At 45.5% G+C, this 144,179-nt stretch overlaps 2 protein-coding genes across 4 annotated transcripts; both read left to right on the top strand.

Moving 5' to 3' along the window:
* Positions 1 to 1,772: 1,772 nt before the first annotated feature.
* On the top strand, positions 1,773 to 20,703 carry ARL5C (ADP ribosylation factor like GTPase 5C). The gene is made up of 6 exons (XM_060255324.1): positions 1,773 to 1,851; positions 8,107 to 8,167; positions 9,447 to 9,594; positions 13,940 to 14,023; positions 18,009 to 18,160; positions 19,343 to 20,703. The coding sequence occupies exons 1-6, from the start codon at positions 1,806 to 1,808 to the stop codon at positions 19,389 to 19,391; spliced, it is 540 nt and encodes a 179-aa protein (XP_060111307.1). The 5' UTR covers positions 1,773 to 1,805; the 3' UTR covers positions 19,392 to 20,703.
* A 14,219-nt stretch (positions 20,704 to 34,922) lies between these two features.
* PLXDC1 (plexin domain containing 1) lies at positions 34,923 to 130,136 on the top strand. 3 transcript variants are annotated; one of them, XM_060256407.1, is made up of 14 exons: positions 34,923 to 35,238; positions 65,246 to 65,409; positions 80,108 to 80,251; positions 91,823 to 91,892; positions 94,041 to 94,163; positions 95,898 to 96,016; positions 96,206 to 96,305; positions 99,708 to 99,803; positions 107,165 to 107,246; positions 111,837 to 111,897; positions 114,212 to 114,350; positions 124,132 to 124,167; positions 127,974 to 128,143; positions 129,699 to 130,136. In XM_060256407.1, exons 1-14 carry the CDS (start codon positions 35,139 to 35,141, stop codon positions 129,807 to 129,809), a joined length of 1,515 nt encoding a protein of 504 aa, XP_060112390.1. In that variant the 5' UTR covers positions 34,923 to 35,138; the 3' UTR covers positions 129,810 to 130,136. The 3 variants fall into 3 exon arrangements, with proteins under 3 accessions (XP_060112390.1, XP_060112389.1, XP_060112391.1); XM_060256406.1 differs by having other exon boundaries at positions 65,243 to 65,409; XM_060256408.1 differs by lacking the exon at positions 124,132 to 124,167 and having other exon boundaries at positions 65,243 to 65,409.
* The last annotated feature ends 14,043 nt before the right edge of the window (positions 130,137 to 144,179 follow it).

Genomic DNA, 144,179 nt, shown 5'->3' with positions numbered 1-144,179 from the left:
GATTAATACAATATGTGAATGTTCTTTGCTGACTGCTTAAGATTTTTATGAGGTTGCAACTGTTTGTGTATGGTTTTCTAACGCTGTCATCTTTCATATGCTCAAAGGATGTTAAAACCACAAATTTGTTTATTGTTCTGCAGGCAGTGTGTGGTATATGGGTAGCAGATTGCTCTCCCACTTGAATTGATACCCATTGAGAATATGGCAGAGTAAAATATATATATTCTGTTGACTTGAGAGCTGGTGTGGTTGGTGTGGTGAAATGGGAGGATCCAAGTTGAAATACCCACTCAAGACCAAACTACAAGCTATGTTTGTCTCCAGACTGGCCATAAGGAGCTTCAGTCAGATGCTGTTTTGTGACTCTCCCACCCTGGAAATGCAGCTTTGAAGCCTACGATGACCAATTCAGATTGGGACCACGGGGAGAAGGGATCAAGCTTTCCCTTCCTGCCATTTTCTAAACCTGAAACAGCCTCCCTGCTCCCCACAAGGACCTGTCCTGTCCCCCAGAGGACTGTACATATTGGCAGTCTATTTGAACAGTCCCTAATGCAAAAAATAGTGGCTCCCAGGATCTGTTTCAGTTTGGAAAAAATGGTGTGAGGTAGGATTCATGTTCTAATCCTAATTGAGCCCTACATCATTCCTGAATAAAGACTGAAATTGATCCCAAAATTAAATTCTTCTACTTTATTCATTGGTGTTTTACCTGACTGAGCATGAAAACACCACCGTGCCCTCTTCAAAACACTAGACCACACAGCACAGGCAGTCATAGGAATTTACTGAATACACTTTTATGCCACCCTCCTGGGGGTATGGGGTTTGAACTGGAGGCACAATTAACTCCTCCATTTTATCCTCATAGCAACCCTTTAAAAGTAGGTTAGGCAGAGAGCGGATAACTAGCCAAAAAGAAAAGGCAAGGCATTCATCATCTTAATAAAATAAATAACAAAATAAATTCTGTGGCAAGGAGGAATTGGAACCCGGGTCTTCATCCAACACTCTAGCCCAGATGTGGCCAAAGTGTGGCTTTCACACATATTTGCGGCTCACCAAGCCAGTCAGCGGTTTGGTGAATGCATTTAAAGTTAAAGTTGCTTTTTCTCCACCTCCCTCTATTTGCTTTCTTTCCTACTTTCTTTCAATTCTTCCTGCCAGCCTGTCTGCTCTCAAACATCTGACATTCATGTTTTGCAGCTTACAAGCCAGATGGTGTAGTGGTTAAGTGTGTGGACTCTTATCTGGGAGAACCGGGTTTGATTCCCCACTCCTCCACTTGCACCTGCTGGAATGGCCTTGGGTTAGCCATGGCTCTAGCAGTGTTGTCCTTGAATGGGCAGTTGCTGTGAGAGCTCTCTCAGCCCCACCCACCTCACAGGGTGTCTGTTGTGAGGGGAGAAGATATAGGAGATTGTAAGCAGCTCTGAGTCTCTGATTTAGAGAGAAGGGCGGGGTATAAATCTGCAATTCTTCTTCAAACATCTGACATTTATTCTGCCTGACTCTTATGTTAAGCAAGTTTGGCCACCTCTGCTCTAGCCCTCAGAAGAGATTGCAGAAGGCTCTTCCTGCTCCTTAATCCCTCCCTTCGCACCAACCCATGAGATGGAGAAAGGGATTCCCCCTTCTGGACTGGGGCAGCCACCCGTCACGATCCAGAATTCTCCCACCTGGGAAATCCCTCCAGTTCAGAGGCCGAGCGAGTGGGCGGGGCTCCGAGTCCCGCGCGTCACCCGCGGAGTTTATAAAGGGGGCGGGGAGGCGCCCCGCCGGAGCCGTCGGCGAGTCTCGGAATGGGGCAGGTCTTTGCCAAGCTCTTGAGCATTTTCGGAAGCCGAGGTAGGCGCCTCTCTCTCGCCTCCTCTTCCACCTGGCCTGTTTCTCGACCCTTTCTTCTATTCTTCCCCTTGGCGCTTCTCTTTGCCGCTCCTGAATGTGACCGCCTTCGGCTTTCTTGCTTTGGCCGCTCCATCTTTTTGGCTTCTTGTTTTGACTTTGCATGTTTCCCTTCCCCCGCCCCCCCCCCATTCAATTCGACTTGGCACGGTTTTCTCCTCCCTTTCGGATTTGGATTCGTTTTCCCCGACTGCTCTGTGTTCTCTGCTTTTCTTGTTGTTTCTGTTTTCTCGTCCTTTTTTCTTTTGAGTTCTGATTTGCTGCTTCGTACCCCTCGGTTCCCCCCCACCCCTTGGAATATTCCTTGTAACTTTCCCCCTGCAGTTCCTTACGCACACAAACGGCCTTGCCCCCGCCCCTCGTTTCTCCTTATTTTTGCATTCCTCCCTATGGCAGCAACCAAAGAGTACCCAGAAGAGCAAGCGACCTTGCCAGATCCCCCAGAACTCTTCGGACAGCTGTGAGGGTTTTCTTTGGCCCAGTTTTCTCTTTGCGTTCTTTTCTTTGGAGATTTCCTTTTCCAAGTTTGCATTTCTATTGGGACATCCCCCTCTCCTCCCCTTAACATTTCCCCCTTCGCCTTTCAAGGAACTCAGTGCCATATGGGAGGGTGACATGGGGGGGCGGGTGTTGACCTTTTCGGCACGCCGGGAAAGGGCTGGCTTTTGTGCCGGCATGGTGGTTTCCGGCCAGCTTGTTATGAGTGAGAGAATGGGCTTCTCTGTGATGTGTGGATTTGTGAGTCTGGGAGGAGGCGCTGCTGTGTTTGCACATGGGGATGGGAGAGTGGGGCAGGGGGGACGCTTTTCCTGCGCGCTGGTGTTCCTCTCCAAGTAGCCTTTTAGAGAAGTGTTTGGCGCATTCTTCTATAGCTTTATTCTAGGAGCTGCAGAACCTGCGTCTGCTGCGCGCATTTCTGGGGACTGCCTAAGAGCGCATCCTTAGGGCGGCGTGGACGTCTAAAAGAACTTGTTCTGGGAGTCGGATGAAGTTGGGGCCGTCTGGCAAAAACAAAAGGCGGAATCGGAGGGGGAGGCGGTCCGAATGGGGTGTGCCTGTGGCGGAGCTGGAATCTGCCTGCCGCAGGAGAGGGGAGACGGTTTTGTTGCAAGAGCTGCGAACAAAAAGCCAAGTCTGGCAGGAAGAAGAGGGACTGGCTTGGCAGGTTGAAATCTTAACTTAGAGGGGGTAGAAATCAGAAAAGTCTCTTGGTCTCCTGAATGCTGATTGCTAGTGCAGCGAACAGCAATGGGTCTGGACAGAGACATTTTAGAATATTTCAATATTTGGCATCTTCAGCTGGTTTGTTTTGGTCTGAAATGAAGTCAGACGGGGCTTTTTCTGCAGAAAAAGCCTAGCAGGAACTCATTTGCATATGAGGCCACACACCCTGACATCAGCATTATTTCACACAGGAACTTATTTGCACATTAGGCCACACCCCGTGATGCCAAGCTATCCAAAACTGCGTTCCTGTGCATGCCTGCAGAAGCACTCTCAGGAGTTTAGATGGGTGCCCTAAGAAGTATTTTCCATTCCTTGTTCTCCTAACTAAAACAATCCAGGTTGGTGGCCTTCAGATTCCACAAGACTACCGGTAGAAGAACAAAGCCAAAAACACCTGTATATATGTTGTACGGTGTACATAGAGTTGTAGGATTGCTCTCAATATTGGCATACACATACGCAACAAAAATGCATGCATGTATTTTCCCAAGTATGCACTTTTGCACAACTAGCATACACACGCCCATACGTATTTACTTACTTAAAATATTTATTGCATTGCTACCCTGCCTTTTTCCCTAACACAAAGCAGCTTACATTGTTCATCTTTCCTCCATTTTATCTTTACAAGAACCCTGTGAGATGGTCCAGTCACATAGTTTCTGCCTAACCTGTGGTCACCCTACAAGCTTCCATGGCAGAGTGGAGATTCGAATCTGACTCTCCCAAATCCTATTCTGATCAGTGATGTGTTATGTTAGATATATCTCCATGCTGCCTTTCTCCCGAGATTCCTAAAACCCTTATGGGAATATACAGAAGAATATACATATAGGCACACTTTATGCTGCATGTTATCAATCCTACATCCATGTGCGTGCAAATAATCTATCACAAAGATGCGCCCATTCATGCCTTGAACACACATTTGTCCTAATCCCGTGAAGGCAATGTGCACGTAGAGACAAGTTTGTACAAAGAAAGGTGGATCTGTTGTACTTGTGCAAAAGCTTAATGTGCAAGAAGGAAAGGGGAGGGTGAAGACAACATCAAGCATTATGGGCATGTGTAACCCCATGTTACCTGACAGGAGTTCCCATGAGCTTATGCATTAGTCATTGTTTATGAAACCATGTTGTGTCATGGAGGCTGGCTTCTGCTGTTGCCACTGTTCTCTGACTCAGTACATTGTACTTGCAGAAGTTATGGTTTGAACTGCTCCGTTATGATCTTGCTAGCAAGTATTAGCACATAAATTGGTGCGTCAGCATCTTTGACAAGCACTCAAACTCTTGTGCTTAAAAAGGAAATTAGATGTGCGCAAATTAATTGGCAATCTTTCACACACCAATGTTTCTCCTCCCCCTCCAAAAAAACCCCACCCTCATCGGAAACAGTGTGGCTTCTTTCTCCCCCCAAAACATGCATGCATGCACTTCTGATGTCTGGAACTTGAGACAGTGTGGCTTATGTAGCCAATTGTGTGAGGCTGGCTGTAGGATTTGTTTATGGCATCTGAAAACAAAATATATTATGCTTCTTTATGTTTTAAATAGGACTTCCTTCCTTCTGCACAATGCGATTAAAAAAACCTTTTTATCTGATGAAGGTTGTCAAGCTGGAGGGTTTTTTTTTGGGGGGGGGGGGAAGGGGGTTCTTTACACTGAAAAACAGTCATTCGTACTGCTTGATCTGACTACCACCATAGAATAAGGGCATTAGTGACATTGGTCCTGCAATGTAAAACAGGCTTTCCCTGAAAGTTTACATGAAGTAAAACTTCACAGTTTTAAAAAATTGTTGGAAGGAATCTCAGCCTTCAACCCGCTGCTTTAAGTTATTTGTTTTGCAAATTCCTCTGTAGGCTCAGTTTACAGTGTCCAAGGCTGGCACGCAAGGGAAATGAAATTCCTTATCTGATTTTTGCTAACAGATAAAAAGCTTTTAAAGGCTTGGGCTAAGTTTTCACTGTTGCTGTTTCTATTTTGGCTAAATTGGGTGGAACAAAAAACCACAACTTAGCATATGCAGAGCACCTTCAGCTCAAAGAACTGCAGACCTTAACAACAGCCTTATAAGGCAGGCCAGTATCATCCATGTGTTGCAGATGAGGGCCTAGTAAACAGGGACTGATTCGTCATGGGGATTTGTTTTTCTGCAAAGGCAGCACTGGAGAATCTGGGAGCTTCCAGATGACATCACTTCCATCTGGCCCGATGTGCTTTAGATCCCTTTGAGCTGACACAAAGGGGCAGCTGTGGGATGACTGCAGACAGAACATCCATCTGGATCCTTTGCCCACATTTCCTCCCCCTTTCTTTCAGCCCTTTAAAGCAGCGGTCCCCAACCTTTTTGGCACCAGGAACCGGTTTTGTGGAAGACAGTTTTTCCACAAATGGGCGGGGGGGCATGGTTTCGGGATGGTACAGTTGTGCACTTTATTTTGGTGTGGTGGTTAAGTGTGTGGACTCTTATCTGGGAGAACCGGGTTTGATTCTCCACTCCTCCACTTGCAGCTGCTGGAATGGCCTTGGGTCAGCCATAGCTCTTGCTGAGTTGTCTTGAAAGGGCAGCTTCTGGGAGAGCCCTCTCAGCCTCACCTACCTCACAGGGTGTCTGTTGTGGGGGAGGAAGATAAAGGAGATTGTGAGCCACTCTGAGATTCGGAGGGCAGGATATAAATCCAGTGTTGTCTTCTTAGTATTACTACATTGTAATACATAATGAAATAATTATACAACTCACAGCCCCATTACTAACAAGGATTTGGCACCCCTGCTTTAAAGGACTTCCTCCCCCCTACTTTCCTAGCTGAGCAGAGTGGCAAAAGCAAATCTCCGCCCACATTCCATCTCCAAAATCTGCTCCAGATCAGACACCGAACTTCCATGTAGAACTGACCCAGTCATGGAGAATTTGGGCTCAGCCATCAGCAACATGGCACAAAATGCCCGTTGTGTCTTGCACTGCAGAAGCCTGAAGTGAGCAGAGCTCCCGCATTTTGTCAGAGTTCTCATTTTGCCGCATCAGTCAGTCACTTTAGGTGGTTCAGCTGAAGAATCAGTCCTGCAAGCACTGTTCCCTCTAAGCCAGGGGTGTCAAACTCATTTGTTATGAGGGCCAGCTCTGACATAAATGAGACCTTGTTGGGCCGAGCCATGTGTGTCATAAAATGTAATGCCAGGTCGCAGAGATATAAACTTTATAAAGGACACAGACAAACAGAATTAAAGATTTAAAAAAACCCTAAAATAAAACATGCTTTATTAGCACTCTTGCAATATTGTGGTCAGTATCAAAGCAAGCTCTCCTCCCCCCTTCCTGCCTTAGAGAGGGGCCTCAACCAATGGGGAAAAATGAGGCTTTGCTCTGTAGCTTCTGCGCAGTTGCGAAATCCTGATAAAGCAAGCGGTGACACGGAAAGAAGCAAGAGAAAGGGAGAAGGAAGCAGACTTGCTTGCAGGCCTGATAGGAACACTCTGGGGGCCTGATCCAGCCCACAAGCTGCATGTTTGACACCCCTGCTCTAAGCTGTGCAAGTGAGCAGCCGCTCATTAACACAGGAAGCCCCGCTCAGCAGCAATCTGGAGCCACGCAGGGTCTTGCACTGCCCATTGCCTGTTTTAAGATCACAGCAGTTCTATTATACTCAGGATGTGAACTGCCCTGATCAGTAGGGGGGGATTAGAGGAAACATTGCCTGCAAGGTCCCCCTCCCCCCAAGCTTGCATGCTTGCTTTTATGGCCCACGGGGCTGTTGTTGCAGGTGTGTGGACATAATGCTGTGTACCTGTGAAACAAGCTTGAAATGCAGTAGGACTGACCTCTTACATGTTGAAGTGTGGGATTGCTGAAAATGCAGTGGTAAATCTGCCACCCTTCTACTTGGCTGTTGGTCAGTTCAGAAACCCTCAAGTGCATCTGCCTTTCTGGTTTTCACATGAGCACAGCAGGGGAGGGCTTTAAGTGTGTGAATCTGGCCATAAGGGAGAAATGGCATTGTTATACCTGATTGACAGGTCTGTTGCTGACTTCTGGATTAGTATGTCAGATGATATTGGTTAGTGGAAGTTTGTTGGCAGAGAGGTACACAGAGTTGCTCCAGCTGTTTGCTACATTCCTGATGGCTGGGGCATCCCAGTAAGTCCCCTATTCAGCCAAAGCAGGGGAAAGAAAGCTGCATACAATTGTCTTGAATTGTTCTAGACCTCCCAGGAATGGGTGGCAAATGGCTGGGTGCTTTCTTGGGTTGTCTGCAATGAGCAATTAGCCCTGCCTCACAGCCTGAGCTTCTCTGTGTGCAATTAATAGTTCACTGTATGAATTGGATAATAAAGATCTCTTGATAGAGGAAGATGATCGAGGTTTATAAAATTATGCATGGGATGGAGGAAGTTGACAAAGAGACACTTCCTCAAATACTAGAACTCGAGGGCATTCAGTGAAGCTGACAGGCAGTAGATTCAGGACAGACAAAAGGAAATACTACTTTATAAAGAGAGTGATCAAAATTTTGAATTCTTTGCCCGAGGATGTAGACTCAGAGATTCGGAGTGGAGGGCAGAATATAAATCCAATACCTTCATCATCATCTTCTTTGCCATGTTGTTGACCCTCCAGAGGAACTGTTTGACTGCTCTGTGAGACTGGATGCTAGACTAGATGGACCACTGGTCTGATCCAGCAGGACTCTTCTGATGATCTCATAACGATCGATTGGATTCAGCCAGCTTTTGCACTAAATCTTACAAATTCACCTTCCATCTATAACTCCTGCATGCCACATGGCTTTTGTCCATGCAGATCCCATGATCCTCAGCATAGCCCTTTGGGTGGTCAAAGGGGGAGAGCCTTTCTCTCTCCTCCTGCTCCTCTTCTTCCTCCAACAGAAAATCTGGTTGGATCCATCACTGTATCTTTCCTGGACAGCTGGGAACTAATTTCTGATCTTTTTTTTTTGTCCCTCTCCAGAGCACAAGGTTATAATTATTGGTTTGGACAATGCTGGGAAAACTACCATCCTCTACCAGTTGTGAGTATCTTTTTCCCTTCTTCCACCGCCTGGCCTATTTATTTGTATTCAGCCTACAGAGTTCAGACAGAAGGAGTTCAGTTTGATGGCTGAGTGCTAGAACGTGTTTGATTGTCCTGGCAGTACCATAACCTCAGAGTAATACAGGTGATTTGGGGTAGATGCAGAGTGCATTTCTCATGTCAATGAAATAATCCCAAGCAGTCCCAATGTGAGCTGGGAGGTAGTTAGAGAACTTTCAGGCTATTGGCCTGCAATCTCCCACTCACCTAAGCAAAGTTTGAAGGGTTCTTCCAGCGTGGCAGGCCCAATCAGGATTGGGATCTAACAGCATTTTTAATTCGCTTTAAAATGGCAGCAACATGCGTGTATCAGACGCAAGGATATTATCACATGAGGCCCCTGAAAAGGCCTTCGAAAAGAGGGGTGATGCACAAAGTGACCCCTTGCTTACCAGGAGCATTCTTGTTAGCCACATAGATCACATTCTGTTTTTCAGGGGTTATGAGAGGCAGACACTTTCCTTCAAATCTAGAGGCTAATATGTATGCACCATTTGAAGAAGTGAGCAGTGACTCATGAAAACTCCTACTCTGCCACAGGTTTTGTTAGTCTTTAAGGTGCTTCTGGACTCTTGCTCTTTTGAACATATATGAACATATGAAGCTGCCTTATACTGAATCATACCCTCGGTCCATCAAAGTCAGTATTGTCTACACAGACTGGTAGTGGTTCTCCAGGGTCTCAAGCTGAGGTTTTCCACACCTATTTGCCTGGACCCTTTTTAGTTGGAGATGCCGGGGATTGAAGCTGGGACCTTCTGCTTACCAAGCAGGTGCTCTACCACTGAGCCACCATCCCTCCCTACTGCCACAGACTAACACGGCTTACCCATCTTGATCTAAGCACTCTTTGTGATCATAAATGGAACCTTTTGAAAACATGTCCCATTTTCATTTTGAATTGTAGCAAGGAGTGTTTAGATTTTGGCAGATGACACTGGGTTTTTTTTCATTTTGTGGTGAGCACAAGGATGGAGTTACCTGTGCAAGTGCTGTTGCTGCTATACTTCAAGAACTTTTGTCAGTATTTCAATATTGGGGCATTTGTAGTTGGCCATATGCTTTCCAAGGTGCTGCAGATTAGGATTAGGAAGATATGTATGTCTCATTAGCACCACTTATTTTGCAGCGGGGAGGATGTTGCTGTGGGAGCTATTGAGGGGGTGTTGATTTTTCCTGGTTTGGTCCTTTAATTTACTGATCTGGTCTTCTGACAGTCTCATGAATGAAGTTGTGCACACGTCTCCCACTATTGGCAGCAACGTAGAAGAAATTGTTGTACGCAAGACACACTTCCTGATGTGGGACATCGGTGGGCAAGAATCCCTGAGGTCTACTTGGAACACCTACTATTCCAACACAGAAGTGAGTGTGGATCTAAATAACTTAGATTATGTAAAATAGTTGAAGTAAGATAGTTGTAGACCAGGAAAGATCTGGAAGTTCAACCACCGCTCATGTTGTTGCATAATAAAAAACATCTAATCTACCTACCAACCCCATAAATGCAAGCAAAGGCCATTTGCCTTTCAACCTGTGCCAGTGATCTCCAACCTTTTGGGGCCTTTGGAGTTCTGACACAGCACAGTGGGCACATCCACAAAATGGCTGCTGCTGCTGCTTACCCTCAGTCACACAGCAAAGATCCTTTGTGCTGTGTGGCAACTTCAGCTGAAGTAATGTTTTCAAGAATGTGCACAAGCAATCATAGTCCTCATTGGGCCAAAGCCCCACATGGTTCTGCCAACTTTCTAAAAACACTTGGTGGGAACCATATTGGGGACCCCTGGCATATGCCAATCTAAATCAAAATATCATTAGAAAAAGGGCATTATAGGAAAAATGCTTACAAAAAGAACAGTTTTATTTATATCTAGCTACTGGTCCTTGTTGTGTGAACCTGAGAGGCCAAAAATCACCTGGAATCACTGGCTAGTGAGATTTGGGAGATAATTCCTTGCTATCCAAAACATGGCAGTTGTATTGGAGCATATCTGAAACTCCTGCAGCTCTAATACTGGCAAGGGCAGAATGTGAACTATCAGTCCCATGAGCCTGGTTGAGGTGGGAGGGGAGGAAATGGGTTAACCCTTTCTGGGCTGCAGTGAGCCACAATAAAGGCACACTGCACAACGTTCTTCAGAAACTTAGCGAACTGTGTCTTGGAACCCCATGAGATTCTTTCGTCCTACAGCTGTTCTAGGGAGACTTTTTTCCCCCTCAGCCAGTCATCTCAAAAACCTTCCTTCTGTGGTTTGCAGCACAAAATGTGCTCTAGTTCTCACAAACAACAGATGGTAACCTTAGATCTGAAGCGTACCACTTAAGGCTGCAGGTGAAAACATCACATGGTGTGGAAGGTTCTCATATGAAGGAAGCAGGGCTTTTTTGTAGAAAAAGCCCGGCCGAAACTCATTTGCATATTAGGCCACACACCCTGCCATCACCATTGTTTCATGCAGGGCTTTTCTGTAGAAAAAGCCCAGCATGGATTCATTTGCATATTAGGCCACACCCCTGCTCATATTAGGCCACACCCCCTGGAAGGAAGATTGTTGCATGTAGCAAGTCTAAGCTAGAACTCCTCTCCTGACATGTCGCTCTTCTGTGAGAGCAGGTGGCAATGTATGGCTAAGGCAGAGCTACAAATCAGAAACTACCTAAATGCATCTAAAGGGGGACATGACAGACATTTCTAAAATTATGCATGGGGTGGAGAGAGCTGACAATGAGAAATGTTTCTCTCTCTCCTGAAATACTAGAGCTCAAGGGCATCCCATGAAGCTGATGGGCAATAGATTCGGGATGGACAAAAGAAAATACTTCTTTATATAGCGAGCGATTAAAATGTGGAATTTGCTTTTAGAGGATGTAGTGAGGGCCACAGGCATAGACAACTTTAAAAGGAAATTAGATAGTTTCATGGAGGGGTAGGTCTATCATTGGCTACTAGCCATAGTGATTATGGGGAACCTCCATGTTCAGAGACAGTAAAGCAGGAGGCAACTTCAGAGGAAGGCCTCGACCTCTATGCTCTATTGTTGGCCATCAAGAGGAACTGTTTAGCCACTGTGCAAGAGAAGATGCTGGACTAGATGGACCTCTGGTTTGATCCATCAGGGTTCTTCTTATGTCCCTCTTAGCTGCTGTGAACTTCCTAGATGGCTTTAGGCCAGCTATGCTCTCTTAGGACTCAACGACACAGTTGTCCTCCCCTCAGCATAGGCGCACCTATTTATTGTGAATTATTTTTCCCCTTTAACAAATATAGTCTCCAGGATCACTAGGCAGAGGGGAAATGTGTAGTTGCATACATTTCCTCAACGCAGAGATGCTGTCTAGAGGAGGGGCCAGCATGCTTGTCTCTGTTCTTGACCTGTTCAGTAAGAATGCAGAAAGTAGTCATGTTGTTGAGGGCCTGTTTGAAGAGGTAGAGTCCGGCTTGCTGCTCACACCAGAATGAGCTTTAATGGCCTGTCTGCAGATACTAAGTCTAGTATTCTTTTACAAATGTCTGTTTCTTTCATTTATACCCCACTTTTCTCCCCCAAAATGGCTTACAGTAGGGATGGCCAAACTTGCTTAACTCGCTTAAGAGCCACAAGACATGAATGTCAGAGTTTGAGAGCCGGGAGGGAGGAAGGGAGGGAGGGAGGGAGGGGGGGAGGGAGGGGGAGAGAGAGAGAGAGAGAGAGAGAGAGAGAGATGATGTTGAAAGCAACTTTAAATGCATGGAGAAATGATTTAAGGAGGCAAACACCTTTTCCAAGCTGGCTGATGGCATGGTAGGAGCTTCAAGAGCCCCACAATATGTGTTAAAGAGCCACAGTTTGGCCACCCCCGGCTTTCAACATTCTCTTCATTTTATTCTCACAATAACTAAGTAGGGTTAGGCTGAATGTGTTTGACTGGCCGAAAGTCACCCAGCAAGCTTCCACTGCGGAATAGGGATTCAAACGAGGTCTTCCAGATCCTAAGCTGACACTTAACCACTATACTACATGCTAGCTTTTGTGCTTAAGTAGTTTTGCTCTGCTGGTGTGTTTGCCTTCCGGGTCTTTCAGCTTGCCATGTTATTCCCCTTCAGGCCACACTTGTCCACCCTTGATTAGCTATGCCTGCTAGCTTTTCCTCCCAATCAGTTCTGAATAAGACTAAAAGGTTGGGAGGAAGTGGAATTCGAGCCCTCTGAGTCAGAGCTCTCCGTCTGCTATGAGAGAACAAAGCCAAGCTGAGACGTGCTCCGTTTTGTCTTCCAAGTTCACATTCTTGACATTTCTAGATATGGAATTTTTTCCCCTCCTCCCATCTTCTGATCGTTGTTTGCTTGTGTGTGTGTGCGTCTTAGTTCTTGCCAAGGCAACAGGTCGGCAAAAACAAGGATATTCCATCCACTCTATACAAATATACTCCTCTAAACCTAAAGGCCCTTTTAAAATTCCACATTGGTTTTGTGATACTTAGAAAACAGCAGGGGTCTGCATCTATCTCCACCAAAATGTAGTTTTTGCTAAATCCATGGGTAGATGCTTTTAGAAGCAGCAAAATAAGCTATGCAGAATGTCCTTGTACTCTGTTCTAACTCATGAAAGTTTCAGTTCCAATAAACCTAGTCTTTAAGGTCTGTAAGATTCCTTTCCACCTTTGCTGCAGCAGCTTATGAGCCACCCGAATTTACTACTGATGTGTGGACAAACATTTGACAGACTACTGTTGTAAGACAGACTGCTGAACTGCTGTGATCCTGAGTGGATAGGGTTGCCAGGTCCAACTCAGGAAATATCTGGGGACTTTGGGAGTGGAGCCAGGAGCAAGGGTGTGACAACTTCTGAAGGAAGTTCTGGCCAACCCAGCTAAAAGGCCCACACTCCTTTTAAATGCCCTCCCTTCATTGGAAATAATGGAGAATGGGGGCACCTTATTTTGGGGTTCATAGAACTGGACCCACCTAGTCCAATTTTTTGTAAACTTGGAGAGTTTTGGGGGGAGAGGCATCAGATGCTATGCCGGAAATGTGATGCCTCTACCTAAAAAACAGCACTCCCAGAGCTCCAGATACCATGGATCAATTCTCCAGTATACCCTATGGGGACCAGTTTCTATAGGGTATAATGGAGTGCCCAGTGGACATTCAACTCCCCTCCCTTCTTTCTCATAACCCTGAAGTGAGGGGGAGGGCTTCCAAACCAGGGAATCCCCTGCCCCCCAACTGGGGATTGGCAACCCCATGCATGGAAGTGTCATCAAACATGTGCAGAGTGCCTTTTTCTTTATCACAGTTTCTTGAGAACTGTGAGGGGACTACTTTCCCACAGGCCTGAGTCTCTTCCTCAAACAGGAGTCCCCTGTTTCTGAGTCTGCAGTACCTTTGGAAGTTTGACACAGCACGGCAGGCACAGCCACAAAATGGCTGCTGCAGCTTCCCATGAGTCACCCAGTGAAGATACTTGTGTTGTGGTAGTAGCAGCAACCGAAACATTTTTTAAAAATCTGCACAGCCAATCAGAAGTCTAAACCATTCTAAAACCATTTAGTAGACATCAGAAAAAGGTGTCAGCAGGTGCCATGATGCCCACAGTTGTTATGTTGGGAATGCCTGTCCTAGAAAATATATACTAAATCTGCCTGTTTTTGATTGTATCTCCTTTCTCAGCTTTGGCTTCTGGGTCTTAGGTGGCTCATAGATTTGCCATTTCCCCTTTCTTTCTAGTTCATCATTCTTGTGATTGATAGCACGGACCGTGAGAGGCTGACATTGACAAAAGAGGAGCTGTACAAGATGCTGGCTCATGAGGTGAGTGCTGGCTGTGAAGTGCAGAGAGGTGCATTGTGGGAAATCTTAGGTGCTCTTTTCAGGCTTCTTTGTGCATTTTGTGCTGGTGTGTGAGTGAACCATTTATTGTTACCAAGCTGCCCAACAGTAATGCTGACTGCTTGTGTTACAATACTATGTCATGGGCCAGAATGTTATGAAAATGGAAAATCTGTAGCATTTATCCCCATGGAAACCAGCTAGGATATATAAAAACATGGATAATAAATGCTGGTTTGGAATCTGGCAAGGGCATAGTTCTTCCATGCATGGTGACTATGGGGATGCATGTTTAAAAAAACCCTTATTGATTTCATTTTTGGTATCCCAAATTTTAGGTTTTGGCTTCTGTTTCATTTTTGTTATCCCAGGTTTTAGGGGATGTTGTTACTGGTTTTGGCTTCTATTTTGGGTACAGTTTTTTATTCCAGAATTTTAGAACAATTATTCTTGCTCTTTCCACCCCCCCCACCTCAGAGATGGGAGGAGTAGGGAGGGAGGCAGAGAAGAAAAGAGTATTTAATCCAGTTAATGGGCTACCAAAGAAATGGAGATTTAGAATCTGGAAACCTGTGGTAAACTTTATGAAGTGGGGTTGCCAATCCTCAAATGGGACAGGAGGAAAAAACCATGTGGGCATTCACGTGAAATCAACCTCAAATCCTAAGAAATTTGATTATTTATATACAATTGTTCATGGAAAATACAATGTGACGCAAAGTGCAAAAGGAAAACCACTCCTGAAACAATTTCAATATTAATGTCCGACAGTTCATTCCTAGAAATCGGAGTCGGGAAGCAGTGTGTAATGCCGTGAAAACAGAGTCCAGTGCTCCAACTCTTCTCTGTTAGCCTATATAAAGATGGAATTCAGCAAGGCAGTAGGACGCAACAGGGATGCGCTAATTGCCCTGTTTCACATGAGGCTTTGATGAGTTTCTATCATGACTAAAACCATTCATATTGGAGACCAACGTGCCTACATTCAAGAGACAATGACGTCATTGTCTCTTGAATGCAGGAGTGTTGGTCTCCAATATGAAGCCTTGTGTGAAACAGGGCAATTAGCTCATCCCTGTTGCATCCTACTGCCTTGCTGAATTCCATATTTATATTGGCTAACAGAGAAGAGTTGGCGCGCTGGACTCTGTTTTCACAGCATTAGACACTGCTTCCCGACTCCGATTTCTAGGAACAAACTGTCGGACATTAATATTGAAATTGTTTCGGGAGTAGTTTTCCTTTTGCACTTTGTGTCACATTGTATTTTCCATGAACAATTGTATACAAATAATCAAATTTCTAAGGATTTGAGGTTGATTTAATGTGAATGCCCACGTGGCTTTTTCCTCCTGCTCTATCTTTTCACCTTACTCTGTTTGGTTGCTAAATCCTCAGGTAGGGGCAGAGGATCCCCTGGTCTGGAGCCCCTCCCCCTGCTTCAGGGTCATCAGAAAGTGGGGGGGGGAGGGAAATATCTGCTGGTCACTCCATTTTTCCCTTTGGATACTGATTCCCATAGAGTATAATGGAGAATTGATCCACGGATATCTGGAGCTGCGGGAGGGGCTGTTTTTTGAGGTAGAGGCACCAAATTTTCAGCGTAGCATCCAGTTCCTCTCCTCAAAACATCCTCCAAGTTTCAAAAAGATTGGACCAGGGGGTCCAATTCTATGTGCCCCTATTCTTCATTATTTCTAGTGGAGGAAAGGCATTTAAAAGGTGTGCAGTCCCTTTAAATGTGATTTCCAGAACTCCCTTTGGAGTTCAGTTGTGCTTGGCACAACCTTGCTCCTGGCTCCACCCCCAAAGTCTCCTGACTCCACTTCCAGAGTCCCCAGATATTTCTTGAATTGCACTTGGCAACCCTAATATGGAGAGGACCATAATGCATACATTGTTATTGCTTTGGGCTTAATAATAACGATTAGATGTATGTTGTTTCCTGTGTTTAATGGTAAAATTCTATTCATATTTTTGTATTTGCTTCATTTATAGACCTGCTTTCTCTTGGAGATTGGGGATTAGAGAACAGTGCAATAACCTGACTGGGCTGCTGTGATGTCATGGAATATTTTTGAACACTTAGTCTTAACTGCTTAGGAGGAAATTGTCAGTAGTAGAATGTTGAAGATTCTGTGTAGGTCAAAACCCATACAGGGCCTAAGGGCAATAAAGGTTGCTCCAGAGCACTTAATAGCAAGAGTCCTATGTTAAGGGCCCAGGAAATGGATGTCTGAGTGGAGGAGCCAGTGGGCAAGACCGCTAGTGACCTTTAAAAAGGATAGAAGAAGATATTGGGTTGCAGTCCATAACTCCCATCTGCAAAGTCTTCCTCTATGGCTTTTTTTACTTAGACTAGGGGTGTCGAACTCATGAGGACTGAATGTGACAAAAATGAGACTTTTTCAGGCCAGGCCTTGTGTGCCATAAAATGTAATTACAGGTAGCGGAGATATAAACTTTATAAAGGACACGGACAAACACAATTAAAGATTTTTTAAAAACTTAAAATAAAACATAATTAAAACATTAGCACTTGCTGGACTTAAAGGTGCTTTCTTTGTATGTCTCCCATGGGATCCAGGGAGCTGGGCATAGGAAGCTCTGGCTCTTTCCTTCCTTCCCCAGGGGACCAGGAGGGAGAGGAGCCTCAGTCAGTAGAAGGAAGAGAGGCTTGGCTCAGTAGCTCTGCTGTGCGATTGAGAGAGCCTGGCAAAGTAAGCTCTCCCTCCCCCCTTTCTCCCCAAGGGAGGAACCTCAGCTAATGGAGAAAATAGAGGCTTTGCTCTGTAGCTCCTGTGTGATTGAGCAAGCCTGGCAAAGCAAGCTGTGATGCAGAAGGAAGCAAGAGAGAGGGAGAAGGAAGCAGATGACAACCAGTTACTCAGGGCCTGATAGGAGCCCTCTGGGGAAGCTGATTTAGCCCCTGGGCCGCTTGTTTGACACCTCTGACTTAGACTGTACAGCGTTATTGCAGTGTATGCCGTTTGATCCTGAAAAGGATTGCGCTGTCCCTTTCATGTGTCAATTTTGTTAACTTGATTAGACTTTGTATGTTAATGCACATTGAAGTATAGTGACAAAAAAATGAAGATATCAAAAATCCAATATAGGCTAATTTTCCAAGGTCAACAGAAGTCTCTAGAGTAGTGATAACCCACTCTTTGGCTCTTCTGAGTGCCATTCCCCAATATGGCATTTGGCCTGCATTTCAGAAGAGTGGCCTGCTGGGCTTTTGTGGGCAGTAGTTGGCTGCCACTTTGAAACTCCCCTCTGGAGAGAAAGGTAAACTGCTTAGCCTCAGGCTAGGGATGGAAGTAAATGTGGCTCTTCTGGTTGTCATTTGTGAAAGTGGCTTTCCAAAAGCTGTGGACCTGAATACTACTGATCCAGAGGGAAATATGATTAGGACGATAGTTGGAGAAGTAGACAGGAAGGGCAAGGGGGATCTTTGCCCCCCTTCTCTTGCCCCATCAGATTTTTCATGAGTTTTATTGGGCCACTCAGATAATTCACTTTGACCTGGTCTGAAGAATATGGTCCATGCTGATCCTTGGGATATGCATCTCTTACTATCCTTGTGTGTCCTACGGTAGTAGGGAACTCCTTTGCATATTATGTCACACATCCAATCTTGTAGCCAATCCTCCAAGAGCTTACAGGGCTTTTAGTACTGTAAGCTTTTGGAGAATTGGCTAAATCAGGGGTGTGTGGCCTAATATGCAAAGGAGTTCCCGGTACAAGAAAAGACCTGCTAAGGTGGATCCACCCAAGGAAAAGATAATTAGGCCCTACTTAAGCAGCCTTCTCTCTAATGATTCTCATCACAGGACAAGATCTTCCAAATGTTTCTATGACTTTTGATTTTGTGGATCATTCTTGTGACTTTGGGGGGCTGGTAGTGTGATTAGGGAGCCAATGGAACAAGGAAGTCAGCAACATGTTTCTTTCTTCCCCACCTCAGGACCTGCGCAACGCAGCTGTGTTGATCTTTGCCAACAAACAGGATGCCAAAAATTCCATGTCTGCCTCTGAGATCTCCAAGTTTCTCACCCTCAGCTCCATCAAAGACCATCCGTGGCACATTCAAGGATGTTGCGCACTCACAGGAGAAGGGTGAGTACTATGTGCTTACGTTTCATGTGAAGAAGATATTGGTGTGCATTACCTATGGAGCTCTGTGCCTTGTGAAATTAGTACAAACTGCCAAATTCTGAATTGGGAGTTTCACACAGTTTGTCAAGTTTGTCAAACTTCTGCTTTCGCTCTACTGCAAGAGAGCAGCATTGTCATGATCTGGCACCATCTTGCTCTTTTAGGGAACTGTAATGCTTTTACTGTTTTATTTAATTCAAATTTTATTCTGTGGTGATTGTAACCTATAACCTGTTGTGAACTGCTCTGAGCTGTGTTTTGGGAAGGGTGGTTAAAAATGCAATACATTAATCAATAAATATGATGGCTTTAACAGAAAATACCAACATTGGACTATCAAACCCCAAGTTGACATATGCTGCAGGTCTGGAGTACATTTGTAACTGCAGTATTTGGTTAGACTGGGGTCCCCACCAATACTCCCTCTAAGCTGTGCAATCTTGTGAGCAAAAATTCTTCTTCTTGAGCTACTGGCATTAAAGTTGTGAGCTACCCCATAAATTAGATTGCTCTGGGGCTATTTTTCCTGAGCTGTGATAAAAATACGTGAGCCAGAGGCTAAAACACTGTGAGCTAGCTCACACTAACTCAGCTTAGAGGGAACACTGGTCCCCACTGTTTTTGAGTCTGTGGGCATCTTTGGAATTCTGACAGAAGAGGTGGGCACAACCACAAAATGGCCACCACCATGGGAGGTGGAGCCAACCACACAGAGGAAACCCAAGTGCCCAGGACAAGAGGACTAACTTTAAAAAATGCACTGGAAAAGAGTGAGAGAATAAAACCAACTCTGTAGTTATTTTAATCTGTACAGCCAATCACATTTTTAATGGCCAACCAGAAAGGTGTTGGCGGGGTCCACAGCGCCCACAGGCATCCAGTTGGGGAACCCAGGGCCAGACTATTGACAATCTATCTCAGTACTGTCCACTTTGAATGGCTGTGGCTGTCCACAGTCTCAGACAGAGAAAGGTCTTTTTCAGCACCTGCGACTTAAGATCCTTTTTAACTGGGATTAAACTTGGGACCTTCTGCATGCAAAGCTGTGCACTCAGCCATGGAACTCACAGCCTTCCTCTCAATGTGGAGAGATTCTAGGAGTTGTGATCCTCTCGTACTAACCCCTTTGTCTTCTCCCTGCAGCCTTCCAGCTGGTTTAGAGTGGATGACTTCTCGTGTTCAAGCTAACTGATGCCAGCCAAAGCTATGCTAGAGAAGAAAGACAACCTCATGTATTTATTCCTGTTATGCAAAAGCTCGGGATCTATTTGGACCTTGGCCTGGCTTTTGTTTTCTTCCTGAAAGCCATCGAACTGGATTTTGATACATTTCAATGACATTATGGAAGGAGATATGAACTGTGCCTACTGAGAAAGGGGCATGCAGAGATTTCTTCTAGACCAATCTTGAACCACAGGAGATACATCCTGCCATTGAACGGCTGCGGGGAGGGGGTGGGGGTGAAGATTTAAAAGTTTCGCTCCTACACTTCTCCTGATGGAATAGCAAAGCATTCCCATGTACCTGTAAAAGCCTTGTGAACTGAAAACAAGGTCATGTGAGAGTTGCCAAATGCAGAACCACACAGTCTGTCCCCCCCCATCAAAAAAAAGCATTTTTGCTTTGCTATACCAGAACCAGCAAGTGGTGAAAAAGCCGCGTTGTGGAGCATGCCTTGATCTCACACTCAGGCTTCAGACATACCTGGGCCGCTTTCCAAATTGGAAGATGTCCAAGAGACTTCTGGAACAAAAGAGCATTTGAGAGTTCCCTTGTTCTCGTGGGATTGTTCGTATTTCTCTATGGATAGGACAGAATGATCGGGATGCTGAATTTGCCCTTCGGTGTCCTTTTTGGGTCTCACTGTTCTCTCTCTCTTTCTCTTTCTTTTTATTTTATAAAGTCCTGACTTTTTAGTGTCTGTTAATGTCAGGCGAAAATTTCCGCTGCTGTTTTTTCAGAGAAAGCTTCTTTTTACCACGTTCAAGACAAGTCTTGCCTTGTTGGGTTATCCGCAGGCAGCTGTAGTGTTCAGGAAAAGCAGTTTACATCAGAGCAAAAAAATCTCAATATGGGGGGGAAATGCAACCCCTACCTCATAAGGGAAGATTCCTTCCCTTGCTTCCTAAATGAGGCACACTCTTCCATTGTTTTGCAAATTTTCAAGGCAATTGGAATGAATGATCTCAACCAATTTGGGAGGGGGACAGTTGGCCCACACTGCTTTACGACCCCTTCAACACCTGCTGCCATCCTACATTACCTAGTTGTTTGACTGGGAAAGAGATATCTTATAGTGCCTGTTTCTCCACCGTTAAGACCTGTGTAGACTGCTGAACACTAAAGGCAGAGGAATGCTTTGAAATATTCCAGTATTTGGGTAAAGACAGATTACCACCATGCATCTGTGTTCTCCTATAGAGGGGGGATTTTTTAAGATTGTGATCTTTTGAGACTTTTTTTTAGTAAAATGTTTCCTTATTAAATGCTATTTATTTTTCACAGTTGTGCCTTATCATTTTACTACCTTTTATTCTGCAAGCAAAACCTGTCCGAGGGGGTAGCCCTTGCTACAGTTCTTTTGACTACATAATCTGATAAGTGACAGAAATGATTTCTGCTAACAAAAGGTGAGGTGCGGGGGTGGGGGGGCGTTCTGGTTCCTCTCTCCTGTGTTCTAGAGAAGGGGCCACTGTGTCTGTCAGGAACAGCATTTTGGGGATATCAGAAGCTTGCAGTCAGCCGGCAGAGAACTTCCATTCTGCTAACAAAAATGACTTCCGTTGGATCCAGCCAAGTTTTTCACTCAGTCTTGCTCAATTCTCCTTCTTACTGTTACAGCTGCTATCCTACTCAGCTTTTGTACATGCAGATCCCATAATTCCCAGAAGAGCCTTTTTAGGGAGTGGTCAAAGGAACAACAACCCACTTTCCCTTTTTCATCACCAGAAAAATCTGGTTGGATCTGACCAATATTAAACTCCTATACCTATGTATCTCCAGTAGCCATAGACAGCCAGAGTGGTGTAGAGTGTCAGGCTAGGACAGGAATAGCCAAACTGAAGCTTGGGAGCCACATGTGGCTCTTTCACACCTATTGTGTGGTTCTTGAATCCCCCATTGGCCGCCTTAGAGAAGGCATTTCTGTCTTTAAATCACTTTGCCAAACCAGCCTGCGGCTTGAAGAATGCAGTTAAAATTGCTTCTTTCCCATCCTCCTTCCCCCATCTATTTGCCCTGCCTGTCTTCTCTCAAACATCTGATGTTTATTCTGTGTAAGCAGGTTTGGCCACTCCTGGACTAGGATCTGGGAGACTCTGTTTTGAATTCCCCATCTGCCATAAAAGCTTGCTGGGTAGCCTTGGGCCATTCTCTCTCACCCTTACCTACTTCATAGGATTATTGTGGAGATAAGATGCAGGACAGGAGAATGATGTAAGCCACTTTGAATCCCCACTTCTACAAGTTCCACCTTTGTGTTGTTATGAATTGTTGAAAGCCTTGTAGATCAGGCCTGCCCCAGATCTTTTCTCTGCCAGGATATTTTGAGTTTATATCACAGCCTCTACATGGGTAGCCATGGGAAAAAGCAAATGTTCTCATGACCCTTTTCTTTGCAGAGATTAACGGTGGTGCTGCAAGTTAGAAGCACCTTCTGAGCTGACAAGTACCTGGACATCAAATTATGCCCACAGTATGAATCATGCTCACCTACGGCATACTTGGCTGCCTTTTAGACTTAGCACAGGTCCATCCTTCCAAGGTCGGTAAAATGAGTACCCAGCTTGCTGGGGGGGAAGTGTAGATGATTGGGGAAGGCAATGGCAAACCATCCTGTAAAAAAGTCTGCTGTGAAAACATCATGATGCGACGTCACTCCAGAGTCAGAAACGACTGGTGCTTACACAGGGGACTACCTTTACCTTTTTAATATAGCAGAGTGCCCAATCAGAGCTTAAAGTATGCTGGGATTCAGTCCCAGAATTTATATCTCTGGCTTTGATCATATATACTAAATAATGCACTTTCAATCTACTTTAAATGCACTTTCCAACTGGATCTTGCCAGTTCACACAGTGAGATCCAGTTGGAAAGTGCACTGAAAGTGCATTATTTAGAGCGTGTGGCTTGTAGTAAATTAGAATCGAGACAGGTAGCTGTGTTAGTCTCTCTGTACCAGTAGAAAAGAGTAACAGCAGCACCTAACAAATAATTAGGCTAGGAGCTTTCATGAGTCACTGCTCACTTCTTCAGAAAATAAATATAATTAGGTGCAGCAGTATTTTTTCCTAACCCTAGACTAGCTTAAAATAACCACACATTTTGTAAATAAGTATTCATATTTCACCTTTCTGCCTTCGCAAGGTGTCCCACCCCCCATGGCTGCTAACAATTTAAAAATGTATTATACCACATTTTAATACCATTAAAATGAATTTCCTCAACTCATCATTCAAGCAAATGAAAAACAGGTGTAAAATATGTACAAAGATGTAAAATCAGAAATCAAAACATCAGTCAGGAAGAAGGGATTGCTGAGGGAATGCCAAGCAAAACGAGTCTTCACTTGCTGACAGAAGATGGTGGCAGAAGGGGACAGGCAAGTCTCTCTGGGTGCCATGACTGAGAAGGCCCAGTCCCAGGAATGTGTGAGGTTGTTAAGTGACTACATCTGGCCAAAAAGATATAGCATCTGTGGCTCTAGAGGCAAATTTGGTTCTTTTAAGAAAGAAAGTGAACTCTTTCAGTGAAGGCATATTGGAAGGCTAGTCAGGAGGGGATGTTGGAATAAGTAGCTTGTGAAAGGAATGATAGGCAGATATTTTTGAGACTGCAAGACTTCATAGATATACTTTCCAGAAAAGGAAATTGTAAAGAAGTGTAGCTAATAACTAGGGTTGCCAAGTCCAATTCAAGAAATATCTGGGAACTTTGGGGGCGAAGCCAGGAGCAAGGGTGTGACAAGCATAATTGAACTCCAAGGGAGTTCTGGCCATCCCATTTAAAGGGACAGCACACCTTTTTAAATGTCTTCCTTCCATAGGAAATAATGAAGGATAGGGGCACCTTCTTTTGGGGCTCATAGAATTGGACTCCCTGGTCGAATCATTTTGAAACTTGGGGGGTATTTTGAGGAGAGGAACTAGATGCTATACTGAAAATTTGGTGCCTCTACCTCAAAAAATAGCTCCCCCAGAGCCCTCGATACCTCCAGATCAATTCACCATTATACTCTATGAGAATCAATCTCTACATAGGGAATAATGAAGTGCCCAGCAGACAATTCCCTCCCCTCCCCGCCTTTCTGGCGACTCTGAAGCGAGGGATTGACATCTCTACTCACGAGTTGCTGCCAAGTTCCTCACACCATCCAGGGTTGTAGTGCAGAGGCAGGCAATGACCTGGATAGCCCAATCTAGTCAGATCTCAGAAACTATGTACAGGATTTGCGCTGGCTAATATTTGGATGGGAAACCTCTAAGGAATACCAGGGGTGTGACACAGAGGCAGGCAATGGCAAACAACTTTTGAAACGTTGCTTGTGTTAAAAACAAGTCTAGCTCACCATCTAGTGGTGCATAACACTAAAAGAGGTAGAACTGGCTGCCAGACAATCTAAGGATCTCCTGGCTATACTACTCACACTGCCATATAATTTTTTTGTAGCAGGAACTTCTTTGCATATTAGGCCACACACCCCTGATGTAGCTAATCCTCCAGGAGCTTACAGTAGGCCCTGTAAGCTCTTGGAGGATTGGCGGCATCAGGGGGGTGTAGCCTAATATGCAAAGGAGTTCCTGCTACAAAAAACCCTGATAATAACATCAGTAATGTTGAATTGTATATTTTCAGTTAGGCCAATGAACTCTTAATTGGTTTCTGAATTTTGATATAGCTTGATTCTTGAAGCGCAAAATGTTCCTGACCCATGGATATAGCATCTAGCTAGCTGTTTCAGCATTTCATTTTGTGGGTTAGAGTATTGCACAGAACTTTCTACAATTCGTTCAGGTAAGGTAATTCACCAAAAGGCCCTCAAACTGTGACTCATTGCATCAAAGAGAATATAAACAGGTGAACCTCCCACTCGGCCCACCCACATGGCAATTACCTTAGCAATAGATACCCTATTGTCTTTGTTCCATCTCACTCTTCTTCCAGGGAGTTCTGATTGGCAATCATAGTCCTTCCCCCTCCATTTGATCTTCACAATAGACCAGGGAGGCAGGTTTAGATTGACAGTCCAAAGTGACTCAGTAAACTTTGTGGCTTCATAGCCTGGTCTCCCAGATGCTTGTTCAACAATCTAATCACTTCAGTAGCTTCATTGTGTGGGCAAGGAGGTGTGTATCACGCAGCCCAGTGCAAGTTCCTGCTCTTTGTTTGGGCAATGCGATATCCATACAATTAGAAGAGCAGCCTTCAGACCAAGACATAGGTAACGTGTCACACTGAAAGCTCTGTAGAAAGAGCAAAGGCTGAGAAATTCTTTGAGATTTTAGGGTGGAGCCTGGGGAGGTGTTGTGTATACAGACTCATGCTTACGTTCCCTTACCAGTGTTCCTGCCTGGCTCATTGGAGCCTTGAGGACTGAGCTTGGGGACTCTAGAAGAATGGGCAGTAGGATCTAAATCCCTACTGCCCTGGTCCAATCAGAAGCCCTCTGCTGGTTCAAACGATCCAATGGCGTTCTAGCATGGGAACCCAGGACTGTATATAGTTAGCCCCACTGGCCCTGTTAGGCAGTCTTCTTTAGCTACTAGTTACCATGCTGTAACCCAATAAAGCAGGAGTGGCCAGCGGTAGCTTTCCAGATGTTTTTTGCCTACAACTCTCATCAGCCCCAGCCAGCATGGCCAATGGCTGGGGCTGATAGGAATTGCAGGCAAGAAACATCTGGAGAGCTACCGTTGGCCACCCCTGCAATAAAGAGCTATGATCACTGCAACCACATCTCCTCTATGCATTGAACCCACTAAATTACAGGAAGGCAGGGTTTGGAGAGGGAAGAGACTTCAGCAGGGTTTACTGTCTTGGAGTCCACCCTCCAAAGCAGCCATTTTCTCCAGGGGAACTGAAGTCTGGAGATCAGTTGTAATTCCAGGATATTTTCAAGCATCACTTGGAGGCTGGCAATTAGGTAGGGTTGCCGGGTCTTACCTGGCTCCCAGTGGGGGATGTTCTTTGGATTATCATAGAGTTTTTCCCCAAATGCTAGAGTGTCTCCCTCCAATGTGTCCAGTTCGATAACGTCACTTCTGGGTGATGTCATCACACTGGGCATGTTGTGGCATGCTGGTGCTCTTTGGGGGTGGAGCAACCCTAAATCCTGGCCAATATACCTCGATAGGCACTTCCCAAATTATGGAGTCAAAGGGCAGTCTTGGTGGCCAAACACAGCACTGGAAATTTAATATTCCTCCCTTTCTGGATGACTGGGTTAGCTGTATGTTAAATCATTGTATAAGGGCGAAAATCGCATGCAACAGACAAGGCATTCCTGAGACCTTCCCCTCCACCTGGCAAGATTTCTTGTACTACTCTGAGCAGTCATGCTTCACCTTCTTCGCTTCTTGTTTAGCTGGATCCAGGGCTTTTTGGATAGAAAAAGCCCAGCAGGAACTCATTTGCATATTAGGCTATACCCCTGACATCCCCATTGTTTTATACAGGTTTTTTTTGTGGGAAAGGAACCCATTTGCATGTTAGGCCACACCCCCTGATACCAAGCCTGTCAGAACTGTGTTCCTGTGTGTTCCTGCTAAAAAAGAAGTCCTAGCTGGATCCAAATCCCTGTCTCTCACCCTCAAAACAAAACAAAACCCTTCTTTACTCAGGTGGCTACGGATGCAACTCTTTTTATCTTCCCTTCCTTCTTTGGTTGCTGATGGACTGAGTTGTGGAAGAGGGTGCAAGGTGACACAGAGTTTGTAGAATTTGTTTACTAGAAGCACCAGCCCCATAGCTCACTGCACTCCCAACGCTTAGCAGTAGCTTGAACACTGAATGAGCAATTCTGACTCCTGCTAAAAAGAGTTGCAGCAATATCTGATGAGCAGCAATCTTCTGATGACCAATATCTGATGAGCAGCAATCTTTTGTTAATTAGCTGTAGGCAAAGTTAGATTTAGGACAAAGGTCAGACCTGACCTTCGCCCTCTGGGGGGATCCAGAGCTGTTCACCTCATTCTCCTGTCTTCCATTTCATCCTCAAACAACCTCCATCCTGTGAGGTAAGTAAGGGGTGAGAGGGTGTGAATGGCCTAGGTTCACCCAGAAAGCTTCTCTGGGAGAGATGGGATTCAAACCTGAGTCTCCCAGATCTTAGTTAGATGCTCTAAGCGCTAAACCCTCCTTAACCCCTCTCTGTTTTTAAAAGGAGCAGATATCTCTGTCTGTGCTCCCTTTCTCCCCAGTGGGGAACAAAAGCCTCTCCTCTCCTGTCCTCTCCTCCTTTTTTATCCTTACAACAGTCTTGTGAGGTGCATCTGACTGAGACTGTATGACTGGCCCGAAGTCAGCCAGCAACCTTCTGTGGCAGAGCAGTGATTCGAACCTGAATCTCCCTAGTCTTAGTCTGGCATTTTAAGCAATAGTATACCACACAGTCCCTGATAAACTAAGAAAGTTGTTAAACTCCCTTGATTTTATCACAGAGGGGATATTTTCCATCCTCCCCATCTGTGCTGCCTGCCCTTTCCGTCATCTTGTGAGTAAACTTTTGCTTCTATTGCAGAATTAAGTTGGGGAGCTAAATTGTGCCAGGAGGCCCTGACTTCCTTCACATTTGACAGTGGCCCATTTTGAGGTTGGAGCCTTATTTCCTGAGAAGTTATGACAACCACAGGCAGTCAGACAGATCCTTTTTTATTATTATTATAGACCTTTTGCAGAAAACAATAAATCACTTAATGAAGGGTGGGGGGAAACTTGCAGTTTATGGGTCAGTTTAAACATAAAGTGAAACAATGACTCAATTAAGCTAGCTATGGTGGTGAGTGTGAGCACAGGCTATTCTGCTAACTATGGTTAGTTAGGCTTTGGAACTGTGGTTTGGAGTTAATGTTGGGGAAATGAGGAATGCAGGAAAGTTTTCATGCACTTCCATCTTCACTGTATTCATTTGGGGAGGGAGACAAGCTGGTTTCTCGACTGCATCAAGAAAGAAAGACAGTTGTTCAAAAAAGCCTCTTATTTAACTTCAATCCCAAATGTAAATTAATTAAAACATACAAGAATCTGGTATGCATCATTAATCAAAATTCAATAAACATTGTGCACTGTAGTTTTATAAAGAAAGTGGTCGGTTGGTCAGAACAACAGGGAACAAGAATAAATGCACACATGAAATACTGTTTCCCATCCATAGGAGCTAATATAATTGACAATCAACTTTGCGACAATCAGAATGACATACACAAAGAACTCAACCCTTTTCTCTACCTCTCAAGGTCAAGAAAGCCAAGGAAAACAGGGTTAAGTTAGGTTGACTCAGAGAGTCATGGTTTAGTCCCAGGAATCTAGGTTCTGATACTCTTACCAATTTAGAATTTGATAGTATATAAACATTCCAAAAGTCATGTGAGGAAAAAGACATGTATAGCATTATTTGTACCAGGAAGGTCATATCACCTGAGTGTCCTAATGTCTCCTGGGAAACAGAACCAAAGTCAACAATAGAGTCCAATTACTATAGAACTTGAAATAACATATTTAGCACAGGCAAATGACTGAGGCTCAATCTAGTCCTAATTCCACAACCGTTAACCACAGTTAGGCTGTGTTCAGATGGCTTTATCAAGAAACTCTCTCTCTCGGCTTGGCTTCGCGAACGAAGATTTAAGAAGGGTGCAATAGTCCACGTCTGCTGCAGGCTCGCTGGTGGCTGACAAGACCAATGCGGGACAGGCAGGTCCGGCCACAGTGGCTGCAGGGAAAAGTCTGATTTAGGGTTGGTGCTGTAGCAGTGCGATTCTTCCTCAATCTCCTTTTGTCCTCAAGACCAGCTATGCGTGCATTCTCAAAAGAAGAGACAGCCTGGTGGATGGTGTGCCTCCATGCTTTGCGATCTGAGGCTAGGTCAGACCACTGGTGATGGTTGATGCGACAGGTGCCAAGGGATTTCTTCAAGGAGTCCTTGTACCTCTTCTTTGGTGCCCCTCTATTTCGATGGCTGGTGGAGAGTTCGCCATACAGGGCAATCTTGGGAAGGCGGTGGTTTTCCATCCTAGAAATATGCCCTGCCCAGCGCAGCTGCGTCTTCAACAGCAGTGCCTCGATGCTGGTAACCTCCGCCCGCTTGAGAACTTCAGTGTTGGTCACAAAGTCACTCCAGTGGATGTTGAGGATGGTGCGAAGGCAGCGCTGATGAAAGCACTCGAGGAGTCGCAGGTGATGACGGTATAAAACCCACGATTCGGAGCCGTAGATGAGGGTTGTCATCACAACCGCTTTGTAAACATTGATCTTTGTGCCTTTTTTCAGATGCTTGTTGCTCCACACTCTTTTGTGCAGTCGGCCAAAGGCACGGTTTGCCTTTGCCAGCCTGTTGTCAATCTCCTTGTCGATCTTAGCATCTGAGGAGATGATGCACCCCAGGTAGCTGAATTGCTGGGCTGTCTTCAGAACTGATTCACCCACAGTGATGCAGGGAGGGTGATAATCTTCCTGGGGTGCAGGCTGGTGGAGAACTTCTGTCTTCTTCAGACTAACTTCTAGGCCGAATAGCTTGGCAGCCTCTGCAAAGCAGGACGTCATATGCTGCAGAGCTGATACCGAGTGGGAGACGAGTGCAGCATCATCAGCAAACAGTAGCTCTCGGATGAGTTTTTCCATTGTCTTGGAGTGAGCCTTTAGTCGCCTCAGGTTGAACAGGCTACCATCGGTGCGATAGCGGATGTAGACACCATTGTCATCATCTAGATCTACTGCGGCTCTTTGAAGCATCATGCTAAAGAAGATCGTAAAGAGAGTTGGCGCGAGAACGCAGCCTTGCTTTACACCTGTGCCTATTGGGAAGGTCTCTGAGAGGTCGTTGCAGTGTCTGACTTGGCCTCGCTGGTCTTCGTGTAGCTGGATGATCATGCTGAGGAACCTTGGGGGACATCCTAAACGTTCCAAGATTTGCCACAGGCTTTTCCTGCTAACGGTATCGAAAGCTTTGGTAAGGTCGACAAAAGTCACATACAGAGCCTTGTTCTGTTCCCTGCATTTCTCTTGGAGCTGCCTGAGAACAAATACCATGTCGGTGGTGCTCCTGTTAGCTCTGAAGCCGCACTGGCTCTCTGGGAGGAGTTCTTCTGCAATGGCGGGCACCAGTCTGTTCAGGAGTATTCTGGCAAGGATTTTGCCTGCGATGGAGAGCAGGGTTATCCCCCGGTAGTTGGAGCAGTCTGACTTTTCCCCTTTGTTCTTGTATAGGGTGATGATGATTGCATCGCGAAAGTCCCGTGGTAATTTGCCTTGTTCCCAGCAGGTGACAAGTACTTTGTGAAGTGAGCGATGTAGTACTGTGCCCCCATGCTTCCAGATCTCTGGTGGAATTCCATCAATTCCTGCTGCCTTGCCACTTTTCAGTTGCTTGATGGCTTTAACAGTCTCTTCTAGAGTGGGGATCTCATCCAACTCTGTTTTCACTGGTTGAAGTGGGGTGAGGTGAATTGCTGAATCTTGAACTACGCGGTTGGCACTGAAGAGAACCTGTAAATACTCCGACCACCGGTTCAATATGGATGCCTTGTCTGTGAGGAGCACTTGGCCGTCTGCACTACGCAAGGGACTCTGAGTCTGATATGATGGACCATATATCAAGAAACTATGGCTTAATTATAGCCAGTTGTCTCAATCCACACAGATTACAGTTAGTATGGTTACCTGAAACCATAATCTGAAATCAAGAATGCTTAAATAAGCATAGGCTTAAATAAGAGGATGTTAACAAATGGCTGTATTAAGGAAGCAGTGGGGGAGCAATCTATCAAGAGTTGGGGAGCAGTAAGCTCATGTGGTACCACTGATGGTGATCTGTGCCGTTATCCAAATTGGGGGCCTCCAAATTAATCAGTACGAGCCCTGTGGTGCAGAGTGGTAAAGCTGCAGTACCGCAGTCCTAAGCTCTGCTCACAACATGAGTTTGATCCCGATGGAAGCTGAGTTCAGGTAGCCAGCTTCAGGTTGGCTCAGCCTTCCATCCTTCTGAGGTTGGTTAATTGAGTACCCAGCTTGCTGGGAGGAAAGTGTAGATGACCGGGGAAGGCAATGGCAAACCATCCTGTAAAAAGTCTGCCATGAAAACGTGAAAGCAACGTCACCCCAGAGTCGGAAATGACTGGTGCTTGCATAGGGTACTACCTTTACCTTTAAATTAATTGGGGGAATTAGCAAAATTGGAGACTAGCAAGAGGGGGGTAACTAGAGGATCTCCACCAATGCTTATGGGGATTGTTCCTTGAGAATTCTCAGATAAACAGACTGTAGTACTACAGAAAAGGTGTTCTGTTATAAAAAGAATAAGAGCAATCATACATACATGGGAGAAAACACACAAAAGAACTAAGAAGAAAATAAAAAGGGAGTAGTGAAGAAAGCGATTTGCGGAAGGTGATATTTACCAGGTCCTGGGGATCAAGGTCTGTGGAAATCAATGAGAGAACCAGCCAGCATTTTCTGGAGAGAAGCAAGAAGCAGCCCATGAGCAAACTAACAGGGGTGAAATGTTTAGCACTGAGAACATCCACCTACTCCATAGAGTCGAGCATGTCTAGTTACAGGATGTCTGTGTTAGGGGCAGAGTGGAGCATGTCTAGTTACAGGAAAAATTGACCCTGGGACAGTCTGACATACGTGCCCCTAATGGGCTTTTTTTTTTTTTTTAGAATAAAAAATTATACAAAGCTGGATTTTATGGTTGTGTGTTCTCACACAGCCCAGTGAGAGACCTTGTTTTGCCCCCCTCCAACACGACTGGAGAGAGAGAGCCACGTGCAGTGGAGTGGACAGCGGCAGCCCCAGCTTCTCCCAGTAGTGGGCTTTCGTGGGCAGTTCTGTGTCTCTTGCTCTTTTTGCAAGCCCATTGGAGGCTGGAGGTGGCAGAGAGGGTGGAGCATGCTCTCAGGGAGCACATGGCTGCCTAGTGCTGTCCCTTTCCAGAGTCCTTTTTTTGATCCGGAGCTCTGGTCAAGCCCTGTGGAACTGTGTTCCTGTGTGTTCCGGCTCAAAAAAAGCCCTGCCCCTAACACAATGCTAAAATTAGCTTTTTGGGGATAAAACAATGTTGGGAGAGGCTTTTGGGGGGTAAAACAATGTGTTGGGAGAGGCTTGATGGCTTTCCCTTGGATAGACAAAGACACTGCAAAAACTTGTGACAGTTTGCATGAGTATAGCTAAGGGTGAGTGATGAACTAGTTTGGTGTAAACTGAAAACGTTACTGTTCCTCTAATGACCTTCGATGGGAGAGGCAATCAAACTATAATAAATAGCCCATTAATTAAAGCGTGTATGGGAAAGCAGAACCATGTGCCTTAGGAAATGATAGTCTTGAAGCAGGTTTACTTGGACAGACACAAGGTCTGCCCTTAGGGAAATGAGAGAGCCCATTCCAGTGGGCTATGCTTCTTTGTAGCAAAGGAACCCAGAGGAATCTGCATACAGCGGTTCAATAACTACAAATTAAAGCCAGCTGTCCTGAGCAAGCTCACTCACCTTGCTTGGAGAAGCCTGCATTCTTTGGATGTGCCAATCATCAGGCAAGAATGCCACTCTAGTAGGGTTGCCAGGTCCCCCCTGGCCATTAGTGGGGGATGGGTGGATAAGGGTTACCAGCTCCAGGTTAGGAAACTCCTGGAGATTTTGGGGTGAAGCCTGGAGAGGACAGGAACCTCTTGGGTGTAATGCCATAGAGTCCACCCCCCGCCTCCTGCAAATAATCCATTTTCTCTCAAGGAACTGATCCCTAAGTCTGGAGATTATGGGGAATCCCCAGGTCACACCTGAACGCTGGCATCCCTAGGACTGGAGACCTAGGACTTAGCCTAGGTGTCCCCAGGGCCCCCTGCATGACCCACATGTGCAAGAGAGTTCCCCCCCACTGAGAACACAATTCCCAGGTACAAAGGCCTGATTCGGATGAAGACTAGTTCGGCTTCCTCTCAGATGCCTTGGTCAACTTGAAACAGACCAGGGGACAGGCGCTGTTTGCTTTGTTGAGTTCTCACTGTGTACTGATAGGATGCATGAAGTTTTCCCCATAGCATTCCTTGGGGCATGGGTGGCCAAACTGTGGCTCGGGAGCCATATGTGGCTCTTTTGCACATATTGTGTGGCTTTCAAAGCCCTCATTGCTCCATCGGATGGCTTGGAGAAGGCATTTGTCTCTTTAAATCATTTCTCCCAGCCAAGCTAGCCAGCAGCTTGGAGAATGCATTTAAAGTGTAAGATGCTTTCTTTCCACCTCTCTCTTGCCCTATCTTCCTTCCTTCCTTGTGGCTCTCAGACATCTGATGTTCATGACTTGTGGCTCTCAAATATCTGCTGCTTATTCTCTGTGGCTCAACTTTGGCCACCCTTGCCCTGTAGGTTATTTTGGGATGAAAAAGGCGCAGAGGCAGGGCCTTTTTTGTAGAAAAAGCCCAGCAGAAGCTCATTTGCATAGAAGGCCACACCCCCTGGTGCCAAGCCAGCTGGAACTGCATTCCTGTCCATTCCTGCTCAAAAAAGGCCATGCACAGAGGTAAGGCATAAACACAGCCTCTCCCCTTGTGCTGTGATCCCAATTCAGAATGGGTCCTGCAGAACTGAGAATTATGTTCATAGCTGAGAACCTGAAAGCACACACCTGATCAGCGGTTCTCACAGTAGTCCTGGACCCTACCCAGGGACTGTGCATCCTGTAATGAGACTATAGCTGGTCAAGGCGAGTTTCCAAAATACAAAAGTGGGAAAGAATTAGCCTTGATGCTTCACTTTTCAGTTTAGAAAAGAGAGATGGGGCGGGGTGTGTGTGTGCATTATAGAGGTTTATACAATTATGCATGGGGTGGAGAGAGTTGACAAAGAGACGTTTTCTCCCTCTCCCAAAAGACTAGAACTTGGGGGCATCCAATGACACTGATGTGCAGTAGGTTCAGGAGAGATAAAAGGAAATACTGCTCTACACAGGGAGTGATTAAAATGTCGAATTCGCTGCCAGAGGATGTAGTGGTGGCCACAAGAATAAAAAGCTTTAAAAGGGAATTAGATAGATTCATGGAGGATTGGTCTGTTGCTACGAGCCATGGTGACAGAGGGGAACCTCCACATTCAGATGCACTAAACCTCTGAATTGAGATTATACTCTAGGAATTAGGTACTTGATTTGAAGGAACGGAGATTATACTATAGACCAGGGGTGGGAAACAATGGCTCTCCAGATATTTTTTTTGCCTACAACTTCCATCAGCCCCAGCCAGCATGGCCAATGGCTGGGGCTGATGGGAGTTGTAGGCAAAAAAAAAATCTGGAGCATCACTGTTCCCCACCCCTGCTCTAGACTGTGAGTTTTTAGAAATTTATGTGCATTGGAACTTTCCCTTTAAGAAAACATTCACCCCAGCAGCACAGGATATCAATTCCTTCAAGTACTTTTGTATCTTTTGTATTTTGAGTTGCTAAAGCTTTCCCTTTTGTAATTGCATTCTGGGGGGGGGGGACATAAATACATTATTGATTATTTATAAATAACATTTATTGGTTTAGTAATTACAGCCATGAGCTTTATAGCTTTTGGTGCAGGTTCATTGTCACGACTTGACAAGCAATTGGCTTCCTCCTCAGTTTCCAAATCTCCAGATGGTGGCTGGGGATCTTCTGGGATTACAACCAGTGTTCTTTCTAAACTGAGTTAGTGTGAGCTAGCTCACAGATTTTTAGCCTCCAGCTCACACGTTTTTGTCTTAGCTCAGGAGGGATGACCCCAGAGCACAATAATTTATGCAGTAGCTCACAACTTTTGTGCCGGTAGCTCATAACTTTAATGCCACTAGCTCACAAAGTAGAATTTTTGCTCACAAGACTCTGCAGTTTAGAGGGAACATCGATTACAACCAGGACTTTTTTGGTAGAAAAAGGCCAGCAGGAACTCATTTGAATATTAGGCCACACCCCTGACATCACTCTTGTTTCATACGGAGCTTTTAATAGAAAAAGCCCAGCAGGAACTCATTTGCTTATTAGGCCACACCCCATGATGCTGGGCCAGCCAGAACATTGCTCCTGTGCCTTCCTGATAAAAAAAAGCTCTAATTACAATTGATCTCCAGGCAATAGAGATCAGCTAGAGAAAATGGGGTATGGCATAATACCCCATAAGAGTCCCTCCTCACCTCAAACCCCACCCTCCTTAGACTCCACCTCCAAAACCTCCAGGTATTTCTCGACCCAGAGCTGGCAAGCCTAGTTTTGTCTTGATGGCACAATTATTATTTAATTAAAGCCCTTACCAGAGTCTACAGTTTGTCTAGCCTGAACACATGCAAGCCTTAAAACAAAGTGAACCTCTGGCTAACTATGCCATGTGTGAGTGCTGTTAATGTAAAGCGGTGAAAGAATGGTCCACTGAACGGGGTTGTATTTGTGTTTCACACAGCTGTGTCCCCAAGTGGCCACCAGAGGGCAGGCAGATCTGCCTGTTCCTCTCCCTCCCTCCCTCCTTGCTTGCCTCTCTCCCCCTATTCCAAACCTTGCTCAGCTGAGCTTTGGCAATTCCTTGCTGCAACCCCCAAATGCTGAATTTTCTGCCAGTCAAATTCTGCTACAGACCAAGAACCCTGTGGAATTCGCTGGCTCCTCACTATCAGGCCGGAGGGGACAACTGCTAAGAAAGGGTTCAGGGAGCTGCGTGGCTAAAACTGCCCAGGAGGCACAGCAGAGAAAGTTAGTGCCAAGAAAAAAAGGGAATTAGGGATGCACCCTGAATCGCTGAAGGTTTTATGGGGAGCCGTTGTCTTGTTCTGCTGGCTACCGGAGGAGGCTGTAGGATCAGCGAGGGAGAGACCACAAACAGGTATCATTCACATCTCTGGTGGCACTGCCTTCTCATGAAACATATGTGCGCAAAGCATGTGTGGGTGAATGTCAGGATCTGTTGGACAGAAAGCATGGTAAGTGTAGCTGCAGGTGGGAGCAGGCATGCTCGGACAGCATGAAAGGGGGACTAGGAAGTGCAAGCATGAAAGGGAGGGATTATGGAGAGTGCCGGGGTCATAGGCAGGTGTGCCTTGAAGTGCAAATGGGGATCCGATGTGACAAAGCCATTGGAGATAAAAATCATGCCCTGTTCTTTGAGATAAGGCGTCCGCAAAAGTACTGAGATTAAGGAGCAGAATGCATCGTTGCAAAATTCAGTCTGTGCGCACAGGTTAACTGGGTTTGTCAAAAAGGAACAGGTAAATTCCTGTTAGAAAGGCAGCCATTAGTTCTGACGTGCACTAATATCTGTGTATTAACATTTTCATGCACAAATGTGCATGGAAGTATGTTCAAAGTTTGGTTCTGCTAGCAGGGAATGTGTACCTGTGTTGTTAGAGCTGGGGGACAGCATCTTTGGATGTTTGTGTGTGGTTATGGATACTTATGGTATCCCCATGCACACAAGTGCTAAATGCACATCAAAGTGGCTGTCTACTTGTACACGCAGTTTTGCTTATGTCAGTACACTAGTGTACATGCCCAGGTGTTGGTATAGTTGAATCAGTACCGAACTAGTTTTATAATAGTTTTGTGACTTGCCAAGTTCAATCAATGCTGTAGAGAGATTTTTTTTGTCCAGGGTACATCAAATTGTAACCTGAATATGCATTCACAAGACCGATGTGCAGAAATCCACTTGGATTGACTTTACCATGTAAATAATCCTTTTGTACACGCATACGGCTATTAGAGTTTTTCCTAGCAGGCGTGCTTTGGTGGTGGTGGTGGGGGGGGGGGGGATGGAAGCTGCTGTTGGAAACATACTTGTCTTATTAGCTTTTATATGCAACAATCTCCTCAGGAAGGAAGCCACTCAGTGAAAAAGGGTTCCTTATATTCCAAACAGAAATCCAGTGTACCTTGCTTTGATTGGCTGACTGGGTTAGGGGGCTTGTGACATCATAATCCACTTTCCCGAGAGTCCCTGGTAGCACTTTTCCCACTCCTTAAAAAGGTATTTGTTAGGTATCTTATTTAAAAACCCTACAACATCAAAGAATAGTACGTATAGGATTTCATTGTAAAATGAAGAGAGCTCGCATGGAGTACAAGACAAGGGATACAGTCAGTGCTCAGTTCATGGATAAGGAGATGTGAATATGTGTAGTACAGATTGAGAAATTCCTGGAGATTTGGGGGTACAGTCTGGGAACTGATCTGTGTTGTCTAGAGATAAGATGTCATTCTGGGAGACCTGGAAGGTTGGCTGCTCTAGTGTGGAGAAATGTGTGCAGGGAGGGACTGAGTGACTTTTGCTTATTTGACAGAAATTGTAGACACCCTCAGCTGAGACTGTGTGTAAGGGTCAGTCCTCTTGATAAGTCCTCACATTTGCCCCTCTGTGTCAGATATGTGATGAGAGTTCTCTGCCTCCTAGATGCACATGAGTCTGGTTCTGAAAGCAATTATGGCATATAGGAGAATGACTTCAGCCTTTTCCCTCAGCACCACTTTTTGTGCCCCAAGTGGGCCTTGGGGAACCACTCTTTGCTCCACTCCAGGGGAAAACTTACACGTAAACCATCAAGTGTCTATGCAGGTGTATGTGAGTCTGTGAAGTAGCTGTATGTACTGTGAAAACGATAGTAAACCATCTGCTTCAGATATGTGGCATTTTGCAAAACTGCCCAGCTCAAGCTGCTGTAGGAAAATGTCAGAGCCGATGAGATGTTGTGGCCTGTAGCTAAAAATGGACATCTTCTCAAGTAAATGGCTTGTTTATAAACAGAGATTGAGAGCGGGAAATACCTGTGTTACAATGTTCCCTCTAAGCTGAAAAGTCCTGTGAGCAAAAATTCTACCTTGTAAACTATTGGTATTAAAGTTGTGAGCTACTGCATAAATTAGCACCATTTTTCCTGAGCTGAGACAAAAATGTGTGATCTGGAAGCTGAAAATCTGTGAGCTAGCTCATGCTAACTCAGCTTAGAGGGAACACTGGTTGGGAAATACCTGGAGATTTTGAAGGTGGATTCTGAGGGTTTGGAGAGCGGATGGACCTCAGTGGGGTTATAATGCTGAAGAGTCCACCTTCCAAAGTAGCCATTTTCTCCAGAGGAACTGATCTCTGTAACCTGGAGACCAGCTGTAATTCCAAAAGATCTCCAGCTACCACCTGGAGACTGGCAACTCTATAATGTCCTCTCACTTGAGGCTCACTGGGCAACTACCTAACACTCCATTACATGCCAGACTAAAGTATTTTTTTCTGCTCAGGCTTTGAACTGAGGAGTTCCATATGTTTTAATTGTTTTTATGGTCTGCTTCTTGTCTAAGATCCATTCTGTTGATACCACTGTAGGCCACTGAAAGCTTGTTATATGTTGCTTTGCTGTGCCTGGCTTGCGTTAATATTGTTCCTTCTTACATAGTTGATTTTAGGATTTTATTTTATTTTATTTTACTTTGAGGTCATTTCAGGCAGGTCTCTGGTAAGGTGTCAGGGTCTTGGTAAGGTGCCATATTCCTTTTGTTCTAACTAAATGAAGACAAATGGTTTTTTTGGTAATAATAGGGGAGGCGTGTGCTGATTTCTTCCTATATACATGATTAGGAGTTGACTATGTAACAAACAGCCAGGTATTTACTGCAAGCATGAAGTCTCGTGACTTGTGAAGAAGTGAGCAGGTGACTCACGAAAGCTCATGCCCTGCCACAAATTTTGTTAGTCTTTAAGGTGCTACTGGACTCTTACACTTTTGTACTCCTAAGTATTTGTTGAGCCTTGTTTCACTGTTTCATTGAATGGGCGTTTTAGTTTTAAGGAATCCCAAGGTACAAGTCCTAATCAAGAGAAATGGAACAATGTGGCTGAATTGTAGAACTTGACTGTTGGTAATAGGCTATTGTGGATGGCAGCTGGGAGCATGAAGAATACTTCTGTAACTTTATGGATTAACAGGGCTTTTTTTGTAGCTGGAACTCCTTTGCATATTAGGCCACATCCATGGATGTAGCCGGTCTTCCTGGAGCTTACAGTAGACCCTGTACCAAGAGCCCTGTAAGCTCTTGGAGGATTGGCTACATCAGGGGTGTGTGACCTAATATGCAAAGGAGTTCCTGCTACAAAAAAAGCCCTGTGGATTAGTGATGAAGAATATGTGTTCTGGTCCATAACTTTATGGATTACTGGTGCTTTTCTGTCCATTGCAACAGAAAGTGAATTTACCTCATAGTCTAGTCCAGGTTTGTGTTTAGGGTAAGATGGAAGTAGAATTTCTCAAGGGCCTCCATCCTTTGGCTCTAGATGATAAAGATGCCCATTGATGTATTGCAGGCAGAGGGTATAGCTTATGGAAGCTTCAAAATAATTTACAGATAATATCCCACTTGCCTCTTGCTCTGAAAGAGTCACATATGGTGAATCACCATCCATCTAATTGTGGAGTTTCACACGTTTTAAGGTTTTTATTCATTAGAAGTGTAAAATTCCTCTTCATGAGACATTCGTGGGCGAAATTAACTTTAGTGGGTTCAAGACAAAGTTGGATAGGGTGATGAAGGTTATTTTTTAATAAGTTCTTTTCCGATGTGTCATGGTTGATTCATGTGAATATTTCAGTCAGGGAAGCCTCAAGAAAAACTGGACCCAAGCTTATTTCTAGCTGCGTCAGCCTGTGCCAAAGGTGGCTTTTGGAATACAATCACTATATTTAGCGGGGTTACCAGTGGCAAGTCTTGAACATAATTATATAAAATTTTCTCCCATCTAAAAGAGCCTATATTTGTCATTTTTAGCTCACCTTTGTCCCATCAGGAACTCAAAGCTCATTACAAATGGAAGTTTAAAATATTACCTATAAAACAAAACTTCAAACCAAGCAAACAATCTGGTCAGTCAGCATTGTTTTCTTGAACTGAACTGACCCCAGAGAACTGCTATTTTTCCACTGGGGGAACTTGCTTGTAGCTATCAGTTCATCATTGCTTGTAGCTATCAGTCAGGCTGGCTTCTCCTCCTGTGGCAGCCATTTTGTGGCTGCACCTACCAGCCTGTGTCAGAATTGCAAGGTACCCTCAGGTTCAAAAGGAAGAAGAGGAAGGAGGAGGAGGAGATTGGATTTATACATCGGTCAGAGACTCAGAGTGGCTTTCCCTTTCCCTTCCTCTCCCCAGAACAGACAACCTGTGAGGTAGGTGGAGGTGAGAGCTCTGAGAGAACACATGGAATTCACTGCCACAGGAGATGGTGGTGGCTACAAGCATAAGATGGATTCAACGGCAGACTGGATAAACAAATGGAGCAGAGGTCCATCTGTGGTTATTAGCCACAGGGTATAGATGGAACTCTCTGGGCAGTGATGCTGTGTATTCTTGGTGCTTAGGGGGGCAACAGTGGGAGGGCTTCTGTAGTTCTGGCTCCAGTGGTAAATCTCCTGATGGCACTTGGATTTTGGCCACTGTGTGACACAGAGCATTGGACTTAATGAGCCACTGATCTGATCCAACATGGCTTCTCTTATGTTCTTAACTGCTCTTGAGAGATTGAAGACACTTGTAAGATTGGGAAAACCTGCTGTAAGGTTTCCAACTGAGGCAGGGCTGATTTCATGGATTAAGCTCTTTCTCCCTGTATGTATTGTCCCAATTGGGCCCGTGTTTCTTTAGGCTTGGATCCTCTGAACAAGTTCTGAGTGTTCTGGGCAGACTCTGCTATGGAGTCTGTTTTCTTTTCCACTAGCATTTCCACTCACATAAGGGCTCATTGAAAACCCTTGGCACCACTGGCACCAACGAAAGTGCTATCAGAAGCATCAACTGGCACCAACGAAAGTGCTATCAGAAGAGGAAGCAAACTCCATGGCAGAGAATGTCTAACACATGGAACTAGTTCATAGGATCTAAGGCTCAGGAATTTACTTCTGAGCATGAGACTCCCAGCACCTGTCTGATCAACATGAAGTCCACATGAAGGTAGGGTTGCCAGGTCACTGACAGGGGATGGTGGGATAGGATTGCTGGATCCAGTTTGGGAAGCTCCTGGAGATTGGGGATGGAGCCCGGGAAGGGCAGGGACCTCAATGGGGTGCGATGCCATAGAGTCCACCCTCCCAAGCATCAGTTTTCTCCAGAGGAACTGATCTCTGTAATCTCAAGATGAGCTGTAATTCTGGGGGATCCCCAGGTTCCACCAGGAGGTTGGCAGACCTACATGGAAGACATGAGGATGTTGTAATGTGTGAATCAGAAGTTCAACCTAACCTATCCAGAGGTTTGCTATGAGGATCTGTGGTAAAGAAAGAACGATATGAGCTGTTGCTGATAAGATGCAACACCTAACAAGCATTCTATTGGGCTCTGGAGCACTGTGAGTAGGTTGGAGGGGCTTCCAGCTTCCTCCCCTCCCCCCCACCCCCGTTTTTGCCAACATAAATGTTTGGAAGAAGAATGGGATTAAATACAGGATACTTCAAGACTTCTGTTTGCACTTTTCTTATTATCAGTATGTCAGTACCAAAGTACAGCTTTCTAGCTAATGCAGGAGCCATTTATCCATTTTGTGCCATGCTTTGGTTCGAGAGGGATGTCCTTAGGCCTCATTTGGACATGCTTCTGGTAAATCACAGTGTCTTGGGCTACATGTGTACCAAAATCCTCTGCTCTAGTACATCAGGATATACCTGAACCGTTTCAGTACCCCCCGCTCAGTCAATGAGTCAACAAGGCTCAAACATTTTTATATACACAGAATACAGATTCTCTGGAGCAAGCAGAACTTTGCAAGCCCCAAGGCCATTTTAAAGCATCCCAGGCTTGTCCAGATCTTCTGCCTCCAATCCAATCTCAGCTGGAAAACTGTGTAAACAGGAAAAGTCAGCTGTGCGTGTCCAGCAGGAAGGAGTCTTATGGTCCTTTCAGAGCTTGGCTTCTTTCGTTTTCTTTTTTCTTTTAATTGCAATTTAATATTTTCACGCTAGGAAAATGGCAGGGAAAGCAGCCAAACTGAAGAGGTTGGTCAAGCCTAACAGCTCTCTCTGCTTGAATAAACCCTGCGCAATTCAAGGCAGTTGCCCAACTGCACATTTTGGAGGGTACATGACTGCTTCTCACTCATGTACAACTCCCCCTCCCCGGTTAACATCTAGTCAAAGAAATATAAAATGTGACATCATCACATGCAGTATTTCTTTACCTCCTGCTTGCATCAGCCAATGAGCTGGAGCAAGAATGTGGTGATGGCACATCATGCATTTCTTTTTACTAATAAGATTGCCAACTCCGGGTTGGCAATCCTGGAGATTTGGGGGTGGAGCCTGTGGGAGGTTTTGTTCCGGGAGGGACTGCAGTGGAGTATAATGCCAGCCTCTGGTGTGGTCATTTTATTCAGGGGAACTGCTCTCTGTCATCTTGAGCTCAGCTGTAATTCCAGGAGATCCCCACGTTGGAGATTGGCAACAGTATTTACTAAACATTACTGAAAGCCAGACTAGAAGTTCTGAATGAGATGAGTCAGGACATGGGTGCCTGACCCAGTTCACTGGCACACATACTAATTTGTATAAAGTGTGTTTACTCACAGAGAGCCAGTTTGGTGTAGTGGTTAAGTGCGCGGAGTCTTATTTGGGAGAACCGGGTCTGATTCTCCACTCCTCCACTTGCAGCTGCTGGAATGGCCTTGGGTCAGCCCATAGCTCTTGTAGAAGTTGTCCTTGAAAGGACAGCTTCTGTGAGAGTTCTCTCAGCCCCATCTACATCACAGGATGTTTGTTGTAGGGGAGGAAGATAAAGGAGATTATGAGCCACTTTGAGATTCAGGGTGGAATATAAATCCAATGTCGTCGTCGTCTTCTTCTTCTCCTCCTCCTCCTCCTCCTACTCTTTGTCGGGCTCCAAAGTGCTTTGAGGCGGGAGGAGGAGATTCCAGCTTCTCTACTGTACTGTTTTTGCCAGCAGAATGGGCTGGGGGAGGGAGCTTGTTTGCTTCTTTCCCTGGCTCCAGTGTCCTTTCCCTCCTTGTAGCCATTTCTGTTGGCAAAATGAGGCAGTGGGGAAAGTGGAAGGTCCTCCCACCACATAGCACCCTGGAGTTTAGCAGAGAGCTTTTTTAGGCAAGCCCACTGTAGTTTTTGGCAGCAAATCGAGTTGAGAACTTGTCAAGTCCAGCTCCTGGAGATCTGGAGGCAGAACTTGGGAGGGCAGAGTTTGGAGACAGATCTTGGGGGGGGGGCTGATTCCATAAAGCCTACCCTCTGGAACTGATATTTCCTTCAGGGAAACCGATCTCTGAAGTCTGGAGATCAGCTGTAATCTGGGGACAGCTCCAGACCTCACTTGAAGGATTACAGGCAACCCTACTGGTAGCTTCTAGTTTGGCTCAAGTGATGCACAAAGGAGACAGGAATGAGCATCTCCACCATCGCCCAGTTTTAGGTCCTGCTGCTGAGAACGCTGGGTCAGGTTATGCATAGCTTGAGAAGGCAGCATTAAAGAAGGCAGGACTTAGATCTGCCAGGACATCAAGGCAGTGAATTTCCACTGGTGTTTGCTATCTGGCTGCTAGAGAGTCCCTGCGAAAGATCCATTTTCATCTGTCTAGACCTGCCAATTGCCTCAGTTCTAAGATTCCTCTTTGCCTCCTGCTTTGAATTTTGACTTTTCATTTTGTTTCAATTATTGATATAAACTTAAATTTCCAAAAATCTGTTATTGACTGTTAAAAATCTGGTTCATTTACTTAGTAGTCAAAGAGCAGATGTTCATTGACCAAACTGTGCCAGATTTGTACACAAATTAGTTACATTGCTTATTATTGAAACCATGTGGAAAGTCTTTTTAAAAGGTTATAGGATAGACTTTGGTTGCATCACTTTGAAAAACAGGTAGGTGGGGACAAATAGGAGAGAAGGACAAAACTGGAAATGGGGTGGGTGTTTTGTTGGTTTTTTGGGAAGGTTAGTGTCAGCTTGTATGCATTGAAGTTTGCTTTATTGCCTGAAATGTTTATTTACTGCCAAACTAACCCTACAACCCCTTGGCTTACTAACCATAGTATTGTAGGAGAATGTGAAGGAGGACCGGGAGGGGGAACTAAGGTGCCAAAGGTCTTTGAAGTGCAAAACATCTAGCTGGTTCCCAGGCGCCTGGCAGAGCCGAGCAAGGCCACAGCAGGGGAGGAGAGACAGGCTATGTATGGGGGAGATAACAGATATGTGAACTGGTTACTTTCAACGGAAGAGCCCTAGTTTTATTATGGGAAATGATTTAAACCCCCAGACTTTGATGTGTATCCATAAATGTTCATGCTTGCACCCCTCTTGTTATTAGTATCAATGAACCTGAGTAGAGAATAGCATTGTTGTAATCAATAAATGGAAACTTTGTTTTGAACAAAGACAAGTCTATTCATTCTTGAAACTTCAATGCCCCTTCACTGACAGTTAGATGTACACAGTTGGAGGGGAGATCTTAATAACAGTGGAGGAATAAGGGTGGAATGTTGGCCAGGATGAATAAGCTGTGAAAAATATGATTCAATAATAGTTGGGTTATGATGTGGTCCCATGGATGTTTTTGTTGCTCAGTCGCAGTCGAGTCTGACTCTTTGCAACCCCATGGACCAAGTCACACCAGGCCCTCCTCCAAAGTCCGTTCAAATTCATGTTAGTTACATCAGTAATGCTGTCCAGCCATCTCATCTTTTGCCGTCCCCTTCTTCTCTTGCCTTCTGTCTTTCCCAGCATCAGGGTCTTCTCCAGGGAGCGCTCCCTTCTCATTTGGTGGCCAAAGTATTTGAGCTTCAGCTTCAGCATCTGACCTTCCAGGGAACAGTCAGGGTTGATTTCCCTTAGGACTGACTGATTTGATCTTCTTGCAGTCCAAGGGACTCTCAAGAGTCTTCTCCCAGGGCCAGATCTAGAGGGGGCAGAGGGGAATGCTTGCCGCAGGCACCAATGGAAGGGGGGGTGCCAAATTGGGTATGGAGTCCATTGTATTCCATGGGACCATAAGATTGAATGGCCCATAAGGGGGCATCATTTTTTAATTTTGCCCCACCATCAAAAAACATGTAGATCTGGTCTTGTCTTCTCCAACATCCTATGGATGTTTATCCAGAAGTAAATCCTACTTTATTCATCCAGCCAACTTTTGCACACAGTCATGCCCAGTTGCCCTGCTTACTACTGTCTCACCTAGCTTTTGTAAATGCAGATTCCATGATTCTCAGTATACATTTTGGGGGTGCCCCCCCCTTTTTAGAAGGGCAGAACTCTGCTTCAGATGGCACTAAATATCTCCTTCCTTCAGGGCTGTATTATGACATGACGACACCCTAACTCAGGAGTGGGGAACCTTTTTTCTGCCAAGGGCCATATGGATATTTATAACATCATTCGCGGGCCATAAAAAATTATCAACTTAAAAAACAGTGCTCCGCCGAGGGAGAATGATTCAGGTAGGCTTCCCAACCCTCCTGCCCTGGCGGGGGACCCCAGGATTTCCAGCCTCTTCCCCCGCTCCCCAAAAAAAAACGGAAGCGGGGGGAGGGGGAAACAGCGCCAAGGAGCATGGCCCGATGAGTGGAAGGGGCCACGCTCCAGCGGCGTTTGTCCCAGGCTGACCGCCCTCTGGCCGCTTTTGGCCTTGCTCCCTTGGCGAAGGAGAACAAGTTGTCTCCTAGATGGGCTGTTTTCTTTCGGGTCCTCTTTCCGGCTTGGCTTCCGGTCCGTTGGTGTTTCTGGCTCGACCTGCTACAGCCTGGGGATGTCGTGGCGGGCCTTGAGGCGGTTGCGGGGGAAGCTGCGCGGGCAGGCGCTGCCGGAGGCCGAGGAGAAGGAAGAAGAGGAGGAGCAGCAGCAGCAGCAGCTCCTGGCGCGGTCTGGGCAGGATGGAGCGAGCGGCAGGCGGAGGAAGCCCCGGCAAGAGGCGGCAGGGCGCGTCGCCAACCTCTTTGAGCTGGTGAGAGGCCCGGGAGGGCTCGGCATCGCTTGTGCTGCTTTCTCAGAAACATCCTTGGGGCAGCTTGAGATGTGACAGAATAGAACAGAAGTGGCCAAACTTGCTTAACGTGGCTATTAGCACAATATGTGTGTGTGTGTGTGTGTGTGTGTGTATATATGTATGCACACACACACATATATTGGCCACTGTGTGACACAGAGTGTTGGACTGGATGGGCCATTGGCCTGATCCAACATGGCTTCTCTTATGTTCTTATGTTCCCCCCCGCTTTGGCGGCTCCTGCGGGGAGGAGGGGTCGTCTGGGCCGGGCTGGGCTCCGAGCCCCCTTCGGCCAGAACTCCCTTCGGAGTTCAGTTATGCTTGTTACACCCTTGCTCCTGGCTCCGCCCCTAATGTCTCCTGGCTGCACCCCCAAAGTCTCCTGGCTCCACCCCCAAAGTCCCCAGATATTTCTTGAATTGGACTTGGCAACCCTAGATTCAAGCCAGCAAAATTAATGCAAATAATTGTTTTTCTATTTGAAGTCATGTGGGGAGAGCCTAATCTGGCACACACACACCTGGCCCGCCACCCTAGGCAAATACATAGGTCCAGGGCTTTTTTGTAGAAAAAGCCCAGCAGGAACTCAGTAGCATATTAGGTCACACCATCTGGGATAATCAAGTGCAAACTGAACTGTGACAGTAACTTTTCCAGGCCCTGCAGCAATTCTGGCCGGCCAGCCAGGCCCCAGGGAGGCTGCTGCACAGTACATCTGGGTCCTGTGATCCCTTTCTGGCCTTGGGGAGGCTGCTGCACAGCGCTGCTGGGCCCCATGATCCTTGGTGGCCAGCCAGGCCCCAAGGAGGCTGCCACATGGCTCAGTTCAGTCCAGCAATCCCTGAGGGCCACACCAAGTGACCTCGAGGGCCATATACGGCCCTCGGGACATAGGTTCCCCACCCCTGCCCTAACTGATGTCAGTTTACTCTCATGGAAAGGAAAATGAAAATACAAATACAAAAACTTTGGTTTTGCGTATATTTGAAGGTGCAAAGAACCTCTCATATTGTGAGGACCTAACCTATAGCTTACCTGGCCTATGCCTAAACCTAGTCCTGACTACTTTCCTTCCTCTGAACCTGCTCCCCCTCTATTGTTGTGTAAAATAGTCGGTTATGGGGTGATTATATTGCATTTTGTAAAAGGCGTGGTGGAAAGGTTAATCCACGTATTGCCACAGTCATTATGCAGTCTAGAGGCTCAAACGCTGCTGCTTTTAGAAATTTGAAAATACAAGAGACTTCACCAGAGGTTTCCAGTGTCTCATTTGGTCCATCAGTACCCAACATTTGTATAGTCCTAAAGGTCTCAGTCTTTAGAGAAATTCTAATGCAGCCTGTGAGAGAAACACAAAACTCTTAAGGGGATGCAAAATTTTGGGCTTACTCTCATTAGCCTTGCTCTGACTAAAATCCTTAAAGTAAGGAGGCCTTTATTTCTGCGCACCTGCTGCTTTCTATCTACAAAGTGATGAAGTTTTGAATTATGGGGTGATTAGAAAAGAAAGGAATCCAAGGAAGGTTGAAATTTGAATGTTGTACAGAATAATATTGATCCACTTGAAGCAGGATATCTGCAAAATTCCACCTGTCCATAGGCATGGGGTGCAAAAGGAGAACCAACTTTGTAGAACAGCCCTCACAGTTCCAGAAAATGACTTGGAAACATTTCTAGGCCATTCACATTCCTCCATCCACCTCTATCACCACCTTTTCTTCATTACAAAAGATGATCTAACTACCCCAGATCCCAGAAGCAGAATAACTGATGCCTGGGTTATGGATGCCCAGGCAGACTTAGCACTAATGTAACATTAATAACATTAATAGGGAGCCCCTTGGCGCAGAGTGGTAAAGCTGCAGTACTGCAATCCAAACTCTCTGCTCACATGATCTGAGTTCGATCTCAGTGGAAGCTGGGTTCAGGTAGCCAGCTCATGGTTGACTCAGTCTTCCATCCTTCTGAGGTCGGTAAAATGAGTACCCAGCTTGCTGGGGGGGGGGTGGGAAAGTGTAGATGACTGAGGAACAGTGCCAGACCGAGGGTGCACAGCGCCCTAGGCAGGCTTCTGCCCGGCACCCCTCCCCCTGACCGCCGCCCCTCCCCAGCCCTCGCAGTGCCTCAATGTGGCACCACGCTCCATTGCCCCCCCACGGGGAAGGCAATGGCAAAACCACCCTGTAAAAAAAGTCTGCCGTGAAAATGTTGTGATGTGACATCACCCCAGAATTGGAAACAACTGGTGCTTGCACAGGGGGACTACCTTTACCTAACATTAATAAACATGTTTTTATGTTGTTAACCTTGTGTCACAGTGCTAGGGGTACTTGGGTGCCTATGAGTAGGTTCCAGAGCTGATCATTAGAGGCCTTGGCTAGAAACAAATGGCTGCTGTAGACACATTCCAGACAGAGAGAATCTCAGGGATTGTATCTCATACTACGGGGGTCCTGCTCTGTCATGTCTGACATAATGATTAATCTTGCCCTCCTCCAAACTGAATCAACATCTGCACCTACCTTTTTTGAATTAATCAGTGTTGGCAAAAAGCATAGAGACAGTGGATGGGTTTTCACCTTGGTGTGAGCCCCAAACTACAGCAGTTTTTCTCCAAGCTTCCCCACGATATTGTTTTCTAAAAACATTTTTAATTTGTTTTTCTTTGTATTTTTGTGTGTGTCTAGAAGTCATGGCTGATTTCTGGTGACCCCCGGTGGAGGCAAGGATGTTCAGAGAGGAGGCTTGCTGCCTGCCTCTGCATCCTAGCCCTGGTATTCTTTTGGTGGGGAGTCTCCCTTCCAAGTACTTGCCAGGGCCAACCCTGCTTAGTTTCCAAGACCTGAGGAGATTGGGTTTGCCTGGGCTCTCCAGGTCAGGGCCCCCACAATACTGTTGTTTTTCCATGGTTTCTTTCTCCTTCCTCTGGGCTTTCTCAGAATCAGAATCAAAGGCCGTTTGAGACAGAAAAGAGAAATGAAAGCACAGAAATGTGGGAGTCAAGGAGCTGTGGGAGTCAAGATACTGTGGGAGTCAAGAAACCAGACGAGATGACCGTGGGGTAAAAAGCTGCTCTGTCGGGCCAGGAGCAGTGCTTTATTTTATATCCTTGTAAGCCAGGCGTTGGCTCAGGTAATGATTGATACCCTTTTACAACAGGGCAAAGTACAATGCACACGAAGCGGTTTCGGTTGGGGCCCTGCAGGGTACAGGCAGCACAGGCAAGTCACGTGGTTTGCCAGCGTGATGTCTGATACTTGTTCCTGTACCCCTACATCTCCCCCTTTTTGTTTTTAAGCTGATGATAAGCATAATACAATGCACGCCGTTGCCATGTTTCCTTAGAACGTGTACACATTTGCAGCAAATTAGGAAGGCACTGAATACAACAACAGGCAATGATTAAAAGAACAACAATTACAATTATGGCACAAATCAATTGTCGGAGCCAAGTAGGGTCTGGGAGCAGGGAGGTTAGCCAAGCGAAAGGGTCCCAATCAGGACGGAGTGCATTATCCGCAATGAGGTTGTGCAAGTGCTTCAACTCTTCCTCGATGGTTCGGTTGAAGTCTTGAAACCGTACCTCACAGGCTGCTGGCCCAACAATCTTGCAAAACCCTCCTTGGCGTGCCAACAGATAGTCCAGGGCAAGCCGGTGCTGCAACTGTATTTGGTGCAGACTGAAGATCTCCTTCTGTAGGTCACGAATGATGGAGGTAGTTGCATTAGTGGATTGTTCTAGACGGCAGGTGAGTCCAATGATGGAAGCACGGTTCTCCTGCGCTACTATATTAGAATAGCCGCCTAAGGTTAAAATGCCTGTGAGACTTGCAGCGGCTGCCCGCCCCGTACCCCAGAAGAACCATAAATTGGGGTCTTTTATGATCCACCCACTACAAGTGGACCCGGGGGTAAAGGTTGAAACATTTGGAAACAAGAATGGAAAAGTGACATGAAGCATGTCCCAAGTAGAATTCATGAGGGAAATATTAACATTATAAGAAGAATTACAGTTCATGTTATTACCGCCTCCCACCCAGAATCGATCACTACAATGAGTCTGATTCTTGCGACTAAGCCAATGTTTGTTCCCATCAGCAAGTCCCTTCCACTTGGAAAAGGCGTTGTTTGTAGCGCCGCAGCAAAAGCACAGTCCTGGTAAGGCATATTGGTAATGAAACATGCGAAAGCGAGTAGCATTAACATCGTCCTCCAATGGGTTGGTAAACATATAGGATCGATTTAAGTTCTGTAATTGGGCTAACACTATTTCTGGAGCTTGAAAGGGGGTGGGCAGGAAAGACATAGAGGAAACAGACATGGGGGGTTCATATACAAGTGTAACATTAGTACCATGATGCCAAAACATATACGCAGCGTGTCGAACTCACAAATTCTGAGGAGGAGACTGAGTAACTAGTTCTGCATTGACTGGAACCAACAACAAACAATAAAAAGGTTTTGTGCTCAGAGCATGTCACAGGAAACAGCGGAGGGGGATTCTCCCCCTTTCTGTTTTTCAAGAACAGCCAGGGCAGCGTTCAAGGTACGGTTGGCACGCTCCACAACAGCTTGACCTGTGGAATTAAAGGGAATACCGTAGAGATGCCGAACGTGCCAGTGGCCACAAAATTCAGCAAAGGCGGAGCAACAGGAAGCAGGGCCATTGTCTGTTTTGAGGGTGGCAGGACGACCCATAACAGCCATGGCGCGGACAAAATGAGAAATAACCCGTTTCACGTTCTCCCCTCGTTGATAAGCTTCTTATACTGGGGTTGGAAGAGGATCTTCTGCCATGGACCTATTGGGTATGTGAAAGGCCTAGGGGAGGGTGAACTAAAGAGCCTGCCCACCCCCCCTAGCACCCAATGAAATGTGTCTGTATGGTTGCCAAAAGGGAATTCTTCCTGTAACCCAGCATAGAATTGGCAACGGTGCTGTCCTGCCGGTATCACCGATGGTCCATACAGCAACAGGGGGCTGGAGGAAAAAAACCAAAAAGGAACCAAAAACATGCACACATGACAACATGGAGATGATTCCGTACCATTGTAGGGAGCAGTGAAAGCAGATCAAAAATGCATACATTCAACCATGAAGAAAGGAGTCTTAAAAAGTTATTAGTGAAGCGTCTTCCTGTCCAGAGTATGGTGACCAGTGAGCTTTGACGTCACAAGCGTACATATGTCACGTTAGGGGCCTGCATTGGGCAGGTTTGCCTAGTACACTAAGCATTCAGGACTTCAGGAGGCTTCTTCCTTGTCAAGGGAGGAAAGTAACATACACAATACAGAAAACACAACCCAAAATATTCTTTGTTGCAACATAAAACTTAAAATAAAACATTGTGCACAATCCAGGAAAATGACCATAGTTTGGGGCGTCCCCCATATGATGAAAATAGCTCCATAAAAAAGAGACAAAAGAAAACCTTTGCTATAGCCTTGGAATATAATAAATTGTCAAAACAATATAAAAACTTCAAAAACAAAAACTGAGGCCTCAATAGAACAATGCTAGCTAGCTTTATATGATAGGTGAGCTAGATCAGAGAAATTAAAAACCTGGACATAAGTGAGGTGATCAGGTCCCACTAAATCCAGTTCTTCTCTGGGCTAGGTCAGCTAAAACGATCTCACATGCGAGCACAGATTGCAACAAAAACGTAACAAACAAGAATGCTGAAAAACAACAGAATGGTTACACATACATAAAACAATTCTTAACAGGACTATCAACAACCTTTAGAGCTACTGAGCATGCATTAGACTTGATTTGCAGGTCCAGATTCCCTGCACATCTATATTGAAAGAAAAGATGAGCAAACTTAACAAAAACAGTCACAAAATCCTAGAAAGCAAATCATGGTTAATACCTTGATAGACACACTAAAACAATGCATAAAAAGAGAAAAGATGTGTCAAGGCATCTGTAGGACCAAGATTAAAATGCTGAGTTGTTGCAAGGACAAGTCAAAAGAAAGACTAGAAGCACGAAAGCATATCCCTTTAAGAAGAGACCTTTTATGGAGTAAAAGGTAGAACTAGGATGATGGCACAATGCTCCAGGTGTAAGGCTTGTGCCAGAGAATGATGTTCCTCTGTGCATACACAGAGTGCAAAGAATGTGTTGCTGGAAGGCAACACGCTGTCAGAAATACCAAGTAGACCAAAAGTTGAGCATAATACAACAAGACTTAAATTGAAGGGCCTTTATTGAGGCAAAAATAACACAAAAGGACATTTAGTAGCAAGAAGAAAATCATGATCAGAAAGGAACCCTGAGGGATCTACATTAAGAATCTAACAGGTTATGGCTCATTTCCTTGAGAACATGGAAAATAGAAAAGGGTGTTCACTCAGAAAAGTCTGACTCTAACAAGATATACTGAGCCCACAAGGTGGGGCCTTTTAAGAACATGTGGATACCTCTTTCCACAGGCAGACTGGATTAAACAACAATTAAAACTCAAGCTGCACCAAATAGCTAGAAAGGGGAAGATTGATCATAGATGGAACATAACTACAAATGACATTCAGAGGGCAAATGAAGATATCAATAGTTGAAATACATTTGAGGAATCCAGATTTCTAAGGGAGACCAAGAACTTTCAGGAATTCTGCCAAAAAACAAGAGTATGAGGTCTGGAAGCTTAAGAGAGAAAAAGCACAGGGAGAGGGTAAGTTTACCCCAAGGAAATGTACAGATGTCCTATACTGCTTGTAGGAACCAAAATTTGTGAGGTAAAGTTTAAAACATTGCCCTGTATAAGAAAACTACTAGAAATAACAAAAAGGATTCTCTATGAGGTGCACCATTTCCTTAGAACAATGGAAATCATAGGCGGACTATTTTAAAAGGGTTTACCAGTCACTAGAAAATTATTAACCTAGGAGAACTCCTGGTATTAGGGCAGTTTACAGGCAGAGGAGTCTCTCCAGCGGAGAAGGATTAGCTATAAGTAGAACTTTGGGATGCCAGCTCCAGGCTGGAGATTCCTGAAATATTGAATCAGATGTGAGAATCACAAGGCATGCAGTTCATTTCCTTGGACACTTACTTTCTCCAGAGGCACTAGCCTCAATGTACTGGGGAAAAGGCTATGATTTTGGGAGAGACCTCCAGGTCCCACCTGGAGACTGGCAACCTTACAAAAACAAAGTCGTATGCACATCTTCCATCCAGGTATTTCTCTGGCTGGGGAGAGGCTGTCTGTGAGAGACTGCAATATTAGAAAAAGGTTTGGTAATGAAAGACTTTTGAAATTATATCTTTTAGACCCAAAATCAGGAGATGAGAATTCAAAATAGCACAAAAATATTTCCACACTATTTCCACCCTCGCGCCCCCTTATGGGGAGCGCATGAACAACAGGAGTATCAGAAGGAAACGAAAAAGGGAGTTGGCTCCATGCCTGCACAAGGAACGGCACCCCTGGGGGGGGGGCCTCCTCGCAGGCAGGGATGATGAACACTCCCTGCTCCCCCATTTCCCGTAAGGGTAAGATCAACACTGCCTCAGCAGGAAATTCAGAGGGCAGAAGGACGGGCAAGGTGACTACCTCTCCTGGCAAGGGTTGCTTAACAGCAGACGCAGTCACCAAGGTCCAGAGGAGCGACTCTCCCTTTGGGCTTGGGCTAGGAGAGGGCCCGCCTAAGAGTTTTTTCGCTCCGTATTGCTTGATGGGACAGAGCGGCATTGATTGGCCCAATGATATCCTTTACCACATTTTGGGCACTTCTTGGAAGGTCTGTTAGCTGCAGTACCTCCTTGTACAGTGTGGGAGCGACACTGAGCTTTGTAGTGGCCGGGTTTCCCACATTGGAAACAATTGCCAGTGGGTTTCTTGGGTCGCCCCCCACCTCGGAGGGCAGCTGCCAGCAAGGCCATCTCGTGCTGCTTAGACCCAACCTCTGCACACGCGGTTAGCATGTCAGCCAATGTATACCCAGGGCGGCTTATAACTGAACTTAGCACCCGCTTGCAATCAGTGTTAGCATTTTCATAGCCTAATTTAGCCAGCAGTTCGCTCTGCGCCTCGATGTTGTCGAGCTGCCGCTGAATAGCCTCTCGGGCTCGAGCCAAGGAGCATTCTAAGGGACTGAGAAGGATGGCGGGAGAGGACTGGGGCACTGGGAGGACTGAGCCCAGCGGCTCACTGGGAGACACAACCGTCTGGGGAGCTCCCACGGGAGCTGAGGCCTCTGACCAAGGGGCCAGGGCCGGGTAGAGATAAGGAGGGGGTTCACCCGACGTCTCAGGGGGCTTACAGAGGATGTTCTCAGCCGGAGTGAACTGGCAAATAGCATGATGAATCCGCTGCCAGGTTATGAGCAGAGACATAGGAGCGCGGGGTTCCTGTTTTAATTCCGCCCCGATTTTCCCCCAGTCACTGGGCTTCATGGAACCACATTGTGGATACCATGGACACTGGCAGTCTATCTCCCGCAGGAGCTCAAGGATCTCTTTCCCTGACGGACATCTGTCTGGCTGCTGTGACTGACATAATTTCCTTAGTTCATCTGCATGCACTACCTGTTCCTTAGACAACGTTTCCCCCATACTCACCTGAAATTGGTGCACCGTGAAGACCGAAGGGTCGGGTGAGCAGGAGCCGGGAGCTGATCACGTCGGGGTCACCAGCTGTGGGAGTCAAGGAGCTGTGGGAGTCAAGATACTGTGGGAGTCAAGAAACCAGACGAGATGACCGTGGGGTAAAAAGCTGCTCTGTCGGGCCAGGAGCAGTGCTTTATTTTATATCCTTGTAAGCCAGGCGTTGGCTCAGGTAATGATTGATACCCTTTTACAACAGGGCAAAGTACAATGCACACGAAGCGGTTTCGGTTGGGGCCCTGCAGGGTACAGGCAGCACAGGCAAGTCACGTGGTTTGCCAGCGTGATGTCTGATACTTGTTCCTGTACCCCTACACAGAAAAACAGCAAGTGGATGATGATGTCATGAGGAAGACTGGAACAAACATACAAAAACGTTGCTGCTTGGCACCACAGGAAGATTTCATGCGAAAGACCCCCAGTAATGTGATACCTTAACTAAATAATGTTTAAATTTCTGGAAGCAAACTTTGGAACTACACAGAATTTTGCCCTGACCCAGATGGCCTGGGCTGGGCTAGCCCAATCTTGTCAGGTCTCAAAAACAAACCAGCGTCAGCCCTGGTTAGTACTTGCTGGGACACAATCACATTCCTCAAGAACTCTTGTCTGGATGTATTTGTGTGAGGACTTTAGAGAGGAGGGCTGTGCTGTTTGATGCTTCTGTGAGGCCAGGCATTTTGACTTGAATCTTGTGACCACCTTCAGCTTCCCTTGGCCACAGTACAACTTGCTTCCTTTGCCGCTGGTACTTCTGTTTGTTCAAGATCAATGGTTTTCAGTGAGCCCTTGCACAAACAGAAGGGCTAGAGGGAGAGGAAGTGAGCCTCCCTGGAGCTGGAAAGAAGTGTGCGGTGAACGCACCCGCAGGAGCCAACCTGAGTAATCCAATTAATATGAATCCTATTTAAACTTTCCTTCTCCTTTATTCTTAAACGTGTATTTTTGTGTGTGTCTAGAAGTCATGGCTAATTTCTGGCAACCCCCGGTGGAAGCAAGGATGTCCTTCTCCTTTATTCTTAAACTTGTATTTTTGTGTGTATTCTTGTATTTTTGTGTTCCTTCTCCTTTATTCTTAAACTTACATCAAGTTGGACCTATAACATCATTCACACACGCATACACACGTGCGTGTGTGTGTGTGTGTGTGTGTGTATACAGGGCTCAGATTCAGCAGGAGCTCACAGGAGTGCAGCTGCTGAACCTTTCTGAGAGTTCCCCCTCTTCCTCCCCACCTACCTTGTCCATTGAATAATAGGTGCAGCTGCATAACAATCTCTGGATTAGGAGTGTGGGCAGCCAGCCAGCCACCAGGAGCTTTGCCATACCCCCAGCTGTACTCATTAACCTCTGGAGAAGCCTGAGCCACCCTTTCTCCTCTTCTTATGTGATTTTGGGTGGCAGGTGGCTTGCTGGTCTTTTGACTGGGGGGGGCGGTGGCCCAGGAGAGCCCCATGCGAGTGAGGCCTGCTTGGCCTGGCTGGATCTCTAGCCAGCTCAAGCAGGCCTCGCTCGCTTAGGACTCTCTTTTTTTGCATAGGGCTGCTTTTGACTGGGGGTGGGGCAGAATATGCTAATGAGCTCCATCACCTATTTTTCTACAAAACGACCCCTGTATGTGTTTGTGTGTGTGTGTGTATTATTTATTTAGTTAGAATTTTATCCCACCCTCCCTGCATGCAGGGTTCAGGGTAGCTTACAATAATTAAAATACAGATAAAATCATTATAATAATAAAACCCTCTATCAATTATATACCAGTTGTGTGTGTGTATATCAGGGCTTTTTTTGGGAGCAGGAACTCCTTTGCATATTAGACCACACCCCTCTTATGTAGCCAGTCCTTCAAGAGCTGTAGGGCTCTTCTTGCAGGGCCTACTGTAAGCTCTTGGAGGATTGGCTACATCAGGGGTGTGTGGCTTAATATGCAAAGGAGTTCCTGCTACAAAAAAGCCCTGGTGTGTATAAATTGCCTTGTGAACCTACATCTGAGCAAGAGTTCTGTGCAACTCTCAAGTTGGCACATCTAGTGTTTTGAGCACAGTAAAGGCCATGATTGACTCATTTGGCCTATGCTAGGCTTAGCAATTGCTAGGCTTAGCAATGTCACTGCAATCTGGATCTGCAAATTGTTGATTTCCCTTCTACCACCACAGACTATTCTTCCTCCCACAAAAAAGCAAGAGCCTGAGGCCCATTTCCTATCATTGCCACCAGCACAAGTCCGTGTTCCTTTACATCTGTTCAAAACATCTGGATTCCCAGGCTCCTCCCACAAGCCACAAGCTAAATGCAGTCTTGTGGAGGAAGCAAAGCTAGAATGAATGCATGCCATAGTAACTTTTATGAGCAGCTCTGGTTTCAGAAAGGGAACCCAGAATAACTAGTATGGTAGATGAGACATTTCCAATGTTCAGGTGTTAGTTTCATTTAGGGCAGGCAAATTCCTGATTTAGATCACAGAGGAGAATCCCCCTGATATAAAAGTTAAGCAGGTGTCATGCATGAGTTTTAAGCAAGCTCATGTCGCGCCAAATTTCGAGTTTTGCTCTCATAAATATTTAGTAAATAAGCTTGCCAACCTCCAAAGACTGTGTTTGTGATGTAGACTGTGTTGCTTTTGATGGATTGAAAGTTATGAAGAATAAGGACTATACTCTACTATACTCAAACCCCTCTTTGAAAAAGCATATGGAAACGGACTTGCAGGAGACTTTGGGAGTGGAGCCAGGAGACAGTGGGGGTGGAGACAGGACCAAGGGTGTGACTAGCATAATTGAACTCCAATGGGAATTCTGGACACCACATTCAAAGGGACTGCCCACCTTTTAAATGGCTTCCCTCCATTGGAAATAATGAAGGATAGGGGCACCTTCTTTTGGGGCTCATAGAATTGGATCCCCTGTTCCAATCCTTTTGAAACTTTGAAGGTATTTGGGGAAGAGGCACTGGATGCTTTGCTGAAAATTTGGTGCCTCTACCTCAAAAAACACCCCTCCCCAGAGCCCCAGATACCCGCAGATCAATTCTCCATAATACCTTATGGGAATCGGTCTCCAAAGGGAATAATGGAGTGCCCTGCAGACATTTCCCTCTCTCCCCCCGCTTTCTGATGACTCTGAAGTGGGTGGAGAGCCTCCAAATGGGGGAATCCCCTGCCCCCACCTGGGGATTGGCAACCCTTGCCAGCTGACTCAGTCAGAGGTGATGAGAAGGGGTCCAATCAGCCATTCAGGATTGAATATTTCAAGCACAAGCAGTTTTTTCTATTAAGAAGCTGGATGCACTTTAATCTTGAAAAGATTGCTTGTGGCACTTTAAATACTTCAGAACAACAGCTTACATCGTGAATAAAACGTGGTTGATCTTAAAAGCGCTACTGGACTCCATCTTTGTTCTGTTACTTCAGAACTTGTTGGAATTTATTAAATGGATATGAGACTTTGGAACTATGTGAATGCATATGAGTAGGACATGAACTCTGTAGACTTTTAATATACTTGGGAATGAAATATTGATACATTAATATTGGTTATAAATATTTATTGAAATTGTACATCATAATGGCTGTTAGTTATTAATTCACGGTGTTTCTTCTGTTCCATCCTATTTCCGTGAATCTCTTTTTTGGCTGAACCTCCAGGAGGGGCCTGGAGATCTTCTGGAATTACAGCAGAGTTCCAAATAACAGAGCTGGGTTATCCTAAGAAAAGGTTGCTTTGGGGGGGGGTGGACGTTTAACTTACATGGAATATTCCTAGTGGGCCTCTGCCCTGAAAGTCCCTGGCAGGGCTTTTTTGTACCAGGAACTCATTTGCATATTAGGCTACACCCCACTGATGTAGCCAATCCTCCAAGAGCTTACAGTAGGCCCTGTAAGAAGAAGACTGCAGATTTATACCCTGCCCTTCTCTCTGAATCAGAGACTCAGGGCGGTTTACAATCTTCTTTATCTTCTCCCCCCACAACAGACACCCTGTGAAGTGGGTGAGGCTGGGAGAGCTCTCACAGCAGCTGCCCTTTCAAGGAGAACCTCTGTCAGAGCTATGGCTGACCCAAGGCCATTCCAGCAGGTGCAAGTGGAGGAGTGGGGAATCAAACCTGGTTCTCCCAGATAAGAGTTTGCACACTTAGCCATTACACCAAACTGGCTCTCTGTAAGCTCTTGAGGATTGGCTGCATCGGGGGGGGGGGGGGGGTAGCCTAATATGCAAAGAAGTTCTTGCTACAAAAAAAAGCCCTGGTCACTGGAAGGGTTGCCAACAGGCCTGGAGAAAAATGTCTGGGCCCATTAAGCAGAGGTTTAATGTGTAGGAATGGGGAGCTGAAGCATCCTTTGGTAAGCAGCATTCCATCAAGCCTTTATTAAAAGGGAAGGGCATTTTTTCTCCCTCCAGGCAGCTGGAAGCCATAGCTACTGGCGGCAAAGACCATGCAGAGCATACCCCAGTCAATGCTGCTAGCCCCTCCGGGACAATTTGGCTGAGGTCCTTTGCAGCCATGGAGGTGAGGGCCAGCTCATCAGTTTCCTTGTCCCACAAACTGGCAGCCGTATGGAAGGAGACAATGCTCACTGTTGGTGGTGATGATCTGAGCGCGCCAAAAATGCTGGTTCATGGCACTGCAGCAGCCTCTCGGCTTGGCGTGCTCCAGGGCTATTTTGACTTCCCCGTCTACCCCTGGTGGTCTCCCACTAATGGTTTTCTCACTATTGTTCATGACGTGTGTTCCACGCCTTTTCTTCCCCAGTGAAAAGGCCAGATGAGAGCCAGAACACATGATATGGCTATGGGGGTGGATCCGACCAGCTTTTTTTGGCTGATGAAAATGGGAGGAAGAGTCCCCTCTGACCACCCAAAAAGTGGAGGCTGGCAATCATAGCACTAACAAATACAAAAACATTGTGTTGTATGAGGGCTGTATTTGTTTCCTTCATTTATACCCTGCCTTTCTCCCCAGTGCAGGCCCAAAGCAATGCACATCGTTCTCCTTGCGTCCATCTTATCCCCACAACAAGCCTTGTGAGGTAGGCTAGGTTGAGGTTGTGTTCCTGGTCCAAGGCCACCCAGAAGAAAAAGAAAAGTTGGTTTTTATACCCTGCTTTTCTCTACCTGAAGAAGTCTCGAAGCGGCTTACAAGCACCTTCTCTTTCCCTTTCTCTCCCCACAACAGGCACTTTGTGAGGTAGGCGGGGCTGAGAGAGTTCTGAGAGAACTGTGACTGGCCCAAGGTCACCCAGCAGACTTCACGTGGAGGAGTAGTGGGGAATCAAACCCGGATCTCCTGATTAGAGTCCACCGCTCTTAACCACTATACCATGCTGGAGTCTGCTGCTTCTAACTGCTACATCACCCAGCAAGCTTCCATTGACAGAGAGAGAATTCAAACCTGGGCCTCCCAATGCCTAGTCTGGCACTAAACACTGCAGCTCACTTGTTGTAGTAAAGAGGAATACTGGACAAGACTGAGTGAAATAAAAATCTGGCTGGATCCAACCCGCAGAGTTTAGCGCTGTGCTCCCTAAGCATCTTGTGGACATGGCAGAATGAATCTTCCTTCATATCCTCTCCTCTGGGGGACAGAAGAAGGCCAGGAATGAAGATGAAGAAAAAGAGTAGATTTATGCCCCACCTTTCTCTACCTTAAGAAGTCTCAAAATGGCTTACAGTCATCTTCTGTTCCTCTTCCCACAACAGGTACCTTGTGAGGTAGGTGGGTCTGAGAGCGCTGGCCCAAAGTCACCCAGGTGGCTTCATTGAGAGGAGAATCAAACGCCAGCTCTCCAGATTAGAGTTCACTGCTCTTAACCACTATGCCACACTGGCTGGTTGTTTGTTCTCCAAGGAATGGTTGATTTGATTTAGAACTACCTCCATCTGCTAATAGATAAATATGTGTGGCCTGGCCGCCTTGCCTAATGGTGTGCAGAGGACAGATAAAGGTGCAAGCACCAGTCATTTCCGACTCTGGGGTGACGTTGCTTTCACAACATTTTCATGGCAGACTTTTTACAGAGTGGTTTGCCATTGCCTTCCCCAGTCATTTACACTTCCCCCCCAGCAAGCTGGGTACTCATTTTACCGACCTAGGAAGGATGGAAGCCTGAGTCAACCTGGAGCCGGCTTCCTGAACCAGCTTCCGCTGGGATCGAACTCAGGTCGTGAGCAGAGGGCTCCGACTGCAGTACTGCAGCTTACCACTCTGCACCGTGGGGCTCCTAAAGGACAGATACCTAGCCAGTTATCATTGAGGTGTGGAGAACAGCTGCAAGGGAGAACTGTGGTTCAGTGGCAGAGCATCTGCTTCGCATGCAGAAGGTCCCAGGTTCAATCACCGGCATCTCCAGTTAAAGGACCAGGAAGTGGGTGATGTGAAAGACCTCTGTCTGAGACCCTGGAAAGCCTTGATCAGGCTGAGTAGACAATATTGACCCAGATGATCTGATTCCGTATAATGCAACCTCACATATTCATGTGCAAAGATCCATCTGCACTTGCTCATTGGTCAGATTGCCTGCATTGTTGTTTTGTGCCAAGGAAAAGGCTCTGGCACTGAAAACAAACTCATATTTAGTGCTGTTTATGTACATTTCATGTCAATAGAAAACTATGAAAAATTTTGTGCCAAGATCCACATCTGGTAAATTATTATTTTGTTATGAATCATCTGTATGTTGCATTTTAGTATACAGGGCACTATAATTATCGTTTGCATAATGGACTGGATCCAACTAGCTTTTCCACTGGTGAGAAAGTGAGAAGGGGTGTCTTTTTTTTGTATTTTTGTATTTTATATCTGCGTGTTATGTGTGTGTGTGTGTATCCGGAAGTCACGACAACCTCTGGGGACCTGAAGGATATTCAGGGAGGTGGCTGAGTAAAGCCTGCCCTGCCTCCTGACTCCTGGTGTTCCAAGGAGGTCTCCCTTCCAAGTACTTGCCAGAGTGAATCCTGCTTAGCTTCCAAGATCTGATGAGGTCGGGCTTGCCTGGGATATCCGGGTGAGGGCAAGAAGGGCTGTCTTTTGACCATCAAAAAGGCTTTGCTGGAGATCATGAGCCCTACCTGGATAAAATATGGGATGAGAGGTATAGTAAAAAGAGGAATTTAGTGGAGATGAGGAGAGAGAGAGAGACTGGATTGATCCCAATGTGTTTAACTTGCAAAAGCATTTATAAAATTCTGAAATACATGGTCTATCAAGATCAGTCTTGTCTACTCAGATTGGCAGTGACTTTCCAGGAATTTAAGGCTAAGAGAGGTCTTTCGTAATATAACCTAGTGTGGAAAGTGCCATCTAGTCACAGCTGACTTATGGCGACTCTGTACTGTTTTGGAGGCAAGAGATGTTGGAACTGGTTTGCTATTGCCTGCCTCTGCATCACGACCCTGGTATTTCTTGGAGGTCTCCCATCCAAATACTAGCCAGAGCTGACCCTCCACCTCTGCTTAGTTCCAAAAAGTGAAGTGATCAGGCTAGCCTGGGCTATCCAGGTCAAAGTATCACCTACTACATGCTCCTTTAAACCGGAAATGCCAGGGATTGAACCTGGGACCTTCAGCATGCCAAGCAGTTGCTTGTTCTACCACTGAGCCACAGCTTGTCCCCCCTACCAGAGCACAGAACCCCTTCTTGATTGTAGGCCATAATCATTGTCTGAGGTTATTGTGTTATAGATGGGCAATGGAGACTGAGACAGAATTGCCCAAAGCACTGCAAAGAGGCAGAGATAAAGCCATGTCTCCAGCTGACTCAGCTCTATATATACAACAACTGCATGTAGAACTTCTGTTTGTGAGCCAAGAGGGACACTAGAGGAAAACTGCTGAAATCAGTCAATGGTACCCTGGCAACCTATGTTAGTTTTGAACTTGGGCTTCATTTCTAATCTGAATATAGTGCTTGGGACCATAGTTCCAGTGGCAAAAGCTTCTGTCCCAGAAGTAAGCATGTAGAAATCCTTGTCCATTCCTGTGTACATACAATCCACTGCTGCATTCGAAGATCTTTGGGCTGGGCTACAATGCTAATGTAAGAAGGAGACCAGAATCTCTGTAATTTGCTTTATGCTCAGTGAAATATCAAAAAACAAAGCATCTGTCCTTTCTGGAGTGGGTGTTGAGGATGATGTTCCTCCACAAATCCAGTGTAGATGCCATTAGCTAGGGGTTTGGAAATACCTGGGGATTTTGGGGGTGGAGCCTGAGGATGGCGGGATTTGGGGAGAGGAGGTACTTGAATGGAGTACAATGCCATAGAATCCACATTCCAAAGTGGCCATTTTCTCCAGGGGAACTGATCTCTTGCCTGGGAGATCAGATGTAATACTGGGGGGGATCTCCAGCCACCACCCGGAGGTGGCAATTTTACCAAGAGATCCACTGAGTGAGGTTGAATAAAAAATAGATAGCTGGGAATAAATTAACGAACACCAATCCAAATTCATAAATCCTAATAAATATTTCTGTTATCAACATTCCATCAAATAAGTCATCTCATAAAGTGTATACAGTCCACAAAAGGCAAATCCCACAATCTTTGAATATCACCATCTCTTCACAGCCTCTTAAAGTGCACTAATCTCTCCATCTGCTCTGATGAGCCAGAAGAAAGTCCTTAATGACTGAATAAAGTGCTTGTTGAAATGCTGCTTGTAGCTTCATTCATTTCAAATATTCCTTGGCATGGATTAATAAAGTCATTTATATAAAATAATTAATCATTAAGGACCAGCACAAGCACTTATTCAGAGACTGTGGGATTTGCCTTTTGTGGACGGTGTGCACTTTGTGAGATTATTTACTTATTTGATGGAAAATTGATAACAGAAATAATTACTGGAATTTATTAATTTGGATTGGTGCTAGTCTATCTATTCACGGCCATCTATTTTTGATTCTACCACCTGGACGTTGGCAACCTAAGTCATTAGCCTGGGAGCATTCAATTCAGGTCTGGACTAGCAGGAAGGAACACACTAGCGGTTTCAGGATTTCACCACCACCCCCTCCAGACCTTTGCATCCCCAAAGCAAGAAGACCACTTCATAGTTTGAGAACCACTATACTATGGCTTTGCGTCACTAGAGGATTTCTACATGTGCTAGACCCCATGCACAAAAAAATTCACAATAGCCCTTTGCGCTGTTAAATGTAGCATATCCAGAGCCATTTTTTCCACTTTCACTAGCTGTAGTGCAAGCAGGTTTTGGTCACTATAAGATGTGAAGAAGAAAGTGTTAGGTCTTCTGCAAGACTTTGTGCAAGTGGAACTGCACTAATTCACATTTAGATTTCTGCTTGCACACCTCTGGATCCAAGTCAACGGTTTCTTTCCATGTGTATACATATGTGTTGCCATTTAAGTGTGAAGCAACTCTTGACTTTCCACAGGGTTACAGTCTCACAATCCTTAAAAAAAATTTGATGATTCACTATTATAGGTTGTAGACAATCCTTAGATTGTAATGTTGTTTTCCCCCCTGAACAGTGTAATAACACTTGCCATATAATCAACCCAAAATCCCAGGAATGTGTAAGGAAAACAGATTAATAGGGAGAGTCATGGGTTAAATTTCCACAGTATTTAATAGAAATTCACAGGTTTTTCCCCTCCACAATTGGTTTTTTTTCCCTTCCCTTTTCTTCCACATTCCTTTCAAGTTGTCCATCTTCAGGTTGCATTCCTAAATACACTTACTTGGGAGACATTTTGATCAAACTCGGTGGGTTGGATCTAGTTGGCATTTATACTGATGAGAAAAGGAGGATGGGTTTCTTTTGGCCATCCAAAAAAAGCTATTCTGGGGACCTTAAGATCTGCATGGACATTGAATGGGGGCTGTAATAAGGAAGGGAACTGGGTAAGACAGGGTGAAAAAGTAGGCTGCATCCAAGCGGATAGAATTTACTTTTCTCATTAAGCTCAGTAGGACTTACTTTTGAGCAAACACTTTTGAGAATTGTGCTGCATGTTAGTTTCAGCCTCATGATGTGAACCCAAATTTATATCATCCGCTTAAGAATGGCATTGCTAAATCCTCTTCTGGTATTTGTCGTCTCCTTCATGCTTGTACTTTTGCCAAGATCAGCAAAAGAAGCAATTAAGTTTGAACTCCCAGGAGGTAACAGAGGACCAAGCTATGTGTGATGTTAGGGTCCCATGATTAGACATCCAAACATCTTACATGGCCCAAAATAGCAGCTGATGGAAGACCAAAGTCTGGGATTAGGACCATGGGAAAGGGAAGCTTTAAGTCTTCCTTCCTGGATGGTTTCCCTGGTTGCTTAAAGGAAAAAAGACAGGTGCTTTTATTGTACCTGGTGTTTTTTTTTTCTCCAGTGGGGCTTAAAGCCCTAGCAGAAGAAAGAGACAGGTGCCTTTATTATCCCTGTCTTTTTCCGATGGGGCTCTAAACAGCATGAATGAGAGTCCATTCTAGCCCAGAAGGAAAGTCAGCTCTCTTTTTCCTACACCTACAGCCCTGATTCAATTTCCCCCCACCAACGGCTGTTTTTGAATAAGAGGGTGTTTCAACTATACAACAGAGTCACGTATATTTGGCCCTTAGATTAAACATTACTAAGAACTTCCTACCTGCTGCAAAAGCAATTCAGCGCCTGGAACAAACTGCACTGTATGAGTGCAGAATCTTCTTCCTTGGAAGTTCTGAAGGAAATCAGGTTTTCTGTGCTCACTAAAATCTGCAACAAATTGTATAGCAGACATCTCAAATTCCTCTCTAGCCAAAGGAATACAGCTCAGTTCCACTTCCTTAGATATATTTACTTATCCCCATATACAGCCAGTGAACTACAGTGGGTAGAATCAGGGCTTTTTTTGATCAGGAACGCACAGGAAGGCAGTTCCAGCTGGCTTGGCATCAGGGTGTGTGGCCTAATATGCAAATGGATTTATAGAAAAAGCCCTATGTGAAACAATGGTGATGTCATGGGATGTGGCCTAACATGCAAATAAGTTCCTGCTGGGTGTTTTCTACAAAAAAAAGCCCTGGATAGAATACTGGGCCATGAATGATTCAAATCTCCATTCCTCCATGAAATTCACTAGATAATCAAAGGCCTGTTGCTCTCTCAGCGTAGCCTACCTCACAGGGTTGTTGTGAGCCTAAAATGGAGAGGAAAGAACCATGTACCCAGCCCTAAATTCCTTGCAGCAAGGGTGAGGAAAAGATAGCAAAAGATTGTCTTGAAGGGGAGTTTCCTTCTGGACAAAAGAAATATTTCTCATTTTTACTTCTCACCCAGCAGGTTGGACCCAAGACCGTGTATCAGTGACGGGCGCAAAACCTCAGTCCTGGGAGCGAAGGACACGGGAGGCCTCAGCAAAAGACAAGAAGCCACAGATCATCCATGATTTTGTTGGGGGAAGTCTAGCCATTGATACTCTGGCAGACAACGAGACTCAGATTGTGGTGAGTGTCACGCAAGAGACAGTATACAATCTAGAACGTTTAGGAAGGACGGAACAGCTTCTGGCTCAAGTGGATGATCTGGACCTAGGGTTGCCAATCCCCAGGTGGGGCAGGAAAACAGCACTAAAGCATCCACGATAAACCAGCCTCAAGAATAATTAATTTCTATTCATATGCAAAACACAGAAACCGTGTGCAATAAATATTACAAAGGTGCAATGGTATCACATCCAAGTCCCATTAGTTCAAATTTATGACGAGAGTTCTTGTTTTTGTAAAAAGGGGTCGGAATGTGATAAGATAAGCCGTGAAAACAGTTCAGCGCTCCAATTCTTCTCTAGACGGAACTGGTGTAGACGATCATAATGACAGCAAGGCACACTGACGCAACAGGGATGTTCATATGGCCCTGTTTCACACGTGGCTTCTACAAGCTTCAGTATCTTTTACAATATTATACATGGCAACAGCTCAATCCTTTCTGCAGAATAACAACGTTGTAATATTTATTGCACAAGGTTTCTATGTTTTGCATATGAATAGAAATTAATTATTCTTGAAGCTGGTTTATCGTGGATGCTTTAGTACTTTTTTCCTGCTCCATTTTCCACGTTACTCATTTGGGTTGCTCCAATCCCCTGGTGGGGGCAGGGGATCCCACAGTTTGGAGGCCCTCCCCCCGCTTCAGGGTCATCAGAAAGTGGGGGAGGGGAGGGAAATGTCTGCTGGGCACTCCATTATTCCCTATGGAGACCGATTCCCATGGGGTATAATGGAGAATTGATCTGTGGGTATCTGGGGCTCTGGGGGTGGGGTTGTTCTTTGAGGTAGAGGCACCAATTTTGTAGCATAGCATCCAAAGCCTCTCCTCAAACATACTCCCAAGTTTCAAAAAGATTGGACTAGGGGGTTCAATTCTGTGATGTCAACATATCACACCCACTTCTTTCTCCAAGTCCCACCCCCCAAAGTTCCCAGGATTTCCAGATACAAGCCTGGAAACCTTATCAGCAGGACCCAGAGTGGACCCAGACAGGACATAAGGAACCTTTAGTTTGTGGCCTGTTATGCATGGGCTTTTCCCCTCACTTGCACCTTTGCATGCATGCAGGTTTTCTTTGTCATTCTGCATTGATTTTCCTCCCTTCAGCACTCTATTTGCTTTTCAAGTTGTTGTATCGCCAGGTTTTTTGACAGTGCTTTTGTGCCGATTTCCTTGTTTCACGTCCAAGCCAAAAGTAATTCAGAAGTGATTCTGCTGGATTTCCCCCCTGCCCTTTTGCCACTCCTTGAAAGTCACTCCTTCACCCACTTCGAAGTCATTCTGCCTGCTCTGTGCCTTCCACTCCCCTTCCCCCTTTATCGGTGTACAAGTTCCATTTCCCCCTCATTTTTACATATAATTTTTTTTTTACAAATGGCACGAGTCTAGCAATATATTGCTAGTCTCTGGTTGCTGAATAAGAAAATTAATTAAAACAGCAAGGGGAAAGTTTAAAAGAAGCTGCACGAGATTTAGTTCCCTGCTGGTATTGACTTGAAAGGGGGATCAGAGAGGAAGAAAACAGCAGCATAAAGGGAGGGGGGTCCTCGGTGCGGAATTAAGTCGACATGAGATGTAAAAAGGGGGAGACACTGGGATGGGAAACCTAAAGCTTTGAAATCATTTTCCTCTTTAATGCTTTAATGAACAAAGTTTGAGAGGGGAACCATTTTGGCGGTCTCCAGAAGCCTAACATTAGAATGGTGGCTGAGCCCATGGACCTTCTGCAAACCGCCAAACTTAAGAATCGCTTGGAATCGATCCATTTGGAGCAGGGGTCCCCAACCCCTGGCCACCTCCCCCCCCCCCACGTGGCACCTCCTCCACCCTCTGTTTTTACAATTTTAAGGCCAGGAAGGGACAGTGAAGCACTGCCTTCCCCGGCTCTTTAAAGGCCGACACCCCCCCCCCCCCCCGACCAGCTGATCGGTGGGGAAAACCTCCACAGCAGCAGTGGGCGACCCACTGAACAAGCGGCGCTGCCCTTGCCTCCTCTCCACTTCCTTCCTGGATGTGGGAAGGAAGTGGAGAGGAGGCAAGGGCGGTGCCACTTCTTCAGCGGGTTGCCTGCTGCTTCTGAGGATGTTTCCCCTGCCAATCAGCAGGGTGTGTGTGTCAGCCTTTAAAAAGCCAGGGAAGGCTCTTTCACCACCCCTTCCCTGGCCTTAAAATCGTAAAAATGGAGAGTGGAGGAAGCACCATGGGGGGGGGGGGGGTGGAGCAGCAAGGCTGCATGGCTGTGGGGCACGGGGCCAAATTCGTTGCCCCCACCCTGCTGACCCAGGGGCCATGGTGATTGGGCCGGCCCTGGTGCTGGTCCCTGGTGCTGCACAGATTGGGGACCACTGATCTGGAGAACAGAGTGCAATCCACACAGAAGAGGCTGTTAAAAATAAAACCTGCCAAGATCACAACCAGTGTGCAGGGTAAAATTAGAGAATCCCAAAGATAAAAACCACACAAATTTCCAAGAAGGGACAGGAAATTAGCATCACTATGCAGCTGCACCAGAGCATTGGTGAAAAACTGAAAAAGCTCTCCAGAGTTTCTGCCAGGGGACTCCTCCCGCATACAAATTGCAGCCCTGTGCAAAGTGTGGTAGAGTTGCAGCCAACCTTGCACGAGTGTGCACACATTGCCAATGATCATAGCTTGCACTGCCAGTGTCAGTGGGTTCTCCCATGGCATTCTGTATCCTTAACATATCCGCCCGTATTATGAGATTGTGTGACTCCCATTTTTCACTGTGGCTAATAACACAGCAGAGAATCCCGTAGTGCTCTACAAGATGGAAAATAGGGCTTCTCAGCTGCTTGTCAGTTTCAAAAAAAAAGTCTGATCAGTTTCAACATAGGGTTCCCTTCCTCCTTTGCCTGTCTTCCTTTCTGTTCCCTTTCATTCAACACACTAAAATGCATGTGTAAAAACCTGAATCATGAGGATTTAAATAGAAGGCACTTGCTGGACACTCCTGCACAGCTGCAATAGGGCAAATGTGTAATTTTTTTACAAAAAACCCAAAACTTTTGAATGCCACCCCTAACACATCTCAAGTAACGTTCCACCCTGATTTAGAAGAGTGCATGTTTAAAATTGTAGCTACAGAATAAATACACTGGAGGATAAAGAACTGTATGTAAGTCAAGCACAGAATCTAAAGTCAAGATTAAAGGTTTGCTGCTCTGAAAATCTGCAGTAAGATTTGTGTGTGTAATAGGCCTGTGCATGACTCCAAATGAATGTTCTTTTTATATTTCATTTTGTACCATCTTATTGTGACCCTTGCTGTCTTGGTAGTGATCTTATTTTTTTAGCATTCACAGGCGGCCTTCTCCCAGGACTGAAATTTAGGGTTTTAATGTGCCCAGTGACTGTGGGCAACGTAATTTGCCTAAAGTCTACAAGATGTCTATGATGCAAAATAGCAGGACTGGATTAACAATTAGGCCAGTAGGCACTGGCCTATGGGCCCCCATGCCTTTAGGGGCCCCGGGCTGACTTTCCCCCCTGTTTGCAGCCCTCCTAGCCTGCGCGTGCAACCAGCAACTTAGCCCGTCTTTGCCTCCCTCTGCTTCTCCCTTGCAGCTTTGTCAAAGGGGCTTCTGAGAAGATGCCTGCAGGCTGCAGTGGGGGCTGTAGGCAGTGGGGCGGGCACTCTGACTCTGAGATAATTTGCAAAGCACTCCCCCCCCCCCCGAGATTTCACCTGCCTGGGGGCCTCCACAGGGTTTAATCCAGCACTGCAAAATAGCATGATTTTTGTCCAGACTCGTTCCTAGAAAGTTTGCCCCTCTTTAACATTCTACTAAAAGTTGAAGAAAACAGAAGGCTTATAGGAGTGTGCTTGATTATAGGGAAGAATTCTACAATTTGAGCAGATCAATGGCCCATTGTTCATGTGCTCTGGAATCAAAGTGTGAGTCACGTCTAAGATGAAAGGGGAACGAATTTTAATGAATCCAAATCAATACAGGGGGAAATGTGCCGCACACTTTAATGGTGTGACAGCAGCTGCTGTCGCTGAAAAGTTTTGATGCTCCAGCTGTGGGCTGAAATTGCAGAATTTTAGAGGCCAACTTGAGACTTGCTTACTTCATTGCAAGGCATTGCTGCTTGACTGGGAAAGAGCTGGGATCCTAAGCCCACACAGCTGGAAAGTACCACTCCTAGACCCAGCATGCAGTTGTGGATTGGCAGAGAGACCACAGTTGCCAACTTTGCACCAGCTCTGTAGTTTTCAATGGCAGCTCAATCTGCAGGAATGACATCACATCCAAGTCTTGCCCTGGAAGCCATATAATTGTATGGTGCCCCAGTCTGTGCCCCACCCCCAAATCTCATTTGCTAGTAGATCGGGGTGGCCAAACTTGCTTAAGATAAAAGCCACATAGAATAAACATCAGCTGTTTGAGAGCCGCAAAACAGGAAAGAAGGAAGGAAAAACAGATGGGGAGGGAAGAAAGAGGTGGAAAGAAAGTCACTTTAACATTAAATGCCTTCTCCAAACCACCAGCTGACTGGGCTGGGGGCCCTTTGAGAGCCACACAATATGTGTGAAAGAGCCACATGTGGCTCCTGAGCCACAGTTTGGCCACCCCTGCTGTAGATCATGTTGCTGAAAAAGGTATAGTAACACAGGCCAGTTGATACATCAAACACCCACAATATGATCATCCCATCACGACAAGGTGGGGCATGGCAACCTCCTAGAATTATACATTATCTCCAGACTACATGTATCAATTCACCTGGATTAAATGGCTGCTTTGGCGGTGGACTCTATGGCTTTATACCCCACTGAGGCCCCTCCCCTCCTCAAACCCCACCCATCCGAGGATCTCCTCCCTCCAGGAATTTTCCAGCCTGGAGTTAGCAAACCTATGTGCACACAGATTGGCTCAAGGTCCCTGGCCTCTTGTCAGACATACCACAATCGCACATGAGTTGCAAGTTCTCCTCAATCATTGGGTGTGTGGTAAGGATCATGGCCATTGTGTGGATGGAGAAGGACCTTCAGCCTTCCTCCCTGTGCCATTTTCCCAAGCTGAAATTATCCCTGGGATATATGTGAGTTTCCCTGTCAGGACTGATAGCTCCCTCCAGCACTGTTTCAGGCTGAGAAAATGACAGTGTGATGGAACCTAAAGCCCCTTCTCCACATATACCGTGGTCCTGATCTGATTCCATAGGGCACCAAAAATGTAGGAACTGAGGAGAACCAACAAGTCATACGTGATGATATGTGGTTGGGTACCTAACTTGTGTACTTCATAATAATGTGCAAGTTCTGCATAATTCTGTATGTATCTTATATCGTATCTCCAAAAATTTGCTGGTTTCGCCCCCCCTTAAAAACTGCCATGAACAGATTCCGTGGCTCTCTTGGGTTGTTTCCATGCCTAAATGCTTATAAGAATTAAGAGGTCTTTCCTAATGCTTCTACAAAATCTCCTTCCCTATGGTTTAAACTGACTAGAAGTAGAAAAGAAGAGAGAATTTAGTGTTGTTGGCAGTGACACCCCAAGAGGCCTTGGCTGAGGCACATGTTGCTGGTTCCTAGCAGAACTGAACATGGGCCTTTCTGAGGCATCAGGAGAGCCAGAATGCCAAAGTGGGCACAGCCGACTGAAATGAGGCTGCCTTCAAAAACTCCTCAAGGGGTTGGGCTTCCAGGTCCTCCCTGGCCACAGCGGGGATGGGGAAGTATAGCCAGATCCTGATTGGGAAACTCCTGCAAATTTGGGGATGGAGCTTGGGGAGGATAGGGACCCCAGTGGGCTATAATGCCACTGAGTTTACTCTCCAAAGCATCCATTTTCTTCAGGGAAACTGATCTCTGTTGTCTGCAGATGAGCTGTAATTCAGGGAATCCCACCTAGAGGCTGGCATCCCTAACAGTGCTGTTTTTGAGGAGGCAGGGAGGAGTAGCCAGAACCAGGGCCTGCCAACTGACACAGGCCAGATCCGCCACAGTTATCTATAATATTATTATATGTGTTTTATATTTTCTTCTCTTTCTACTGTGTAATTTTATCTAGATTTTTGTTAAATTTTCTGTTTCCATTTTAACTGGAGCTTAACTTGAATGCCTGTGTAGTTGATAATGTTCTTGTCAGTTGGATCTGATCGTAATAAAATTGAACTGGTCTAAACAGCATCCCCTGTCTCTGGAGTTTGCTGGAGGACTCAGATTAAGTAAGAATTTAGAGGGGAAGGGGGGGGGGGGGAAACAGAGTGGAAAACAAATTCCATCAAGTACCAAATGGAGACTATAAAGCTTTATTTCCTTCTTGCAGAACACGCTTGTTTCGAGATTACTTTTTCCTTCCCCTTTCTCCTTTGCCTGTTTTCTTTCTCTCCTCTTAATTTCTGCTGTAACCAAATCAAGGTGGCAGATTGGGACATAACAGTGATCCAGGGATGAGGTAATGCTGAAGGGCGAGAGAGCAGCCAAGTCCACCCATCTCTGGCATTTGCTGTGTTAATTTATTTCACTCTCCCCCCCCCTTTTATTTTATTGAGAACACATTGGAAGCTGCTAGCCTGTCTCTTTGCAAATGAGAAAATGGGACAGCCGGAGTGATGGCTTTGCTGCTGGCCTTTTCGCAACTTGCCATTGCCTCTGGGTTTACCTCCAGCAAGAAATCTCAGTCCTGAACGTGTAGCTGGACTTATCCCAGAATTCTGTGTGAGCTAAATCTCCCAGGTCTTAGGCCAAAATCTGTTGTTTTTTTCATTGGCGGTGCTCAGCTTTGAATAGACTGAGTCCTGTTAAAGGAAAAGAGTGCTTCTGAGCCTAAAAGGTAGTTGCATGAAGTCCCCAAACAGTCGGGAAGGAGGGGCAATGCCAGTCATCGAGCTGACATGTACACCCCACCCAACATCTGCATGAGACAGGGAATGTTATCAAAGTCTGGATACCACTCAAGTCTGCAGGCTGTAGGGCCAGAGAGAAGAAAGATCCGGAAGACCAGCCTGCTTATTTTATTGATCGTTCATAGGGACCTAAAGTGGCTTGTTGCATTATTTTCTTCTCCTCTATCATCCCAACAACCACCCTGTGAGGTATGTTATGTTGAAAAACTGTGATGGGCCCAAAGTCACCTGAGGACTGGCAAGTGGCAAGCTGAGGACTGGCAAGTGTCACCTGAAGACTGGCAAGCGGCAAGCTCTCATGTTCCCTGAAGAGCCAGAAAACTCCTCTGCCATCCTGCAAATTTGGGTGTCAGGGCAAGCCTTCCAAGTTGCTTATAAACTCCAGTCTCTTTTCATTTATGAATTAAGTATTGTGGAACCACAGGTCCAAGGAAGCAATTGTTCTGGCTAACAATAGAAGAGGAATTCATTTTTTTTTCTTCAATGAACTCGTCTCTCAGCCTTGTTGACAAATCCTTTGTGGAAAAAGATCACCGGGTCAGCACCTCCAGCTTAGCGCATTTGTCCTTAAACATTAGTGGGGCAAATCCTGAATTAACACCCTTTTGAACAAAACTGGAATCTTGGCTCATCACCATGGTAAAAGAGACAGACAGCCCCTAAAGCCCTGTATTGGAGGCCAGATCCTGCCTTCGACATTGCTGTGAAATCCACCCGGTTTTGATGGCGTTCCAAGAATTAAAATTTGGCTAGCGTGGAACTTGAATTGTGCCAGGTCCTTTGGTTTGTTTTCAAAGTCAAAAAGGTCTCCGCTGTTTACTCTAGAACAGACTTACACCCTGCTAAACCCCATTGATTTCAACGGAAGGTGTAATTCGGTTTAGGATTGTTTGTAGGTGACCTGAAGTCACAAAAAGCCCAATGTAGAAAAAAAATAATATGTGACTGATTGGAAACTCAATTAGAAGACCGGAGAGAGAATTCCAGAGGGGACAGCAAATTTTGTTGCTGCAAGAGCAACAAAGTAACAATTTAAGTGACGACTTAAAGATGAACAGATTTATTGCTGCATATAGGAGCCAAAACATCTGCCAAAGCAGACTCTGGCTTGCAAAGCTTTACACTACAATGAATTTATTTTCTTTATTCCGTATATCTGTGTGCCATTTTCTCTGTTTTGCTGCTGGACTCTGTTATTATTGGAGGGAATAAATAGAGAAAAAATTATTTTCCTACAAAGTTTTTTTTAAAAAACCCTCTTGGATCCAGCTGCTGAAATTTATAAGCAGCAAGTGAGCTGTAGAAAATAAAACATAACAGAGACCTTCTAAAAATTTAAGTGTAATTAACCCGTGAAATTCAATTCCATAGAAAGCCGAGACAGGCTGCAAGCATCAACAGGTTTAACAAGGATTAAATAAATACTTGGAGGAGAGGTTTGCCAGCAGCGAATAGTTACGACAGCCAGAAGCCTCAGTTTGGGGATGAGATATCTCTGTTTGCTACATGCTGGAGAACTGACAGACAAGTTCTTGTTCACTGTCCTCAGGGCGTTTGAACAGACAAGGTTAGAAGACGGATGGATGCTGAGCTACTGTTTGGTGTAGTGGTTAAATGTGTGGACTCTTATCTGGGAGAACTGAGTTTGATTTCCCCACTCCTCCACATGCACCTGCTGATGTGATCTTGAGTCAGTCATAAGTTCTCGCAGAGCTGTTCCTCTCAAGAATAGTTTCTGTCAGAGCTCCCACCTGCCTCACAAGGTGTCTGTTGTGGGGAGGAGAAGGGAAAGGTGATTGTAAGCCACTCTGAGACTCCTTCGGGTAGGGAAGAACGGGGTATCAATCCAATCTCCACCTTGTCCTCCTCCTCTATGAGCCTGTATGGTGATGTTCAGCTGGGGACTGAGGCATCAACCACTTATTTATGTCTCACTTCTAGGGTTGCCAGCTCCGGGTTGGGAAATACTTGGAGATTTTGAAGGTGGAGTCTTTGGAGGGCAGGGATTGGGGAGGGGAGGGGCTTCAGTGAGGTATAACCTCCACCTTCCAAAGCAGCCATTTTCACCAAGTGAACTGATCGAGAGTTTTCTCCAGGGCTAGTGCTACATGAAGTGTTTCGCGATGTTGTGATGAGTGGGATATGTCTCTTTGACAAAGGTTCATTCAGAAACAATAATATAGGCGGCTTTACTGTCAGAGGCTGTTGACAACCCACTTTTCTAAGAAGTTTCAAAATGATGAAGCATTGCGTATGGCAATATTTGAAAAAGAAAGAAAGAATGGACTGCACATGGAATATTCCTGGCCCTGGCACTTTAATTTACCCGCGGATGCAGGCGAATGGCCTATAAGCGTATGAAGTCAATAATTGACACGATGAATAAAAAATAATTTTAAAACTTTATTCTTCGCATGTTGGATTTTGAAATCTGTGATGTTTTGTACTTTGCTAAATGCGAAAAAGTGTTTTCGAATAACTAACATTTATAAATTCATCTTTAATATTGTTTGTCAATTTTCCACAGGTTTTTTTGGTGTTTATATAAATTGATCTGTACTGTGGTACTCTAGGTTTTGCTACCCCCTCGAGATTGGCAACCCTACAGCACTTCCTTTCATCCATAGGATTTAAGACTATGTCCATACGATGCCCAAAAGTTTTTGCCCCATCCCTGGACACTAATCTGATCCAGACAAGCATTGTTTTGGCAAGGTTGTTATTATCACATGCTTTCCATCCATGTCCTAAGACCTGCTATTGCATGACAGCTCTTGTCTGGTGCGTGGAATCTCCCAGGGAGAAAGGACATGAGGCAAGAGTGGGGGATCTGTTAATTCTGCATCTTCGTGCCTTTACATGTAAGGGAAGGAATGTATGAATACAGTTGAAAGGGCCGATTTTGCACGATATGGAGTACACAGCCTGGTCTTGGCATCCCCACTCTGTGTAACAGTCGGATATGAGTTATGCCTTCTTCTCACTTCCAGTGTGCAAGGTGCTTAGTCTGGATGAGGACCATGATCACATGGAGAAGGGGCTTCATCCTTCCCCAAAAAAAATATTCTGGGGGGTGCTTTTGACCTATTGGTGAAACCTCTATGTATTCTGGGAAACCTGGGTTTTCCCAGTGGTCCCCTGAGCACCCCTCAGGACCATATCAAGTTGCAGAAAGACTGCTGAAGCTCCTTCACCACATGTCTTGAGGTCCTGATCCAGGTCAGGCACTGTGATTTCAAGAATTTGGGTGAACCCACAGCTCACAGCTGACAATAGCACAGGATGGAGACCTCAGACCCAAACTGTGGATACCGTAATGTGTGAACTGAATTTTCCAGCAATGCAGTCTGAAGATATATAATATAAACAGAAAGAAGAAGAAGACTGCAGATTTATGCCCTGCCCTTCTCTCTGAATCAGAGACTCAGAGCGTCTTACAATCTCCTATATCAGGGGTGGTCAACAGTAGCTCTCCAGATGTTTTTTGCCTACAACTCCCATCAGCCCCAGCCATTGGCCATGCTGGCTGGGACTGATGGGAATTGTAGGCAAAAAACATCTGGAGAGCTACCATTGGCCACCCCTGTCCTATATCTTCTCCCCCCACAACAGACACAACAGACACCCTGTGGGGCTAAAAGGGCTTTCACAGCAGCTGCCCTTTCAAAGACAACTTCTGTGATAGCTATGGCTAACCCAAGACCATTCCAGCAGTAAGTGGAGAAGTGGGGAATCAAACCCGGTTCTCCCAGATAAGAGTCCACACACTTAACCACTACACCAAACTGGCTCTTTAAAGAAACCATTAAAAGTCCAATGCATAAGGAAAAGACCCAGATAGGTTCTCCATTCTCCTTTCCCCCTACAAAATAATCAGAATCTTTTAATTAGAAATCCCCCGCCTATCTTATTTCAGGCACTGAAACAGATTTGCTGTAATGAGGAAGGGGGAAACTCCTGTCGTATTAAATGATTCTTCATTAGCAGAATTTCCGTCCTATTCCCCAGCACCACCTTGCAAGCCTAAAAAGTGTTCTCTTTGGGATGTATAACTAGTTCAATTGAGTAGAAGTGATTTTCTCTTTCTCTGTCTATCCCCCAGCCAACTAAGAAGGCACAGCAGAACAGCAACTGCACTGATAGGTCAAGGCTTGGTTCTACAGCATAGCTGGCTCTATAATGCAATGAGGTCAGCGGTAGCCTCAGGCAGTAGGTTTGGGGAGGGCATAGCAACCTCTGCCATCGCTATTGCCTTTCCTTACTCTACTGCTGCACTTCCTCTCCCTCAAGCAGCTAGTGCTCCTTATCCATAGTTACAACAGGGAACCTTCATATCCAGAGGCAGTAAACTTCTGAATACCAGTGCTGAGGACATGCTATGTCTGGGGCAGTTGTTGTCTTGGTGCTTGGGGAGACACAGTGGGAGGGCTTCTAGAATTCTGGCCCCACTGGTGAACTTCCTGATGACACCTGGGTTTTAGCCACTGTGTGATACAGAGTGTTAGACTGGATGGGCCATTGGCCTGATCCAAGATGGCTTCCCTTGTGTTTTTGTGAGGCAATATCAGGAAAAGGCCTTGGACTCTATGCCTTGTCTATTGGCCCTTCCTTGTTGATTTGATCTGGGAGATTTCTGTGCAGCATCTGCAAGGAACCTGCTAGTTGGATTCTGTGCAGAAGAGGTTGCCATCAATTCTGATTCAGTGGGAATCTTCTCCTGTTCTTTTCTCCTCATTCTCTAGATGTCTTTAAAGACCACATTACTCTTGTGTGACATGGGGAATGGAGAAGCTCCACTACAAATAGGCTTGTTGCCTATCTGTGAAGATGTTTGGGGAATCAAGCAGTAAAGAGTGAGCTGTCCTGAGGGTTACAGGTCTCCAGGTGGGTTGCAAACAAAAAAAGAAGATGTGTTCTTTGAAAATTAATCACAACACTTAAAGAAGTCTTTCAAATTTACTAATCTTATTTATAAAGTGAAAGTTACTTAGAGAACTAAACCACTCTTTCAACAGAGCAAACAAAAATATTTATATGAACAAACCAACAATAAAGAATTCAGTATAAGGTAGACTGCTAATGCCACTGTAAGAAATTGACTTACTGCATGTAAAATACTTCTGAGCATTGGTTCCAGATTATCGAAGTATATTGATCAGAGGAAGTTATTAATCGAAACACAAAATTTTACCTGGGAATCATGTTATCAATAGTACTTATCTTCAATATCTGAATCCATTCTACAGAACATTCATAGCATCATTGAATATCCTATCTATTTTTGCAAGGAAAAGTCTGCGTGTCAACAAAAAAACTACTTTTGAGTAGTGCATCCTTATGGACTCTTATGTGGTGAACTTTTCTACCTTATACTGAATTCTTCACTGTTGGTTTGTTCATATAAATATTTTTGTCTGTGAATGATTTTGCTCTATTGAAAGAATGGTTTAATTCTCTTAAGTAATTTTCACTTTATAAATAAGACTGGTAAATTTGAAAGTCTTCTTTAAGTGTTGTGATGAATTTTCAAAGAACACGTCTTTATTTTTTTGTTTGCAACCTCCTGTGTTCTTTCCTTGTGGTTTACACAGTCTCCAGGTGGGGCCTGGAGATCTCCTGCTTTTACAACTGATCTCCAGCTGGCAGAGATCCCCTGGAGAAAATGGCTGCTTTGAGGGGTGGGCTCTATGGCATTGCACTATGCTGATGCTCCTCCCCTCCCCAAACCCCGCCCTCTCCCAGCTCTACTCCCAAAGTCTCCAGGTATCCAACACAGACCTGGCAACTCTATGGGTGAAGGTTTCAGGCGGTGAGAAGTGATGGCCAGTATCACTCTTGGTTTCCTCCTAATTTTTGAAGAAACTGATTTATGACCAACAAATAACAAATGTCATATACAACAGAAAAATAAATATACCTAGTCAACTCATTCAGTACTGATCAGATTGTACAATGCATCAAAAATTCATCAATGAGGCAATTCCATTTCTATATAATAAGTTAAAGGTCATCAATGTATATCTGTACACACTGCAAGTGTTGTAGAGCTCTAGGGTTGCCAACTGTGGGTTGGAAAATATCTGGAGATTTTGGGGGCCTGAGGAAGGCAGGGTTTGGTGACGGGAGGGACTTCAATGGAGTATAATGCCATACTGTGTGCCTTCCAAAGTGGCCATTTTCTCTAGAGCTTTGACTGTTAAAAGTGTACATCCCAAAATTCTTATTGAACATATGAAGCTGCCTTATACTGAATCAGACCTTTAGTCCATCAAAGTCAGTATTGTCTCTCAGACTGGCAGTGGCTCTCCAGGGTCTCAAGCTGAGGTTTTTTTACACCTATTTGCCTGGACCCTTTTTTGGAGATGCCAAGGATTGAACCTGGGACCTTCTGCTTCCTAAGCAGATGCTCTACCACTGAGCCACCGTCCCTCCCCTATTGGTCTCTGAGGAGTTACTAGATTTGAACCTAGCTGTCATGCTCATATAATAATCCATTGATGAATGCAACATCCAACAAATTTGTTTTATTACCTCAAATGCAGTGATGATTTGTAGAATTAGTCCAAATATTCAGCTACCACTCATGATGATGTGGTATGTATGCGTGGATGGAGTGTGCTTGTTGTATTGCTCAATTCACATATAAACCAGCTGTTGTTTCTGTTGTATTGCGCTCACTGCATTTTAAAATGGGGTTGGGATTTTGTTGTACAGTGCAACCACAGAAAGTGTCAGGTCAGTAGCACTGTTGGTCTGAACGGCAAAGCAAAGGTTGAGCCCACTGGCACCTTTAAGACAAAGTTTTATTCTAGGTATAAGCTTTCTTTTCTCAAAAAGGGTGCATACACACGAAAACTTATACCCAGAATAAAACTAGGTTAGTTTTAAAGGTGCCCTCCAACTCAAATGTATATTAGAAACTGGATCATCCAGCAGCAGCCAACAAGGTATAGAATCCTGTCCACAATTTCTACTGTTGGTATGGCAAACTGTTTCTTGTGACTGCAATCAATTTGGTTAACTTGGTCTGTGTGCCTATGATTTCCTTTTTTCACACATGTAGAGAATTGCCTCCCTGACCTGTTTCCCTGCCATTGGAGACACTTCCTGAGGAATATAAAGCTGGGCGTTTTGATGGCTTTGGCTAAGTGTAACTCTTCTGGTCTCCATAGTAATCACATGATGTTGGTCAGAAAGACAACATGTACCATTTAAAGCAATAGAAGAAGCATCAAAACATCCGGGAATAAGTATCAGTGTAGCAAAACCCCTCCCTCTGAACAAGTTTTTAAGGAACAGAATCTGCAGGCTAGTCTTCCTCCAGATGCGGACACAGCAACCCTGCAGTTTCCCACTTTGAACTGGATAAAATAAGTTTAAAGGGGGAAGCCTATGAATCATGCTGTGAATGAGCACAAAGTTGTGTGGATGTTCCCTTTAAATGCAAAGACTTCCTATTCTCCACACGGGGAGAATCCCCATGTGGAAACAACCCTAGTCTCCTTCTGGGTCATTGTTTTCCCCTAACATCTGAAAGTGAAGATAGTAAACCAGTGGTACTCTCTCTGTAGAGTCTCTCACAGAGAGCCACATTTGCAATTACTACTATATGCATTCCATTCCATTCTGTAGCCTGGTGCAATTGCTAGAAAAAGCTATTCTTCTTCTTCTTCCATCTTGCACTGTTCTCACGCCAGATGAGGCCACAACACAGAGTCTAAGGTCACAGGAGCTACATGGGTTGCAAGCATCCTTCACGAATGATCTTTGTTTTCACAGGAAGACAACCACAACTATTACATATCCCGGATTTATGGTCCAGGTGAAGCGCGAGCCAAGGACCTTTGGGTGAACATAGCAGAAGCCAACAGGACCCAAGTCAGGGTCCATGGGATCTTGTCCAATACGCACAGGCAGGCTGCGGTGAGTTTACCTCTTCGCTATCTGTTGTCCATTCTTAGATCCAAGTAGTTGGCCATATTGGTCTGAAGTAGTAGAACAAAATAGGAGTCAAGTTGCACCTTTAAGACCAACTTAGTTTTATTCAGAATGTAAGCTTTCATGTACTCTCTAAGCACACTTCATCAGAGAGAAAACGTGTGGCTTTGCTCAGTGTACCAGATTCCTCGTCAGGTGAAGTGTACTTAGAGATTACACAAAAGCTTACGTTCTGAATAAAACTAAGTTGGTCTTAAAGGTGCAACTTGACGCCTATAGTGTTCATTCTGTGGCCATTCAGGGGACTTGGATGCTTCCCTGCATCCTTCAGTGTTTAGCAGCCTTCAAACGTTTTGTTGATCGTTTTTGTTGAGTACCAATTCTCCTCTTCCCTTTGCAACAGTAACAGAAGTCTTTACTAGTACAAGGTAATCTTGGGTTAAATCTGTGCTGTCCATAAAGTAGAAGAGCCTGGTCACATTTTTAACTCTTCCATCAGGGTCAGAGAGGCCATTAAGGCCATCAGGAAAGGCCTAGTGAGATGTTGTCCTGGGGGCTCCCCCCTGCCCTGTTAAGAAGAAGAAGACTGCAGATTTATACCCCGCCCTTCTCTCTGAATCAGAAACTCAGAGCAGCTTACAATCTCCTATATCTTCTCCGCGCATAACAGACACTCTGTGAGGTGGGTGGGCTGAGAGGATTCTCACAGCAGCTGCCCTTTCAAGGACAACTCCTGTGAAAGCTATGGCTAACCCAAGGTCATTCCAGCAGGTGCAAGTGGAGGAGTGGGAATCAAATCCGGTTCTCTCAGATAAGATTCCGCACACTTGACCACTACACCAAACTGGCTCTCCACTCACACGAGAACCTCCCAAACTCAAAGAGAGAGTTAGGACCAAGGTGGAGGTGAGGAGGGGGAGGGTTCATTGTGACATATCTGTGCAGTCCAGCCACACTACAGTGAGGGATCGGACACACTTGCCTGGCCCAGAAGATGGGATGGGACACACCTGCCCGACCACAGCAAATGATGCACCCACCTAGCTTAGCACCTACTGCTTAGGGCTGGCTGGGTAGGCTCTCTCTCCCTTTTTTGGGTAGGAATAGGTTCAGGGCAGGCTAGGGAGGGTCCCTTTTCCAGGGCCATTTTCCTCCTTCAATCTACTGCTGCCTTCCAGGCTTTGAAAAGCCTTTAATTACTGTGGTGCCAAGGTCAGATAGACCTCAATCAAGTCACAGGTTTTGCATAAATTGAGATGTATTTGCCATTGATTTTTAAAAATTAGTAGCTGCTATTTCTAGAAAAGACATACAGGGATAGGATCTGAGTTCAGCTAGGCTTGCCAGCCCCCAGGTCCCAGTGGGGGATCCCTCAGTTTTGCAGACATCTCCCCGCCCCAGCAGCCACCATGTGCCTTTAAATCTGTGCAGGCTTAAAAGAAGCCCGGAAACTGCCTGTGTTTTGGACTGTGTGTATGCCTTTAAATCTGAGCAAGAGGAAAGCTGAATGAGCTGGGCGAGTAAGCAGGGCCATGTGGGTTTCCCTGGTGAGTGTGAAGCATGTGAGAAAGAGATATGGGCAGAGTCCCTCTGTTTGTTTGGAGGAAAACTCCATCCCCTAGGCTGCTCTGCTTTCACTTTCCTGTTAGTCTGAAGAAGTTTGTTGAAATATAGCAGCTCCCATGAGTAAATTGCACCAGTAAGATCACAAAAGTGTGTGCGTGCTGTGTTTATTTTGGCTGCTTTGTGAGAGTGTGTGTGCAGGTTCACTTTCATTTAGTGGAAGTACAGCTGCTGGAGGAGGAAGAAAATAAGACTGTATTGAGGGAAAGTGCCCTTGTGTATTTTTATTTTAGGGAATGGGGAAGTCTCCTGGCTCCACCCCCAAAGTCCCCAGATATTTTCTGAGTTGGACCTAGCAACCCTAAGTTCAACAAAGATCATACATCAACCTGTAAATTGCTCAGATTGATGATCACAGCCTGAGACCACAGTTATATAAGGCCAGATAAACTCTTATTGCCTCATCAGATCACCTGATCCTACTGAGCTCGAATGTTACTGTACTCTCTCTAGCTTTATGCAGTGCTGGCATTGCACACTAATAAATATCAGGCCAGCAGTTTCCCCAGCACATGGAGTTAAGGCACCTAGACCCATCCAATCAGATTTCTTCATCCAAGACTCAATATAGCACCTTGCAAAGAGCACACCACATGCCAAAGGTAATCTGGGTCAAAGTGATTGTAAATTCTAGAAACATAACCATAGAGCTATACATAACAATAACATTGTAACAATTTTTAAGTTAAGGTAGTTGTATACTGATAGAGGAAATAATACCTTTAAACAGGTAAATAATGGAATGTAGATTCTTTAAATTACTGATATTAACAATAAGTCTGCTGAACATCAGTATCCTAGAGATATTACCTTTCTGGCCATCAGCCCCTCCTTTGGGTTTCATTCGCCTAAAGGAGTTATTTCTTTAGATATCTTTATCCTGGAGACGTTATCTTAGATGTCCTTCTGTTTAATAACACCTTGAGACATCGGAAAGAGGAGGGACTTAATTGTTAACAAATTAATTAAATTGAACACTCTCTGGCATTCCTGGAAGTGACTTTTCATTTGGTCCTAATCTCCTGGTAGTAGTTCTCTTCCTCTTTTTATAACCCAAACAAAGAAAGAAAAATCAAAATTTACTGGGATTCCAAACTCTCTTTATTGTTACTATGGCATCAACATAACTGTTGCATCAACATGTGCATTTTTCATTTTTTCCAGAGTTATAAATCGCATATTTGTATTGAAACATTTTTCTTAACTGCTTCAGTAACACAAAACTGCTATTTGTGTTGCCGACTACTATTTTCTGTGTGGTGACTCACAAGACATCAGTCAGGGATTTAAAAAAAAATCTTAAATTCTGAAGAACTAAACAAAAGGAAAGTACTGCAAAAGCAGTTATTGTCATATTACATGTGAGCTCACATTATGATTTTAAATATGTATTTAGGGTCATCTAGTTCTCCTGTGCTTTGAGCATGCAGTGCTTTCCTCCCTTCACCGTAATTGGGGTCTAACTGACCCTTATATCCTTTTAGTGAAACTTTTAAATAAAAACCACAAGAGGATGGTTAAAATACCACAGTGCAATTGAACCTCTTTTTTTTTTTTTGGTATGAGAATATACAGAATGTGGAGTTGCATAGGAATACATTTTAATTGTTTTCGTACGCCTTTGGTAATGCACCCAAATATAGAAAGTTAAAGATCTTCATCAAAGGATCCAAGCTGTGGCCCATTTTGAGGAAGTGTTCTGTTCCAATTTTCCACCCACACAATAAAATCTGTACTCAGCTGTGCTTCCATGAATGTATAACACAAATGTTAAGGATCTAAGATCATGAGCAGAATTCAGTACCCTGAGAATTTCTGTTTATATCAGCAAAGATAAGCTTGGAAACTGCACTGTGCCTGGCAAAATACCAAAAGCCAGAGGAAAGGCTTGGCTGAGATGGCATTGCCGAAGATCCCGTGGGATTTAAGCCATTGACCCCCTTCTGCTAAGTCTTTCTGCAGTGGTCACATCCTCTGTTAGATGGCTTCCTTCACTGGAGGAGACCCCATTTTGTGTGAAGGAATCACATTATCCCTCCGAACCCCAACATACGGCTTCAGCTTTCTGAATAATTACTTGCCCTTCCTCTACAATTAGTTGAAGTTAGTCACATCAGTGTACAAATATATGGAAACAAGTGGGGGACCCATAAGGACTTGCAAGGGGCATCTCAATTTCCCTCCCCCACTATTTTCTTTTTACCATTCCTGAAAGCCCCCATAGCCTTTCTCCCTTTTCCCTGCTTCCTTCTCGCCCACCAGCCAGCCTACCTTTCTCTTCCTTCCTCACCTCCATCTTCAGTTTTCCCTTCTTCCCTAGTCCTGGCCTGGCAGCCTCTCCCTCAGAAAAGTTTGGCCAAGTTGCTTAGGCCTGGTTATATGATGAAGAACCCACAAATGTAGGGAAACTCATTATCTCATTTCCCCCTGTATCCCTGGCCTTTTCTGCATGCGCAGCTTACAGCAGAGAAACTGAGCCGTCAAGCCTGCCTCTTTTTTCTCTCTAGTGTATTTATTCTGTATTTTGTGTATGTATTCTGCAGCTACAGCCCAAACCCACAGTTTTTGCTTAATTGGGTTGGGGATGTCACTTGTGATGAGTTGAGGGTGGCATCCAGAGGTTTTTTTAAATGTACACTATTGTGCTACTGCAGCTGTGCAGTAGTGTCCAGTGACCACCTCCCATCTAAATCCTCCTTGTTCAGTTCCGTGAATGAAACTGACTAGAGCAGTCACTGTAACGTACTCAAACGGGAGACGCAAATAGGGCAACATTCTTTATTAGGAGCACGTTGCAAGAGAGGGAACACGCGGGCCGGGTCCCGCTTATGTACAATCCCCGGTACAGCCTACTGGACAGGACAGGCCAATCCTGACCTGTTAAACTTCCCGCCACAGCTGGTGATTGGCGGGGGGTTCCACGCCCTACGCTGGAGCGCCTAGGACAGCCCAGTCGCCTCTGCGCATGGGCGCGTGTAGCTGACGATACACTACACCCCTTTCCCCCTGGTTAATGTACATAGTCCTTGAGATACGCGGGAGGTCGGCGCTCCCTGGTGGACCGTCTTGGGGGGTCCTGTGGGGGAGGCGCGGCTTCTGCTGCTGGTGTCTCTGCGGGCGGTGGTGCGGCCCGGGGCTGCTGGTCTGGTTCCGCGGGTCTTTTGGGCTCTGCTGGCCCGGGCGCTTCGTGCGTCGGTATCAAGGGAGTTGGGGCCGCGTCCTCTGGTCGGCCCCTGGTTGGCTCTTCCCTGGGTCTCGCCTCTTCCGTGTCCGCTGGTTCTTCTGGTAGCGTGCGGCGGCGTAGCTGGTCGATCTGCCGCCGTACGACCTGGCCCTCCTCGGTTGATATATCGTAGTGGCGGGACCCCGTGACCCGTAGCACTCGGCCCACCACCCATTCGGGGCCCCTCGCATAGTTCCGGGCGTATACCGGATCGCCTGCAAAGAAACCCCTGGCCGCGTCCCGGACCTCGGGGTTCCCGCGAATGTCCGAAGCCCTGTCGGGGTGTAGCCTGTCAAGCCGGGTTATGAGCTTGCGCCCCATGAGGAGTTCCGCCGGGCTTACCCCCGTGACAGGGTTGGGAATCACCCGGTTGTCAAACAGGAAAGCCACCAGTCGGTGTTCCCAATCCCCCTGTATGATCCGGCTAAGGGCTTCTTTTGTAGTGCGCACCATGCGCTCTGCCTGACCGTTGGTGGCCGGATGGAACGGGGCGGACCTTATGTGTTTGATCAGGTATCTCTGGAGAAACGCCTGGAATTCCCCAGAGGTGAAGGCCGCCCCGTTGTCTGAGACAATAGTGTCTGGAATGCCATGGGTGCATAATGCCCTGCGCAGTGCTCGGATGGCGGAGGCTGAGGACGTGGATGCTACGGGAAAGACCTCCAGCCATTTGGTGTAGGCGTCCACGATTATCAGGAAGACCTGCCCCTGGAATGGCCCCGCAAAGTCGAGGTGGAGTCTCGACCACGGCTGTCTGGTGGACTCCCACCTTGTGGCGGGGGCGCTGGGAGGTTCGGGCCGTGACTCCTGGCATGCCTGGCACCTTCGGACCCAGCTCTCGATCTCCCCATCCATCCCTGGCCACCAGACGTAGCTCCTGGCTAAGGCCTTCATTCTGACTATGCCGGGGTGGGTCTCATGTAGGGACTCCAGAACACGGTTTTGTAGCGGGGGCAGGACCACCACCCTACTTCCCCATAAGAGGCACCCTTTGTGGGCTGCTAGTTCCTCCCTCCTGGTTTTATATGGTTTGAATTCTTCCCCCATGTTCCCTTCTGGCCAACCCCTCACCACCCAGTCGAGCACCCATGCCAGTGTCTTGTGTTTCTGAGTGGCCTTGGCGACCTCCGCTGCGTGGAGGGGTTGCTCCGGGAGGCTCTCCACTAGCATGACATGGTGCGCGGGGGTGGGGTCTGGGCCCACTTCAGGTAGCGGCAAACGGCTGAGCACGTCTGCGTGGCCCATGGACTTGCCCGCTCGGTGGACCAGTGTGTACATGTAGGAATTTAGGAACTGGTTCCACCTCAGTACCCTCTGGGACAGTATTTGTGGGGTTTGGCGGTCCGGCGCTAGCAGACCCAAGAGCGCCTTGTGGTCGATGGCGATCGTGAACCTCCGCCCATAAAGGTAATCGTTGAACTTGTGTACCCCCACTACTATGGCCAGAGCCTCTTTATCAATCTGAGCGTAATTGCGCTCTGCCGGCATTAGCGTGCGGGAGTAATAGGCTACTGGCACCTCCCTCCCGTCCGGGAGTTGGTGCCCCAGGACTGCGCCCACCCCGTATGGTGATGCGTCACAAGCCAGTATGACCGGGAGGCGCTCGTCAAAGTGGTGGAGCACCGCATTTGAGACCAGCGTGTCCTTAACCGCCTGGAACGCGGCGGCTTGGCGTTTGCACCATACCCACGGGGCGTGTTTGTCCAGCAGTCCGTGTAGTGGCTCTGCCAAGGCTGCCTTGTGTGGGAGGAACGTGTGATAAAAATTTAGCAACCCCAAGAAACTTTGGAGTTCTGCTTCGCAAGTGGGGGCCGGGGCTTGTACAATGGCTCGTGTTTTCTCTTCCGTCGGGTGGATTCCTGCTGCGTCTACGACGAACCCTAGGAACTCCACCTGCGGAACTCCCAGTAGGCACTTTTCCCGCTTGACCTTGAGCCCCGCAGACTGGAACCGGCGGAGCACTTCTCTGAGGCGGTTGTTGAATTCTTCGGGGTCCGGGGCAGCGATCAAAACATCGTCGAAAAACGGTTGGACTCCGGGGATTCCTTTAAGGAGAGCGTCCATTATGCTTTGGAAAATCCCCGGAGCCACGCTCACCCCGAACTGTAGCCTCCGCACCCTGAAAGCCCCCCTGTGTGTAACAATGGTTTGGGCCTCTGCCGTTTTTTCATCTACCGGGAGCTGCTGGTATGCCTGTGCCAGGTCCAGCTTCCCAAAGATCTTTGACCCTGCTAGGGCTGCCAGAACGTGGCTCACTACCGGTACTGGGTACGGATTGTCTTGAAGTGCCCTGTTTATGGTGCACTTATAGTCAGCACAGATCCGCACCTCCCTGTTAGGCTTGACCGGTGTGACTATAGGGGTCTCCCACGTGGCGTAGTCTACTGGTTCCAGTACCCCTTGGGCCGTTAGCCGGTCCAATTCAGCCTCTATCTTGGGCTTGAGGGCGAAAGGAACCCTTCTGGCCTTGAGCCTGATTGGTCGGACCGTGGGGTCCAGCGGTAGGGAGATGGCCGGCCCTTTGTAGCTCCCCAGGGACCCATCGAACACGTCGGGGAACTCGCGGCATACCTCCCTGAACCCACTGGTGGATAGGATTTGCCCCACCCCTTCCAGCCGTATTCCCAGGGGTTTGAACCACACCAGGCCTAGTAGGGTGGTAAGCTGGCGCTTGACCACCAGGATGTCCAGCGGCCCCCTAAAGGACCCCCGCTCGACATGCACCCGGGCCCACCCCGTGACCTGCACCGGGTTCTTCTGAAAGTCTCTTAGAACAAAGTCCGCCGGTCTTGTCTGAAACCGCTGCCCGGGACACAGATTCCTCAGGGTCTCCTCCGATATAATGGAAATAGAGGAGCCCGAGTCCACCTCCATTTGGCATGGGGCTCCCTCTATTAGGACCGCCATTTTGATTTTGTTAGGGACAAGTTCAGTACCTGCAAGGTCGTGGATGCAGTGGAGTGGAACTCCGCGGACTCTTGGTGGGTGGCCGGTCTCCGACGGCTGGGCCTGGACCGGCAGGCCCTCGCAATGTGGCCGGTCTTCCCACAGCTCCGGCAGTCCCAGGTCCGGTACTGGCAGTCCCGTCTGTCGTGGGGGTCGCCGCAGCTGGCGCACTTGGGGGCTGGCGACCTCTCCGACGCTGGAGGACGTTCCGGCGCTCGGGGCCGCGGGGATGCTCGATTGGGTGGCCCGGCTGGGCGGCACAGCTGGTAGGCTTCTCCCTCTTCCGGGTGGTCGTGGTCCAGCTCCTCGTGGTGGACGGCGTCCGTGCGGGCCTTGGGAAAGGTCCTCGAAGTCCTTTCGAACACCACAGCTTCGCTGAAGGCGCTCTGGAGGGTGAGCTCTTCCTTGGCGAAGAGCTTCTGCTGGAGCCTCTCGTCGCGGAGGCCCCACGTGAAGCGATCGGCCAGGGTCTCCTCTAGCTGAGGAAAGTTGCAGTTCCCAGCAATCCTGCGTAGGGCCGCCAGGTAGTCGGCAGCCGATTCTCCCGCAGCCTGGTCCCTTCTGTGGAACAGGAACCGGCCGGCCACCCGCGAAGGCTGCGGCAAAAAGTGGCCGGTGAGGAGTCTGCTGACTTCCGCGAAGGACTTCTCCGTGAGACGGGCGGGGGCCGAGAGACCTTTGGCGATCTCGAAGGTGGCCGCCCCGCAGACGCTCAGGAGAACGTCCCTCTTCATACTGTCCTCCGTGACTTTGTTGGCCCTCAGGTAGCATTCGACCCGCTCCAAGTAGGACTCCCAGGCCTCTGGATTCGCGGGGTCGAACGGCTCAACGTGACCGGTGTTTCCGCCCTGGTTGGCCATGGTGGCTGTGGCGGCGGTCGTGGCCTGGTGGTGCCCTTGGTCTCCGACGTAGCCGATATGGCTAGGATCCCATCCTCGTCGCCACTGTAACGTACTCAAACGGGAGACGCAAATAGGGCAACATTCTTTATTAGGAGCACGTTGCAAGAGAGGGAACACGCGGGCCGGGTCCCGCTTATGTACAATCCCCGGTACAGCCTACTGGACAGGACAGGCCAATCCTGACCTGTTAAACTTCCCGCCACAGCTGGTGATTGGCGGGGAGTTCCGCGCCCTACGCTGGAGCGCCTGGGACAGCCCAGTCGCCTCTGCGCATGGGCGCGTGCAGCTGACGATACACTACAGTCACGAAGCTCTCTTTTCTTATTACCAAGCTCTAATGTACCGTCAGTTTTATCGGCCAGTGTGAAAAATGTGAAAGAGTCAACTCAATGCCAGTCTTTCCCTCCCCCCTCCCCCCTTTATAGAGCTTGTCAATTTGATTCAGCACTGATGACCCCCCCTCCTTTTGACTGAAATTGTACACCGATGAGGAGCGACGATAATGGCTGTCATAAGAGAACATAAGAAAAGCCATGTTGGATCAGATCAATGGCCCATCCAGTCCAACACTTTGTGTCACACAGTGGCCAAAAAAACCAAGTGCCATCAGGAGGTCCACCAGTGGGGCCAGGACACTAGTTGCCTCCCCCAAGCACCAAGAATACAGAGTATCACTGCCCCAGATAGAGAGTTCCAACAATAGGCTGTGCCTTATAGCCACTGATTGACCTCTGCTCCATATGCTTATCCAATCCCCTCTTGAAGCTGTCTATGCTGTCCACAGCCTCTTGTGGCAGTGAATTCCACATGTTAATCACCCTTTGGGTGAAGAAGTACTTCCTTTTATCAGTTCTAATCTGACTGCCCAGCAATTTCATTGACTGCCCACGAGTTCTCGTATTGTGAGAAAGGGAGAAAAGTACTTCTTTCTCTACCTTCTCTATCACATGCATAATCTTGTAAACCTCTATCATGTCACCCCTCAGTCGATGTTTCTTCAAGCTAAAGAGCCCCAAACGTTGGCTGGCTGGGAGCAGTGGGCAGGCAGACAGTCAAGAGAAGGGAGGACAAAGCGAGCTGAGGAGAAACCAACACAGGGAAACTGCCACCGACTTGGCCCAGTGTGCATATGAGGGAGAAGGCGCACAGCAGCCACCCGTTTGTCTCCTCTCCTCCCTGCTCCCCCATCCCCCTTGGTTTGCCATCACTCTAGGCATGGGTGACCCATAGAGGGACACAAGCTTGGTGGTCGACTGACTGGGTGGTTTGTACTTTGGCAGCGGCAACCTCAATGTGGGCGATGGAGTGGCCTCCGAGATGCAGCCGGGTGTGGTGGGTGAAGGGAGATCCATCATGCAAGCCTCTGCACATGCATGAGACCTGCTCCAGGGAGAAGAGGGGCAACAGGTCCAGAGAAGAAGGAGAATGCACTGCTTCTGCACCCGCTGCACTTCCATGCACCCAGGCAGATAGCATTTAGTGTTAAAACTCATAACATGTAGGACATCCAGCAGAAAGTGCAGAGTGGCAGAATGGCCTCTATGTGGGTGGGGAGTGACCTCCGAGAGGAAGGAAGAGGGAGGAGGAAATACAAGGGAATCTGTCTGCTTTTGGATTTTACCTTTGGCTTTGAAGTGAAGCAAGAGAAAAGACTGCCACAAAACAAGTCTGAGAAACCTCAGGAAAACTGCAAGTGGAAAGCAAACTGAGAACTGGGGGGGGGGGAGTGCAGAATGAAAAAGAAAACCCAGCGGACATGCACAGTGACATTGAGGGAAAATGCAGAATCACCAAAAAAATCCCTGATGGGGATGCATGATGAAAGTGAGGGAAAAGACCAGTGTATAATAGGCCCCTGTCCCCGGATGATTACCTCTTTCCCTGCTTCCAGGAATCCCCACATCCTCTCCTTTCTCCACTTTGTTCTGGTCTTCTCACCCACCAACCAACCTATGTTTTATCTGCCCCCTTCTTCAGCTACATTTACTATTTATTGACTTCATTTGTACCCCACCTTTTCCCACAAGGGGGACCCAAAACAACTTAGATTACTGTCCTCTCCTCCATTTAATACAACAAACTTGTGAGGCAGTTAAGGCCATATGTGTGTGTGAGAGAGAGACTAGTTTAAGGTCACCCACTGAGCTTCCAGGACAGAATGGGGATTTTCACCTGGATCTCCCAGTTCCTAGTTTGAAATTCTAACTGGAACACCACCATGGCTTTTATGGAGTTACTGCTGTTGAGCAGTAGCAAGCAGCTTGGCCTGGGTAAATCATGCAAGTCATGTAGTAGCAAGTGACCTAGTGGCTGATGCTATGCGAGGCCATGATGGGTCCTCCCTCAAAGGCCAAAACAGATGAAGACAGGTAGCTGTGTTAGCCTGTCTGTAGCAGCAGAAAAGAGTCAGAGTCCAGTAGCATCTTAAAGACTAACAACATTTGTGGTAGGGTATGAGTTTCTGTGAGCAGTCCTGGAAAGTACCCTTTCCGCTATCCTATAGATAGAAATCAAGGCTTCACCTGGCAATACTGTTGTAGTTGTCTAGCAACGACCATAGAATAAGAATTTGTTTCTTAAAGTTACAGGCTATTATTGGTAATAATTTATTTTTTATTTAAGATTTCACATTTCCCCCCCAAATTTGGGTCTTTTTCCAACCTTGTAGAAAAATCTACCTTGGCTCCAGTTTTCCAAATTTAAATGTCCACAGCTTTGGCCACATTGAGAATTAGATATGTTGATGGCTTGGTCTGCCTTTGACCTGCCTTTGAATTTGGATTTATTTTTAAAGTACAGTTTGGTCTTAATCTTCTTGGAAATATGCTGTTCATGCTGTTATTGCCATCTGTCATCCTACAGAGAGTCACCCTATCGTTTGCCTTCCCCTTTTATGGACATCACCTATGGCACGTTACCATAGCAACAGGAGGTAAGCATCACTGGTTACCACATTGGGTATAAGGAATGATGTTTTGCTAAGGTTTAGAAAAAACAGGCAGGTAGTTCTACAGATGGAGCTAAGGCTTCAGAAGCAATGTGACATTGATGTTTTGGATACATTGTGTTGTGGTTCATTTCCATTCTTTTCACCTTTAAGTATTATTAGTAATGGGCTACTTTGAAAGAGGGTAGGAAACAGGCCGTAGCCACAGAGGGGCCTGTGGGGGCACTGCCCTCTGACTTACAGGCAAGGGCCCCCCTAGCTTCCAGGGGGCCTCTGGGGTGCAGTCTGCTTTTTAAAAGTGTCATCAGTGGCAGCCAAAGCCATGAGAGACTGAGGAGGACACAGTGCACTGCAGCAGGAAAAGCCACAGGTGGAGAGGAGGGTGGCAGAGATAGCCACATGGAATGGACTTGGGGGTGGGTTGGACAGATAGAGCTTCTGGCTGCAAAGTGCCAGGGTGGGAAAGAGGGAGGTGGAAGGAAATGCCTCTGCTAGCATCCAAGATGCAGTCCCTTCTCCACACCAAAGTTTTAGGGTTGGCTTCCTCAATTTGGCTACGTTCAGAGCCCCTACCCCAGAAAGCTTCTGAGAAGCAGCAAGCCCTGCAGTGGATGGGAAAAAGTGCCCCCTGACTTTTTAAACAGCCCCCCAACTTGTAAAATCCTGGCTATGGCCCTGATAGGAAATAAAAGCCTCACCCTACCACACTGTTGTCTGCCACCATAACCAGGGGTTCTTTCTGCCCTTCATGAAATGAGAGGAAGAAGAGTGATAAAGGAGACCCTCTAATCATCAATCATGACAAACACACAAACCAGCATAAAAGCAAAGAAAACAACAACTCAACAGCATAAAAACCTCCCAAACCAAAATGTAACCAAAATCAGTATAAATATATAAGGTAAAGGTGCAAGCACCAGTCGTTTCTGACTCTGGGGTGACGTTGCATCATGACGTTTTCACAGCAGACTTTTTTTACAGGGTGTTTGCCATTGCCTTCCCCAGTCATCTACACTTCCCCCCCAGCAAGCTGGGTATTCGTTTCTGACCTTGGAAGGATGGAAGGCTGAGTCAACCTTGAGCCAGCTACCTGAACCCAGCTTCTGCCGGGATCGAACTCAGGTCACGAGCAGGGAGCTCAGACTGCAGCACTGCAGATAAATAAATAGGTCCGGTTAAATTAAAGCATCAGAACAGCACATCGGCATATTAATAATAATAATAGAATTACCAGGGCTGCTGAAAAAAACAGTCAGGGAAGATACCTGGATGATAATATCTTAACCTGGTACCTAACTGCATAGGTGACAGGTGAGCTTCCATGGAGAGAACATTCCATAAACAGGGTACCAGGCCACCTAACATCCTCCCATTATCCCATCCCTTTCTCAAAATTTCTCTTTTAGTTCTAAAATATCACAAACTGACCATATATGAACATGGGCTATAGCCCAGGCAGGTTACCTTGGGCCCAGTAAAATGTACCCATTTCTCAGGCTCCATGCTTGCTCCTGGCTAGGGGGCAGACAGCACCTTCAGTGGGAGAATCCCTACCAGCCTGTGACCTGCTCACTGCCAGCTTCTTCTGTGTTCATATGTAGAAAAGGAGGTGCTAATACCCCATCATACAAAGATGAGTGAATAGGAGCAGACCTGATTATGGTCTGGTCAATGTGTGGATGGGAGACATCCTAAAAATCCTAGGCAGGCCTCTTTGAGTTCTTCTTTAGGATTTAAATAAAATATAAATTGCTGGGCCATTGTTTTAATGACCTCCTTGATTTGGTCATGCTGGAAAAGTGGGTTTATGGCCTAGGCATTGCTAAGGAAGAAGGCACTGGAGTTAGTGGATTGAACCAACCAAATGCCTGTAAGGGACAATGGTAATGTATTATACAACAGGAGGGAAGGTGGCATGGTATAGCCCAATCTCATCAGAACTCACTAAGAGGGTCAGTAGTTGGGTGGAAGACCACCAAGTAAGACACTGCAGGGGAAGGCAATGGTGTACCACCTCTACTTCTTACTTGCCTTGAAAGCCTTTTGCTGGGTTCACCGTGAATTGTTTGTGACTTGACAGCACTTGTAATGTAATATGGACATTAACTTGCTCCTCCTTTGGTTTCCTGCCAGGGTTCATCTTCATGGGTGATGTCATTCACCAGATGCTGACAGCCACACAATATGTTGCCCCTCTTATGGCAAACTTCAACCCCAGTTACTCCCGCAATTCCACCATCAAATACTTCGACAATGGTGAGAGTTCCTGAGGGGGATTCCAGTCCTTCCCATTCATGCACCCTGTCCTCTCCGCACACATAAGCCGTTCTGAACAAATCCTTATTCATATCTCCCTCATCATTTATGCTGTTTTCCAAAACAAGGAGATGGATCCAACCAGTTTTTTGCTGGTGAAAATGGGAGACAAAAGCCATCATAGGACAAGAGCTGAAGTAAGGCAGGGAACTGGGTAACACAATGAAAAAGCAGCCTGGATCCAATCCAAGATTCAAACAAATTCTCCACATAGTTCCTCCACAGCTATTAGTAGCAAACGGAGCCAAGAACAAGAACAAACATATATTGACTTTGTTATCCCTGCTTGAGATCTGTTTGGTGGGGGTTCAGTACTGGAAGGCAGCCAATGTGTCAGGTTTCAATTAAGATGATATAGAAGGCCTAAACGTCATAGCTTTAATCTCTTGTGGTTGAGTGGGTGGTGTGTGATTTGTAGCCTTCATGTTAGAGAGTTGCATGACAATTGCAAGGCGTATGATTGGTTCTTAATGCAGGGGAATAGATGAGGACTGGGTACCACAGGTGTTGTGTAGCATATATGCTTATGATATGGTTGTAGCCATGATAAGAATGGCTGTTACCAGGACAACTATCTCTCTGAGATGATTTGGATGCAAGTCCCCCACCTCCCAAAATCCTTTTAAAATATCCTTGTGCAAAAGAACAGAATATTTTACACTATTAACACATCCATATACAAACATACAAGTGCAAGTGGGTTCTTGTGAACTATCACGAGCACCACTGAACCAAAAATGTATTGTGCACCATAGCTCACACCAGGACATCTGTGGCTGCTTTTACAATAACCATGTGCTGGATCATATCTAAATTGACTTGGTTGTGGTCAATCAATGGTAAGGGGGAAACTCTTAGAATTACTCTCCAGTGTTCCTCTGGAGAAAATGGTTGCTTTGGAGAGTGGTCTGTATGGCATTATACCCACTGAGGTCCCTCCCTTCCGCAAACTCCAGCCTTCCCAGGCTCCACCCGCAAAATCTCCAGGTATTCCTCAGCCAATATCCACCAGTTCCTCCTTCCTGCTGCATGTAAACCCTCTGGACTCCCTGTCCCCTACAAGCAGCATTTCATGGAAATCAGTGAGCTTGAGTATGAGAGGGGAGGCAGGGAAGGTCCAGTCTGCCATTGGAAAATATAGTCTGGATCCAATGTCCAATTTGGGTTTATTCCTTGAGGCATCCAGAGATATTTTGCTCTGTAAGCACTAAAGTTTCTAATTCAGGGGTCCAAAGGTTAAGTGGGCCAGAAAGGAGCTTGACCAGACTTATGTGTGCTGAACCAGACCCCACCCTGTGACATCACCAGGCCAAAAGGATCTGAAATTGGGTTTCTTCGGTCTGACACAATCATTAGGGAATGCTATCTTTCTAAACTGAATATGTTGGTCTTTGGAAGATCGCATGGCCCTGCCTTGTGGTTGTGAGAGCTTTATAATAGGTGGTCTCTGGCTGTGATCACACACACTAAATAATGCACTTTCAATCCACTTTCAATGCACTTTCCAACTGGACTTTGCAAGTTCACACAGTAAAATCAAGTTGTAAAGTGCACTGAAAGTGAATTGAAAGTGCATTATTTAGTGTGTGTGATCACAGCCTCTGAGTTCTTTCCATGATTCCATTTGTGACAGGAGAGCTTTCATTTTCCATGTCCCTTCTTTTCTCCCCATAGGGACAGTCTTTGTTGTTCAGTGGGATCAAGTATATCTGGAAGGGAAGGAAGACAGAGGCTTCTTCATCTTCCAAGCAGCTTTGCACATTGATGGCAGTATTGTCTTTGGCTACAAGGAGGTAAGCAGTCCAGATCTGACGTACAGAATGAAAGGCAAGGATGGGTATTCTCACATGCAATCATACAAATCCAACCACTGAGGAGGAGAGATTCTCAGAGTGGGAGGAAATTTTTATGTAACTGTGCTGACCTTTATGTAACTCTACTGCTGGTCTACTCAAAAGCCTTTTCACCTTTCCTGGCTCCAGATCCCCATGTCGGTCTTGGAAATCAGCTCCACGCAGCACCCTGTCAAAGCTGGCCTCTCAGATGCTTTCATGATTGGCAGCTCCTCTCCTGATACGCCTGGTGAGTCTGGGCTGCTTGACAGAGAAGGAGAGACACTGGAGAGGAACAGGAAGCAGAACTCTAAGATAATTAAAAAGCTTGCAAAGGTAGATTAAGTACAAATGCAACTTCTTGGCTAAGATACAGAAAGGGGGGGGGGTTAGCTGCTAAGGGCATAACTACAGGATATACATGACACATGCTGGGTCACAGGTGCATGCTGGGCTTTTTTGTGGCTCTTCTTACAGGGCCTACTGTAAGCTCTTGAAGGACTGGCTACATCAGGGGGGTGTAGCCTAATATGCAAAGGAGTTCCTCCTACAAAAAAAAGCCCTGGATGCATGACTACATTTGCAGTCAGACATAGGGAGAAAGCGTAAAAAGAGGCTGTTCACGTGGCACTGGGCAGGGGAAGAAGGAGCTTCTGATTTTGCTCCCACCCTTCTTTTGCCAGCAGAAAGGGAGGAGGGGGGCTTTTCATCCAAAAGGAGCAAAAAGCCACCAGCTTCCCTTACTGGTGTCAAAAGCGGTGTGGGAGGGAAACCAGAAGCTGCTCCCCATCTTGCCGTGTTGAGTGAACACAGGCTTTTTTAGGTGAGTTCCTCTGATGTGTGTCTGAATGCGAGTCTGGCCGCACACCTGTGACCAGCGTTCTCTCTAAGCTGAGTTAGCATGAGCTAGCTCACAGATTTTTAGCCTCCAGCTCACACATTTTTGTCTTAGCTCAGGAAGGATGACCCCAGAGCACAATAATTTATGCAGCAGCTCACAACTTTAATGCCAGTAGCTCACAAAGTAGAATTTTTGCTCACAAGACTCTGCAGCTTAGAGGGAAGGTTGCCTGTGACCAGTGTTCCCTTTAAGCTGAGTTAGTGTGAGCTAGCTCACAGATTTTTAGTGTCCAGCTCACACATTTTTGTCTTAGCTCAGGAAGGATGACCCCAGAGCACATTAATTTATGCAGTAGCTCACAACTTTAATGCCAGTAGCTCTCACAAAGTAGAATTCTTGCTCACAAGACTCTGTGGCTTAGAGGGAACATTGCCTGTGACCCAACACATATTAGCTGTATCATGTAGCTTGTCCCTACCAATTTTAGGTATAAGCTGCTGGTTCACACATTAACGTTGCTTCATGCAGCACAATGTATTCTGTAGAACGAGGTGATAGAGAGCTGAAAGGGCAAAAGGGACTGCACCACTTCCAACAGCAGGTGGGAAATCACATTTTTATTGTTTTTAAAAAATTCCCTGCAAAAAGGAAGAACAGCACAATAAGTCTTCTACGTCTTGAGAAAATACGTATGCTGTCTCTCCAAACCTGCTCGAGATAGTTTGCAGCAGTAGAACAACGTCAAGCATACAGGCAATTAAAAACCAATCAGACCAATAAAAATATATCAATGAGACAAGCTGAGTTAATAACAGAACTCCAGCCGTTTAAAAAGCCAGTAAAAACAGCCAATAAAGGCAAGCGTGGGCATAGAGGCACATAAAATAGAGCAGTCTAAAATCGTATTGATGAAACAGTCGTCAGGCTAGTAAACTAAATATGATACCGTATTGTTAGTTAAAAGAGTTAAAAGAAGAGTTTTTGATGTCCTAATTTTATAATTGCATTGGAGGGTTTTTCATATGGGGTGGATTTCAAAACTGATTTCTTCCACTTGCAAGTCCGTCTGAAGCTGTATAATCCACTGTATCATAGCATTCTGCTGAATGAATAAGGGGATCCACGCATTACAAGACTAGAGACTGATTCTGGAGTCACCACACTCTGTAATAGTGAGGCATTAATTGCAGTTTCTCTTCACTTTCTGTGCAGGGGGTGCCTGGTTCAGATCAGGACCACATCGCATGTAGAGAAAGGGCTTCATCCACCCCTCCTCCCTGGTTTTCCTTACCTGAAACAGTCCTGGGGATGCTATTTGGCCCACACTGGGGAAACCCACATGTATTCCCAGTACCAGGCACTCAGGAGTTAAGGAGAACCCGCAACTCATGTCTGAACATAGTAGGGACCCCAGATTCAACATCTGTAGTCTATAATGTATAGACTGGGCATGAGACAGGATCCAGTCTATACTTGCCCATCTCTTCAGGTCTGCGCCTCCACTTCAGCTTACATAAAGCTAATGGGTTCCCGACCTACATTACATTTTCTTGGCAGACTTTTTGTTATGGGATGGTTTGCCATTGCCTTCCCCAGTCATCTTCAGTTTACCCCCAGCAAGCTGGGTACTCATTTTACCGACCTCAGAAGGATGGAAGGCTGAGTCAACCTTGAGCCGGCTACCTGAATGCAGCTTCTGCCGGAATCGAACTCAGGTCATGAGCAGAGTTCAGAGTGCAGTACTGCAGTTAACCACTCCGCGCTATAAGACTCCTTTAGCTTGCATGGTTGGCTCTAAAAAAAGAACAGAACAATTTGTGGTTGCTTAGCAAATTATTCCTCTCCCTAATTTATTTTTTCTTTATCCCAAGTGTTATTTACTACCTTCCTTGCATTCCAGCTGGTTTCTGGTTGTGCCAGGACATCCTGAATTTATTTCTGTCAACATTTATATTTCACCTTTCTGTATTGTACTGTACATACTTTAAATCATTGTATAACAATTCCCATCCCCAACTAATATAACCTCGTAAAGCCTCATGATATGCTGACAACCACCTACACTCCATTAGAAACTCCATTAAGAACAACCACAGAAAAAAGCATGCCCCCTCGCTGATGCACGGTAGGCTGACCTTTAACCAAGGAACAAACAGAAGGTGGCAAGTTGATGACTGGCTGTTGGCACATGGGGAAATATGGTCCCAGCGCCAGGCAGCTGAATTCTCCAAAGAATTAAGGGAGGCTTAAATGATTTCTTATCAACCACAAGATATCTCTTCCTGGAAGATTTGAGTCCACTAACAGAAACCAATAAGATTTCCGGGGTATTAGCTTTCCAGAGTCAAAAACTCATACCAGCATCTGAAAGCTTATTCCCTGGAAATTTAATTGACCTCTAAAATGCTACTGGACTTGAATCTTGGTCTTCTACTGTAGATTAACATAGCCACTCGCCTGAAATTATCTTTCTGTTTGGTCCTGAAATGGAAGTGTGATATCCATAGACTAGCAAACTTGGATCTCTGGACAGTTATCCTGCCAGTTAGCTGTTTGACACAGCCTTTATCTCTGCAAAGAAAAAAAATTATGGTTGCCTGACAATCGTAGCAGTCTTCATCAACCACAATGCCCTTAACCTACTTATGCCCAGGAGAAGATGCTAGAAAACAGTCTGCCAGAGTGTAAATTTACTCAATGACTGTGTGCAGGTTAATACTGTGCTGTGCAAAAAACTAGTCGGTGACTGTGCCCCACAAAACACAGGGTGAAACTATCTCCGGATTTAATGCCCTTCCTAATCTGTTTTAGGACACCAGCGCCGGACCATCTATGAATACCACCGTGTGGAGTTAAACGCCAGCAAGATCACAAGCACATCGGCAGTGGAGTTTGTGCCTTTGCCCAGTGAGTCACAACATGCAGACACATCCGCTTACTGCGGGGTTGTTTGGCACTGTTGTCATGAGCCCCTCTGACTTAATACAGACCTATTTGAACCTTCCCAGGGATAGTTCTGAAAAGTTGTAACCACTCATGTTTACCTTTCTCCACCCTTCCCCAAGTCTGGGGTAGGGCATTTTTAAATTTTTGTTTAACTTCATTGATACCCTGTCTTTCCCCCCAATGGGGACCCAAAGTCACTTGTGTTGTTCTCCTCTCTGCCATTTTATCCTCATAGCAATCCTGTGGGGTTGGCTAGGCTCCGTGTGCATTGTTTGGTTCACAAGCTTCCAAAAACCTGTTGATCACCATATCACCATAGAAACCAAAGACCAGTATTGTGCAGGGGGTTGGACTAGATGACCCTGGAGGTCCCCTCCAACTCTATTATTCTAAAATAGGTAGTTGTGGATTTTCTGGACATGGTCTTGGCATTGTGAGACCTAGCGTTTCACTAGCAACTGTGACTGGCATCCTCAGAGGTGTAACCCAGAAAACTAGAGCTCTCTGGGTCAAACTGAGAAGAAGAGGTGTAACCCAGAAAACTAGAGCTCTCTGGGTCAAACTGAGAAGAAGTTGGTAGGCAGGTAATTTATATTTACTCTGGCAGTTGGGGTAGGGCTGCATTGTTATCTTGTGGGAGCTTCCTGGGCTGTGACATGCTAATGGAGTTAAAATACTTGAGATGCTCATGATTAAAGCCAGCATGGCTTCTCTTATGCTCTTATAACAGATAAATGGAAGTACTTCTTCACCCAAAGAGTAATTAACACATGGAAATCACTGCCGCAAAAAGTGGTGGTGGCTACAACCACAGACAGCTTCAAGAGGGGAAATGAATAAACATATGGAGCAAAGGTCCATCAGTTGCTGTTAGCCACAATGTAGAGATGGAACATTATGTTTGGAGCAGTGGTGCTCTGTATTCTTGGTGCTTGGGGGGCACAGTGGGAGGGCTTCTGCACCCCCCTGATGGTCCTCATGGTGGTACCTGGTTTCTGGCCACTGTGTGACACAGAGTGTTGGACTGGGTGGGCCATTGGCCTGACCCAACATGGCTTCTCTTATGTTCCTAAAGGGGGCAGGAATTCCTGTATTCACCCTACAGCATTTATAAAAGTATGTTTCCACCATCTCACCTGGATGTTCATGGAACTGGCTTCTTATGAACTCATTTGCAAACAAGATGAGAAACATGGTCTGAATAAAAGCCTGCCCATCTTCCTGAAAATCCGTTGGTGAGATGTGTCATAAAAGGGACGGTCAGAAAGATAATTTCCCATGCACAAGGACGATGCCAGTGGGTAGAAAAGAAAAACTTCTTGGGTTCATAAATACCCAGCAGAGAATAAACCTGTCCAGAAGATAGCAAAGTTATGCATTTTAAATTATCTCCATTGGGTGTGTTTTATGACGACCCCAAATAGCTAGCTATAAATCAGTGTTCTGCAAAAGTGAAAAAGGACAAGAAAGAAATCTCAGATTTGATTTTTTTTTTGTTAACTTTCTTATTATCTGTGGCCACTGTGGAAATGAGGTCAAAGAAGCAAATGAAAAGAAGCTCTTGAAATGTACTTGACTCATCTGTCTGGCTGACAGCATCAAATAATGTTTGACTGGGTTGCCTGCTCAACCTTAAAGGTGCTGAGTGCAAAAGCTTTTTAAAACAAAAATCAAGCATTCCCCTAGAATCCAAGAAAGCCTCTTACAACATAATGTGTAAACCCTTGTTAGCCAAATTGTTAGCCAACTGCAGTTCTCAAAAGCTGATCAGAAACACCTTAATTATTAAATGGCCGATTCACACGTCACAACTAGAGGGCCAATTTATATGTCAAAAGTCCTTTTATCTCCTCCATGTTCCTCATGTGTCCTGTTGGCCAGACATGCTCTTGGAGTTGCATGCTTGGAACTTATTTCCCAAGCATGTGGCAGCGTGATCCAGATTGGGTCTGCACTGTGTGGGCCCTGTGGGGATATGGGCTTTTAAACTTTCTCCCAAGCTGCAACAGCTCTGGGAAACTACTGCTTTCCTCATTGGGACCTATGCCTCTACAAATGGGCTACACATAAGTTTTCCCAACAGGGCAGTTGCTAGCAATCCCCCTGTCCCCATATGAGTTGGGCCCACACAAAGCCAGTGTGGTGTAGTGGTTGGAGTAGAGACTAGGATCTGGGAGACACAAGTTGGAATCCCAGCTCTGCCATAGTAACTTCCTGGGTGATCTTGGGGGAGTCACACTCTTTCATCCTAACCTTACCTCACAGGCTTGCTGTGTAGATAAAACGGAGGCAAGGAGAATGATGTAAGCTACTTTGGGTCTCCGTTGGGATGATAGGAAAGGTATAAGAAGAGTTGGAAGAAGAGTAGGTTCATATCCCACTATTCTCAGAGTCTCAAAGCAGCTTACAATCACATTACCTTCCTTTCCTCACAACAGGCACCTTGTGAGATAGGTGGGACTGAGAGGGTTCTGACAGAACTGTGACTGGCTCAGGGTCACTCAGTAGGCCTCATGTGGAGGAGTGGAGAATCAAACTATTGGAGTCTGCCACTCTTAACCACTACACCATGCTAGTATATCATTATCATCATCATCATATGGCAGTGTGTGTGGTATAGTCAGGAGATCTTAAAATTGTCTGGCAGCCAGAAGTTCTAGCTCTTTTAGCATTATGTATCACTAGGTGGTGAGCTACACTTTAAATTAAGCAAATAAATAAGTTCCAAGACTGTGCATGGAATGTGAGAACTTTTAAACTCCCAGCATGTGTTTGTCAACAGGGCACGGGGTAGATGCAAGAATTTTGTGATGTCTGAATTGGCTTTTAGTGTTTGTTCTGACAAGATTTTAGCAGCCAGGTTAACATTTAAAAAAAACCTTATACAAGCAGTCTGTTTGCATGTGCAATGTTTCATGGGACTCACAAAGTCAAGTGAGATCATGGCTGAGCTCCTGTGAACAGAAAAAGTGATTTTTTTCTCTTTGCATGCAAGTGAAGCTGTGCTTTGAAATGAGTTCATAACTCCCATGTTGCACTGCTTATGTAAGTAAACCACTTGCATGAGCCGTTTTTTCCCCTCAAATCAGCTGCCAGCATATTGTCCACCAAATCCAAACTTCCAGAAGATTCAAAGTGTCAGCCTTTGGCCAGGTTCCAAGAGAAGGGAGTTCCAAAGTTGTGGTGAAGCCATTAGGAACATATCTCTCCCAGACCTTCCTGTCTGCATATAGTATATAGATTACACTCTCAGATAGTAAAAGGATATGAGAGAAAGTGCTCTGTGTTTGGCACCCTCAATCCCATCAAAAGCTGTTCTCTGGTTCCCTGTCCACAGAATTGTTAGCCTCTTTTCTGCACTGTTCTTTGGTTCTGGTTTTGTTTTGTCTTGTAACGCTCTCCTTCTCTTTCCCTCACCCTACTTTCTGGTCCTTAGAGCTGATTCACACATTACAAAGTCCAGGATTAAGTTAGGTATTCTGTGATAGGCAGGTTATATTACCTCAGAAAAATAGTGTATTGGTGACATGTGCAAGGATTGAGGGAGAGATCCTGAGAGATAAACTAACACTGTTTCAGGAGTCTGAAATTCCTGGGTTTACTGAGCCTTTCCAAGTAAAATCTATCCATCTCTCTCTCCCAACAGAAACAAACAACCTGTCATTTTTATAACCTTGGGTGTGTGATATTGTAACCCTTCTAAAGCCAAGCTTCGTCTCACTTTAGCTGTAAATAATTAGTATATTGGAACACCCGTTTACTTCATAAACTCTTCTAAGGAGAAGACAATAAACGTATTATTGTGTTGATGAAAGAAGGTGTCGGTGTGAATAACTCCAAGAAAAGGGAGTGGGGAAAGGAGTAGAAATCACCTCACATATCTGTGCTATCCCTCCCCCCATATCCCATCTGTAACTACAGCATGTTGTCCAGCATATTTATTTTTATATTTAGCCCAACTGATCACTTACAAACATGTCATAACTGAAACTGCTTGGCCAGTGCTACTGGGGTGTGCTGGATGGGGGAAATTGAGGCAGCATTCTGTCATGACAACCACACATAGGTTTCTCCAATATGGGAGATAGCGCCACCCCAAAGCCATTTCAGGTTAGAAAAATTGAGGTACTGAAGCCCCTTTTCCTTGTGCACTGTGGTCCTGATTTACATCAGACTCATATGTTATTTGCCCCATTGGGGAGATGCAAATACTGGGAGATTTTGTGGGCTGGAGTTTGGGGAGGATCTGCCATTGATTCCAGATTTCAGGAATTATCCCTAGTCTCTAGATTTAAGGTCCAAGAGCCTTGGGGAAATTCCTAGAATGTCACTGTGGAGGCCATTTTCATCCTTTCCCACTGGCTTCTCAATTCCCTATGGGTGCAAAATTGGAGCGGAAAGTGGATGTTTACCCACCACAGGCAGGCAAAAGGCAAGCCAAGTGGGAGGACTGAAAACCTTTACTCTCCCATGTAACAGTCCTAATTCAAATCAGATCCCTGTGGTACTTGGGAGCTAAGTAGCAAGTCCATCAGGTTGGGGGAACCCATGCCTCACTTGTCAACAATGTAAAATCTAGTTTGGACCTGTCAATCTGATTACTGGAAAAATCTGCATTTATGTAAATTTTCCCCCTCCCTGACCTCACAAAATAGGAGGTCAAAAATAGGTCCCAAACTGGCTACACTAGCTGGATTCAGATTTTAAAAACAAGGCCATGGTTTGTCATTACAAGAACAAATCTTGTGGTGCCTTGATCTCTTTCCCCACTTTTGAGAAGGACAGCACTGAAGGATTATTTTGTGCAAGTCCTTATGAAGGGAGCCCATTCTGTAGGACACAACATCTGGCACTATGGGCCCATGCTTGTCATGTCCAACTCTGGATTGTTGGAAGGCATTTTGGGAACCAAGCTTGGATGAAAAGTAGAATGTAAATACAACAGTTTGGATCCTAAGATACTGTACTATTGGTACGGCAGCAGCTCTTCCAGAGGAACAACTTTTCTGTCTGCAGCAGGGACTAGGCCATTTTTGCTGATTCCGCTGTTACAGAGTCATCTTTTGCTCCCCACACCTTTCATTCATACCCATTGACCTGCTAGAGCACATGAATTTTGCAGGGCACAATTTGGGATGCACAGAAAGTTGCCAGAAGAGGGGAAGGTGGCAAAACTCTAGTGAAAGTCCAGCCATGTTGGTCTGAAGCAACAGAACAAAATTCAAGTTTAGTGGCACCTTGAAGACCAGCAAAGTTTTATTCAAGATATAAGCTTTCCTGTGTGTGCACACATCTTCAGATACAACGAAATGGAAGTTACCAGTCCATATATATAGGTAGAGGGTGAGTAGCAAATTAGCATACAACATAATGAAGATGTTTAGCAGACGCAAGGACCAAACAGGAATAACAAGCTTAGTTTATATGGTCACCGCTTGTTTGGATATAATTCCTGGGGCGGGGCAGGGTGTGGACATAGTGAAGCAAATAAATATATCAAAATTGGAGGTTGATGTTAGAGTAATTAACTAAGACCTTCTTGTTACACTCCATCTGTCTCAGTTAATTACTCTCAGCATTCCACAATTAAGAAAGGTACATTTGCACATTTTTCCTCCTATCTTTCTGTTCAAAATCACACATGCATGAAGGCCCTGCAAGCTGCTTTTCCACCCATGAGAAGGTCTCACCCTTTTTCCTTCTGTGGGTTGGAAAGCAGCTTCAGATGGGTGATTTTGAGCAGACAGTTGGTGGAGGGGGGAGAGGTTAACAACACCCTCCCCACCCTCACCATTTCTCCAACTGAATTTGGCAGCCTCTTATAGCATGGGGGGCGGAATTGAAGAGGGGAGCTGCATCAAGGCTGTAAGTTCATTACAGAGATACAGTTTACTTATGGCACTTGAGAAAGAACATAGAAATTTGTATTTCATGGCTCATTAGATTGTCTGGATGCGATGAGATTGGGAGGGATGCATGCTGGAAGTTGTTACTAGGCCTCGAGAAAACAATGTTTTTGCCTTTCTTTTGACTTCTTTTCCTTAAGAACAACAAAAAAAAACATCTTAAGGCTGTCCGTGCATCTCCGCTTATCATCAAGTTTGGCCCTAAGAGCTGGGAAGGATTGGCAATCATTTTGATAGAGTGGAAGGAAAATCCAGGAATCAAGCACAAGCAGAGTAGTGATTGATCGATAGCATGAAATCAGCATGAAACTATTTTCTGCAAAGATATGCTGAACGCTTCTCCCTGGGGGGGAAAGTCTTGTTAAAATTGTTTCCAAAGACAATGGAAGGAGGTTGAGATTCATTTTCCTTGTCTTTAAAAAATATTTCGATGATTATGAATGTCAAGTACAGGCATTTCCATTATTTTGCAACTGGAGATCACTTTGTACCAGTTTATTCTAAGAAAAAAGGTTTTCCTTTAGGAAATGTTGCAGCCTTCCTATTTTTCTGGCACGCTGGAATTTACCTCAGAGTGGAGGGGGCATATTCTGAAAAGATCCCTTCCCCCTTTCAAAATAAGTCTTCTGTTCAAAACATTCTCAGTCAAAAGGCATAGGGTTGCCACTGGCAGGGCATCAACAATAAAAGACTACGCAGATTCAGAACTCAGTCTGTGATGTTCCTAATGCAGGAATGGACATGTTCTTATCTTGGGGAAAAATGGAACTTTACCTGGGTTTATGTTGAGAGTGAGATTTATCAGAGTTCAGCCCCAGATCTTATTGACCAGAGCCAAAAATCTGTCCTGGAATGCGACCAAATATTTCTTTCTGACCCCGCACTTCAGGGATACATGGATACAATTTTTAATAGGACTGCCAAATTTGGCTTAGGAAATCTTAGAAATTTGGGGACAGAGCCTGGGAAGGGTAGAGTTTGGGGAGGGGTCTCTGCAGGGATGTGATTCCATAAAGATTGCCTTCCAAATCGGCCATTTCCTCCATGGGAAGTAACTGATCTCTGTAGTCTGGAAATCAGTTGTAATTGCAGAATTCCAGGCCCCACCTTCAGGATAGCAACAATTTACTTACTTACTTACCTTATTTGTTTTATATTCTGCCCTCCCTACTGAAGCAGGCTCAGGGCGGCTCACAACAATAAAATCACAACAACCAATTAAAATTTCGCATCATTAATACATCAGAATTTAAAATTCAGTAGTTAAAACAATCTGGTGCTAGCATCATTTGGTGTTATTTCACTTCCAATGGCTTCAATATAGTTTATTGAAAACAATGAGACTTTCAGGCTAGGTATCTGCCTCAGCGCCTCCAATTTAAGTACTGGCCCTCACTTTTCTGTTCTCCCTTGCAGCCTGCCTCCAGCATCAGAACTGTGACGTCTGTGTGACATCGGACCTAACCTTTAACTGCAGCTGGTGTCATGTCCTGCAAAGGTAATGCACATCCATGTGGGGACAGAATATATGGTCAACCCTCAATCAAACTGCATTAGCCTTCTCTGAATTTGTTCTGTTCCTTCCCTGAGCCCAGACTGTAGCAAAGATTTTTGGACCAGATGTAGGCTTCCCAACCCTCCCGCCCTGGCGGGGGACCCCCAAATTTTCAGCCTCCTCCCCCGCTCTTAAAAAATCTGGGGGCGGGGGGAGAGAGAACATACCTGTAGGCATCATCTTGTTTTACAGCTTGGGATCCGTTTTTAAAATGTGTCCCTTTAAGGCTGCATAGGAAACAGGAAACAGGAACGGCCCCTCCCTTTCTTTTCCTGTGCAGCCTTGCTTTCGTTTTCACAGCGAGCAAATTCTGCTGGAAGAAGACCAAGTACAGTAAGTATTTGTGTGTGTGTGAGAGAGAGAGAGGGAGGGGGCAGGGAGGGGGGATTTCCTGGTATGGAGGCCCTCCCCCCCTTTAGAAAGCATGGGGGGGAGGGAAATATCTACTAGGCACTCTATTATTCCCTGTGGAGAACGATTCCCATAGAGAATAATAGGGAATTGATCCATGGGTATTGGGGCTCTGGGGGGGCTATTTTTTGAGGTAGAGGCACCAGATTTTTAGTATAGCAGCTAGTGTCTCTCCCCAAAATACCCCCCAAGTTTCAAAAATATTGGACCAGAGGGTCCAATTCTATGAGCCCCAAAAGATGGTGCCCCTATCCTTAATTATTTCCTATGGAAGAAAGGCATTTAAAAAGTCCCTTTAAATGTGATGGCTAGAACTCCCTTGGAGTTCAATTATGCTTGTCACATCCTTGTTCCTAGCTCCACCCCCAGTGTCTCCTGGCTCCACCCCCAAAGTCTCCTGGCTCCGCCCCCAAAGTCCCCAGCTTTTTCTTTAATTGGATTTGGCAACCCTAACCAGATGAGACACCATTTTCTTATCTACTTCTTTCAGGGTGAGTGCAGGCCAGGAAAGGTATGTGAGTCAGGGTTGCCAGGTCTGACTCAGGAAATATCTGGGGGCTTTGGGTGTGGAGCCAAGAGCAAGGTTGTGACAAGCATGATTGAACTCCGAAGGGAGTTCTGTCCATCACATTCCTTTTAAATGCCTCCCTTCCAGGGCTTTTCTTGAGCAGGAACGCACAGGAACACAGTTCCAGCTGCCTTGGTGTCAAGGGGTGTAGCTTAATATGCAGATGAATTGCTGCTGGGCTTTTTCCACAAAAAAGCCCTGTGTGAAACAAAGGTGGTGTCAGGGGTGTGGCTTAATATGCAAATAAGTTTCTTCAAGGCTTTTTCTACATAAAAAGCCCTGCTCCTTTCCATTGGAAGTAATGGAGGATGGGGGAACCTCATTTTGGGGCTCATAGAATTGGGCCCCTGGTCCATTCTTTTGGAAACTGGGGAGGGGATAGGGTTTGAGGAGAAGCACCAGATGCTATGCTGAAAATATGGTGCATCTACCTAAAAAAACCCAACAAACCCACAAAGCCCCAGATATCCACAGATCAATACTCCACTATATCCTGTGGGGAACCAGTCTCCGTAGGGTTGAGTAACTGAGTGCTCAGTGGACATCCCCCCTCCACTTTCTGATAACCCTGAAGCAAGGGTAGGGCCTCCAAACCAGGGGAACCCCTGCCCCCAACTGGGGATTGGCAGCCTTAATGTATTTTGTACAGGGCTTTTTTTTGAGCAGGAACGCACAGGAATGCAGTTCTGGAATCAGCGGGTGTGGCCTAATATGCAAATGAGTTCTCGCTGGGCTTTTTCTACAAACAAAGCCCTGATTTTGTAGCTCCAGCTGCACCAAATATAATCTGAGTTGCGGTGACTGAAAGGTTTTGTGACCTAGAGTGCACTTCATCAGACGTGTGTGTCTATCCATTCATTCCATATATGAAAAGGCTGTAAAGTGCAGGGCTGAAAGCCGTGAGATATATGAAGTACAAGAAAAGGTGTACTTTTGTAAGATTAGAATGCAAAGAAAATATAAAGACTGTTCAGAATTGTGGTTAACTGATAACTAGTTAAAATTCTCCATTTTGCTGAGCTAGTTAACCCTATAATCCCAGTCATTGCAAAAAAAGGCACAACTCTTACAAAGACCTATAACCAAGGTTGCCAATTCTGGGTTGAGAAATTCTTGCAGATTTGGGTGTGGAGTCTAGGGGAAGCAGGGTTTGGGAAGGGAACAGACCTCAGTGGTGCATAATGCCATAGAGTTGACCCTTTGAAGCTGCCATTTTCTGTAGAGGAACTGATCTCTATAGTCTGCACTGGAGATTACCTCTAATCCTGGGGAGATTTTTAAGCACACAATTTATGTTATAATGGTTGTAATCAAGGTCATGCATCTGTACTTTTTGGACCAGATTTGGGAGGCATATAATACAAACATTATTCAACATATATGCCTTTGACTAGGACATAAGGCTTTGCTACAAAAGGCTTCATTAACATCTTTAAGTCTTGTGCCAATTTACATCTATTATAAAGACCTCCCCCTTTTTTGGTCCTATAGATGTTTCAGTTTATATCATAAGCCTGTATATATACAATATGCTCGACCACTGACCTTTTAAGGCCAAAATGCGTCGAGTTGCATTGGTTTCCACTTGTGTGTTATATACGTATAATGAGGCTAATGTTGGGCCCTTAAATGCTTTTAACCAATAAATTCATGTATTTTTGATAACGCTGAAATTATATGTATTGTTTTTAACAAAAGGCCCTAAATTTGGTTTGTACTAACCCTTCTGGGTTTTGGTGGAGATCTTCAAGCCTCATGTGGAGGCTGGCAGCTTTAAGAAATGGGGAAATCAAAACTTCTCAGTTCCAAGAACCACTGTTGCAATCAGAAAGAATTCCATCTTGACTTGGAAGGGTGATTTTACTTGATTTACAGTGTAACGCTAAACAGAGTTACACCCTTCCAAATCAATTGCAATCAATAGGCTTAGAAAGCTATATCTCCGCTTAAGACTACGCTGCTAATAAAATAAAAGGATTGCCTTTTTTTTGTGAATTCCTTGTGAGTCATGTCCTTGCAAATCAGCCAAAGATACCCCTATGGCCCAGGGGTGGCCAATGGTAGCTCTCCAGATTTTTTTTTTGCCTACAACTCCCATCAGCCTCAGCCATTGGCCATACTGGCTGGGGCTGATGGGAGTTGTAGGCAAAAAACATCTGGAGAGCTACTGTTGGCCACCCCTGCTGCCATTCTTTTTAAACAAGCAAATGGTTGTTCTCCACATGTGCTCAGATAGTAAAGCATCATGCTACCTACCACCATAACTTTATAATTTGTTCCCCACCATTGACTTGGGAAAAAATGCAGTCCCACCATCTGCATACAGCTGATGGTGCCCAAAGATCAACTATGTTTGCTACATGGCCAGGAATCAAACCCATGATTAGTTTTTAATCTCCAAGATGTTTGGCTAGCCCACATTCAAAGTCTCTTAGAACTAGCAATATTTGATTGCCTTTTTAAAAAAGATTATTTGCCTGTATTTCTGAGGGAGAGATGCAAATGACTACAAGCTGGAATGTCTGTACATTTTTTTGTGTGCAGCACCCAAATTATTATTTATTTCTTTAATTTTTTTTTTGTTTAAAATAGCACCCTTTTCCCAGGGAGTTCAGAGAATCAGCCTATGCAGCTATAAGCAGACAGATATATCAGTTCTGTTTTTCCAAGCATTCTGTCTTTGCTAGGAAATGATAATCAGCTCTCTCCCAACACACTCACACAGTCGCAACCAGCTAGAAAGAACATTTAGATCCGGCCCAGCTGTGTTGGAAGAAATCCCCGGCTCCTTAGGGGAAGTCTTTTTCAGTCTCTCATTTGTTACATTTATTCGTCCACATATCTGGTGCACAACGCCCATCTGGGACTTCTGATTATAAAATCATACACTTAAAAATAACCCAGCCCTCCCACATAGCATAAGACCAGATGATCTGGTGCTAGGTCAGTATGCAAGCATTTTGAAGCAAAAGTCCTCACGAGAGCTCGTGTATGTTACAACTTGGGCGTGCCTTCCTGAAGAAGACTGAGAAACTCTGGTTTGGTTTGCTAGGCATCTGCTATCAAATGACTTTCAGAAAGCTATACTTTGTGGGTTCTCCAAAGAAACCTCACCCGTTCCCTATTTGGGTTTTGGGTTGTGTGAAGGATCTCTAAGGATGTCTGCTCTGGATGTTTTTATAAATCTCAGGCACCGAGATTTCAGATTTCTTCAAGCTAAGCAGCATTCAGTCATTCAAATCCTGCACAGATTTCCTCCATCCATCTAAATGACAGATGTTCAGAATTGTAGGCTGTGCATGAGTGAAGCTGTCTCTCAGTGGGAAGGAGTACTGTTCCCATATATCTTCTTTCTGCACTATGTGTTCTTCCATTTTCCCTGCTAAAATACAGCAACACACATTCAAGAAAGCTCCTGTGTAGCCCTGGGACCCAATTTCATCACCCTCCCAAAATTATTACTTCCTAATTCACTGAGAGATGGCAGGGTGGTAGAAATTGTCAATGCGCAGGTTTCTTTTCCAAAGTCCATGCATACTTCCCTTTCTCCATAGGTGTTCCAGTGGATTTGATCGATACCGTGAAGAGTGGTTGACGTATGACTGTGCCCGAGAGGTGAGATTCTAATTAAGGAAACGGGAAGCATGAAAAATGACTATGCGGCCCTGGCTCAGTGCTTAACCGTGACTCCCTCCTCTGCCTCTTTCATGATATGATTACAAAAGAGCAACTCGCTGTACTTTTTGAAAGCAGAAGGCAGGTATAGACTAGCCCTGACCTGGATGGCCCAAGCTAGCCCAATCTCATCATCACTCAGCTGCTAAGTAGGGTTGGCCAAGGTTCATATTTGCATGGGAGACCACCAAGGAAGTTCAGGGTTGCTATGCAGAGTGTCAGGCCATAGCAAACCACCTCTGGACATCTCTCGCCTTGAAAACCCTACTGGTTCACCATAATTCGGCTGCAACTTGACAGCAATTTCCACCACCAAAAGATAGGGACCACTGACATTTTATTTATATATGTTATTATAGTCCACCTTTTTCACTGGGACTCAAAGTAGATTATACAGTGTACACTACAGTTTGGTGTAGTGGTTAAGTGCGCAGACTCTTATCTGGGGGAATCGGGTTTGATTCCCCACTCCTCCACTTGCAGCTGCTGGAATGGCCTTGGGTCAGCCATAGGTCTCATAGGAGTTGTCCTTGAAAGGGCAGCTGCTGTAAGAGCTCTCTCAGCCTCACCTACTTCACAGAGTGTCTGTTGTGGGGTGGGGGGGGAAGGTAAAAGAGATTGTGACCGCTCTGAGACTCAGATTCAGAGTATAGGGTGGGATATAAATCCAATATCATCATCATCTTCTTCTTCTAAATTAATACAGTCAACAGGATGAGACATCAGTAAACAATGCAATAGGATTTTGATTGCAGAAATCTGGAACCAAGCAGAAATCTGCACAGAGCTAAGACACAGCATAAGCATTAAGATGGCGTGCCACATGATGCAGAAATTACACAGCTGGAGCCAGCATGAACTATGCATAATAGTATAGTCCACAGTCCTTAACACTTTACCCAAGTATATTTCTGAGCCATTGCATTATAGCACAGCCCCATTACCTATGTAAAGAAGCCCCCTTAAATCATTCTGTTTTGAACAGAAAATGTAAGGTGTGCATGTTTACATTTTTAATATACACAAAAGGGATAGATACAACAGAAGAGGGAACTGTGGACACATGCACAGGAAACAAAAGGTGTGTGAAAACTATGGTCAACAATTAAAATGTTGGGACTGAGTTAGAGGGGAAAATAAAAACAACAGAATGATATAAGACAAACAAGAGGGAAGATGGGAAATAATACAATTGGAGAAAGATGGAGAGTGCACAACTTAAAAGGAAAAACATAGCAGTGTTTTACATCTAAAAAATAAGGGGAAGAAAATGAAACAGTGGCAGTTAGGAAATAATGGGTGAGATGGCCAAGTTAAGAGAGTAGTAATAAAAAATAATTTCAGGAGCTGCTTTAAATACAGAATCAGTTCAGATTTCAAGGCAGAGGGGTTTTTTGTTTGTTTGTTTCCAGCCTGCTTTTAAGATGCACTTCTGGTTCCTTAGGCTGTCCACAGGATCCCATCCCTGTCATCAGCTGAAAATATTGTCCTTGGTTGCAAGAGAGGAAGCAGTCTTTCAGTGGGCCTTTGAAACACAGCAAGCCTTTATTGCAGCATGACATGTCTGAAGACTCCTGAGTAAAAAGACTCTGGCAGAAATAACTATAGGAGTTCCAAAGGTCCAAAAAACTCCACTTCCCATCAGGCCTAACAGAAATGCCCAACCACAATGATCATTTTAGAATGTTACCCAACAGCATACAAAGGTTTAGCCAAACATCTGCCTCGTGGTATGCTGGTGACATGTTTTTAAATTGAACAGATTTTGAGTTAGGATCACCAATCCAGGGTCCAGGCAGGAATTCACCCAATTCGCGGGGCTTCAGCCCGCTCCTGGCCAGCAAAAGAAGCCCCAATCCCAAACAGCCTCCTTATATGGCAATGTTGCTGATGCAATGACTTCACATGGAAGTGACATCATCACGACAGCGACAATGCACGGCAATGCTCTAGAATTTTAGGTAGAAACTCTATGGTTACCATAAAGTTTTGTCCCAAATGCTAGAGCATCATCAGTGTGATGACTGCTCCCATGTGACATCATCACACATTGGCAACATTATGCACAGTGACATCGTCCCACCCACCCTGCTCCCAGAAAGCTGCCTCTTTCTGGAGAGGAATCAGGCACACACTACAGACCAGTTGGAGAAGCATGATAGGGACATGATGTGTACCAAAAGCCCACTGATCAAGGAACCATCTTCTAAACAAGGGCGGCAGCCAAGTAACCATTTGATTTGGCTTGTTTCAGTCAGAAGAGAAGACTTGTGCAGACTTTGAAGAGGATGAACATTACTACTCATCACCCCCTGACAGCAGTCCCTTCACACCATTCAGAGAAGATGTCACGACTACTTCTTCCCGTTTTGTTGACAGCCTAACCACTGAAGGTAACTGCTAGGGTTAGGGGTTATGATGACTGTAAGCAGAAGCATACACCTGATGGTATGTCTTATGCCCAAGGAATCCAAGATCTGCAGTTTCGTGAATGGCGTGGCATATCAATCTGAGAATTTTCAGCTCCCTCACAAGACTTAGGGTTTCTGGAGGAAGACATGTCATCTTTAAACCAGTGTTTTTCAAACTCACTTCTCAATATATGATGTTGTGCTTTTTTGGGATCCACATGCAAAGTAACTCCATGCTGCAGTCCTCCTTCCCAAAGTAAAAGGCCAGAATCTCGTATCGGTTAATGAATTCAGTTTGTATTTTCCACATTGTACATTTTTAAAATATGTTGCATGACTTAAGCAACAGGCTGTCTTTGTAGCCATTTCACACATTATGCAGAAGCAAAGTCAAATTTGTCATCAGGGATTCTGGAGCCCTCTCTCCCCATTCACCCTGTTCCCCCTCCTCCCTCCCGGGCACATGATTAAGCTTGCCATTTGCCTGTTAATGGCAGACAAACCCCTGTCTTCAGCTTTCTATCACCCACTTTTGCTCACTGGGTCAGCAGGGTTGGGAAATGGAGGGGAATTACCGGTATATCATGTGACACAACACATCACTTCAGAAGTGCTGCCACGGCCACACAACTGTGTACGAGTTTCTCCAATCTCTGGGTTTTTTACCATAAAAATTGGTGACATTCTTAACTCAGTGTGGTGACATCACTCCAGGTCTTCGCTCAGATGTGATGCCACTCAATTGCACCACTTTTCCCCCTTCCACATGCCCCACCCCCAAATAGGGTTGCCAAGTCCAATTCAAGAAATATCTGGGGACTTTGGGGGTGGAGCCAGGAGACTTTGGGGGTAGAGCCAGGAGCAAGGTTGTGACAAGCATAATTGAACTCCAAAGGGAGTTCTGGCCATCACATTTAAAGGGACTGTACACCTTCCAAATGCCTTCCCTCTTTGGAAATAATGAAGGATAGGATAACCTTCTTTGGGGGCTCATAGAATTGGACCCGGTGGTCCAATCCTTTTGAAACTTGGAAGATATTTGAGGGAGAGGCACTGGATGCTATGCTGAAACTTGGTGCTTCTACCTCAAAAAACAGCCCCCCCCAGAGCCCCAGATACCCACAGTTCAATTCTCCATTATACCTTATGGGAATCAGTCTCCATAGGGAATAATGGCATGCCCAGCAGACATTCCCCCCACACACACTTTCTGATGATCCTGAAGCGGGGGGAGGGCCTCCAAACGGGGAGATCCCATGCCCCCACCTGGGGATTGGCAATCCTACCTTCTGCTATTATCAGCAGCCAGCCTGACAACTCTATTGTGTCTGTGACAGTGTTCTGACCTAATTTTGGGTCTTGAGACCCGTCTGAGCAACACTAAGTAAAACAACTGTGCATTCACACAACTCTTCATTATTATACATGAAAGACATAGCCCTGAAAGTCTGAAGTAAAACTGGGATATAGAACATGAATAACACAAAATAGGAGTAACAACAGACAGCCACACATCTGGGGAAGAGGGCACTGCTTTTCAGGCAGAGCCCTGATCCCTGTTACCTCTCGTTTCTGAAATTAGTCAGCAGAAATCAAGATGCAATGGTGACCACCTTCTCCAATAAATAGGACATTATTCCAATCTGACCTAATTTTCTCCAGCATGAGAAGTACCATCTTATTCCCCAGGATCTTATGCATAATATGCCTCCGTTAGCGCCAGAGCCGTATCCCCTCTGAGAATAGTGACAGGTACCAGTTCAATTTTGCTGCTTAATAGTCCCTATCGTGAGCTGCTAATTAAAATAAATAGAAAAGAACATTAGTAATTGCCCTTCAGCAAGCAAGAAGGGAGAGGAAAGTATTCTTTTGTGACAGATTTGACTTTGAAAAGAGCTATTAAAAGATGAGGGAAGCACCCCCACTCCAACTGTGATGATTTCCCAATTCATTTTTTTAATTTGGACAGAGGGAAAAGTTGGGGGGGTGGGTTCACTTTCGTGTTGACAACATATTCAAGCGCGAAGTTGATTTCTACTGTTGAAAGAAAGCCACAATAGTTAGCTGTGTGAGGGCAAGAAAATTTATTTGTAGAAGCAGCAAAGAGTGGGATGGGAAAGGCAGGGAAAATGGGGCTCAAGCAACATGCAATCTGTACGAACATCAATTATGGTTACTTGCAAGATGGAGAATAGATCTTCCTAGTGATCTTTAAAGGTAGCTGGCAGCCATAGGTTGAAAATTCTCCATGTGGCACCATGCCCACACTCCATCAGGCTCCATCTGGTACCAGGCACACACATGGGGGCCAGGAGGGGAAGGGGGAAGAGGCTGCTGGCCCTGCATTGACCCATGCTCCCTGGCCCCAAGTTTTGGAGCATTGACCCACGCTCCCTGCCCCCACCAAACAAAAACCATGGCTATTAGCCCCACCAAATTTGAAATCCTGGCTACGGCCCTGCTGCTTGGGGGCTCTTAGACAGAGCTGGTTATCATAGGCAAGACAGAAGGTCTTCTGGATATTCTGGGTTGCAAGGAGTCCAGGATATATGGAGGGGGTTTCTCTCACCTCTGGAAGTCTCCCTCTTCTGAATCTTCCTCCAACAGCCCAGAGGAAACCCTGGCAGGAAAATGTACACAGGGTTGATAACATAAGAACATAAGAGAAGCCATGTTGGATCAGGCCAATGGCCCATCCAGTCCAACATTCTGTGTCACACAGTGGCCAAAAAAAATTATACACACACACACACACACACACACACTGTGGCTAATAGCCACTGATGGACCTCTGCTGCATATTTTTATCTAAACCCCTCTTGAAGGTGGCTATGCTTGTGGCCGCCACCACCTCCTGTGGCAGTGAATTCCACATGTTAATCACCCTTTGGGTGAAGTACTTCCTTTTATCCGTTTTAACCTGTCTGCTCAGCAATTTCATCGAATGCCCACGAGTTCTTGTATTGTGAAAAAGGGAGAAAAGTACTTCTTTCTCTACTTTCTCCATCCCATGCATTATCTTGTAAACCTCTATCATGTCACCCCGCAGTCGACGTTTCTCCAAGCTAAAGAGTCCCAAGCGTTTCAACCTTTCTTCATAGGGAAAGTGTTCCAGCCCTTTAATCATTCTAGTTGCCCTTTTCTGGACTTTCTCCAATGCTATAATATCCTTCTTGAGGTGCGGCAACCAGAACTGCACACAGTACTCCAAATGAGACCGCACCATTGATTTATACATGGGCATTATGATACTGGCTGATTTGTTTTCAATTCCCTTCCTAATAATTTCCAGCATGGCATTGGCCTTTTTTATTGCAAATGCACACTGTCTTGACATTTTCAGTGAGTTATCTACCATGACCCCAAGATCTCTCTCTTGGTCAGTCTCTGCCAGTTCACATCCCATCAGCTTGTATTTGTAGCTGGGATTCTTGGTCCCAATGTGCATTACTTTGCACTTGGCCACATTGAACCGCATCTGCCACGTTGACGCCCACTCACCCAGCCTCAACAGATCCCTTTGGAGTTTCTCACAATCCTCTCTGGTTCTCACCACCCTGAACAATTTAGTGTCATCCGGAAACTTGATGTATCACGCTGTAAGAATTCCACAGACAAACCATAATATGTGAAGAAATATCTAGAGGGCTTTTGTAGCACTTGTGTTAATTACAGTGACATTGCATAATGCAAGCAAGAGAGTCTCTTCTTTAATCTGCCGAGGTCTGAGCAAGAAGATGGATTATCTTATATACTTTTTGTTCATATATGAAGGGGCAGAAACTTGAATAGGAGTAGCTTTACTGAACCGTACACATTTTGTAGGACTCCCAACTCCCTTGGCAAATGTCAAGAGACTTGAGGGATGGTGGCTGGAGAAGGTGGACCTGAGAGGGGTGTTAAGTCACTTTAGGGTTGCCTGGTCCCTTTGGTCACTTCCAGATAATGCTGTAGGCTGCCGCCCCAAGGTCTTTGACATAGAGACTCAGGTAAATTTCTAAAGAAAAATGGAAGCCATTTTTTCTTCCACTTCTCAATAATTTAGTGGCAGAAAACTGGGAGTAGAGATGGGTAATTCCCCACTCCAGGCTGGTAAATAGGAGAGCCAGTTGGGTGTAGTGGTTAAGTGCGCAGACTCTTATCTGGGAAAATTGGGTTTGATTCCCTGCTTCTCCACTTGCAGCTGCTGGAATGGCCTTAGGTCAGCCATAGCTCTCATAGGAGTTGTCCTTGAAAGGGCAGCTTCTGTAAGAGCTCTCTCAACTCCACCTACCTCACAGGGTGTCTGTTGGAGGGGGGAGGTAAAGGAGATTGTGATCGCTTTGAGACTATAGTGCGTATAAGGTGAGATATAAATCCAGTGTCGTCGTCTTCTACTCCTGGGGATATGGCATTTTGTTGATAAAGGTGGGTAAAGGAGTGGAACAGATTCATTAGAAGTAACAGGATGCTGCAATATGAGTGAACTGGGGGGGAATGCTGTGATGTTGAAACTGAAAAAAAAAATGTATTTGTGCACCAGCTGTGAAGCTATCCTGAGAGCTGTACAAGTGGAGTTAGACTAGGCCATGGAGACATTTACAGATGCTACTGATATTCCTGTTATTTGGATCTCATTTGTGTCTTCCGCTGGAAGAAACAAGCCCAAAGGATTTCTGTCAGAAGTGGTTATGTGTCAAAGGAGACAGAACTCTTCCTACTCTCTGACTAATTCCTTCCATTGGAAGAAATGGTGGTAAAACAGGAGTGGATTTATCGGCTACCCCCTGGAATGACTTCTGAAAATGAACACACCATGCTTTTTTTGGGCTGCACTAACAGTGTGAGCAGATCAGCAGAGGAACAGATGACCTAATTTGAAATCAAGTCTTCAAAGACATGTGGCCTATATATTTACATGCACATGTATATGAGAGAGAGAGAGAGTGTAATATTAATCTTTATTTCTATCTTTGGAAAGAAGCATTCTGTTAAAAAACCCAAAAAACCTGCAGTACTGATTAAGATGGGTAGCTATATTAGTCTGTCTGTAGCAGTAAGAACATAAGAGAAGCCATGTTGGATCATGCCATGGTCGGATCACCTAGCCCTCAAGGCCCGTATGGAGACGCTACCTCGACCCTGTAAGGGCGGAGAGCCTACTTTGGCTCGCCCACGGAGCCTGATGGGCCTGGAACAGTTCCAAATGGCTCTACGGGATCCCTGGCCCCCTGGCAATTCCCTTGACGTCCTGGTTGATGCCTGGCAAGATCGGCTATCCAGGGTAATCAACGAGATCGCACCTCGACGCCCTCTGCGCCCTCATGTGAGGCTGGCTGCATGGTATACCTTGGAGTTATGCCAGCTGAGACAAGGGCTCAGATGACTAGAGAGGCAGTGGCGGCGCACTCGTGACGAAGCAACGAGAACATCCTATAGAACGTTTATGAGGTCTTATGAGAAGGCAGTCAAGGCCATGAAGAAAGATTACTTCACGGCCAGGATTGCGTCTGCAAATTCGTGCCCGGCACAATTATTTAAAATAACTGGACATTTAACTACGCTGCCCCAAGGCAGACCAAACATTAGAGAATTAGAAATAGGCTGCGAGGCTTTTGCGAATTTTTTTGCAGACAAAATCACGTCGCTCCACCAGGACCTGCCCATCACATTGGATACAGTACATGAACTGGAAGCTCCGTGCCTGTCTTTTGGCTGGAGGAAGTTGACGGAATTCTCTCCTCTGCATGCCCAACAACTTGCGATTTGGACCCATGCCCCTCTTGGCTAATTAAATCTTGCCTGAGGGAGCTTAGATGTCCTTTACGGGACATCATAAATAGATCCCTCCTGGAGGGACATTTTCCAACACCCTAAAAAGAGGCTATGGTCCGCCCCCTCCTGAAAAAAAGTACAGCAGATCCGGCCGAATTGGCAAACTACCAACCGGTCTCTAATTTACCGTTTTGGGGTAAAATTATTGAGAGGGCAGTGGCGTTGCAGCTGCAGGGTTTTCTGGATGACGCTTCCGTCCTAGACCCTTGCCAGTCTGGCTTTCGTCCAGGTCATGGGACGGAGACAGTGCTGGTCGCCTTGGCGGACGACCTCCAGCAGCATCTGGATCGAGGTGGTGTGGCGATGCTGATGCTGTTAGATCTGTTGGCCGCGTTCGACATGGTCGACCATCGGCTAATGACCCGCCGCCTCGCCGACGTAGGGGTTAGGGGGTTGGCTTTACAATGGCTCTCCTCCTTCCTCAAGGATCGGGGACAAAGGGTGGCAATCGGGGGTGAGCTGTCCCAGAGGCGCACACTAGAGTGTGGGGTGCCTCAAGAAGCAGTTCTCTCACCGATGCTATTTAATATCTATATGCGCCCCCTTGCCCAGATTGCCTGGAGGCATGGGCTTGGGTGTCACCAGTATGCGGATGACACCCAGCTCTGTCTGCTAATGGATGGCCGGCCGGGCTGCGTCCCAGGGAATTTGGACCTGGCACTGCAGGCCATGCCAACTTGGTTAAGGCTGAGTGGGTTGAAGCTGAATCCAGCGAAGACAGAAGTCCTGTGCCTGGGTCGGGGCGTTCTGGGGAGGGAAATATCTCTCCCGGTTTTTGACGGGACGCCGCTGAAAGCGACGCACCGGGTCAGGAGCTTGGGAGTTCTACTGGAGCCTTCATTATCAATGGAGGCCCAGATAGCAGCCACTGCTAAGTCAGCCTTTTTTCATCTGAGGCGGGCAAGGCAGCTGGCCCCCTTCCTAGAGCGCCAGGACCTGGCAACAGTGATTCACGCAACGGTCACCTTGAGACTGGACTACTGTAATGTGTCCCCCACGGCTCCCCCACCTGCGGCCCGCACCCCCCCCCCCCCCGGCGCTCCGCTCACCTGCCCATCACCACGCTGCACTCACTCCCTTTCCCCTGGGGGTTGCCAGCTAAATGTAAGCTTAGCCGGCGAGCAGCCCGCGCGCTGCACATTTTGTTAAGTTTTGTTAAGACAAAAGTGGCGACGTGCAGGCCAGCAGAGCAGCAGGGGCAGGCAGGACACCATGCCGGGGAGGGCAGTGGGTGGTCAGCGGTGGCCCGGAGGGGGCTAGCGGCAGGGAGGGGAGGGAGGCAAGCTTAGCACTTGCCTGGGGCACCGGGGGGTGGTGAGAGCCCAATTTGTCGCCCCCCGCCTCTTGGCACCCTAGGCAACCACCTAGTTTGCCTAGCAGGAGGGCAGGCTCTGGGTGCCATCAGGAGGTCCACCAGTGGGGCCAGAACACTAGAAGCCCTCCCACTGTGCCCCCCCAAGCACTAAGAATACAGAGCATCACTGCCCCAGACAGAGACTTCCAACAATACACTGTGGCTAGTAGCCACTGATGGACCTCTGCTCCATATGTTTATCCAATCCACTCTTTAAGCTGTCTATGCTTGTAGTAAGTAGAAAAGAGCAAGAGCATAATAGAACCTTAAAGTCTAACAAAATTGGTGGCAGGGGAGGAGCTACATTACTCTGTAAGTGTGATTTATAGTCCAGTCCTAAACAGAGTTGCACTTAGGCTTGTCAGCTCTGGGTTGCGAAATGCATGGCAACCAGCAGGGAATGGGAAGAGGCTTACTTGGAGTGGGATGTCCAGCCACCATTGCAACAATAATGTGTTTACATCACTTCTGATGTGACCCAGAAGTGACATCATCACACAGAGCACCATCAGGATGATACTGTGGTATTTGGGCAAAAACACTATGGTAAATTTGGCTTCTACCATAGAACATAAGAGAAGCCATGTTTGATCAGGCCAGTGACCCATCCAGTCCAACACTCTGTGTCACACAGTGACCAAAAATATCAGGTGCCATCAGGAGGGCTATCAGTGGGGCCAGAACACTTGAAGCCCTCCCACTGTGCTCCCCCAAGCATCAAGAATACAGAGCATCACTGTCCCAGACAGAGGGTTCCAACAATACGCTGTGGCTAATAGCCACTGAAGGACTTCTGCTCCATGTTTATCCAATCCCCTCTTGAACCTGTCTATGCTTGCAGCCACCACCACCTCCTGTGGCAGTGAATTCCATGTGTTAATCACCCTTAGAGTGAAGAAGTACTTCTTTTTATCCATTCTAACCTGACTGCTCAGCAATTTCATTGAGTGTCCACGAGTTCTTGTATTGTGAGAAAGGGAGAAAAGTACTTCTTTCTCTACCTTCTATATCCCATCCATAATCTTATAAACCTCTATCATGTCACCCCTCAGTTGATGTTTTTCCAAGCTAAAGAGCTAGAGTTTTTGCCCAGCTACCAGAGCATTGCCCTAATGTTGCCGAAATGATGACATCACATCCGAGTCACATAGGAAGTCTTATCGTCACTCCAGTGGCATCTGGGCGATGAAATATCCACATATATTGCCCCATGATACTTTCATGCTAATAGTTGGACTGTCAGTCCACTCTGCATGATTCCTGGTAGATGAACTATACCTGTACCTTTCTAGCAAGTATGGCATGTAATAATTAGCATATTAATAATTAACCCTGTAAATTTAGGGGGAGGTGTTTTGAGTTTCCTGCATTGTGCAAGGGTTTGGACTAGATGACCCTGGAGGTACCTTCCAACTCTATGATTCTAATTGTTATGTATATTCACACAGAAGTTGTTGTTGTTTTTTTAAACACACAGAGAAGTAAGAAGCAGGTTTTTACATACTTTAAGACCATAGACCATGGACAGTTTATGGAGTGTAAATCCAACTGAATAAGATGGGACTTCTGAGCAGACCTGCTTAAGATTTATTCCATAACCTCCATGCGCAGCAGCAAATTCAGTAAAATAACTGCCACTCCTTGCAGTTTTCACACAGGAAAATGGCACTGGGTGAGGTGGGGTGGCAGGAGCCCTTCCTTCTCTCACAGCACTGCCTTTGGGCTCTCCTCTCTTTTATTTTAGAAGCTGTTTCTGTTGCAGGAAAAAATAATTATTATTACCTGGTCACCAGGTTTCCACATGGATATCAGAATCACTTAGGTTCACTGGGCTGGATGACATCTGGGTGGAACCAAGTCTTTGGTAGGAGGAGGAGAAGACACGAGCATACACTAATCTATTTTATTGATCCTCAAGCAAAAAAAAAGAAAAGCTCAGAGCATAGAACTTAAACACTGGATAACCTAAGCTAAGAAAGAGAATTCTCTTGACTGCTAGCCAATGGCCTCAAAGGGCAGCTGGGAGGCAATCCTATACAACTGAACATTGATGATATTTATATCTTTTTGCAAGATAAAAAGTCATACATCAAACATTCCTGTGGAAATGTCATGAGCACACCAGTAGGCAGACCCCCCCCCCACCCTTGGCAGCATAAAACCATAAACTTTACCCACCAACAGGTTATTGGTCAGGTGAAAAGCCTCTGGCCAGAGCAAGAGAGATGTAAACTAAAATCTCTAGATATTAAGCCTTGAGGCTAGTTATTTAGCTAAAGGAATGTGAGCTATGTTTGGGGAAGGAGCTCACAGCATTCATAGTCAGCTGCTAGAAAGAAGGCATTGGACATAGTGCAGTGCTTCATGGGATGAAACCAAAGTTTGTTTTTACTAATATTTATTAAATATATCTTATACATAAATGGCCAAATCTCCCTTAATCCAAAATTCTGCTATAGATTCCTGTAGCTGCTGTGTGGCTGCAGGGAACCCAGACTCAGTGTTTTAAAAACAGTAACATGTAGTTTGGCCCTGAATAAGACAGTTTACTAAGCAACCCCATTGCTTCTTTTTGCTTTTCTTTCTTTCTGATAGATGACACAAAGTTAAACCAGAATGCAGAAGGAGAAGGTAAGAGTCTAATCTTCTCATGGTCGAGGTTTTTGGACGTGAATATGCTATCCTAGTGCTCTCATGCCTTATAATTCTACTTGTTGAATGCCATGTCTGTGGATTTTTTAAAAAAACCACTCTTGTTGGCTGGGTTGCCAGCCACAGCTGACAACCCACTGAGAGAATTTCAGGGGCAGAAAAAGAGTCACAATGTCACTTCCTGTAAAAACAGGATGTGATGTCATAATATCACGGGTAACGCTCTAGGATTTGCTCAAAACTTTATGGTTCAACCATAGAGTTTTGGATGAGCCTTAGAGCATTGTTCCTAATGTCCTGACATCACTTGGGGTTTTTTTACAGATTTTTTTAAACAGTTTTTTTGCATTGTAAAAAGTCTATATTTCTTAGCTGGGTACTTTCCCACCAGTTGCTCCCACCTCTAACCATAATTACAGGGATTCTGTAATACAGGTTCTCTTAATTCTGCAAGTCCCTTGGAGCAGATATTCTTAACTCTAAATGCCGAGTTGTTTCAATCCAATCCCATCCCGACCCACAGAACTGGAACCCAGAGGTCATTTTGTAGAAAAAGAGGTGCTGGAGTTCATTAGCACAACTCATTTGCATATGCCAGACACCCCTGACATCACTGGAAGGTGTACTAAATTCTATCAGCTCAGCATCTACCTTAAAATGCTTCTTGAATTATAATTGTCATAATAAAACCTTACTCTCATCCAGTGTTCTCTCTAAGCTGTGGAGTCTTGTGAGCAAAAATTCTACTTTGTGAGCTACTGGCATTAAAGTGGTGAGCTGATGTGTTAATTAGTTTGCTCTGGGGCCATTTTTCCTGAGTTGAGACAAAAATATATGAGCTGGAGGCTAAAAAATTGTGAGCTAGCTCACACTAACTCAGCTTAGAGGGAACACTGCTCCCATCATACTTTTTAAACTACTTTCTATGTGGCCCCAGTGGTATGATGAAGATTTCCATCTGTCTGCTTTATATGTTTTGGTTATTTTCCCATTCTTTGTTGGGAAAAATATTTAAAAGTTTGTCAGATCTTAGAATTTAGCAAAATTCTCCCAGGGGGTTTGCACAATGAAGCCCAGAAGCAAGTTTTTTTTTTTTTTTGGGGGGGGGGGAGGTAAGAAAGAAACAGCACAATAAAATGTAGAGGTTCTGGAGCTCTGCTGTGAGCTCCTACCCAAAATGAGGCCTGCTGGAATCTAGAAGTAATATTTCACAGATATCACTGGTCCAAAGAAATTAACATTTTTTAAAATTAATCAATTTACAAATCTGGAAACTTGGAGCAACCATGCAAGTGCATACATTTAAAGTCCTTGCTACAAAGCAGAGCTACGCACAGTTACCATATTCCCCCTCAATATGTCACTCGACCACCTGAATATAGTCTGATTCCTCTGAATTTCTATGCATGGAGTGGGGAAAAGGAACAAAAATGTGAGTGTTTCTGAATGACTTTATTACATCCCCCAAAGTAATCATTCAACTACCTCTCTAACAGCCCAATCCAGAGATAAGGGGTGGCCGGCCGCGGCATAGCTGCCGCACCGCTAGTAGACTTCCTGAGGACTTCGGCACGCTGGAGCGTGAGAAGGGGAGAGGCATAGCTTGCCGTGCGGGAGACGGTCGCCATGGCAAAGCCGCTGGCAGAGGCACAAGGGAGGCGGAGGCAGCCGGAAGGGAGGGCCAGCCCCCCCACATTGGCCAGTCCTGGAGCATGTGCCGCGGCTCATAACAGTCAGGGATGGGGAGAGGCGGCCCCAGAGAGGCTGATAGCTATCCCCAACCCACCCCCAAGCAGAGAACGCAGCCTATGATGAGCAGACCATCACAGGCAAAGGAGAGACGTCCCACCAACACAGGGAGGGAACAGGAGTGAGGCTGGGCATGCATGCACGAGAAGCCTGGCTTGGTGGCGAGGCAGGGATGGGGGCGAGACAGGCCCACACGGGGCCACGGAGAAGCTGTCAATCCCCTCACACCCTCCCGCTGTCAGAGACTCTGCCAATGGCAGGCAGACAAGCAGGAAGTACCAAGTGCAGGAGTTCGCTGCCATAGACAGCGGCTGGAATGTGTGTCTGGGAGTGAGCAGCCCAGCAGCAGACACCCCCCACCCAGAGACCCCCTGTGTTGCTCTGACGCCCTCTACCATGTGCACAGAACACCTCCCCCGGGGGCCGCGGAACTCAGAGTGCGAGTTCATCAGCTGCAGAACTCTGAGTCTACCTCATCAGCCCCGCCTTAGTGCCCTGCGCACAACAGCCCTGTGGGATCGGGTAGGCTGTCAACCCGGGCAGGCCAAGGGGCAGCACTCCCCTCCCCTGTCCAGCCACGTGGGGGGCAGCGTGGCAGCTCATAGACTGTTCCCCCCTCCAAAACCAAGTCTGCCCACCCTCCCAAGCATTCCCTCAGAGAGGCCACTGACAGAGGGGGGCGTTGCCCAGGGAACGTGCAGCAGATGCCAAACAGGAGAGACAACAGTGGGCACACTCAGACTTTATTTTTCCGGAACAGAGTGTAACAGTCTCCCTGGAGCGCGCTGGGCGGTCTTGCTGTGGGTGGGGCTCCATTCCAAGCGGCGGGCAGAAACAGCTGAGTGGGGGGCGGTGGAGCGGAACACGGGAAAGCCTCTGTGTTGGAGTCCCACCTGCAAAATGGAGACAGAGATCAAGAGCACCTGCAGGGGCGGTGGCTGGAAGAGCAGGCTGCGTTTCAGCTGAGCGCTCTCTTAAAGGGACAGTCTCTGACCCACCTCCCCGCAGCAGGGCAGCTGCCACACACACACACACCATGCCCTGCCAGGGGTTGGGAACATGGCAGAGGGCAGACCAAGGGAAGGGAGCACAGGGGAGTGGGGTCAGCAGATGCCCTCTGCCGGAGCCCACTGTCTGCTTCAAGTGCCAGAGACGCTCGCACACCAAGCGGTCAAGAGCGAGGGGAGGGGGAGGCTGGGTGGGGGGGACAGTGGAACTTACCCAGCCATGTGCGATCTTTGTTTTTGGCTTCAATGAGTGCCTATGGGCCACGCTGCCATTTTTGCAGGCGTAAAATTGCACCTCTCAGGGGGGGCGTACCATGGGCCAAACTTCTCAGGAAGCCGCCTAAGCCTGGCCGCGCTCCCAACTCCATCCCCTCCTCCGCCTGAACGCCGCGCTCCGCCTCACTTCTGCCCACGCTCGAGCGCAGCCCTCAGGTGCCACTGCCCTCGGGCGGAGCGGCGCTCGGGCGGCCCCCCGCCCACATAACTCCCGCTGTGGCGGCGCCGGTCATACATCGGTGCAAACCCTTCCTGTGTCCACGTAGCAGCTCGTCTGCTCCCAAAAGACTTTCCACCACCCGCCTCTGGATTGTGCTGTAAAGACCTTTTCTTGATCAATGATGGGTTTATGATGGTTTCATCTGCCCTAAAGACTTTACAGGCAATGGTTTCTGAAAACGTGTCTCAACTGGTGCCTTCACATTTCACCCTGTACAGAGTTTTATCTCACAGACCCTGTTGTCTTCTCTCCTAACCCCCTTTCTTTTTTGTCATGTTACTGTTGTATCCAGTGTTCCCTCTAAGCTGAGTTACTGTGAGCTAGCTCACCGTTTTTTAGCCTCTGGCTCACATATTTTTGTCCTAGCTCAGGAAACAGGGCCCCAGAGCAAACTAATTTATGCAATAGCTCACGAAGTAGAATTTTTGCTCACAAAACTCCACAGCTTAGAGGGAGTATCGGTTGTATCTGACGAAAATACTGACAGAAATTCTCTCTCTTATTTCCTCTCCCCATCAAAATTTCTCCTGCAGGTTCGAGCAATGATGACCTCCCCAAAGAGAAAGTGGGGTCCCAGATCCACACAGGAACAATTGTGGGGATTGTGCTGGCAGTCTTGCTCATTGCTGCCATCATCCTGGCTGGCATCTATGTCAGCCTCAGTTTCAATCCTACCTCCAGCGCTCCTTGGTTTGTCTTTGAGGTGATTTTGAGACTCCGTTTAATCCTTGCGGCTGCAAGTTTGTCTGAAAATGTGGTGACCAAAATTCACCTGTTGAAGCCTAGCCAAAGCTTTGCCTGCTCTGAAACGGGACACTTTGAAGTAGTAAACTTGAAGCAGGGCTTAACCTAAGGTTGCTAGCCTCCAGGTGGGGCCTGAAGAACTCCTAGAACTACAGACTACAGAGATCAGTTCCCCGGGAGAAAATGGCTGCTTTGGAGGATGGACTGTGGCATTATACCCTGCTGAGATGAGTGCTGCCAAGCCTCCTCCCATTGTACATTGCCACTCTGAACCACAGACAGGATAATTTTTTTTTTTAATGATAGCATCATTTGCAGTGCTCTATCACTGACTATAAAAACCAGAACACAAGGTAGCTGTAGAAATTGCTGAAAACTCTGTGGTTGGAATTTCTTAGAGCTACCCAGTATCACTTCCGGGTTTTTACCAAAAGTGATGTAGCACCACAGCCAGCGTAACACCCCCTATGCCGGTAGTTGCAACCATCTTGCTGCTTGGAATTTCCCAACCCAGTGTTGGCAACTCCAGTTTGAACACTAGGGGAAGAAAGTACAGGCTCTATTGTTTTTCTTTTAAAATCTGGATTGAGGCCTGTGCACTGCTCATTAAAAATCACTCTGAATTGTCAGTCTTTCTTCATCCCCTGGTTTTTACCTTTCCCCTTCAGTGGCATCATTGCCGATTTGGGCCCCTGTGAATGCAGTCCTGGAAATTAAATTCTGAACATCTGGTTCAGTACCTGCTCTGTGTAGCACATCGATTATTCACCTTGCATTTTCAGCACACCATTCAGGCCCCAACAGAGGCAAAGCACTGAAGCAAACCCAAAAGTCCCACAGCAGAAAGACATTTTTGCAGATCTGTACAAAAGAGAGCAAAGAAGTTTTTGAAGGATAAATGTATGAAGATACAAGAAAGAAAAAAACTCGCTCCCTTCCACAGGGGTGTTTTGCCTCAAGCTGCAGAGGTATATCCATGTGACATCACCCTCCAATAATTTGCTCCCCTTGCTTTGATCCAACCTGCTGGGTACAATATTTTCAGAAAGCCTGCAGTCAAAGTGGGGTTTTGGACTCATTTGGGAAGACTCAAATTTACAAAGGCCACATTAGCGCCATTTCCCCTCCCCCTATACACAGTGGGAATTGGCCTCTGTATGGAAGCAGCCCCAGGTATGCAAAAATATTCTAGTCATTGAATGGAATTTACTTTCACTGAATCACCCCAGTGATGTTGCACATACAGAAGTCTCCTAAGTTGGCCAAACCGCCCTGTTCTTTCTCAATGGAGGGGGCCGTTTTGTGCAGCCCACAGGATCTGTGTGTGCAGCCATCCCCTCCATTGAAATGAATGGGGCAGCCCTTCTGAGCAAGAGAGCTCTGTATATCACAACAGAGGTGTTTCCGTCTGCAAGGAATGAATGGATTACTGAGAGTGCGCAGCAACAGGTATATTTCTGGGTTAAAGCCTTCTCTTTGTACTAACAGACTGCTCTCTTTTTCTCACACTGCAGCGAACGCGGCATCAGTGGCCTGCCATGAAGTTCAGAAACCATACAACGTACGTCGAAGTGGAGTCTGCTGGTCACGAGAAGGAGGGTTTTGTTGAAGCTGATCAGTGCTGAGAGCAATACAGTTTCCTTTCTCCTTTAAAACTTCAAGGGTTTCCCCAAGTTACAATATCTCCTGCTTATTTCAGTATGAACTGGAACTGCAGGAACAGTTAAACGGGGGATGAAAAAAAATATATGATTGAAAAAGAACCCCCTCCCCTTCTGAGAACTGAAATGGAAAAATGAAGATCACAGAAGTGGTGGGGCGGGGGGGACTACAACAGAATCAGGACTTTATACTGTTTGTGTCACCATCTTCAGCTGGTTATAGTGCCATTGTAAAGCGGCCTCTGCCCTGTCTGCTTTTCATAAGCCCTGTAATTGAAAGTTACGGTTGACCAGAAAGGCATGTTTGCACTTTTACCTCAGTTCATCCTGACTAACAACACACATTAACAAAAGCTCCCAAAATAGCAGTAAAACAAGTATGTTAAGGTATCCAAAGAAAATACTGGGTGAGGGAAAAATTCAAGATTCTAGCAGGGAGATGGAAGTTTACTTTCTAAATACTCCTTGTTGGGGCTTATGGACTAAAGTATTATGGGGTGGCTGGTCTGACTTGCACTGTTTGAATATCTTAACGTTCTCACATACTTATCAGATGCAGCACCTGCCATCTGTGGATTGAGGGGAGCTTAAGCTGGGCCTGAAGTGCCACCTTCATATTTATCTGTAATGGTGGTATAAATTCAAGCCAGGAGAAGGAAAACATTAATTAAGGAGACCTTGCTGTTGACAGTAATCACCCATCGTTGACAGCTGAACGAGCCAGGGGATAAAATATATCCCAAACATAACATCAGACCCCTAAAAACAACAACAACAACACAATGGCTCAACATATTTCTGCTTTGACTTTACTGACTTCACCTCACAATGGATTCTTGGATTTTGGCTTACTTTGCATTTAAATATATATATAATTTAAGAGCCAATTCTGGTTACCAGTCTCAGCAGCAGAACAAAATGGAACACCTTATTGCTGGAAAGCAGAAAGATTCAGACTGATTTCACACTAGGGCTTGTTCCAGGTAGAGTCCTTTTGCCACTGGCGCTTCTCTCTGTTTTCGCACAAGCTGCCATGGAGCTAGCTGCAAGTTGGCGCGCTGCTTTCCCGTGGCAAGCAGAAACCGCTTGTCAGAGGATCTTGCTTGTAGCAGGAAAGTGGCACGCCAACTTGCAGCTCTGTGGCAGCTTGTGTAAAAATGGAGAGAAGCACTGGAGACAAAAGGGCTCTCGACCCAAACAAGCTTAGTGCAAAATCGGTCTCACTTTATTTTTAATAGATGGAAGATTATCTTTGTGTTGATGAATTCATCAGGGAGACTGATTAACTACCATTGTCCATTCTGCCATTAACACCCATCTTTAAACTGGGAATCAATCTAGAATTGAAGAATTCTCATGGCAAGTCTATATGTTAACTTTTGTTTAAATCCTTGAAAATCGTATCATGCTCTGCAAGACTATTTTTGTAGAAAAAGCGCAGCAGAAACTCATTTGCATATTAGGCCTTAAACCCCCTCCTCCCCCATGCTGAGCCAGCTAGAACTGCTTTCCTGTGTGTTCCTGCTCAAAAAAAGCCCTGATTCTCTGCGTTCCTATTCTCTTTCCAGCCCTTTCCAATTGTTTCATTTCATCACATGTATGGAAAGAATGCTGTACACTGATATATGTGATTGACATTTTGTCTGAAAGGGCATCATGCATATTTTTAGCCTTTATAGAATCATACCAGCAATCGCGCATATAAGGAGAGCTGCAACATCATGTGTTCTCCCCACATGCATGGTGAAACATAACTGAAAAGAGCTGCTTCTGTCTCTCATCCTCCTTCCCTCACACTCATGATGAGCTTCTCACATCTTTTCCCCCCAGTTTGGTAACATGGCAAAATGTACCTACAAAATGTAAGTACCATGGAACTATTTTTCATTCCATTCTGGATTCCCATAATATAAGTATCATCCTGTCTGACAGGTCTTAATCGACAGTCCCACTTTCCCACTGAAGGAAGGTTCCTTAGGCTGGAAGAAGGCAAGCCATGGTGTACCTTTCTAACTGAACAATTCCCACCTCCACCCTCCAAAAAAACCCATGTTCCTGGGCCAGTAGAGTACACTTCTCAAAAACCAGTCCTTAATTATGTAGCTGTCATCAACCCCAATCTGCAGATAATATTTAGTGTAGTTAAAACTTGTCATTTCCCTCCCATGCTTCTTATCTGAGCTACCATTTTCAGGACAGAGGAACACACCAGGTGCATTGATGTCCCAGCATGAGTCTGTTCTAACAGAACAAGAATATGTGAGTCAGTGGCAGCTGCACACTGAAAGTTACATAAAATCATTGAAATCTTTATATTATCTCAGGCTGAACTGAGAAGTCGAAGGAAATAAATAACAAGCGTACACAAGGCATACCTCCGCAGCAGGGCTGTCTTGGTTGGGGGGAGGGAAATACAAGAAGAGTTAACTTTTGATGATTTATATAGATGCTTCTACGCTTATATAAGTCTCATTCTCAATCCAGGCTGAGCCTGTCTGCTCCAAAGTTTTCTTCAGGAGCAAATTATATTGTGTATAGTACAGAATTGATTTTGCATAACTATATAGATATTATAAGAGATGTAGATATAGAGCTTTTTATCAAGGATTTGGATCTTTGATGCAGAGCGGATTTCTTTTAGAAAAGGGGGGAGGGGGAAAGACGACTTCCCACTCCAATGAATTTTCCAAAGGACCACATAACATTTATAATACAATCTTAAGCATAGTCAACAAAGTTGAAGTCAATTTCCTTGGAAGGCTATAACACTGCTTAGCACTGCCCTGTTAGAAAGTCGATGAGGTACAGTGTCAGGCTAGCTAGATTTGAGTCCAATTGCAGTGTCAGGCCAGGATCAAAAAGATCTGGCTGCAAATGCAGTCCCCATCCATAAAGCTCACTGGGTACCCCTGAGCTAGTCATTCTCTCTCTCTCTCCATTTAACCTACCTCATGGGGTTGTTGTGAGAATAAAAGCGAAGGCCAACACATGCTACCCTGAGTTCCTTGGAGGATAGGATAAAAAATGTTTAATATAAGATTTATCATTGGTAGGTGAGGGTTTTTTTTTTTAAGTTCCCTAAAACAAAATTATGGTGGGGTAACATATTTGTTTACCAGCCACTCTGCCACCGCTATGCGAGAGACAAAATAAATAAATAAAGTGAAGCAAACATGAGAGCCCTGTTCTTCTACTCTGCAATAATCTGTTAATACAAACTCTGTTCCAGCACTTTACAGAAAGTTTAAAGGTGCTTTATGAATTGTACTCGTCTCTGTCCCCTCCTGTAATGCGATTATTGCAGGTAAGTGGCTGGTTAAGGAATTAATGTATGAAAACCCTAGGATTTAGATGTGTTGACCATATCTGATCTTGTGAAAGAGCCTGTTAATGAACTTCCTCAATCAATGACCCATTTACTTAATCCCCACAGGAAGCAGGATCTGAGTTCCGAATTAATTACCTCTTGTAACAATTCAAGGCCTAAGTTCTGTCAACATACTTGAATTTGCAATATAATTCAATTTTTGGGTGGGGAAAGCTTGGAGCGATGCATTTAGTGTGGAATGTCTGCATGTAATACAACGTTGACACTAATATATACTATAAAATATTAATTACTTGCTCTTTTGAGGACTGCTTTGGTTTTCAGAATAAAAAAAGGCAAAGAGTGATTTGTGTTAAATGACAACTTGCATACTTAAGAAAAAATGTAAATTTGATGGTGGAAGAATGTGTATTCATTGCATGCATCAGCCAAAGTCCATTATAGCCCATGACTTCAGAGCCGAACCTTTACCTCTTCCAATTTTGGATGGCAACTTCAGAAGCAACTCAGGCCATGATGCAACCTAAACTTTGAAGGCCCTGAAATATGTGCAAGCTTTTTCAGTGAACAAGCTGTATTCTTTTTCCTGCATTCCTCATTTGGTATACAAGCACTGCTTTAACAGCACAAGGACCTCTTGCAAAGATACCCAGGCCTTGAATTCAGCAGGAGCTCTCAGGAGCACAGCTCCTGAACCTTTCTGAGGGTTCCCCCCCCTCCTCCCTACCTACATACCTTGTCCATTAAATAGTAGGTGCAGCTGCATAACAATGCCTGGATGAGCTCCACCATCTATTTTTCTACAAAATGACCCCTGGGTATCCCGATAACAACTGCTCTCCATTAAAAGGGGGGGGGGATAGGAAATGGATTTTTGTTTTTGCATTTATCTGACATTTTGGCTCCTGATTATTTAAGGTCACATTTTTAAACAGCAAAGGCTTCTGTTGTCCTGTGCTTGGGAACAGAGAGTAGCTCAGGGAGAGCGCTAGATGAGCAGACTTATCTGCAAACATTGGTCACCACTGATTAGCTGTAAGGGGGAGGGGGCTGAGGGTGGGGATTTCAAACATGGAAACAGAAGGACAAAGATGTTGAACTATACTTCCATTCCCTTTCTGCTTTCTGTGCAACCTTTCTGCAGAGGCTGTTTATCTGCTAGACGATTTGATTCCTGATCTCGCAGCTCAGCTACCTGACAGGCAGCTGGGGAAACAAAAATATAGTGGTGGAGAGGAAGACATGATTTCACGTTGTCCCCAAAACCAGAGTGCAAAGTCATGCAGCTCCTCAATCTGTGATTGCTATTCTTGTCGAGACAGGTACAACAATAAATTGTTACTAAACACCATTTTTCTTTTTGTCCTCCCAACTGGCTGTGCATATACAAAATGTATTTCAGGGTTGTTTAGATAGAGGGAAATGTGAATGAAAGGGAAGAAATCCTTATCTGTTTTAAAGCAAACTAATACTGCTGTTATTTTCAGAATAGTGAGCATCATAACGTTGGACAGGACTGAATGCTAATATGCATCCATTTCTCAGAAATGGATGGGAAATACGTGCAGAGCAGCCCATTGGCTTTACCTGTAAACTAAACTAAGACATCAGCAAGCATAAGCAAACAATTAATTATGAACATGTGAGGCTGCCTTATACTGAGTCAGACCATCGGTCCATCAAAGTCAGTATTGTCTACTCAGACTGGCAACGGCTCTCCAGGGTCTCAAGCTGCGATTTTTCATGCCTGTTTGCCTGGACCCTTTTTAGTTGGAGATGACGGGGATTGAACCTGGGACCTTCTGTTTACCAAGCAGATTCTCTACCACTGAGCAATGGATCTAGTTGTTATCGGTATACCTTTGCAAGAGGTCCTTGTGCTCTTAAAGCAGTGCTTGTATACCAAACGAGGAATACATTAAATGATTCTTACCTTGCTGTCAAAGGAGCTTGATGCAATGATAAGAAAACTATGTGCTGATGGTGCTCAATGTAGCTAATCCTGCCATGGTTTTATTCTCCTTTTGCTCAAAGAGATGAAGAGATCTGGGTTTAGAAAGCAGTGCACATAGGTATGAAGAATAGGCTGCTGCTCCTGTTAGGGATTCTTAGCAGAGTTACACAAAAGGTAAAGAATAAAGCAGCCAGAACACACGCATTTAGCTTAAAAGTAATCCTTACTTATCTAGTGAGGAAAGGATAACTTGGAATTCTACAAAACAAGAAAGGATACACATTCTATCTGACTCCTCTTACTACTTGTTTATTATCTGAGGTCTAAAAAGCAACTGTTGAGGAAGACTAGAGATTCAGAACAAAGAGTTATCACCCAGTGCTTTCTCCCTAGTCCATCCTCAATATATTAATTGCCCAATTAAAGCATTCCAATACTGGTTAATATACATATTGGCACCTAGCTTCTGGTGGGAAATACATGCAGAGCAGCCCATTGAATTTAACTGTAAGCTAACCTAAGACATCAGCATGCATTAAAAAAACAGTTAATTATCTTATAACTTCAGAAAGTGAAGTTGCCAAAACTCAACAACTCCTGCCATAGAAAGAGCATGCCCTAGTTCCATTGGTCCTGACCTGTATGGCCCAAGCTAGCCAAGTTTCATCAGATCTTGGAAGCTAGTGGGAGACCACCAAAGAATACCAGGGCCTGCTACGTAGAAGCAGGCAATGACAAACCACCTCTGAACTTCTCTTGGTGTGAAGTTGGCTGCTACTTATTGACACTTTTCCATTTACTTGTGTAAACAGAAAAGTTTCCAGAGATCAGACACCTTTTCTTAGGGACCCAGGAACCCACGTTGTGCCATCCACATACCCAAGTTTATTTTTCGTTATTTAAGAGATTTCTATCCCATCTCATCACAGCCCTGTTTGAGGAAGCTTACAATTAAACTAATACAATAATGCCATACAAAAATATAAAAATGATAAGCCTTTAGAACAAGCCATAAAACTACCCATAAAATAGAAAAAGACCATTCAAATGTTGGTCAGACAAAACCCATAATTAAAAGCAGGGCGTTTTTACTGGGAAAAAACCCCCAGCAGGAACTCATTTGCATATTAGACCACACCCTGAGGTCACTATTGTTTCACACAGGCCTTTTTATGCAGAAAAAGCCCAGCAGGAACTCATTTGCATATTAGACCACGCACCCTGATGCCAAGCCAGCCGGAAGGAACTGCGTTCCTGTACATTCCTGCTCAAAAAAGCCCTGCTTAAAAGTCTGCATAAAAGAGATGTGTTAAACTCTAACACCTAAAAGAAAGTAAAGTAGGCATCAGGCCAACCTCAAGGAGCAGGGCCTTTCAGAGGCAAGGTGCCATCACAAAGAATGCCCTATCTATTTGCTACCCAACTCTTCTCTGAAGGCCAGACCACAGAAAGCAGGGCTAAAGAGGTCAATCTTAACTGGGAGGTTGGACAGGATGGCAAAAGGTGACCCTTCCATCAAAGGAAACTTTTGGAGGAAGGTTTTCTCTTTTAGCAGGAGTCATTGGATCCAGTTCCAAGAGTTACATACCAAGGTGTCGACAGGCCTTTCCAGATGTTAGAATTCAGCATACTTGGGAGCCTGCAGACTTGTGTAGATCCATCCTCCTGATACATGCAGTCACCATGGTGGGTGAACACAGGCAATGTACATGTTTACCATGTGCATACATCCCCAGTTGGCACAATATGACCACCTGTTTTGTCAGGGTTTGCTGCCACCACCATCCAGGAATAGCTAATGTTCCTTTATGACTAAGGGGAACCTCAACATTCAGAGGCAGTAATCTGTACGCCTCTGAATACTAGGAGACAACATCTGGGGAAGGCCTTGGGTTTTTAAGATGGCACTCTCAGGCAGTTGATTGGCCAGCAATTTATCATTTTCACGTCTTTGCAGCATAGTGCAGATAAGGTGTGTTATAAATGTTTTAAACAAAGGATGTTGGATTCGCTGGACCACTGGTCTGGTCCAATGTGGTGGTTCTTATGTTCATACCTAATGTAACCAACAAAGCTGAAAACTACATCTGATCTAGCTTTCAGAACGCAACATAAGAGAGAAAGTACACTCTCAAAGGCTGAAATATTTTTAATACACTTTTCAAAGGTCAAGCCACATCCTATGAGTGCTCATCATCACTGGAAAGTTTAAAACATCTGCAGAACTTGTTTACAAAATTTAAGAAAACATCAGATCCTAGCTGTTTTTTGTTTAAACAATGGTGGCTGAAAGTAATAACTGTTGGAGGGGGGAGCCTCTGCAGAGTGCAAATAATTATCTCTTGCAACTTTTCTAGAGAGGTAGCCCTGTTAGAGAGCTCCATGGTGCAGAATGGTAAGCTGCAGTACTGCAGTCCAAACTCTGCTTATGACCTAAGTTTCATCCCGGCGGCAGGTGGGTTCCGGTAGCTGGCTCAAGGTTGACTCAGCCTTCCATCCTTCCAAGGTCGGTAAAATGAGTACCCAACTTGCTGGGGGTAAAGTGTAGATGACTGGGGAAGGCAATGGCAAGCCACCCCTAAAAAGTCTACCATGAAAATGTGAAAGCAATGTTACCCCAGAGTCGGAAACAACTGATGCTTGCACAGGGGACTGCCTGCCTTTACTTTTAGCCCTACTTGCTTATTGGTCATAGCAAAAATAAAAAGCAGTCCTGGGGCATCTTAAAGGGTGACAAGTTTTTTTATTCTAGCATATCGTGGTAAACCTTTCACCTCATTTCAGTCTCTGTCTCAGGTTTAAGAACAGGTCTTTCTCCCAGAAGGCCAAAGTATATTTTGCCAAGGCTGTTGGCAGCAAGGATATTTTACATAGAAATAAAGGCACATGAAGACACCAGCCTGCTGAGAGGCAAGAATTTCAGAGCGTTGGATATGGGGCTAGGTCACTAGGAAATCTGAGGCATTTGTAGGCTGAACTATAGCACATTTGTACTGACTGTCATCATTTACAAAAGTTAACGCCTACTTTCAGCCAGATGCCCAACCCATCCACTTACTCTTTAGAATAATTTTGGGTTAGAAGGGACCTCTAGTGGTTTTCCCAGTCATCCATTCGTAACACAGATTATTGGAGGCTGTGGAAAATGGTCCACATTAACACCACATAATTATTTTAATTAGCACAGGTTGGATCCACAGATTGCTTTCCAGTGCCATAAGTCACATACCAGCAGAAGACAGAGACAGTTTTTGCTGACACTTCATCCAAAATGTTGCTCCTAAGGGGGAACCTCTCAGGAAGTATACATTTGGAAATCACTTATTGTTCCATTGATAGAAAACAGTTCTCATGTCTTAATTCATTGTTTTCCTTAAAGTTATCCTGGGAACTGAGGCTCTGGATGAGGTTACAGATATATCTATATCCCTATATATTCTCAGACAATAGTATTATGGGACATCAGAGCCAGTGTGGTGACGTTAGGGTTGCCAATTCCCAGTTGGGGCAAGGGATCCCCTTGTTTGGAGGCCCTCCCCCCATTTCAGGGCTTTTAGAAAGCAGGAGGGGGGAATTGAATGTCTGTTGGGCAGCCCATTATACCCTACGGAGACTAATCCTTAGAAGGTACCGTATAATAGAGAATTGATCCATGGGTATCCGAGGTTGACTCAGCCTTCCATCCTTCCGAGGTTGGTAAAATGAGTACCCGGCTTGCTGTGGGGGAAGTGTAGATGACTGGGGAAGGCAATGGCAAACCACCCCGTAAAAAGACTGCTGTGAAAACGTTGTGAAATCAATGTCATCCCATAGTCGGAAATGACTGGTGCTTGCACAGGAGATCTGGGTCTTTGGGAGACTGTTTTTTAAGGTAGAGTCAGTACATTTTCCACCAGGCATCTTGTGCCTCTCCTAACTCCCTCCCCCCTGCAAAATTTCAAAAAGATTGGACCAGGGGGTCCAGTTCTATGAGTCTCTAAAGAAGGTGCCTCCATCCACTATTATTTCCAACAAAGGGAAGGCATTTAAAAGGAGTGCAGTCCCATTAAACCTGATGGCCAGAAGATCCAGGTTTAGATCCACAATCCGCTATGAATAATCACTAACCTTGAGCCCATCTTTCCCCCCTCCCCTATCAAATCACAGTTGATTTATGGCAACTCTGTGGTGTTCAAGGCAAGAGACGTTCAGAAGTGGTTTGCCATTGCCTGTCTCCATCATGTCATGACTCTGGTATACCTTGAAAATCTTCCATCCAAATACTAGCCAGGGCAACCTGCTAAGATCTGTTGAGATCAGACTGGCCTGTTATCCATGTCAGATGGGCCTAAACTATGAACATATGAAGCTGCCTTATACTGAATCAGACCCTTGGTCCATCAAAGTCAGTATTGTCTTCTCAGATTGGCAGCGGCTCTCCAGGGTCTCAAGCTGAGGTTTTTCACACCTATTTGCCTGGACCCTTTTGGGGAGATGCCAGGGATTGAACCTGGGACCTTCTGCTTCCCAAGCAGATGCTCTACCACTGAGCCACCGTCCCTCCCTAAACTACCTGTCAGCAATGTTGTGAGGAGACCAAAGTAAGCCCTATTGAGGAGGAAAGTGGGGTATAAATGAAGTAAATAAAAGTTGCGTCATCAGAGGCTCATAACTTCACACTTGCTCATCCTTCAGTGTGATTTATTTCACCACCACATTTTCCCAGGGTCAAATCCCCATAGCAATGTCAGCCGCCAGGATCCCCTGAAATTACAGATCTCTGAACTACTGAAATCAGTTTCCCTGGAGAAGATGGATGCTTTGAAGGATGGACTGTGTGGATTGTACCCCAATGATGTCTCTGTCTTCCCCAAGCTCCATTCCCAAATCTCAAGGTGTTTCCCAAACTGGATCTGGCAACTTTATGTCCCCATCCCCCACTGGTGTCCAGGTGGGACCCGGCAACCCTAATTTGCTGTGGAAAAGCTGACTGCGTTTGGGTCAGTCATTCTCTTTCTATACCTTATACCGGTTCATGGGCAATCCTTCTTGATCCTTTTTTAAAAACTCTACTGTTGACAGTATTTTCCTAAATCCATTGATGATTTATTATGGTACCACAAGAGTCCTTCTGGTTCTGCCACAACAGCCTCTAAGGAAGGTACAACCATCTCTTCTGTGAGATTAAAAAAATATAATCCTAAACAGTAACACCCACCGAAACTCATGGATTTAGAAAGGTGTAAGTATGAAAACGTTGTGAAAGCAATGTCACCCGAGAGTCGAAAACGACTGGTGCTTGCCATAGGGGACTACCTTTACCTTTTACCTTTAAGTATGTTTTAGGGTTGCACTATACAGCATTTTATTTAATGTTCTTTATTTTAAGGGAAACTGTTATCAGTGTAAGTCTAGCCTGGGCAGGTAGAGTAGAGGCATAATGTTGGAAATAGGAACACATTTATTTCACTTCATTTATACCACCATTCTGCCCAGTGGGGATCAAAAGCAGCTTATATTTTGCTCCCTTCCTTTATCTTCACAACAATCCTGTGAGGTAGGTTAGGCTGATAGAGTGGGACTGACCCAAGGTCACCCAATGAGCTTCCATAACAGAATGGGGATTCGAATTTGTGCTGTGAGTAGGGTTGTCAGCTCCAGTTGGGAAATACCTAGAAATTGGGTAGGTAGGGGTGGAGGTGGACCCTGAGGAGGACAGGGTTGAGGGGAGGGGAGGGACTTCAATGGGATATAATGCTGTAAGAGTCCACCTTCTATTTGCTCCAGGGGGGATTGATGTCTGTTGCCTGGAGATTAGCTTCAGCCACTACCAGGAGGTTGGCAACCTTAGTTGTGAGCATAACATGGAGGAAGGGAGACTGAAGAACCATGCCAACCACTCTGAGCTCCTTGGAGGATTTTTTTTTTTAAACTAAACGTTTATGTGTCCACTACCTCCTTTAGAATCAACGAAGGGGATCTACACTCTGCATTTGCTCAGGAGCACTATCATCTATGCAGCCTTCATACATTCCACGCTTTAATGTGACCTTTGGTATTAGCAACAGATGTCATATTAATGCACCCCCGCCCTGCCGCCAAACCCAATCCCCTTCTCCAGTTTTTGTTATGCAGTCAATAGAAGCCACTTAGCGCTCTGGAGCAGAGTTTCTGCGTCCCGTCCTTATTCGTTATTCAAGAGGAGGCGGGCCGGGCCGTTTCCGGACAGCTAACGAGGAAGGCGTGGAGCCCGCATTGGCCAAGAACGCGCCTCTCGACGAAGGGGCGGGGAAGCAGCTTTAATTATTCATAAACAGGGGCGTGGCCAAACAGGAAGGCGGGAGATTTGTGAAAGGAATAGCTACATAAGTACCTCGAGCAGGTGGGGGGGAGGGGACCGGGAGGAGGGAAATATAAGCGATGTATTATAGAGTTGATCGGCTGAGTAGCTAATTTATATGTTATTTCTGAGGGAGAGAACATTCCCCTGGGAATTCATTGCCCACAGTGCCAAATACACGTTTCTGTTTAAAGTATGAAGATGTGATACACAAATATGTATATTTTAAATTTACATAATTTATAGTCCGCCTTTCTCACATAGACATTTTACTTAGTACCGGGGCAGGGGAAGTAAAGCTTTAGTAACCACATTCAAACAATTCTGTCCACACCCAGTTCCTTTAAAAATATGTTTGGATCCTTTACAGGGTTTGTGTGTGAGAGAGCACAACAATACATTTAGGAGGAAAGTATCCCTGTGTGTGCGCGCATGTGAACTAGGAAAAACTATGAATTTATATATACATGCAATGTTTTGTCTATTTCGTTTTTATTTCCCTGAGGAGAACCCTTTGATTAATAAGAAATTCATTTCACAGATTATAAAAATGTCATCTCAACTTGTTCTGTTCCATTTTCTGTGAGACTAACGAAAACTATTGAGATGCAGCTTTTATTATCACTAAGATTTCATTCATTCTATATTCAAATGTGACAGTTCTGTACATATTTATTATGCACATAGGCAGACACAGCATTTTGACAGAGTGACTTTTATCATTTTCCTCAGATAAAGGTTATAAGTGGGAGAATCTGAAATACCACTAAAGCCTCATAGATTAATATTCCTGACTAAAATACTTTTTAAAAATGTAATTAATCCATTTGCACTAGTATAATTTCAAATGGAGTCAACATATTTGGATGTCCCGTCCCTTACCCTGTAGCCCACCACCGTGTTTTTTCCTCACACAAAATACAGCTTTTAGTTAAGGGGTTGTTGTTCTTTTAAAATTGTTTTTACAGTCTGCTTTCTACCCTGAGTGCTGTCTTATGAGAATAATTTAAGGATGATAAATCTTTTGTGTTGTTTTTATGCTCTTACTAGGCTTTTAGCAGCTGGGTTTTCAATAGGTTGTTAATTTTCAATGATTTTTATGCTATTTTTTCATGTTTCATTTTGTAAGCTACCTTGAGGCAACATATAAATCTTCTGCACAAAGTAACTCAACTAAAGGTTCACATCTTCAGCCACTGATGGGAGTCAGCTAAAAGAGGGTCCAAGTGGAAATTGAAATATATTTATATTTTATTAGAGCCAATAAATCTTGTTTTGATACTACCTAATCTCATCTGTGAGGGCTAAAAAAATGCTTGTCTATGGTCACCCTGTGAGTTTCGTGACTTGCCAGGTATTACAGCATCTCCCCTATACAAATGCAGTGCCATAGACTGTGCTAAAAAGTGAACTGTAAATTTATTTTTAGATATTGTCACCACTGTTTGCTATTCACTAGTGTCTGGAACAAAATTACAGTGTCTCATGGTTATGGTATGCAGGGTTGAAGCTCATGTGTCTAATTTTAGAAAAGGTAAATATGATTTTAGTATTGTAATGAACTGAGCACTAACCCTAATCGTATTTAATAAAGACCAGGTATTATAGCATTAAACACAGAACTTGAGCAAGTGTTGAAAATAGTACTTTAAAAAAAATTCTATGGAGTGGCAGAATTTTAAAATAAAAGTTCTCACAGACTGTTCTCACATAGCAGTCAGCTTCAACTCATGGATCTTGGGACCCTCAGATGTGCCTTACAGGCTGATCTGCTGGGTCACACAAGCCCCTATGGATCTGCCATTTCCTTTTGTAAGGACCTGTTTCTAATGTATGTGCAGTGACAGCAGGGCCGCATACACATCTTGTATGTATGTTGAGAGGAGGAGTAGGATACAAGATGACATCACTTGGGGTGGAGAAGATTCCTCCTTGGCGTTTACCCAACTATAGTACATCTCCTGCTTCTTGACTAGTGTTTCCGGTCCTTGGCTTTCTTATAGCACAATCCTAAGCACGGCTGCTGACTTCCAGGTGGGACCTGGAAATCTCCTAGAGTTACAATTGATCTTGATGATGGAGATCAGTTCCTATTGGATAATGACTACTTTGGTGGGTGGTCTGCATGGAATGATAGCATGCTGAGGTTATTCCCCAGTCCCTGGCCTCTCAGGCTGCACCCCCCAAATCTTCAGGAGTTTCCCAACCTGGAGTTGGCAAACTGCTTACACTGTTCTAAGTTACCAAGTTAGGAAAGGGCATTATGTGGCAGTGGGTCCATTCCCACCTGTCAGGTAAATGGCACATGGTGCTGATATGGGGCTGCTGTTGTGGCATAGTAAGAATTTCCAGTGTGCCATCCACCATTCCCAGAACGATATAGGAAGGAAAGTAAGATAAAGTAGCTCCATGGCACTCAACATGTAAGGCAACTTAGCGATTTTTAAAAATCATCTGTGTAATGCATGCAGAAAATAAAAACCTGCCAAAATCTTTAAAGGAGCTGTCAGAGATGATGCATATTTTGCAAAATGATAAATGCAAAGCCCAGACATTAGCCATGTTAGTGGAACAAATATGAATTCATTGGCTGTGAGGATTTCCAGAATGTTTGGAACTAGGAGGAAAGTCTTGAATCTTAATGTTTTCTCTACTATGAATAAATCACAATATATATGCACAAACTTCTCTTGTTTGTTGTTATGATTGATTTGTTTTGTTTACATAGGTGAA

This window comes from Heteronotia binoei, chromosome 15 (assembly GCF_032191835.1).
Source record: "Heteronotia binoei isolate CCM8104 ecotype False Entrance Well chromosome 15, APGP_CSIRO_Hbin_v1, whole genome shotgun sequence".
Taxonomy (NCBI): Eukaryota; Metazoa; Chordata; class Lepidosauria; order Squamata; family Gekkonidae; genus Heteronotia; species Heteronotia binoei.
The sequence above is the reverse complement of the archived record's forward strand: the minus strand, read 5'-3'. Positions and strand labels throughout refer to the sequence as shown.

Coding starts and splice junctions, on each gene's coding strand:
- PLXDC1 (XM_060256406.1), top strand. CDS start 35,139: ATGCACCCTGAATCGCTGAAGGTTTTATGGGGAGCCGTTGTCTTGTTC. Junction 124,168..127,973: donor CCAGAATGCAGAAGGAGAAG/GTAAGAGTCTAA, acceptor TTTCTCCTGCAG/GTTCGAGCAATGATGACCTC. Junction 128,144..129,698: donor CTCCTTGGTTTGTCTTTGAG/GTGATTTTGAGA, acceptor CTCACACTGCAG/CGAACGCGGCATCAGTGGCC.
- ARL5C (XM_060255324.1), top strand. CDS start 1,806: ATGGGGCAGGTCTTTGCCAAGCTCTTGAGCATTTTCGGAAGCCGAG. Junction 1,852..8,106: donor GAGCATTTTCGGAAGCCGAG/GTAGGCGCCTCT, acceptor GTCCCTCTCCAG/AGCACAAGGTTATAATTATT. Junction 14,024..18,008: donor ACAAGATGCTGGCTCATGAG/GTGAGTGCTGGC, acceptor TCCCCACCTCAG/GACCTGCGCAACGCAGCTGT.